General features: G+C 41.0%; 1 protein-coding gene across 1 annotated transcript; it reads right to left on the bottom strand.

Annotated features, from left to right (window-relative positions):
* Positions 1 to 42,105: 42,105 nt before the first annotated feature.
* Positions 42,106 to 143,634, bottom strand: tusc3 (tumor suppressor candidate 3). The gene is made up of 10 exons (XM_049572413.1): positions 143,506 to 143,634; positions 105,075 to 105,244; positions 99,060 to 99,177; positions 94,652 to 94,792; positions 90,024 to 90,164; positions 89,564 to 89,653; positions 70,273 to 70,336; positions 64,710 to 64,784; positions 46,099 to 46,189; positions 42,106 to 42,360 (listed from the first exon to the last, which is right to left on the bottom strand). Exons 1-10 carry the CDS (start codon positions 143,608 to 143,610, stop codon positions 42,345 to 42,347), a joined length of 1,011 nt encoding a protein of 336 aa, XP_049428370.1. The 5' UTR covers positions 143,611 to 143,634; the 3' UTR covers positions 42,106 to 42,344.
* Positions 143,635 to 144,179: the final 545 nt, after the last annotated feature.

The raw sequence follows: 144,179 nt of genomic DNA, 5'->3' as shown, positions 1-144,179 counted from the left end.
AACTATGCCAACAGTGAGTGACTAACGTACATGTGGATATACACAATACTTTGCATTATAAGCTTTGCAAACACAAAGACAAAAGACAAAACAAAACCCTGTAAAGGAGAAGTGGAGGTTAGGTCGGCCTTGACTGTATTTGATGAAAGGTTTGTGCCAAACTTAATACTGAAAGGCACCATGAAAACTGTAATGGCAGGGAATGGGAGAAGTGACAAAGGTCACAGGTTAACTGCAGCACTGAATTGCTTTTAAAATGCAAGTGCTTTTAGTCATAGACATTTGATGAATGATGCTTGATACCAATAAAACCACAGCACTCTGTGTGGGATTGAGGGGGTTTTGTGCCATCTTAAAGCCAAAACACACCAGTAGCGTATGACGTGCGTCAAAACAGCCGCCCCCATTATTTTCTACTTACAAACCCACACCGGCGGCGGCTTGACGTGCGTCGACATGCCGCGCCCAGCTCCCGCGGACTGGAGTGTGCAATAGAAATCCGGTTGACGCCCCGCAGCGCAACGCTTTTTGTGTGTGTTGGAGGCGGCACTTGACTCGCGTCAGTGACGCCGCCGTCACATGACGCCGCCTGTGTGTTTTGGCCTTTAGTGGTGAGGATTGCAGATTGCAACCAGCTGAAACTTCTCCAGGTAGAGATATACAGTAGACAGCTCATTCTAAGGTAACAACAATGTGACTATTCTTATTTTCATGTGATTATACTTTAAAGAACGTACACTTATTATGTTATTTTCCATGTTGGCCAATGTTTCCCCTAAAATCTTACACACTGTTCCTTTTTAAGGAAGAATCTATATTTAGAAATATCTCATCTGTGTTGTATGAGTGGATTCAATTACTATAGCTCTTTAGAATACCATTAGATTGCAAGTATCCTGACACGGTGATACATTTGACGAGAATTAAAACTGACATTCGTAAGGTCTTTTCATATGGCCAAATCATGGGCAAAATGTGGGTTTGGAAGGCTGAGCTCATCTTTGGTGATTTTGGTGATAGCTTTCTGCCAAATATTCAATGCACCTTGTTAAATATTTGTCAGCCTCAGAGATCAGAGTATGGCTTTAAAGATTTGGGGACATGTTAAGCTATTCAGTGTGTTTGATGCTGCAAGTCTCAGTCCGTTATACAAGCAGCAGTAAGGTCAGTCCATTTGGAACTTGTGTGAAGGTCTGAAACAACTAAGCACCTCAAGGTGCTTCAAGGACAATTTTCAGAAACCTGAGGACATTTACACATGCCTGACTGACACTGCAGACTTAGTTAGGACCAACATGAAAAAAAAAGTTTTATAAAAGGTTCAGTGGAGCTGTGAACTATAGAACAGGTTACATTTGAACACTAACATTTTATGTGAGTCCTTGTGTTTGGAGTAAGGCATTTGCTAAAAATCTCTCTGGTATTGCTGTGAATGTTCTCGCCGTGCCACAGTGAAATGATAAGTACCAAAACAGAGACAAACCTGACTTTATCAAGTTATACTTGTCAATTTCGCTGAAGTACCTGTGGCGCCTTACCTCTCTTGTCAAATACACTAAAATGGTTTTGTTTCATGTGTTTTATTGAAATTATTTTTTGACAGCAGTCTGAATGTGCAGTAGCCTGCAGATGCTGTTATTGTTCAGTCACTAGCAAATGAATTACAATCACTGTGGAACAGGGCAAAAGCAATACGCTTTTTTTCCACTTTCCATGTTTACTGCTGTAACCTGAGAACCATACTAAGCAGTAACTCATTGTCATATTAATACAATAAGTCAGTTAATACAAATCAAATTTTCAACAATTATAAATGCTGGATAACAATTGTACATTAATAAATGTATGGATTCACATTTGTGTATAAATTTAGGACTGATTGGTCATGTTGTGTGGATAGTAGACCCCCTAGTGCTGCTGCCTGATGATTAACAGGATAATAAAGCAAAAATAAATAAATAATAGAAGCAGTTATGCTGCACAATAATACACTATTTACTTTTTTAGTAGATGTCTGTGCTTTTTTTTTATCTGAATTTTTACATAACCTCTTCAGGTCTTTATAGCCCATAGACCGATTACACCAAATATCATGGGTTACAAGTAGACATCTCTTCATTTTAAGAGGTTGCCAGCCAAGAGAGATGAAATCATGGGTATATAAAAAGGTTTAAGTGACCCAGACTCTGAGCAGTCTTCTTAGCAGTCCACAGGGAGTCTGTGACAAAATTGCATCGTATACATGACAAAATAAACAACCTGCTCTTACTCTATACTAATTAGTGTTGGAGTCTGACTCGATTCTCAGAAGCACTGCAGTTCCAGCTCTGCTTGATAGATAAAAACAAGACTTCCACCATTACCCACTTCATATGTTGGCACAGTCCAAACTTGACCTCAAAACCTCATCATTAGTGCACCTATAGAGAGCACGCTATCCAGTTAACATCAGAGAAGAGGCGGTGGAACAAGCTGAGGCTTTGAAGTGCTTTGGCACTACACAGCACTACAGCCTCAGTTCCAACTAGCATATTACTGACATCCATTAATACATCCATATTATATTTCGGTGTGTCATAACAGTCTAAAGGCTGTTTAAGAGGCTTCTCCATGCTAAAAAGTCACACAGGGGAAAAAAACACTGATGAAATTCTAAGTGCTATGTAAGGATACCGTGGAGTAATGGCATCCTGAGCAGAAAATAAAGTCGTGCTACTTCTGCATGAGTTGTAATCCGAGCTTCTCTGTGGTTTGCTGTGGTAAGCCGGTCCTGCCACATGTGCATGTTAGTGGATGTGTGTATCCCATCGGCTAGCTCATCGCTACCACTCTGCACTGCTTACTCCTGATATTGGGACAGCAGTATCTTGGAAGAGTAGCTCACACCCTCCCTTCCATCCCGATTTACACTGTTAGCTCTGTCAGCACTGTTGCCCTTCTTGAGCACTGTTTACTGAGTTAGCATGGTTAGCTGTTAGCTGCTGACTCAGCCACCTCCATGCTGAGAACCATATCCAGACAACTTATACCCTGTGAATTTTGCATAGAGCTCCTTAAAAAACAAAAACTTGATAAATGTAAATGGACAAAATTATATTTACAAATATTAGTGCGAAATATTGTGTATTAGCTACTTTAGTCTTCAAAACTGGTACTGTATGGGCCTTCCAAAACTTCTGTATCTGCCATTAAAACCAGTGTGATGTATGAGTAAGGTCTCACTCTGAAGTTGTCAGAATCCGGCGCTTGGGCAGTGACTTTGCAGCATCAGAAACTAAAGAAAAAAGGTGTCGTTTAACCTCAGCATGATACGCTGCCAGTTGCCATTGCAGTATAATGGCGCCCAGCAGCGTCAGGGGGAAACGCAGCAGGACAGGACAAAAGTTAAGGTGGTGAAAGTCCAAGGGCCGGGTGGGAGAGGTGATGGTTGGGTCCAAAAAACACTGACCTTCACCTGAGAAAGTGGTGTTTGCGTCCTGTGAGATTCAAAAGCCAAACCCTGTTCTTTTTTCCTAAACCTAACCACGTGTTTGTTGTTGAAGGGAAAAGAACGTCATTTGCGGGGTTGTGCTGATGTAGTGCATTTGTTTTGAAAGAGACTGCATGTAAACATTAAATTTCCTGTGAAAACTGAAGTGCATTTTGAAAGAAGACAATGCAAGGAACCATCAGAACTTGACACGGCGTCCCAGAACATCAACAATCAACGCCCCCAGGGAACCTTGCATGTCGTATGTGGATGTGGAAAGTCCCTGACCAAAACATTAATATGTGACGAGGGCGGAGTGGCAATGTATCAACTCTGTACTCTGTTTGTCAGGTTTGTGGAAGCAACTATAAAGATATGTTGGGAAATGGCCAGAAAGGCCCACTTAAACAATACTTTAAACAATAAAAAGCATATTGCCTTCAAACTGCTTCCATCTATTACTGTGCAACAGAAGCGAAATTATTTTCTTGGTTGTGAATTGGTCATGTCCTCTTTGTCTGACCCCTTGTATAAAGAAAAGAGAGGAAAATCATACAGCGACTGATTGACTGGAACGCTCAGACGGCGGCAGAGATGGAGGCAGAGACGGCACAGCCAGGGATCTTTTACAGCTCATTACAGACTGGAGTCCTGGAGTTTCTTATGTAACTCCCTGTCCATGTTTCTGTTGCTCTGTTTATGTGTATCTTGTTTGGGAGATAGACAGAAACAGAGAGAAACAAAAAGTGAAATATCTGGTACTGAGAACAACAGTGAATCATCCAGCCAATTAAGCTTGCTATTTTTTCCCAAATGCTTTATTTAATCCATAACTTTTTTTCTCGCCAACATTTTTCCCCCCTTTGATTTACCTGTTTACCCTTTGAAACTCCATTAAAAGGAAAGTGGGGGGGAAAAAAAGTAACTTGTTCGTAGCTCATTGCCATGACTGCGCCTTGCAGAGAGTGGCTTAAAATCAATGCAATCCTGTTAAGTCTCTCACCATGAAGCTTTGGAGGAAAAAGGCTGTTCTTCTCTGTGGGTTTCTACATTCTCTCAGACATACATCTCTCTTATCCCCCTTTGCTGGGTATAAACACAGTGTTTATATTTTTTCTTGATGAATTAAAAGGTTATGCTGTCTCATGGGGGGTGAAGTGGCGCTGGGTATGGTCTATGACCCCAGGACCCTTGTGATGCCCACTCCAAAATAATGTTAGGATTGCTAGCTTGCTCAGCTGGGGTTCTTTCACTCCTGAAAAGTTTATTTTTCATTGTAGATTTAAGTTTGCCAGCTCACAGGAGTGTTCCTCTCTTCCTTTTACCTTTCTTGCACTTTCTATACCTGCCTCTACACAACCTCATTACTCTGAGAAACTTCTTGCTGATAAACTAATGGGAGGAAAACAAACAGAGGAAATGAATAAAACCAATTCTCCCTCGCTTTGTGTTTAAGCGAAGATGTGAATACCATTTAACCAGCAGATTTAAAGAACAACCACCTCATTTAGCATGCCTTTAGTAGACATCCATTAGGATCAGTTGAATAAGCTCCACTGATGAATGAGAGGTTTATAAACATTCAGTTATGCTTGGCTTAGGTCATTAAGCTTAAAAGGCCATTAGTTGGGCACTCCTGAGTGCACTGGCCAGGCCTCAATGCGATGCACATCAGTTAGCATTAAGTTTGGGTCGATTACTTTTTGCAAAAAAAAATCAACATAGATTTTCACAGAGTTCACAAAAGCAGATGGCATAATGTTAAGGTCACATTAATGAATACAAAGGGCTGTTTTTAAATCTACAAAAGGTAATTCAACAACCAGCTGTGTCGTTTCAGTGCTGTTTTCATGATCAGCTCTCAAATATTAAAAATACAGTTAACTGTTGGATCTAACAGAGGTTTGTTCCTACAGGCTAAAATCTGTGCTGTTTTGATGTTCTGTCTGTGTGCACCTTAGTAAAGTTTGCACACAACCTTGAGACATATGTTTTAAATATATATGAAATATTTCAAACGGGACTAGGGTACTAAATGCAACATGAAACAGGTTGGTTATAAATATTGTTACTCTACCAAAACCCCAAGCCAGCAAAGACGGGAGAGTTTATCACCTGAGGCATCAATATCGAATAAAACATGCAAACATTTGCAGTCTCCCATCAGGAATTAAAACTCCCATCAACAAACTGCAGGAATACAATGTGTTTTTTTCTGTCAGTGTTAATAGGTACATCACACAATGCAATCTCATTCCTACTTGTAATATTTTGCTGCTTAGGCAGAAGCTCCATGCATTACCAAAATCACGCCAAGAGCAACCTTTTGAATAAACTGTCACTAAAAAACAAAACACCTGGCTTTGATTGGCACAAACGCAGCAGAAAGAAGGGGTCGGCAGTTCGGTTTAGGCAACAAAACTCCTTGGGTTTGGTTAAGAAAAGATAGCAGATGTTGCCAAAATACACCCAGCTTTATGTGCCATAAATGTTGCAACCAATGTGGCCATTTGTAGCTCTCGACACTACTCTCCTGGGTCAAAGTCCAGTTTATGCTGGACCCGATGGTTTCTATGATATCTATGATATCCTGTGAATTGAATTAGCGTCCTGCATATGACATTACATATTTAACGTAAAGTTAAGTAAGGTTTAGTCAAGTAAAATGACTGGTTAGGTTTAGGAAAGGAAACATGGTGACGACGACCTTAGAATGACTAAAAGTTCACTCAAAGTTCATACAGTTCCAAATACTGGTCTCCTGTGTAAAGTCCCAGGGAAAAGACCTATGTTTTGCGACCCATCCACAGTCCCACCCTCCGTCCTTAATGGGGTGGCTTCCTTCTATACTCTTACTCATGATGACAAATGATGTGTATGAATTTTGGTGCATTGCTGTGTATGAGAACAGCCTGCCTGAGCATACATTCACACTTGTTATACTACGTCCATTACTGTGAATGTCTAAGAATGACACCGACGGGTTGACATTGGAGTTGGTGGAAAGCCCGGTGCATCTCGCACAGACACTAAACGCTATATATTTTTAACATAGGACTGTTGGATCTGACCTATCTTCCTGGTCTGTTTCAAAATGTCCTCATCCCAAGTCATCACATATCACAGCTTTGTCAGTGGACTTTCACATCTTCAAGTTGTGGGCTAGGTATCCTCCTGTGTCTGCTGTTGACACTCTTGGACACTGCAACCAAAGCCAGGATGTCAACAAAAGCATGTGGTTAGGTTTCGGCAACAAAAGCAGATGCTTGGGTTTAAAAAACACGTCATATTCATTAGGGAAGTGAACACCAATTCTGTGGCATGCAAGGGTTTGTTGGACTTCATACACCTACCCCCTCCTGCCTGGTCTATAGGGACTTTTAAGCTCTTTATATTACATTATTACTGGCATTTTAAAAGTACACCATTCTGTGGCTATGATCCTGCCATGACAAGTGCTGTCTAGGCACATTGGGAACGCCACCTGTCCACAAATCATAGTGACGTGACAGGTGCCATCCGGCCAACTGGTAGCATATCACAGCACAGCGAAAGGTTTCGCCTGGTTGCGTTACAAACTGAAGCTGTCTGGCCATCATGATAGGTGGCTCTTGGCGTTGGTGTCTGACGACTAAATCACTTAAAGAGTGGCATGAGAACAGGCTGTCTATTTTCTTTTGCAGCTCCTTTAAGTTTTTTATGCAAGTTGGAGACATACAATACATTTTAAATGTACATTTGTAATTAGCATAACACCTTTACTGGCTGTCTTCTGCACAATGGCTCTGAAAAGGAGAACATTGTTTTGTGACTCAAAGCAATTGCCGCTCAATGAATCGGCAAGTCAGTTCTGGTTATCAACAGAGAGTTTGCGTGGTGGCTGTTATTTCATCTGCGTCATTGCTGATGGTGTTAGCTGAGAACACAAGTTTGCCTTGTGCAGTTGCAGGATTAATATCAGGTCTAGGTGCTGCAGCATGCTGTACATGAATGGAGAATTCCACTTTGTGGGAACTATAGCAAGCATTGCTTTTACTTTGCCTTGGATCACACTTGTTTGTAATCTCATACTTGTATATGATGATTTGAGTGTATGTCAGTGGCAGTTTCTTTATAACAAATAGAAACTCTCTAAGTTAATCCTTTCAGACAATTTGTCAGGCTATTTTGCACTGCGTGTGATAATTAACTAATCCTAAGTGCTTGACTGTGAAGAAAATTCTGGCTGATATTTTGTATAACCGTCGAGCAGCACTATGTTTATTGGTTTGCTGACAATGGATCAGAAGTCTACATGAAAGGTGTTGTTCATTGTGATAAACCCAAAGGGACTTGTCAACTGACTCTCCAGTTCTCTCTTAGCTCTACAAAAGGCTTTTGCAATTTTCAGCTCACTCTTTTGGTTTTAAAGCTCACAGCTTCATCGTGTTGGTTCAGTCTCACTGCTCTCATCAGCCTCATTTTGAGCTGCGGCAGGAAGCTGCTTTCAGTGAAAAAGCTCTGAAAAACCCACTGAACATGTACCTTACCTGTCTGGCACCAAATAGCAGACAGACAAAGTTGTGACTACCTGAACATAGTGAAGTATTTTACAGTTATGAGCCAGATAGTTCTCTGAGAAGTTGGTGATGACCAAAACAGAGCTAAAAGGCTGTCAAATTCCAAAAACTTTGACTTTGATGTGTCATCCACCTTCAACTGTGCTCCTAAAATAAACTAAAGTAAAGATCACAACACACCACACATACACACCCACACAAACTCACTCACAAAGAGCTATTATACATCTAAGAAACACCATGAGTGTGTGATCTCAGACAAAAAGATATTGAGCTGAGATGACTCCAGTCAACCGGCCGGAGGCAGTTACACCTTAATAAAAGTGTTCATATGTTAATATGTGTGTCTATGGATGAGTGTGTTCTTGTTGTGTGTCTGTGTGTGATTACCCTCGCGATGTCATGCGTGATTATGGTAATTAACGAATTACAGGATAAGATCAGGATTACTATTCCACACACAGCTGTTGTGGGAAAAGACAGGAACACACACACATATGTACAAACAGACCAAATGAAGGGGTAAGAGGATGTGAGTGCAATATATCAATGCAAATGCCAATGTCCATCTCCTAAATGTCCCCATGAATATGAGGCAGTGGGTTGGAACCATCCATACACAGTGTATAAATCAGCACTTAACAAGCCTTAACGAGCTTTAACGATCCTATAAGCCCTTGATTAGAGGTTGATTATCAGGACGACGGGCCAATGCAAATGGCTGTTTACCGCTGGCCTTTGGCTGTTTGTGTGGAACAGAGGTAGCAAGTGTGTGTGTGGGTAAAGAAGGGAGTCGAGTGAATTTGTGTGTGTGTTTTGCTTTGTGTTCGTGTGTGTGGGTCTTGTGCTTGTGAGTGAGTGTATGTGTGTGTGTGTGTGTGAGAGAGAGCCTTCAGGGATGAGGTGCAGACTTTGGGTGAAAATGCGTTTCCAATCCACCAGGCTTTGAGCAGGAAACAAAAGGGGAATTGCAGTCACCCGTGAAGCAAAACAGACACTTTCTCTCTCTCTGTTTCTCCACCTTGCCGCTATTTGCTAAAAAAACAAAAACAAAACAAAAACATTGATCCATTGCCTTGTCGGAGATTAGGGTGCACAGGTTCAGTAGATGTGTATGGTGCTCCTAGCAAGCCAACAAACACTGAATTGGTCAGCCTGCTTTCTTTTATTCGTATTACTATAATTTTTGTATTCAAATGCATCTCTTGGCAGATAATTCCACTGCCATCTACGCTGGATTAAAAATTCATAGAGTTAGTGTTCTTTAGATGGGGATCCCATTTGTCTGGTTTGATATTCTCGATATGGTAATTAACATGAGTTTGGTGCTTGAGTCTAGACAAAAATATAAAAAGCTGTAAGAAAGGCAGAATTTGGCTTCATTTCCTTGTTGCAGTAGATTGAAAATTTCAGTGTATTGTGTCTCATTCAAGTTGAACATTGTTCATTTATACATGTCATAGTGAATGTCAAGGCATGCTTTTGCACAACAAGACTTATATTCTACAGTTCAGCCCTGTGCAACCCTATTTTCTAAATCCTACTCCTGCTGACCATTACTGCCTGGTCCTGCACTTTATGTGTCTTATCCCGCCCACACTCAGGTGGCAGTGAGGCTGGTGGGGGCTTTACAACACTTAGTTACAGTAAGAAATTTCATGCTTATAGCAATTTGTGTCATTTTTAGGTAAATGACACTTTTTGTTATTGCTACTAATTATTTTCTTCACATAAATGGCTACGTGCACATGAAACATCTATTGACTGAGTAGGCTTCTGGTTTAGCTCAGTGCTAACTCAGTGATAACAGAATTCAATTGTGTAGTTCTTCTGGAGTTTCTTAATATTGTCCGGCCAAATTGACGCTAATGAGGCTCAAAACAATTGATTCACTGTTTCACAGCCACAACAGTAGGGACAGAGAAGGAACTGTTAGCATGGCTGCAGACTAGAGGACTGCATTGGGACTGGGATCCAGTGGATCCTAAGAGAGCTTTGCTGTGTATGGGAGTGGGTTGTCAAAAACAGGGAAGGTTTTGCTATGGGCAATGTGGGCAACCGGCCAGGGCGCAATCTATGTTAGGGCGCACGAGCGCCCTCCAAAAAAACCAAAAAAACCCCAAAACTCGCCAGTTTTCTAGACTACTGCTCATTTCCATGTCAAGTTAGTGGAGTGGGCGCTGGGGCGCCCCTAGTATCACGTTTCAACCAGCAGCAGAAAGGAAAGGCGAATCCTGGTGGTTGTGGGTTGAATGGGGGTCACAGACAGGAATACAGCAGAGGCTCATAGTGCTCTTGGCGCAAGATAACGGCTTACCAGCGACAGAGAAGTCTGACTCCAGGTCCAGTAATTTCCTCTTTCGTTGGTGTCATGACCGCCCAGTAGGGATGGTTCACCCAGGGCGTAAAACTAGCCAGGACCGCCTCTGGTCAAAAATAAATAAATAAATGGTTGGAATACAACAAAACTAGAAGTCCTACTCCTCATCAGTCCATTAAAGTCTGTATGTTTATTGGCCCTCTCTGTGTGCCCATCATTCAGGGGTGTTCATGAGCACATGCTGGCTCTCTGGCCAATCACACGCAAGTTAGGTAAACTTGTGTTTACGCCATAGGCTCTGATCAGATGCATGTCTGTTGCATCTCTGCTCCGGCATGGCAGCGGAGCTGATAGGATTCAAGTCTAGTCTATGTGTATGTTTCCACCGGCTGCTTTCCGGCTCCGTCTCAGCTCTGGCACTCCGGAGCCCTCCTGAACAGATACGCAGGACTTCTATTTTTGCCAGAAGCCGGAGCACAACACAGCAATTTCGCACAGAGCAGATCGTGCGGGGCAGGAAGTCATACACAGAAACAAAATAAAACATCCGGTTAATTTTCAAAATAAAATACACAGTGTTCACGGCGGATCATATTTCCCTGCACTACACCTTGAAAACTACATAATGGGCAGAGGCAGGCCTGAAGTCAACAGGTCAGAGGTTTTCAGACGTCATTTCACCCCGTGAACACCATGGACGAGGAGATATTAATCATGGCAGTGCACCGAGATGTCTTCCGGCAGAGCTGCACTGCTCCGCACAGCAAACGCAGCAGGTGGGTATTGACGGATGGCGGAGCACGCAGCGGATAACCAGCGCTGCCATTCCGTAACGGACACGCATCCAGTGGAAATCCGGCGTTAGCCCACATAGCTCTACCACAGTAATCTGCAAATGAAAATGAAAAAATGAAAATTGTGCCAACAGCTGCAGCGTTACATCTCCATCAGCTTAATGTCCTTCCTGGGTGTCTTATAGTAACAACAAAATTAGTGTGACCAAATAATGCACTAACATTAAACCACATAGCAGGACTTGAATTCTAGTCTACTTGGTAAAAGCCCTGTGCCCTGTCCCTTCATCAACCACAACTTTCAATTGTTGTGAACTTTGTCGCTCTTTATACTACGTCAACTTTCTAACAAAAAGACCTGAATACTGCTTCTGCCATGTACAATTAAACACAGCTTTGATAAAGACTTTTGGCTCATACAAACACCACAGACTAAAAACAGTGAGACAGGAATATAGTTTTTATGTACAGTAGAGATAGATAAATGGCATAAACATCTTATATATATATATGTATATATATATATATATATATATATATATATATATTTATAAATAAATGTACATAAAGACACAGAATTTGCTTCTTTCATTGTAATGATATGATCAAAATTTCCTGGTTGGTAAGATAGGGTCTATTACCCTATCCATTACTGAACATGGAAACAATGTCACCACCTGGCTGTCTGCCTCATAACCCTGTCACAGTTTTTGGCGTTGGACCAGGACCATCTTTGGCAGGGACACAACATCACTGTCCGACCAATGTTTGCTGGGAGTGTATGGAATAAAATTATGATAGAAACAATCAGACATTTTAGTAAATATCGCTGAACAATCATAAAACACACAATAGATTCATTTCTCAGAACATTCATAGAAAACAAGATAAATTCATGTCCTCATTTAGTCTATATGGTTCAGTTGTGCTCAGTGTTTAAATCCAGTAGCTTTCTCTGCACAACAACAACAACAACAACTTCCCTCCCCTAGGAGATTATTTCAATGCCCCAGAATTTCATCGTAGAGGCTAATCCATGATTTGCATTCATATAATGACATGCCATCACATACTCAAGCCTTCAGGCTTTGTGTTGCTATTTTGCAACTCTTGCTGGGTCACAACTGCCACAGGTACCCAAACCTCATGCAGGTGGTTGTGCAGCTAACTGACTGGTATTGTAACCACAGCTGGAAGTAATCATAAAAGCCCACATACTTATTAAAAGCTTACAGCTTCACTGTGGTTCATAAGCTAGTTTTTCACAGCATTAAATCCTGAAACAACCCAGTGTTTCTTCTGTTTGATTGTAATTGGCTCAATGAATTCATAGCACACTCATGTTTTTTTCCAATTAAATATATTTTGTTAATGGATTTTCTGTAATTATCAACAGCTCTTGGACAACCTCAGTTCAATCACTCAGTCAGCGTGGTATTTGTGATTGGAGGCGAGTGGAAATGTGTGTTAGTGAACAGAGAGCATGGACCAAATGAAGTCCATCTGCAGAATTAATCTTGTTATCATCAATATTCTGCAGTAATAAACAGAGCATAATGTTGCTCTGTTGAGTTAAACCTCTTAACACAGTTCAAACTATCCTTTGATTGAACTTACAGTCAAATGTAGCAGCATACAGTCAGTTGTGTTGTACTTCCTTTAAAATATGAGTGGACAATACACCACTGAACAGACACATACATGTATATATGTCTGATTTTGTGTTTCTTTGTGTGTGTATGTATGATAGATGTGATTTGTGTGTGTGATTGCACTGAAAGGTACATAATTCCCCCCTCAAGTGACCTATTTCTAGTTGCTAGTCAAACAATATTTGTGCCTCTGTCAGTGACAAATGTATAAATCCGTGATTTTGCTGCACTGGGGGATATAGTTACCTGTAGCATCTGGCAAAGACACTTGAGAATCACAAGTGTGTTGATGAGGTGAGACCCCGCCAAAAATACAAACGTCAAAAACACGTCAAACCAAAGCTTGACGCACTAAGTAGATACACAAAAAGAGCTACATGAAGTACAACAGATTCAAATCAAACCCCTGTCCGGCTGCTGTTTTGGGATAGCGTGACAGGAAGTGGTCTGCAGGGAAAGGCAAAGTATTTCTGATAATCTTATGGGAGAAGAAGAATTGACAGCTTACTGTGCTTGTGCGTACGTGCGTGTGCTTGTGTGTGCGTGTACGACAAAGAGGAGGGAAGTGGGAAAGAGAGAGGCAGAGAGCCATACATTCAGAAGCACACTTAAAATTAATTTCATATTATATTTCATTTTATAATCATTTCAATAAATACAAGTTTAAGTGTTGTTGTTGTTGTTTCTTACTTTGTGTTGTGCCATGTGTTGCATTAGATTTTGTCCAATTTCCCTTCTGGCAGATGTGTTTGGTCTCAATGGAAGCCCATTTCTGCCAGCACTGTGAAAATAAAAGATCTTGTAAGTCATTATAATTAGTAACTATGTCATAATTTTTTAAGTAATAATATGAGAAAGTTTCTCTCTATAATGACTAAACTGATGTACTTGTGTACTTATGACTGTGTCCTGTAAATTAGTCAGTTTCCTGTGAAAATGGAAGTGTATCTTGAAAAAAGACAATGCATGTCACAGGCAGAACTTGACACAGCGTCCCAGAACGTCAATAACCAATGCACCCAGGGTACCTTGAACATCATATGTGGATGTGGAAAGTCCATAACCAAAGTGTCAATATGTAACGTGGTCGGGGTGAGAATGTGTTGTAGGATTACGAACATCCAAATGGTTTTCATTCTGGCACTTCAGCAGTTCCCCCTCGTTCCCCTGGGGGGTCTCGTTCCCTCAGAGTTGCTGCAGGGGGACTACCAAAGCATTGTTTGACAATTTTTTTAAACGTTCTTTCTGGGGTTTTTTCAAAATTAAAATATTTCTAAAAAAAAAAAAAAAAAAAAACCCACATTAATATGAATCCAACATATTTTACCTTTTGCAACAGCTTATCTTTAAAAAGATAAAAAGTTTCCTCCCTCAGCTATGTGAAAAAGATCAAGACTGCAGCTTGAGGCTGATATGGTCCTCTGCTTGACAAGCTCCATCTGCCCATTTTAATATGTAATGCATATTGCATATATATTATTTTATACATGTAGTGGAGGGGGTCCTTGTTCCATCTCTCTTTCAGCTCAGGGGTCTTTGGGCAGAAAAACATTAAAGACCCCTGGTTCTGATGATATCTAACCTTTCCTTTAGCACCACCACCGAGCCAACATTTCCTGTTGTACATATGAAATAGTAAGTAGTGGCAGTCCCCACTTCAAAACACTCCTGAAGTGTTCAAAAGATTCCAGCCTCTGTGACCACTAGCTGAGCTTAGTCTGAATTCTCCTGCCTTGATGTGTTTTTCTTTGCTTGCTGCAATAAACAGCCTCACTTATTATCTGTGTGTTGGCCTTTAAACTCAAACAATGTGTTGCCACATTCTCCTTACAGTCTAAAGGCCTTATCTCACAGGGTGGACAAGCTAAATTGATGTAGTGGGCGGTCAAGCTGCCCCATTTAATTTTTCTTGGTAATTAGATGTCATATCCACACGATTTGATGTGCAATTACATTGTAAAGAGCAGTGCACGGAAAAGGTCATGGGAACACAATTAAAGGGGAGGAAAGAAAATAATATTAGTTTATTGTTTTTATCAAATTAGCCTGATGTAATAGGTTTTATTACATGACACACAATGGAGAATCTGCAGACCTATTGTGTGCCATGAAAATGTTCATTACACAAGACGGGATGGATCCATAAATTCATGTTTATACCAACTATTCACTCAGTTTAACGAAAAAGAAACTTGGTCTAAGTGAGGGCAAGAGGCCATAATTCCTCAATCAGCCAGTTACGGGGAGGCTGTGGCTCAGGAGGCCACTAATGTGAAGATTGATGGTTCGATCCCCAGCTTCTTCAGTCTGTGTGTCAGAGTAACCTTGGGCAAGATGCAGAACATGTACCACTGTTGTGTTGAGTGCATACGAACAGTTAAACTGAGTAGCAGGTGGAACCACGTATGATAACCTTGGCCACCAGTGTATGAATATGTGCGAACAGGTCAATGTGACATGTTGAGTTTTGAGTGGCTATAAGACGTAAGGCGCTATACAAATGCAAGGCCATTTACCATTACCATGTAAGCATTATGTTGTTGTTGTTGTTGTTGTTGTTGGCTGAAAAGCACAGATTACAGGTTGATGTATCCCTTTCCCTTCCAGGCTGAGTGAGTCGTGTTCTTTGAGATGTCCCTCAGAGCATCACTGTCATTTGAGCTGTATTTCCATATTTACAGACCACCTGTTCACCAAACAAGTCTTTCCATTCTCTTCTGACCTCTGCCGGTCAATGCATTCCAGCCATCAGGGCCGCTTCTGTGCAGATATGTTTCGATTATTCTAATTGAACCCAAGACGCTGCAGAATGGTTGCTTCTGAAGTGCTGAAATGATTCTGTCTGCCACCACTGATCTGAAAATTATCTAACCTAATGAGTGTTTACTGAGGATGACACACCTTTTTTTAAGGATGCAGTGGGAGAGGGTGCAGGTGGAGAAACTAGTGACAGGTAGAGAGGAGAAAATAGACAGAGATGTAGACAGATTAATGGTCCACAAAAGGCCCAACGCAAAACACTGTCAGCATGAGGAACCCAAACACCTGTGACTGACTGTGTCTGACATCATTTGACAGCCCAACAGGGGAAATCATGACAGCCACAACACAAATGAATGATCAGCTATTCCCCAGAGATGGGAGACTAATTCAAGTGTGTGCACTCACACACAAACACTGAGCAAAGCCCTGACATGGCAGTGTGATAATTGGTAATGATGCTTCGGTAATGTGACTATGATAATACTAATGCTGTCTCACCTCCTATAAATGCACACACAATGGAGAAGACATTAAAATGACATGACACTCTCGCTAACAGAGCTGGCAGCGATGGCTCTGTAGTTATGTTGCTGTGGCAGTTATTGCAAGATCCATGCCGTGTGAGTGTATTGTGAACGTGACTGCCTGCATGTCTATCTTAGTGTGTGTGAGGCTGTGGATGTGGAGGACTGTCTGAACAATTGATCGCCTCCTAGTTCCAGGGACCAAGAGTGGAAAAGTTGCTGACAGAAAGAAAAACAGGATGTATAAAAGTTATTATGCTTCAATTGGCTGTCCCTCCTCCTTTATTCCTCCACCCCTCCCTCTGTATATCTTTACTTTTTAGCCTTTAGATTATTCTCTCCATCTCCTCCCCCACCATCTTCCCACTTCAGAAAATAAATGAGGGAAAACAAGCACATTTAGTGGTTATTGTCTTTCTCACTCTCCAGTTCCAGCAATTCAACGGCCTAGTGGCAAAACACACACACACAGGGAGAGATACTCTGTCACACTTCAGCACATAGATTTTCATGTATCCGCAGCCCTTCATACACATCCACACGCACGTGCTCACACGCGATCCGCAACTTGGATGGTGCTATAAACACATTGATAAAACCATTTCTATAATAAGCCGTGTTTGTCAAAGTGTCATCCCTCGGCCCCGCAGCCATTATCACTGCTTCACCGTTTATAGTGGCTCTTTAAATAAACGGCCCAGGCCTTCATGGCCTACAGTGAAACCCATCTCAACGGCCACACACACACACACAGATGCACACACGTTGTCTCTCCCCACTACATCTCGGAGCGTTACGTTGCAGACTTGATGGGAATATCCTCTTAGCTAGGACTGGGGCTTCTGTGTTGTCTCTTTCTGTTTTGGTTTTCTTTGTCAACAAGTAGCCCAATAATAGACTGTCACTCAATGTCTTAGAACATGCACCATGAAAATTCTGGAAAAAAGGAGTGTGGGGAAATGGTTAGACTGGCACAGGATGTAAGGTGTGACTTATTTTTATTTTTCACTGAAGGGAATTTGTTAACTGGTCATCACTTGTGGCAAAAATTCCACTTAAAGGACCATTGTGTAGGATTTAGGGGGATAAATTGGCAGAAATTGAATTTAATATAATGAGTATGTTTTCTTTCGTGTATAATGACTTGAAAATATGAACTGTTGTGTTCTCCCTACCTTAGAATGAGCTGTTTATATTTCCATAGGGAGCGGGTCTTTATTTATGGAGATCACCATGTTGCATTGCCATGTTTCAGTAGCCCAGAATGGACAAACCAAACACTAGCTTTAGATAAGGCCATTTGCGTTTTCACGTCGGCCACCGTTGTAAGACGCCCTACTGCAATGTGAAGCACCAGAGTGAGAGAATCCGCTTTTGCGCCTGGAACCTCCCATCTACAACAGGCTTGAGACAGACCCTTGTTGAGGACTTGGTTCAGAATCTGATCCTGTTTGATTCGGCGGTGGGAGCCTCTTGCAACCGCATGCCTTTGCTGAAGTCGACCCCAACAGGATTTGAACTCTTGACCTTCTGCATGGAAGACGAGTGCTCTAACCACTAGCAACAGAGTAACACTGATATGTAATATAAAGCTGCTTTCTTAAGTGTTTCTAGCGGTTTAAATGACCTTGTCCGTTTGTTTAGAGAGGAAGAGACCTCTGTGGATAAATAGATCGATAAATTGATAAGTTGTCTTCCGCTGAAAACCTTCTGAACATCTGGATCTTATATTACTGAAGAAAAATAGGTGACTGCACATGATCACCAAAGTCTCTTAGAAATACATGGATATGTACATATGACAGACATGTCATTCTGTGTTTTACCAGTTTAAATCTTTAAGTCTGTTCATTTAGGAAAGGACGAGACATCTATGGATAATTCGGCTCACGGTAAAAAACTTCCTTGAACGTCTGGATCAGAAAAAAGGTGAGCACACATTTAGTTAGTCGAGAAAAGGGGGGAGCACACAATAGCATGTTGTTGGTGAGCCCTGAGATGACGAATAGTGTGAAACTGCTTTATTCTGTGTTTTTAGCTTTTTTAATTGCCTGTTTAATTTGCTGTGAAGAAGAGACCTCTGAGGATAATTTGGCTCCTGATAAAAACTTCCTGAACAATCAACAGTGAGGGAATTCTGGCCGTCAGAAGTTTTTAGCTGGTTGTAATCTGCAGTTCACCACTAGATGCCACCAAATCCCCCTAAATCTTACACACTCTACCTTTAAAGCTGCAAGTGACATTTCTGTATTAACACTGGATCAAATTAAGACGTCTAATATGAAAGGTTTCACAATTATTAACAATTCTGCAGTTTTATTTTAGCATCATCTTCAGCTCATTTTGATTTTACTGCCTGCAACAAAAGGGAGCCTAAAGGAGAATGTTAGACTTACATTCCCCAGATGGCCTGAAACAAATCTCCAATGGCGAGAGTGAGTCCAATGTGTAAATAGACAATATGCTAACACATTTACCATACCCACTTCATTATAATATGTCAGTTTTGTGTTTACAGCTTATTGTGCTCTCCCCAAGAGGCCAAAGGAATCATCATCTCTCAGGTTAACATGAAAAACCACTCCTCCATTCAGTCCATTAAAACTGAACCAGTCATCTGTAACGTCTTGTATTTTTCTTCTTTATTACTGCAACCATAGCAGTTAAAGCTTATATTCCCACTACACTATAGTTTAAGTACCCTTTGGACACTGATGAGATGAGGTAATAAAGTAACCCTTTTTTTTTGACTATGTGGTCACTGTATCCATATTTGCATATTTGTATATCTGAGGACCCGCCAGGCAGGTGAGATGAGCTGGTCACCTCAGGAGCTAGCAGCCCAGCCCTGGGATGACTGGCAGGTCAATGTCCATCATTATCCCAAGGATAATCCCAGCAAGCCCTCTGGTAATTTACCACTGGCTCTGACGTCTCCACAGTGTTTGATATATGATGCAATACATTTTGGAAAATATATTTTAGTGTCAGAGATGAAATATAATATTTCTTACTGATATATTAGTTTGTCTGATGGCGAAATTAAGTCAAAGCTACAGTTAGTAACCTTTAATAAAAAAATCATATTTCTGGAAACTGTCACTTTTTTCACACAGCAAAACACAAGACAGACAGTTTGTGAGAAAAATACCCATACTCCTCTGCCAACTCTGTTGCCTTGTAGCATTTCTAATGGCCTTATTGCATGTGAACAAAAACAACCAATCAGAGCCGAGGAGTCTCTATCTCAGCTGTCAATCGTGTCAATCGTTCTGTTAATTGCGATCAGTGGAGAGGCAAAAGCAGGACAACCCCCAAAAGGAAATTTTAGGGAAGGGAAGGGAGTTTTACATGTGATGGCCACAGACAGTTGCTCTCTTCTTATCCTTTCTGACTAATTCTTCTCTAGTTTTGTGTTCTGCTATTGTCCTTTTCACTACAAGTAGCATGAGGCGGTATCTGCAGCCCAGTCAGGTTGCACAGGTAGTCCAGCTCTTTCAGGATGACACATCCACACATGCAGTTGCAAGAAAGTTTGCTGTGTCTCACAGCATAGTCCCAAGAGCATGGAGGAGATACCAGGAGACCGGGTGGTACACGAGGAGGGCTGGACAGGGCTGTAGAAGGGCATTAACCCAGCAGCAGGACCGGTATCTGCTCCTTTGCATGAGGAGGAACAGAAGGAGCACTGCCAGAGCCCTACAGAATGACCTCCAGCAGGCTACTGGTGTGCATGTTTCTGACCCAACTGTCAGAAACAGGTCCTCTAGTGGGACCTGTGCTCACAGTCAGGCACCATGCAGATTGGCATTGGCCTGAGAACACCAGGAATGGCGGGTCCATGACTGGTTCCCTGTTCTCTTCACAGATGAGAGCAGGTTCATACTGAGCACATGTGACAGGCATGTAAGAATCTGGAGACGTTGTGGTGAACGTTATGCTGCCTGTAACATCATCCAGCATGACAGGATTGGTGGTGCGTCAGTGATGGTCTGGGGAGGCATATCCTTGGAGGGTCGCACAGACCTCCATGTCAGAGCCAACTGTAGCCTGACTGCTGTTAGGTACGGGGATAAAATCCTCAGAGCGATTGTCAGACCTTATGCTGGTGCAGTGGGCCCTGGGTTCCTCCTGGTGCAGGACAATGCCCGGCCTCATGTGGCCAGAGTGTGTAGGCAGTTACTGGATGACGAAGGCATTGATGCTATTGACTGGCCCTCTCGTTCTCCTGACCTAAATCCAAGTGAGCACCTATGGGATGTTATGTATTGGTGCATCCACCGCCACCAAGTACCACCACAGACTGCCCTGGAGCTCACTGATGCCCTGATCCAGGTCTGGGAGGAGATCCTCCAGGACACCATCCACCGACTCATCAGGACCATGCCCAGACATTGTAGGGAGTGCAAACAGGCACCTGGGGGCCATACACACTACTGAACATTATGAGACGCTTTGATAAAATTCACACAAGTTGGATCAGTCTGTGTTTCAGTTTTTTTTACTTTGATTTTTGGTACGATTTTGAATACAGCTCTCAGTGGGTTGATGATTTAGGTTAAATGTTGGGTCTACTGACCTGGCAACAACACAGCCTGATATTCAAGAGCTGTCAGGAAAAACAGCAATTATTCAGACCATCCCTTAACACCACCATCCACCCACATGCCTCCTGTATCATCACAGACACATACTGACAAGCACACACGTCATGATTGGTTTTAAGTGGTAAATGGATTGCATTTATATAGGGTCCTGTTTTTTTTACAGTCTTCGCATCCACTCAAAGCACTTCATTTACATTCAGGGACCAAACCCATGACCTTCTGATTAGCAGATGACCAGTCTTCCACCTGAGCCACAGGCATCCCCGCAAGAATTTGAAAAATGACACAATTTATTATTGTATTATATATATTCAATGAGAATTTAAACATACTGGATTTTTTCTAAGTACATACTGTGCGTTTATACATGTTCAGAGAAAAAACAAATGCTTCCTGTTTTTATTTGTATGCAGGAAAAGAGGTTTTTGAGGACAGCAGTAACGAAAGAAACTTAGAGGGAAACGCTCATCTTGTTTGAAGTCATTGTTCTTCATCCCTCATGCAGGCCAAAACAACACAGCAGGAAACAGTTATGGATAATGCTGCAGCTTTCTTAAAAATTATCTGCTGCAATATTCCCACTTTTATTGTTTAATAAATTCCGTCAAGTGCCAGAAACCATTTATTGCATTTTCTGTAAAGAGTGTCGTCTATTGCCTTTGATGTTAAAGAGATTTACCAGTTTCATTTACAGGCTGAGGCTCCAGTGCTTAAAGGTGTGATGTATGAATATGTGTGCCCACATGCAGTATGTATGTGTAAACATGTTGGCGTGTACTGTGTCGTATGTTTGTGGTGTGTGCCTGCAATAGTGTTTTATTACCGGCCCTGCTTTACAACTTTATGAGGGCATTATTGGTACCTCCCAGTCAAAATGAGATATTTTCCGAGGCTTGCCCCGAGGTCAAATCTGACGGGATCCTCAGAATATTAACAAAGAGAGACCACAATGAGAGGCCATAGGGCTGGAGGAAAGGTGAGGAAGACCAAACGGAAGAAAAAGTGAATGTTTGAGAATGTTTGAAAAAGGGATGGAAAAATTTATAGAAAAAAATACTGACACTTACAAAATAGGAGCTCCATTATTACCATAGTTCAGGGAGGGCAGGATTGGCTAAGGCATCACATTGAGCTGAGTTGAATGTAAATCAAAAAAAAAAATATGTATTTGAAATGGAAATAAAAAAAAAATAAAATTTTAAATGTGATCTCTTAATCATGAACACGAAGCCCAATCTGTAACAAACAAAAATATTTTCACCTTAATTGCATTATAAAAATGAAATCAAATTATTTTTTAATTGATTATTTATAGTTGGAGGTGTTTAAGAAGAAACTTGACATTAGAGATTGTTTGGATTTTTAAGTGAGACTGTATTAGATACTTTTGCATATAGTCAGTGAATTACCTGCAGTATGGCAGTCAGCATGTTTTCTTTTGCCAGGTTTTAACAAAAACTGACATCACTTGGATGAAAACATGCCTATGGTTATTCCTCCATTTTGTCAACATTGTGAAGGTCAGACAAAGATATAATCAAAATAGTATGGGAATAACTACATCTTGAGAATCCTAAGGCAGCCATTCGATTGGCTGTGAGTTTGATCCTTCAAATATGAGACTTACGCTTATTGTGACTGAATGTCACCAGACCTCTTTAAGCTGTAAGATAGTGGTACACTCACCAGTCACTTTATTAGGTTCACCTGTTCAACTGCTCGACGAATAGCTAATCAGCCAATCAAGTTGCAGCCACTCAGTGCATTCAGGCATGTAGATATGGTCAAGATGACCTGCTGAAGTTCAAACCGAGCATCAGAATGGGGAAGAAAGGTGATTTAAGTGACTTTGAATGTGGCATGGCTACTTGGATTTTCACACACAACCATCTCTAGTGTTTACAGAGGATGGTCCGAAAAAGAGAAAATACCCAGTGAGCAGCAGTTCTCTGGGTGAAAATGCCTCGTTGATGCCAGAGGTCAGAGGAGAATGGCCAGACTGGTTCAAGATGATAGAAAGGCAACAGTAACTCAAATAACCACTCGTTAGAACCAAGGTCTGCAGAAGACCATCTCTGAACCAACAACACACTGAACCTTGAAGCAGATGGGCTAAAGCAGCAGAAGACCACACTGGGTGCCACTCCTGTCAGCTACCAACAGGAAACTGTAACGGTAGTGAGGAGATTAATAGTGTTTGCTGAAGATCTGGTTGGATGGGATGTGGAGCAGGACTTCTGATGAGTTCAGGGGAGGGAACCCTGAGCACTGATGTGATGAGAACTGGAGGTGAATCGGGTGGAGGAGGGTCGAGTTGATTTTGCAGATAACGAACAGCAGAAGAGAGAACAGCTTTACAGTTTGACAGCAACATTATGATTGGTTTAGGGAGATTGTGGCAAAATCTGATTGGTGTAACTGAAAGAGTGAACGCTGTGGTCAGTGAGAATAAGAAAGACAGAGAGAGTAAGAATGAATAAGAGCATACATTGTCTTTCTTATTGAACTTCTGATGAGCTGCTCATGGCAGTGAGGATCTGGTTTGAACAAAAATCCCTGCAAGCAAGTTTCCTTTTAACCATTTTATCAAAGCATTAACGTCACAAAAATCTTTCATCAAATGTCAGCATCAAAGGTGTTGGAAATGACTTTCCTACTTAAGGACATTTGTTTAAACCCCCGTGGCTACCCTTTAACTAAAACACTGAAGGTGCTGCTGACAGACTGAGTCATCTAATTCATCTGGTCAAACTTAAGAGGTGCATTAAGATGGGCTCAGTAATGACATCAAGACAGGTTTCTGTCTCATCCCCTAGGTTATATATTTGAGCTTGGTCACTTCTAGAAGTTTCCTCTCTTTCTCTGATGCTTTTTAGTAATGACAGAGTCGCTACGGATGAGCGTTGGGTCTAACTGTACTTTGCTTAAAACAGAATTGATGGTGTCATCACAGCCGTGTGTGTAAAAACTCCTAATCTCAGTCCCAAATTAACAGTGTTATCCAGGGTACACCAGAGAGAATACCTGCTAAACCTGATTATACCAGAAAATCCCATTACTCATTCAAATGCCAGGCAGTGTAGCCTGCTTTAGGCTTCCAAAGAGTATTTCAAAGAAATTCACCACAGCTTCAGAGATTCTATTTGAGGCCACGGATGCGCTCAGAATGAAATACACCAATTTAGGAAAACTTAATGAGACTCCATGCCAATAATTAGGCAGTTTCTGGGAAACAGGGTTTACCATGCAGTAAACATTTCACCCCAAGGGAAAACTTCTTTACATTTTTAGATCCTATATAGTTGTAGCCATGTTGAAAACATAATATAGTTGTATGTGCTGTAGTCTACTTGCACTAAACTAGTTGCGTGGGCAAGACTGTGGCAAACAGTGTGTCCAAATGTATGTTTCAGTGAGTCAACACCAAAAACAAATAGGCGATCCGTCCACAAAGTTCAGTGAGCAGATACCAACCCTCCATCGTGGCCACCCCTATGAAAAATTGCTGGGAGCACCACTGTTTTGCTTCCAGGGCCAGGGTTGATGCTTCGCTTCACCCAGCAGCTGAGAAGCAAGACACAGGAACTTTACTTGGGTCTCGAGGAGCTGCAGCATTTATTCATAGACAAACTGGGACCTGCACTGTGCATTTACCACTTGACAACTTAACTGTTAATTTCCTCTCCACTCTGATCACCAACACCTGTCTGCTCTCAGCCCGTACACTGTCACTGATTCTCACGCTTCCCCACACATACTCACTATGCACACACTCATAGCTCAATGGGGTTGGGGCGAGGAAGACGACGAGAGTCTCTCTGCATGTTCTGCAGCGTTTGTTCAGTTTGCTGTCACATCTCTTGACCCCGTAGTCTATTTGCAAAAATAAATAGCTGATGTAAAGGTTCTGTCACAAAACTATGTTGTGAGAAATGGAAATCCTGGAGCTTCATTAGATGGTATAGCAATAGATAGATAGATAGATAGATAGATAGATAGATAGTAAACACATTTAAACAAGGCCATTTGCTGCTGGTGTGTAATTTTGAAATTGTCCACAATGCATGAAGTAATTCATTAGGCATTGAGAATACACTGTAAGAAACTGACATTAAATATAACATCAAAACATTGCCTGACCAGGAGAACCTGACATTTCCTCAAACAGAATCACTTGTGAGATAAGAGGCCCTGGGAAACATAATTAAACAGCACGCGTGTCTGCCATGTCTACACTGACTATGGGTTTGTGAGGACAGCCAATTTGTAGACTATGTTTTGTAATGCAACAAGCCCTTTCTCAACCATCCTTGTCCAGGGATATGGCTGCTAACAGGTGTTAAATCACCAGCAGGGGCCATTTTCTCCCTATTCTCTTCCCTCTCGAGGCCCCTTCACCCTTTACGTTTCCACCTCCCTCTCATCTGACATTCACCTCCTTGCTCGATCCTGCATTACCATTCTGTTCACTGAACTGATATTTGAACTAATGAGAAGGATATAAAGTCAGAAGATGGGGCAGTATTCACTCTGTAATGAGTCTGCATGTATATAGGCCTGTGTGTGTGTGTGTATGTGTGTGTGTGTGTGTGCGCGCATCCTGGGTTTGCACGTTTCTGAGTGAATCTTTATGTATTTCTTGGCCTGTTCCAAGATTATCATATCTACAGTGTGAGGTTTTTTTATTCAATTTATGTCTCTAGTTTCAGCTGGTTGTTCTTGGCCTGTGTATATAACTGTGTGTATGTTTGTGTGTGGGTGGACGATCGTTAATGCAGAGTAGAACTGAGATGGTATCTGGTATTTGTTTCTTGTTGTTTCTCCTGTTTTCATGTGTCATTTTCTTGCCATGAATACCATTCATGTCTTCTGTCTGTCAAACAAACACAGAGAGATGGCAGCTTGGCCAATCCTATGTTCATCAACGTGCTTTAAAATGTGAGGATGTGTTCCAGTCATAAATGCACTGTGTGCTGTTAACGCTCACTCAATAAAGAGTTACCATGAGTCACACAAACACAAATCACCACAAGATTAAAACGAAATGTCAGGTTTTCTCCACTGCAGTCTTTTTTTTTTTTATAACACATTTTTTTATGGAATGTTAGTAATTTATTTGAGCGACAGCTACCATGGTGAGATTGTCACAATAGAGAGCAGATAACAAGGTAGGCTGCATATGCAATCAGCTTTTAAGTAGCACACACAGCATAAATACGCCTATGCTTGCTACACACACACACACACACACACACACACACACACACACACACACACATAAAATACAGTATACCTGCATCTTTAAGGTTTTGAGCTGGAATCCAAGCACACAGAATATACAGCACAGAGATAATACTGCTGCTCCACTAAGGATAAACCATTACATTAAAGGGTTTAGCTTGGTTGGCTTAAGTTAAAGCTTAGGTAAAGGCTCACACACACCGAACCGTCTTCAGAGAACTGGCAGCGACAAAAGTCCTCTCCTGCATCAGCTGACATCACCATGTCCCTGACACAGTTGCACAGGTGTGTCAGGACCTTTATGGCCAGGCATCTGTCACCCCAGACAGGACAGTGTGTCCCGCACCGTTGTCCCTCGTCACTCCCCATTTGCTTTTTTTGGCCGATTCAGTGTGTTTAATCGGCATTAGCGACAGCGGAGCCTGTCAGTGAATAAAAGCACTCTGATTGGCAGCTCAGCTCAGCGCGCAAGAAGAGAAACGGAAGTGAGAAAAGTAAACAAAAAGCTACAGCTGAGAGAGAATGAGACCAAAACAAACTTGTTCCATGTAGTATTATTTTTCCTTAGCCATTGAGCTCTTTAGCGGAAACATGATGGTTTGTGTTATTGTTCTGTGTCGTGCATGAAATATGCTTTGTTCATCAAAAGTTGGATTATGTTGTTAATGTGCTAACTGGCTAACTAGCGTCTAGATGGTCTTCTGGTTTCTCTTTTTTGATTGAGAAAGACAGACTACCGCCGTCTGCTGGTGTGGAGTTATTTCCTCTCTCGCAGGTGCAGACCATACGTGCTGGTTGGCTGTCGGCTGTAGTGTTTGCGATGTGTTTATATACAACTTTTTTAGCCAAGACACAGAGACGTCAGGTGATGCAGCAGGGGGACTTCATCTCCGCTAGTTCTCTTAAATCGGTTTTGGTGTGCCTGGGCCTTAAGGATTTAGGTGAGACAGGTATTGTAGTTAAGGTTAAGGTTTGTTAAGTCCCCAGAGAATTAATGTAAGTCACTACAATGCCCCCCTAAGTAACAAAACAAGTGTGTGTGTGTGTGTGTGTGTGTGTGTGTGTGTGTGTGTGTGTGTACAGAAGCTGAGCTGTTTGACTCTACTGTGCAGATGAGCGTGTTGTGAATGTGTGTTTCCTCCCTCTGTGTGTCTGTTAGAGAGATAGAGTGAGAGAGAGTGTGTGACAGGCAGCAGAAACAGGTCATGTATAGTTTCCTACTCATCAACATCAAAAACAAATGACAACAGGTGATGTGCAAATTACAAATATGCAAATGAGGCCCCATGTTTTACCCAGGACTTCTTGTAACTGCGGTAACCTATGAGACAACTTTCTTTTTGAAGCAATGGTCACTGGGCACACCATGAGTGGTACCTTATTCTTTGTGCGTGTGTGTGTGTGTGCGTGTGTGTGTGTGTGTGTGTGTGTGTATGAGTGAGAGAGAAAGCAAGAGAGTGTGTGGGTGTAAGGCCTCAACCAGATTTGACTTGTTTGGCATAGTAACTATTTTTGCTCAGCATCTCGCTGTAGGTGCACGGCAACTGTCCCTGCACTGTCTCTGCAAACGCAGCTGTCTCAGTTACCAGGGCCTCGGGGGGTTGTTAAGGAAGCATCTCCAGGGAAACCGGAGGAAGGAGCTGGGAAGGAGGGAGGGCAGGGTCTCGGAGAGTTCAGAGATGCTTTCTAAAAGTGGAGCAGACAAGGAGAAGAGCCAAGGAAGATACGAGAGAGGCAGAGTGGAGACATTGTTTAGTGTTCTTTATAAATAGTTGCAGAAGAGTAAGAAATATGTATATGGAGATACTGGAAATGTGTTGAAAAATTTATTTCAGTCAGTGTTAAAAAATGTTCAAATCAGTTCTTCAAGCAGAGGTTCTTATTTGTACCATCTCTGCAGATAAACTAAACACATTTATGACAAGCTTGACAAGTTAATGATAGTAAATGTGTACTGTCAATATACTGTTTGAGTAAATTAATAAGTATAGACATTAATCATCCTGCAGTATTTGCATGTAGCTAGTTTGGGCTGAGAGCCAGCAAACGAGAAACTGAAACTTGTACGTGTCTCTTGATATATTTAAGTGTCACTATACTTGTCCCATCTTGTTAGTGAATCTGGAGAGTGTGGGAGAAAGAGGTGGTGGCGAGTGACAAGAGATACTGAGTGTTGATATAATTAAAAACTAATTTTGAGGGTTATTGCTTTTTCACCTGATTTCATCTAAATCTGGCAGGTTGTTGCTGAGGGAGAGACAGGAAAGTATATATAGAGAGAGAAAGAGCGAGGGAAGGAGAAAGATGACAACAGAGACTGAGAGTCTCCGTGTAATAATTAAAACCCCCTTTGAAGGCTACCCTTTGAAGGGCTCTTTTCTCAGCACCCAGCCACTGTGCGGCTAGAAAAGCACTTCTCTTTAAAGTCGTAACGTTGATGATGATCTCGGAACCCTCCGGTCGTCGTATGAAACGTGTGTTTTGACAGTTTGTTTGTGAGGGAAAATTAGCTCGCTGCTCCCTCACAGGACGGCCACTGACTTATCTAATTCCTCCCCTTTGAAGTCATGGAGAGAGGCGTTTGTTTGTGTTGGGGGCGGGGGAGGTGGCTTCACCGCTGTCAGCCCCCTGGGAGACAAAGGGTGGGGCCTGTTTGGTCTCTTCCCAGGCATTTTAATCAATTTATTAATTAGCCACAATTATAGCGTTAATTAGGAGCTGATGGTGATTTGATGAGTCGTGATTGTTGTCTTCTTCTGCATGTTTAGAGGAGGGGAAGGGGGAAGTGGAGAGAAGGATTAAGAGACAGTGATAGTGCACCGGGAAGGGATCACTGAGTGAGTTAGGAAGAGGAGGAAAGAGCAACAATTACTGTGTATTACATGTTGCTGTACGACAAGTACACTTCACAGGAAATGATTCAGGTCTTTCAAGAGCCATCAGTTGGAAACAAAATTTTCCTTCCCAGCTGTGTAGCACTGTGACTGTGTGTGTGTGAACTGTATCTCTGGGCGATACTTGAGCAATTGCAACAAACGACACCCTGACAGGTCGTAAGGCCGTCACTCTAACAGCATGTAATTACAGTCTGCATGGTGCAGTGTGTGTGTGAATATACTGAATGTGTAGGTGCCTGTGCTTGTATTTGTGTGTGTGTGTGTGTGTGTGTGTGTGTGTGTGTGTGTGTGTGTGTGTGTGTTACAAAGTGCAATTAAAGCTTAAACACCAGAGAGAAAATCTTGATTAACCCTCTGCAAGGCTGAGAACGCTGAGAAAAATTAGCTATGTTAAAAAAGAGAAAGAAAAAAAAACTTGTAAAGAAGTCCTGTTTAAACACAACGTAATTAAAAGCTGTAAAAGTTATATTTAGCAAACATGAGAAGAAAATGCAAATGGTGTTTTGGTCGCGCAGCTTGTGTAACTACCTTGTTTATCCTCTAACTTTCTCCCTGTGTCTCCACATCGCTTAAAGATTATACAGGCACACTTACTCCCATATGCTGTTACATGATATAGTGCACTTCATATAGGTCTGAGGGTACTTGTTGCCATGGAGACAGTGTTGTGGTGTTATAAGGTGGAAGCCCTCGATTGACAACAGCTCTTCAGATCTCTGCGAGAGGAAACTTTCAGACTTGCTGAGGAAGCTGACTGCTGCCTCTCCATGGGTTCAGGATGTTGTTTGGTGAAGAGGTGAAGAGTAGAGCTGGTTTGAGACAGTGCGGCCAAGGAATTGCACACTCTGTATGTTCTGTACATTTTTGTATCTTCCAACCATAAGTGTCCCATGAAATGTACACTAAAGCCCCTTTCCCACTGAATTTAAATCCCATTAACACCCGCTAACATCTGGCTTTTATATGTAATTGAAAAGGTTACAATCTGCAGTCACTCTCAGGTATAATGACTCTGCAGTAGTCACAGGTATTTATCAGCTTCAGCTCTGACTGGCAGTGCTCTGACGGTGCTAATGTTAGCCCCTTTGTTGTCGTGATGTAATGACACCCCGCCACAAATTACCGCCAATCTCTATCCAAGCAGCACTGGAACAGCGTCCTAAATTAGTCGGCACAGAGTTTGAAAAATACATTGAATAAGTAACAGACGTAAAAATTTTACCTGTAGCCTCCATGCTGCTTCCTTCTGTTTAATAACCCGTTTTCAGGTCCGTCCTTGACGTTGAATGAGACACACAGGAAAAAGGGAAAAGAAAAACACACACACACACACACACACACACACACACACACACACACAGGCATACTTGTTCGCTGCAGAGCCATGTACACAGCGCTGGTCGCTTTTAATTGGAAGTAAGTCTATCCCCTATTTTTAATGGGTTTTCCTGTGTTAAAAAACTGTTTTAAAAAAAAATGCATACACGCTAATTTGGGTGGAAAATTGCCATAATATTACAAATTGTCAATTTCAGAATGAAAACTCCTGCAGGTATTCATGCAACAGAAAAACTGTGTGCCTTAAGGCTACCACAAGTAATTGAATTATTTCCAATAGACTTCAGCCAGTCAGCCTTTTTCATTACAGTCATCTTTGCTTAAACTGAACTCCTAGACTGTCTATGTATTTTTTTGTGATTCTGTATGTGAAATGTACGTTCATTGTATATACTTTACTATTCAAAATGTATGGAAAAATAACATTAACGTTATCTAAACTAAACTAAATCAAAAGATAAAGCTAGTTGTACTGTTTATTTTATTCGTGTTGCTCTATTTTTTTTTTTTTTTTTTTTTTTTAATCAACAAACCCCACAAACAGCCTGGTCTTAATCCTCTGTGCCGGAGAGCTCTGTTGTTCAAAAACACATCAGTGAGGCACAGTGTGTTTTTTCATTACCATGAACATGGGCACTGTATTTTTATTATTTTTTTTGAGTCAGTCTCACATACAACATCCTTCTGCAATAAACACAGAAGCACATGTTAAACCGCCATTGAAAAGAGTCCCCAACCAATGCGCTATTAACTCTTGTTTAAGAAATGTTTGATAAAAAACTGCAGTTCCTAAATTACTGAGCCAGTGGAATTACAAATTCATTGACCCATACTTTCTGAGACTGTTGTGAAGTTCAGAAGAACTGATTTGACATGGACCAAAGGGCGTCAGGGTATTGGATGTGGCACTTAATTTTATTTCATCATTTTGTATATTTCATGATACATTACAAATTACAAAGAAATCCATCATTATTAAGGGCACTAGCTGTAGAGAAGAATGAACTAATGTGAAACTGTGTTGGGAGATTTATTACAACCTACATTACATTACAGCATATAAAATCCCAGACATTCAATGGTTTACCTGAACTTCTAGGGTGAAGGATAAGCCGATAAATCTAATATCCAAAAAGAATAATGCTGCAAGGCATGGTCTTTGTGCCTTTTCAGTAAATAAGATACATGATATATGATGGGTCGATGTATTTGGAAAATAGAAATAAAATTGTACAAAAAAAGGTCTTTTAACAGTTTTAGTCAATATTGATCTTAATGCTAGTCAACATGCTAACATGTGCTAATTAGCACTAAACACAAAGTACAGCTGAGACTGATAGAAATGTTATTAGTTTTTAAGGTATTTAGTCATAACCTAAATATTGACTTTGACGATGGCACAGGATGACAAGTTTTGGAATTACTAAACTTCTTAAAATTTATCCTGAGAGGAGCCGGACATTTCATGGTAATCCATACAGGATTTATCCTCTGGTGACCACATATAGCTGCGCAAACATTTGATGGCAATCTATTTTACAGTTGTGGAGATATTTAAGTTTGGACAAAAGGTGTGGACAGGTTGACCAGCATTATTATCCTAGTAGCAATGCTGCATGAGAATTTAAGACCTTTGAGGATTTACTTTTTAATCTTACTTGAAAAAGAGCAAAAGGGCTTGGGACTGAGTAACACAAACAGGGTTTAGAAGTTGAAATGTTTTGAGAGACTGACAAACACATTGCTGCTTTTTGTCTTTTCATGGGATTTTTTTTATTTAAAAAAGTAGAATAAACAGTAAATATTTGAATTAATCATTTTCAAGCACTTCTTAATGAAATTATGCTTTGACATGAATTTATTCAATATTTTTGTTTCATGAACGTTTCAGGAACAAAGACAAACCAGCCATGTTCTTATCTCGCCATACTGTACATTCCATCGTAACATTACATTCGTAAGTGGAGAATATGTTGGAAGAACTTTCGGGAAGTAGAAAGTTTTAATAAGTTTCAGTGCAACGTACAGATGTTTTGCAAAAAAAGATAATGAAAGTTTCACAGAATAGATAACATTACATCTCTTCCCTCAATTTCACACCCACGCCCACACGCACAATTGCAGATTCTTTCTAAAGATTTTTTTCCTTACTGTTTGTGATTATGTGTTTTTCATCAGAAAAATAGATCAGAGCTGAAATCTCTCCTCAAAATGAGTTCCCCTGCAAATAGAAGTGGTAATATCATATGTGGTAGATGGTACTCCGGAATCTTGCACTTCACAGGCTGTCACCCCACAGTATTATACAGTATTATCAGTAAATTTATCATTTTATATATGCTTTGCTTCCTTCCCTTAACAGACTCTGACTCCCCTCTTCTCTGTCTCTCTCTCTTAGGTAATGCTGCTGTGATTGCTGTAAATCGTGGTATTTATGTTCCACGGCACACCCTAGCTTATCCACAGGCGTGATCTGGTAGGAATCGTGATGATGGCATCAGCAGTGGGCGTGTGGTTGGGGGTGGAATCAAGGAAATACTCTGCTGAATTATCCTCCTCGCAATAAGTTTCCTGAAGTACCTTTTCTCATCAGTGGTGTGATTATTGTAGGTAGTTGTAGAGGGTGTTTGCATGCCCTCGAATATGTTTCAGAGATTGAGATTGAAAATAAATGAGTTTTCATTCACAGCAGGGATTGATGTTGTACATAATGCATGTCAATGCGTCCATGAGTTACTGCAAAGCCCAACATGCTTTGTAACAAATCCATTTCAGTCAGGAACACTTAAGTCAAACAAAACTTTATTTCCATTTGCAGTATTATATTTGGTGGTATGGCTCTGTTCTGGGGCCCCTCTGCCTTTCCTTGAGCCTATGCAGAACACCTCTTCCATGTGCCTATGTGGAAAGTATAAGGCGAAGAAAGCACACCTCACTGCCCTTCCACGTGCCCGCATAGAAAGCCTTAAGGCATAGAGAGCACACCCCTCTGCCCTTCCATGTGCAAAGGAGGAAAGCCTGAGGCAGAGCAAGCAAATCTCCCTACCCTTCGTGGGCCTACATGAGAGCAGTTTTTAATAGGGCACCCTGAATGAGATTCGCCAATTGGTTACATAGAAAGGAATCATGTGATCTATCAGCTGACTCCCTTCCATCAATCAGCTGCTCCATCAGTTGATTGAGCTGTTTGAGATCAGCTGATGTAGCTGGGATGTGAGCTGAGCTTGACATCGTGTCCTACCTGGACTAACACTATGTTCACTGTGTTTGTTCAGGGCTCATGGGGGCCTGCATCATATTTTTTCCACTAAAAGGGCACCTTAGAGGGCCCTGCATTACATTTTCTTCATTTTCAGGGTATCCCTTAGTGCAGTGAATCACGTTTTCTCCATTGCAAGGGCACTCTACAGGCATTTCATCATGTTTTTTCCACTGGAAGGACACCTAGAGAGGGCACGTCATTACATTTTCTTCCACACTGGTCCACTGTAGATGACATTTAAGTATATTGAGAAAGAAACTGCTGAACAGAGGCAGGTAGGGATCACTGCATCATGTTTTCTCCATGAAAAACCCACCCTAAATGGCACTTAATAACATTTTCTCCAATGGAGGGCCACCCTAGAGGGCATTTCAGTGTGTTTTCTCCACTGGAAGGGGACTATAGTGTGCACATTATCACATTTTCTGCCACACTGGGTCACTGAGACAGCATTTATATTTGTTTAAAAAGCAAATGCTGAACAGAAGCATCCAGGAATCACTGCAGAGGCAGGTAGGGATCACTGCATCATGTTTTCTCCAGTGGAGGGGCACCCTCAAGGGCACTTTGTCATATTTTTACTACTGGAGGGGCTCCCTCACTAAGAGGGCACCCTAGAAGGTACTTCATTATGTTTTCTCCAATGGAGGAGCACCCTAAAGGGCACTTTGTCACATTTTTACTACTAGAGGGGCTCCCTAGAGGGCATTTCAAGATATTTTCTCTACTGACATCCTAGAGGGCACTTAATATACATTTTCTTTCACATTTGGCCACACTACAAGATGTCCATATATGTTGGGAAAGAAACTGCGAATAGAGGCACCCAAGGATAATTTCATCATGTTTTCTCCACCTTAAGGGCCACTGAGACAAAATCCACATTTGTTGAAAAAGGAACTGCTGAACAGAAGCATCTAGGGATCGATGCATCATGCTTTCTCCACGAGAAGAGCACCCTAAAGGGCACTTTACAAAGTTCTCTCCAATAGAGAAGCATCCTAGAGGGCATTTCAGCATGTTTTCTCCACTGGAGGAGCACCCTCAAGGGCACTTTATTACATTTTCTTCCATATTTGGCCACAGTATATGGCATCCACATATGTTGAGAAAGAATCTACAAACAGAGGCACCCAGGGATCATTTCATCCTGTTTTCTCCACTGGAAGAGAAACCTGGAGGGTATTTATCACATTTCCTTCCATGCCATAGATAGCATCCACGTATGTTGAGAAAAGAACTGCTGAACAAAGGCTAAGGAGAGAAAAACACTGAGATAAGTAATCTCAATTTCAGCAAGTTAGAAAACAGTGGTTGAAGAGCGATGAGTCATTGAGAGATGTAACAGTATTGTCTTATTCTCTTATCTAATGTGACTACAACTCCAAAATCACATACACATGCCAACTTACACAAACAATTCAAAAATACATGCATGTACTCAAGGACACATGCACACACTTTGATCGGTGTACACACATACACACACATACAAGCCCAAATGTGCACAGGCAAATACAGACACTGATGCAACAAAACAGCAACAACTGAAGCAGCACTCTGATGATAATTACTGTAGCTGTGGTGTGGATGCCTGGAGAAAGTGTTTGTGGACTGTAGATGAGAGGAGAGGTTGGTCCACAGTGAGGTGGCACCATGCCCCAAACAGACAGACAGCAGAAGAGTTTCTTCAAGGTTTGTAGTGGCGCAGCAGGATGCCAGCACATAGGTCAGGTCAGACAGGAACATCTGACACTGGAGTCCAATCAGACCAGACGGCAGGTTGTGGCACCACTGCTGAGAAACAGCGCACAAGTAGCTGTGATTTATTCAAGATTAACTGTAATATATCAAGTTAGAGAAGATGTATGGAAATTGGAAAAAGAGATTTAAAAGTTCCTCAAAGCTTTTTTTTTCCTGAAGTAACACAGGGCTTGACCGACTTATTAGAACAACCTTATTGCACAGCAGTTTGTAAATGGCAGTGCTCTGAGAAATTAAGGGTTACTAAACGTGTAAAGGATGCAAAATGACCAGTACACATACCAAAAGACACCAATCAGCCAAAACATTAAAACCACTGGCAGGTGAAGTGAATAACATTGATCATCTTGTTATAGTGCAGTGTTGTATTGGGAAACCTTGGGTCCTGGCATTCATGATGCGCTTCACCCACCTGAACACTGTTGGAGACCAAGTAAACCCCCTTATGGCAATGGTACATGTCGATGGCAGTGGCCCCCTCAGCAGGACAATGCACCCTGCCATACGACAAAAACTGCTCAGGAATGACCCGAGGAATGGGACAAAGAGCTCAAGGTTTTGATCTGGCCTCCAAATACCCCAGATCCCAATCTGATTGAACATTTGAGGGGCGTGCTGCTACCCCAGAGGTACCCTCCGATCCATGGTGGGTCCACCTTAGACTGGACTTGGCTCTGACCTGTCGAAGCATGGACACAAGACCTCTGGGGGGTGTCCTATAGTGTCTGGCACCAACGCGTTGGCTTCAGATCTTTTGGGTCCTGTGGGTTGTGAGGTGGGGTAACAGCACGTCCCACTGATGTTTGATCAGATTGGGATTTGGGGAATTTGGAGGCCAGGTCGATGCCTTGAGGTCTCTGTCATGTTCCTCGGCCACTCCTGAGTTTTTGTGGTGTGGCATGGTGCATTGTCCTGCTGGGGGGGTACCTGATCTGCACTGGTGTTTAGGTGGGTGGAGCGAGTCTGGTGGCATCCACAAGGATATGTCAGAAGAACCCAAGGTTTTGCAACAGAACATTGCATTGTAACAAGATGATCAGTGTTGTTCACATCACCTGTCAGTGGTTTTAATGTTTTGGCTGACTGGTGTATATTACATGTTACAGTGTGGAAGCACTGAAAAGGTGCTGTGATAGTAAAAGCAACCTCAGAAGCACCTGTTCAAAGGTTAAGATGAAAGCACAGGTGTAAAGGAAAAAGAAAAGTAGAAAGAAAATTCAAATGATTAGTAAAAGATGAAGACCTGTGAGCTATCTGCAGCCACCCCCTGATTTAATTAGTGGACAGCGAGAGGAGTGTGGTGGCTGTGAGTAAGTCAGACTGTAAACAACCAGCTCTTCAGGAAATCAGAAATGAGAAAGAAGCTCCTGCAGAAGTTGCTGGCTGAAAAATATGTCCGCCATGACCACCACAAATGTCAGTCCTGCTCTCACCATCCAAATGCCAGTTGTATTCCTTAGATTGTTTTTTTTTATTCAGATGGAAGTATGGAAATAATCATTAACGGGTACAAAAGAGCAATAACAACTTATGTTGTTATTGTACTAATGTATTTTTGAAAGGTTCCCTTTCTTGCGAATGTGTTCTACTGTTGTTCTGAAAGCCTGTTTATTTTTATTTTACCCAACTGATTTCATTTTACACATACTGGGGGACAGGTAATACCTTTGAATTGTATAACAACACATTTTTATTGTCTATATGAATGTGCTCTATAGTCACAGGCAGAGGTCTATCCCAGCATGCATTGGACTGAAGGCACACGGAATAGGCTGTTACTGCATCACAGGGAAAGATACAGGCAATCATACCTATGAAAAATCCATCTGATGACATGCTGTTTTATTATTTATTTTCTAAGAACAAACTGACATTTTAGAAAGTAGTTTTTGTTTGTTTGTCGTGCTAACTAGTTTCGTAAGACTGTTTCTGAAATAAATGCTGACAATAGTATATTCCTTTATGGAATATAGTGAAACACATAACCCGAGGGCTATGCTTAATACACCATGGCTTTTCCTATGTTTGTGACAAATGCATATAAACACGATTATAAGCTGACATGCTTCAGATATCTGCTGCAGAATATGACACATTACTTCTGTTTGGGTTTTCAGAGACCTTAGCTGTAAATCATTGGTTTAATACAATAAATTTTCATATGCTCTACATCGGTAATTGGGTTTGGCCATAGCCTGTATAAAAGAAGTGAACAGAGCCACCGTGATGTCACCAATTTTTTTGTGGACTACCAGCGTGAAGCCTCGAGTTTGGTATTTTGACTGCCGTCATCTTGGTTTTTTGGAGCCAGAAGTGATCATGGGTGTGTCCTGAATCACATACTTTTTCTTTTTACTTTTAGCAGATACTGCAGCTGCCCTTAACACTCTCCCCGCCAGAGTATTATTTTTAAGATGCCAGCAACCGCCAGTATTTTTGATCATATTCTGTAATGCTTTAAGACCCACAGAATGATTTGTTCTGTGGTCTCCCTCTCCTCTGTGGTCATCTTGTCCATGTGTCACTGTCACAGTCATGGAGATCCCGTTTCATCCCACCAAACTTGTTTGCTTCTTCGTCTAAATCAAATTTAGAATGTTGATCAAAACAGGAACTGTCGAAGTCTCAGACCATCAACATTTCCATGGCTTATAGAACCATAAAGTATTCTGTTGGCGCCAGTATTTTTGCGCAGTTTACAAGCTGCAATATCTTCCTCCGGTTTCCAAACGTTGGGTCGTAAATGACAGAAAATCTCGTCAATGGCGGGGACAGAGTTAAAAAGTACGTAGTGTTACATGCAGTATGCACACAATCAGGACATTCTACTTTCTCATAGCATTAACCCTGAACTTTGACCCTCTTGCTTTTATATCTGTTACCTTGGAGATACACAAACACCACTTACTGAGTTCTCAAGAGATGGAGATCAACCCGAAATGCTCTGCTACAACTGCACAGATTGTAGATTCTAACTTATTATATTTGTGACGTGAAGTCACATCTGCATTTTTTTGTCATTGTTATCTTTATAGTTATGGCCTGGTCATCAGTTAACTGAATGTGCTGTCATCCATCATTGTGACTTCTGCCAGCTGTCAATCATCTGTCATCAGTTTGCGGCTCGATTGATGTGAGGTATCGTCCGCTGTGCAGAGGATTGTGGGTCAGAATGGCCAGAAAAGCATGCTGACTTGCATACTGCAAAATCGGACCGGATGTAGTAGATCATCCTGGTATTTTTGGCATACTGCATTACATCTACTATATACTGGGACATAAATCTTTTTCTAGCATACTATATAGTATGGTAGTATGGAGTTTGGAATGCACAGAATATTTGGATTGAAGGGTGGAGCTGTGGAGGAGGGAGGTGTGGATCTGACTGAGAACCAGAGGACATGGCTGTGTTAATAACTAGCCATGCCCTACAGCATACCCTGGTATATTTTTTATTTGAATGGGACCATAATTTAGAGTAAATTACAAAATGAACATTTACAAAACTGAACACCATGTTGTGTTGAAGACTAAAGACTGAGACCACAAACTCATTATATCATACAATCAGATCTATTTTTGTGGCCAGTGGAGTGCTGCCCCTGCTGGCCATTAGAAAGAGTGCAGCTTTAAGGCACTTCAACACTGGCTTTACTTTTCAGACCCAGAGATAACTCCTTGGATTTGACATTAAACTTTACATAACATCACACCTCCCAAATCCCAAATGAGTCAATTAGGATTTCTGTTACTGGAGTTTTTCACAGGGGAATTTAAAGGGAGTTTGATCCCTCTTGCGTCTAACAAACGAACCCCTTCTCACTCCTAGGTCGTGGTGACTTGTGAGGTCAGAAACCAATGAAAAAGGTGCCGTTTAACGACAACATGATACACGGCCGGTTGCTGTTATAGTTTAATGGTGCCCGGCAGGGTCAGAGGGTAACACAGAAGGACAAGGACGAAAGTTAAGGCAGCGAAAGTCCAACTGAGGAAGGTGGGGGGGGTGGTCAGTGGGTCCAAAAAACACAGACTTTCACCCGAGAGAGTGGCACTTGCATCCTGTAAGATTCTAAAGCCAAACCCTGTTCTTTCTTCCTAAACCCAACCATGTGTGTTTGTTGTTGAAGGAAAAAAACATCAATTTGCGGTGTTAATGGTACCAACGTAGCGTGTTAATTATGAAAGAGACTGCATGGAAATGTTAAATTTCCTGTGAAAACATAAGTGTATTTTGAAAGAAGTCAATGCATGTAACAGGCAAAACTTGACACTGTGTCCCAGAACATCAACAACCAGCACACCCAGGGTACCTTGAGTTTTGTATGTGGACGTTGAAAGTCCATGAGCAAACATCAATATGTGATTAACTCAGAGTGAAAATAGCACCACGTTCATTAAATGCGCAAACTCAGTTTGCGGCAAAAGGAAGTTTTATGACATCAATACACTCATATGTATTAAGAAAATAGTATATGAAGGAAAAAAAGGTAGATTTTGCAATGTTAGCATTTATACAGTGGGGTTCATGGGACCTTAAACAATGAGGAAGAAAATTCAGTATCAAGGGTTAAATCTATCCAACTCAAAGTGTCTTTGCTGTGACTGGTGTCCATGCTGTTGTGTATCAGTATTCTTAGATTGTACCTGTTCAACCCTGACATCACTTTAAGAAATAGAATACCTGCATTCATGTTTCCCGTTTGATCTACAACTGTGAATATATTTTCTTAATTGCAAAATCAAATCATATTAACGCAACCGTAAATCAGTCCACAGATCCAGCCTGCTCTGAGGCCCCAAACTGCGAGGGATAAAATTTGCACATTAGCAGTGACAAGTGGTCTAATTCAAACCTTTAATTAGCACACGGTAATTTTAAAAGATTTGTGGCTAATTTTAGCATGCAACGTGACTTTTTCAAGCAGCGGAGAGATTATTCTATGTCATTATGTCTTTTGTTCTACAGCTGCCCTCTATCTAATATTCACATTGATTTCGCTCCATTTGCCAATAGTTATCCCTCCTTGAAGGTGACATTTGTTCTGCTTATTTCCTCCACAACGTAAAGGCCAACAGTCGAGAGCAAACAGACGGGAAACTCTGCTCTCAGCGCTGACGCTCCAGCGTTTCATTCAAATATACTGAAGTACTTTTTGATTGATGCCTCAACTCAGCCCTTATACAAGCTGAAAACAAAAATGATCTCACTCTGGGCCCATCAATAAGCTGAAGTTGGTGATTACTGTGATTATTTGACTCTCGCTACGTAAAGAAGATATTTACAAGCATAAAGAGGGCAGGTGTTGCTTATCTCTCATTGCTTACTAAGTGGCTATGCTTATTACTTTCTTGCTAAAGACAGTCTTTCTTATTATACTATTTTTCTGCCGATAATAGGAAGGAGCACTTAGTAACCTTTCAGTTACTTCCATTGCCTGCATGTAGCGGCAAATTAAAACACACTATTCAACAAGTCAATAGTCAAATGAACGTAATGGTCCTCAGTAAATTTGCAGTTCCTGGCGACATAGAAAAGAAAAGGAAATGAACAACTGGAAGTGCTGTGCAATTTTAGTACAGTGATAACCTCAGTTTACAGTCTTCAGCTCTATAAACAACTTGTGTTTTGGTAGATCAACTCACACACAATGGTTCACTCTTCCAACAATCTGAAGCAAAAATAGACAAGAATGGGAAGTCTGAGAGGGAATATTTTTATTACATTTGTCAAAACTGGTCCATGTGCAGCACCATTCCTCTGTCTGCCCACGCATAGAGGGCTTACATAAATGGTTTCAATACTCCAGCCCACTCAGTGTTTTAGTGGGCAGTCCACAAGTGAAAAGAATTAGAAATGTATGTATTCTCAAAATGACCTATGCCTCTCACATTCAGCAAGAAAAGTTACAGCACTTGCAGCCCGCCTTCTGTAAACTCCGTTCATGTACTACTATTTTACATTAGTGATTTTTTAAGATCGGTGCCAGTGTGAGAAGTGAATGTTCATTTATTGCAGCAAAAAGTAAACCTGTGGGGACTTTTTTAACAGAGTTTTTGATTAACACTCACATCTTTGGTTTGTGTCCTGTCATACTGGACGACTGGGATTATTTATTTGACCACAATCTTTGCATAAGCTGATCCAAGGGGTTTTAAAAGCCTGACAAACTATAATTTTGTTAGCTGAAAATACAGTATATTTTCACTTGAAAGATGTTAGCAGTGCACATTTTGCAGACACGTTTAATTATAAACATTCTGATATTTCAGGGATGGAGAAAGCGAAAGAACATATTTTGGACCTGGTCCAAGAAAACTGAAAGCAACCACAGAGTCTCCAGACGGTGTGAACAACACACACCGTCTCTGAGAGAGAAAGCCCTCTGACCTGTAACAAATGACTGGATTTATTCCATATGTGTGTATAAATCTGCACACTGTTTGCTGTTTGAGCCATTCATACTTTAGCTTTATCAATTCAAAACTGGTCGCACCATGAAACTGAGTCTGACTGAGCTCAAAGAAGAAGCTGAGGCAGGAATTTACCATCTGGGGATTAGCATCTTTATCTTCGACAGCTGCAAATGTGTTGTCACCAAATATGTGACAAGCACCTGAAAAGATGTCATTTACAGAGATGTTACACCTGGTTAAAAAAGCTTTCCTACTAACTAAACAAGAAACTTAAACTCGTGCCTCTGTGTTCAACTTTTAACCTGCTGCTTCACTTCCTGTCTTCTGATGTCACCTTCACTCTTTGTGACTTCGGTTGTCTCTTAATCTCTCTTCACCTGCAATGGTTTTCATAAATAGGATCCAATATATGAATTAAAAGCAGCATACCACAGTCACAAGTATACCCAGCAACACAGAATATTCAACCACTAAAAGGTATCTAAATAAAAAAGACAAAAATCCAGAGACATGCCAAACACCTTTATTTTCCAGTGTAAGAAGGAATAATTTATTTTCTATTCAGCTTACAGAGTTTATGACAAGAGTTGATAAAAAAACAACACACAAAAAAAGAAACCCCACCATGCACTCTAGACTCAACAGTGAAGCTGCCTCCTCCTCTTCAAGTATCTTCTCGATTCCACTTCTCCTCACCTACTGCCTCTTTGCCATCCTCTGACCTCCTCTTCAGTCTTTTTTCACTTAATAAGGAAGCTGAGAGACAGAGGAGGATTAAAGGGAGTACAGAAGAAAAGGAGAAAAGGGAGAGAAGAAGACAGGGCTATAAATAAAGTGGGTTTTTTGTGTTTGTGGCTTGTGTTGCACAACAACACAATACATTTGAGGATACAAAAAAATTGTATTGTGATTATCTTGTTAGATACTGCAGGTTCAAGAAGTTTCTGGAGGCATTTTTTTGGGCAAAATTGCTGAAATGCTTGCTAAATATGCAGTATGACTTCTGAGATGGCACTGACTGCTTAGTTTTGTTTTAAAAAACAGACCAAATGTTTCTATGTTTTATAGTTTTTTTTTTTTTACAAAGTAACGTGGGGCGGCACGGTGATAAAGTGGTTTGCATTGTCGCCTCACAGCAAGAGGGTTCCTGGTTCAAGCCCTTCTGTGTGGAGCATGTTCCCCCTGTGTCAGCGTGGGTTTGCTCCAGGTGCTCCGGCTTCTTCCCACAGTCCAAAGACATGCAGGTGTCATGGTGCATTGTTCCCGTGGGCTCTGGCAACACTAGTCCCCCAAGCTCGTTTGAGAAGGACTAAATGCACAAACTAGGGATGTAACAATTACTGATATTACGGTAAATCTCGGTTAATTTTTACACGGTAAGAATTACCGTTTATGTTTAAATTAATTGCATTATCGTGGTGGATTATCAGGATATGTAATAACAGCCTCATTCAAATCTCGCGATGCAGGCGCTGCGTGAATACGTAGCATGTGTAAACACAAAGAATGAAAACATGGCGGAAGGTGGTGACAGCAACACTCAGGACATTTTCCCCCCAACTAAACGCACAAAGTCTGAGGTCTGGGCGTACTTTGGGTTTCTGAAGAATGCAGAGGGACAGCTGGTGGAGGACAACTATCCTGTGTGCAGAACATGCAGAAAGAAAGTTGCTGCGAAGGGTAGCAACACTACAAATCTGCTGGCCCATCTCCGTGACCATCATCCACAGCTTTACAGCCAAAGCAAGTTATGCCATGCAAACGTCAGTTATTGTGTGAGGGACTTCGGTTTTACTAAGATTGTCATAATGTGTAACTCTCGACGTATACGGGACATTTGAGCTGTATCTGTCCTGCTAAACGGCGACTAGGTTTTCCGTTTCCGTTTAAGACACTTAGGACCTACTAGCTGAGTAGCTAATAGCCGTATTAGCATCTATGTTGTAAGTGTTTCAAAACGAAACGGAGCTGAAAACACTGAGCGGAGCCGACAGAATATAAACCAACGTAACGTAACGCTAATTGAGATCAACTATGATTGAATGACTGTGATTATGGTTATTGTATGGCGAGCTAGAATCGATATAGACGGCCAGTTATGCTTTCTCGACATAAGCTCAAGGAAACAACATAAAATGCTGCCGTGTTAACCTTTGACCGAGAGCATGCACTCCTTTTCTCATACAGGTAATCCTCTGACTCACATGCACACTTCTAATGTGTGAATTATTCTGTGTAATGATGACCATTGCATTTTGGGTTTTTTTTGGTTTCTTCTGCACATTTGTGATATCTATTCTATATATTGTATGTTTTTTGTTCTACTCTTGCATTGTTTTGTTTTATATATATTTTTCCTCTCGTGCTAATAAATAAATAATTAATATATAAATTGTTTACATATTTTGCTGACTGTTAAAATGCACCAGACAAATAAGCTTTGCTCCTGTAATGTGTTTCCATATTGTGTTAATTTAAAATAAATTTTTCTGTTGCTGTGCCAATCCCTTGCCCCTTTAATGTGAAAGTTTCATTTTAATATAAGATTTTGGCTGTTAACATTTTAGTATGATATGGAAGTTACAAGATTTAGTGAAGTTATTTCAATGTATCTATTTTTTGGACATTTTACAGCGCTTAAAAAAATATTGCAATATTATCGTTTACCGTGATAATTTGGTCACGATAATCGAGATAGCAAATTTTCCATATTGTTACATCCCTAGCACAAACCTGCTATTTTTAAATATCTCATGGAGAGATACTTTCACTGCAGCCTGTTCTATTTTGTTCTGAAAATGTTGGCATGCAGCCTTGTTCTGTGGACGATAAATAAGATGTAGGCTTCCATCTGTGTCACTGGTAATGACGAAATATAGCGAGTGCTGGACGGAGCAGTGAGTGACAACAACCTCGCCCACATTTAAGAGTACTGTTTGCGGTGGAAATGCTAGGGTCTAGGTACCATGTCTGAAGGGCTACTTTTGGTTCCAAAGGTATCATACCCAAAGTGTGTAAAGTGTGGAAAGGGCGCTTATATGTTAGCCCTACAATAGTCTAGCCACCTGTCCAGAGATAAGTCTGTGGATATTCTCATTTATCCAGGTCAATTCCATTCTGGCAACAATTAAATCGTAGGCAACTGGGCTTTGATTTTGTCTAGAAAATCAAAGTCCAGTTGCCTACGATTTAATTGTTGCCAGAACACCTGTCCAGAGTGTACCCTGCCTGTACCCATGTCAGCTGGGATAGGTTCTGGAAAATGAACCAAGCAACGTACAGTCAAAAAACAGATTAACTGCTCTACAAATCACATTTAGCATAAATTTCATCATAATCTTTCTTTTGTATTGTTGTATCAATTAATTAACAGCAGGAAATATATAAAGAAAGTAAAGACATTAGTCAGCTGGTTCCCCTTTCCAATTACTTGCTAGCATAACCTGGAGAATATTTTAGACTCTCTTGTTGACAAGCAAACCTACAATTCAACATGTATAAAGAATAATGTTTCCAATAATAGATCAATGATGAATAAACCTTAAACTGATGTTTTCCTTCACAGACGTCCCTATTTTCTCTTTACAGACTCCTTTTCAGGAAGCCTTTGGGAGTCAGGGGAAACAATTCTGTCGATACAAACTTGTGAAATAAAGCATTACCAGTTTCATACCACAACTAAACTCTCCATCAAAGTCTGCAATTATTGGACTTTAAGCCCCTCCACTGAGCTGGCTTTGATCCTATTTCAAACCACAGGTCACAACAGGGTTCAAGCCCCCATGATAGTAAATGATCTGCCCCGGTGAAGTGCCCCTGACACCATGAATCCTTTTTAGCTCAAGAGGTGACTTTCTGCAGCTGGAGGTGTTGTGGTGTTGGGCTGTAATATCAGCGGCTCCAGAGACGATGTATTGGACTCAGACTCTGGGGACTTGTGGAGTGTTTTCTGGCGCACATTAAATCTTTTTTATGTAGTGGCGACCTTTAGCTCAAAGTGGGACCAAATTGCTGCTGTTCTGGCTCACTAAGCTGAAGGGATTTAGTGTCCAAACACATTCACTATATGATGACCTACTAAAATCATCCATGATAGAGCCATGATTTCTAATATTCAGGGTAAAGAGGAAAACACATGTGAATGTACTATATTGAGTGTGCTGCAACAACAAAGTCACAGACTGCAAATCTCTGTTGAAGTTTTAGCTGTCAGATTAGCTTCTGGAGAAAGAGCCTTGGAGCTGTGGCTTGTACATTTTGGAGGGACTGTTTCCAATCGAACAGCTGTCGTAGGATCAATGAAATAATGGGAATGGATGGATCCTGTTTTGGCCTGGATTTTTGCACTGTGTCTGCAATAACTTTGCAGCGATTTTATGTCAACTTCAGTGATTTTAAGATTCATTGTATATTGTGTTGGAATAACTGTTGAGTAAGCTGGATGGAACTTGTGTGAGCATCTGTACTGTGGTGCTGCACAGTTGCTATAGTTACCTGTAGGGGTATCCATGGTACTTGGACCTGAAAATGGAGAGCAGGAAGCTGAAGAAAAACACCACCAGGCCAAGGCCGACCAGGCAGATGACTGGAAAAAGACACACACACACAGATATAACCAAAGTTAAAAACAAAGCAGTACATGAAGACATTGTAACATGATCTTCAAACTTAAGTCACTGTAACTACACTTTAGAATTTCCATCTTTTCCCAACTTTTCGCAGGTCCTGCAGACACCCTGATATATGCATAATAATAATTAGACAATGGCCTGTGAGAATATTTGATTCCTGGCTAAAGGCAACCATTTAAATCATTTCACGCACATTATAACCGCTGATGCAACTCTCTGTTTGATCTCCGTTCAAACTGAATGTGCTTGCAGGGTTTAGACATGGTGCACACTGAAAGCATCCTTCCCTCTCCATGTTGTGGTTCAACACACAAACACACACATGTAAGCAGCGACACAGACCTACCTACCACAGCTACATGATGAAAAAAATGAATGTTTGACATTTGCTAAAGTGCTGGCAGAATGGACATTTAAAACATTACCTGAGGCTCTTCATCATGGCAAAGGCTTTTAATATTACCCTTATATTGACAATCCCTCAACCCAGTATGTGCCACTGCCTCTTCCTCATCATCAACTCTGCTGTGCTGCAGAAAATTGTGTTTGAAACTGTTATCATCTTATTTCCTCAGTGGCTATTCTAAAGTGAAATATACATAAGCATGATCTTTAATCTGCAGGGGAATTGTGAGTGTGTGTGTGTGGGCGTATGAGTGTGTGCACACCCCCTCATGTAGCGGCTAATCCTTGAGAGGCACTGTGTTAAATTAAACTGTCACCACCGACTGATATTGTTAATCAGGGATTAGAATGAGGACCTCTCCAGGGGCCTCATTTATAAAACTGTGCGTGGAATTCACGTCAGAAGGTGCTAACGTACACAACACTAAAGTGTATATGCCACAAAATATTCAGATTCATAACACAGCGCGTTTGCAAATTTCCTGTAATAAATAACAATCAGCTTGAAATTTGGCACATGTGAGCGTGCTTGTTGTCCCATCCTCTTATCACCCATAGTGGCCTTTAACAGTCAGTTATTGAAAGATACTGACTACATGCAGAAAATGATGGTAAAAAAGAAGTTTCTCCCGCTGTGAGCTTAAATTACTTGTTGAGGTACAAGCAAGGAAGAACATATTGTTTGGTTGAACACAGTGTGGGGATTGCAAATGCAAAAAAGGCTTCAGAGTGGCAACAAGTGATGATCCAATGCTGCCAGCTCAGAGGGTTGGACCTTTAGTGAAATAAAAAAAAAAAGTGGTCCGAAATAAAAGTTGAAGCCAAAGGCACATTGCAGTTCACAGACAAAATGCAACAAGTGGGAGCAAGAGGACCCCGAAGCTCAACCTCTTTGATGTACAACTCGCTGCAATAATTGGAACATTTGCAGGCCTTTGTTTAAAAAGTGGGTAAACCCGATTAAGTAATGAAAGTAAACATAAGTAAAAATGAGAGGAACAAATTAGATATGCCTTTTTAGTGGTGCTGCAGCCGAGGAGGAACCGAATGCGCCCAGCCCCAACATTTCCATTGTTCCCCAGTACCCTTCTTCCATTGTCACTCTTGGTCGCCGAGTAAAGTCATGCCGTGCCCATTTGTGTTTCCATTGTCACTTTAGACGCGCTGTGCCACCCCAAGGTGCGCTGGAGATGGACCTTCTCTGGAGTAGGTCCAAAACCCAGGCTGCCAGACCTCAAGTGGGTAGCGGTAACGTCTCGCTGACTGCAGCCAACCCCAACGACCCCCACTGACCCCCATTCTCCTCCACAAAGAAGCCTGTGTGTTGCGAGACTCTCCTCACCTCTGTCTGCAGGAGACCAGAGAGAAAGGTGTCCTTAAAAGTCTCTGTGTGTTCAGCTCTCAGTACTTTTGTAGCTTCTAACTAAATCTCTGTAGTTTCTCTCCTGCGTCCTGTTTTTACTTTACATATCTGCTTTATTTTACTTTTTCATATCTGCTATCAGCCATATTAAAAGTTGTGTGAAGTTGCTACTCAAAAACAACATCTCCTTATTTTGCTGCTTCACAATGAAAGTTTACACATAGCAAAATAATAGGGAACTTTTATTGCGAAGAATCTATAGGAAATTAAATCTAATAAAAGTCTAATAATAAGGCAGGGAAGAGGAGTAAAAGCAGAAACAGTCATAGTGAGACGTTGATGAAGAGCTGCAGACAACAGGCTCTTACTGCACCTCTGCAAACAGCTCACCTCCAACAGGTAAACCTGCCATGCTGTGGAAAACACATGCAACAAAGATAACAGGGGACTTTAGCCATAGATCAGCCTGCTGCTTTTAAACGTCATCACTCAAGACAAGCCATCATCAGTTTAAGACACACCTTCAAGAGGGTAGCCCTGTTGTAGTGGAAATGTAAATCCCTGCTGTGCTGGGCTGATGGCCCAAACCAAACCAAACCAAGCCAAGCCAAGCCAAGCCCATGACTGTTGAAAAGGGGCATGTCATAACCCTCCAGTGGCTGTGACAGATGCAGACCTACAACCTTTGAGACACCATCAAGTCAATCTGTGAGATAGCTGAAATGAGACTAGACATTGAGTTACCTGTGTGTGAAATGTGCAATAAAAATAAAATTGACTTGTTCTGTGTAAAATTAGCTGTGCATTAAGAGAAATTAATAAATAGTTTTATTTTTATCCATACCTTGTGTTTTTATGACACATCACATCAATGTGCTGCTGCACAGGAGCGGCATTCGGCTCAAATTAATTCATTATTTATAAAAAAATCAATTTCATAACAGTGTTGGTATAAGATTAAATTTAAATTCAAATTCATTTTGTACAATTATATCATTTTCATACAGTTAGTCGAGTATCATTCCTCTGCTGTGTTTCATTTCTTCAGTTCATGTGCGTACGCATCGGTCAGAGTTACTGTAGAGGTCAAGCTTAATTTTTATTCATCCCAAAGTCTGCTTAGAAAATAGTGTTGTCACGATACCAAAATCTTTGTTTCGGTACCAATACCAATATGAATTTCAATACTTTTCAATACTCTTCAGTACTTTTCCTAAGGAAAATTCTTTTTGGATACAAACCTTTAGAACAATAAATAGTAGGGGTGTAACGGTACCAAAAAAATCATGGTTCGGTCAGTACCTCGGTACGGACGTCACGGTTTGGTAACTCAAATGTCCCACCAAGTTTGTGTTGTCTTGTGATGTCTCCCTTTGCGAGGCAGACTTTCTCTTGTCTTTTTTCACATGCGCCAGCTGCGAATGTTGATAAAGGTGTTGTCATACACACCACTTGCGCAATCTGTGCTCCAATAGGAACAAGAAAGGCGTTTGTGTGCATAATTGAGTAAAATAAATTAACTAAATTAATGAATTGAATCAATTTCAAAGTACCGGTATTTTCCAAATGCAGTATAGTACCTTTTGGAATACTCTAGTACTGTGGTACTATTTTAGTACCGGTATACCGTGCAACACTATTAGAAAGTGGTGTACGTCTTCTTTTGTGTCTATGCAATGTTTATAAATGAGGCTGCTGGAGACTAAATAATAAGATATATACTTGTTCTCACTGTGTGTGTATGTGTGTGTTTAAGTAAGTTTAAGTGAGAGAGGGGGTGAGGAGGCAGTGCGGACCCCCTCTGGGGCCATATGGTAGAAAAATAACTTGATATGTAAATCAGTGTAAAGAGATTTGTAAACTGTGATTCACAGTTGGTATGTGGTGGTATCCTTATGACTGGGTCACACACATTTGACATCTAAACCAATTTCATCCAGCAATTTTGGGGTCTCTATAAATGTCAAATATGCATGTTTTGGTATCATAAGAAAGATAAACGTATCTATCATTTGAACCCATTTCCATTTGACGAACACAGATGTCACTGAGTCTCTCAGAATGGAACCTTTCCCATCCCCTCGCCTGAACTACGATCTCTGTGTTTGCCATGAGCTCTATGAATTAAACAGACAAATAATTCTGACTGTGATATATCCAGCACCATAAAAGCCAATGTCATATCAGGAAAAACAGAATCGTGTAGTAACATGCTAGAGAGAGGTGTTTTGGGGCCTTAGAATTTTAATTTGAACAGTTTCTGTAGTAAATAACAGACATGAATCACACACCCACACACAGACTGATAAAGAATATTACTCTGTTAATATCTCGGTTGTATTTTACAAAATGGGCTGCTATGTCATGGCTCATATTAAATCTATGTTCTGTTATAATACCAGATTGCAAAACCATGTGCACAGGTTGGGAATCTAAGTGCACAGTTAACAAAACAGTTCATTCGGATTACAAATCCAGGGGCTCCGATTACAAATCTGTGCACTCCAATTGTGAATCCAAGGGCACAGTTTACAAATCCGTTCATAGAGATACACACATCAAGTTTACCAAGCTTTTTTCCTACCATGAGACCCCAGAGAGGCTCTGTACGTCGGAACAAAAGGCTTGCAAAATGTATGACAGACTGGAAGTGTAAATTTGTGTGTGCTGTCATTCATTTTCAGGGCCTCAGTGGGTTGCATGTTCTGTGTGTGTTCTCTGATCCACAGTGCATGTGTGCATGACTGCATTTGTTGTCACTGCTCAGTGTCAGCTCCAACATCTCCTTTCTTCTTTCAATTCATACACAACTCATACATTTACAATTCAACATAGGAATCAGTGAACACACACACACACACACACACACACACACAGACACACGCACATATACGCAAACCTCAGGGGCTGTATTGTGCTGTGTGTGTGAGAGGGAGCGACAGCAATTGATGTTATTCAGGTCCTAATGCATCTACCGCAGGCACACACACTTACATACACAAACACACAGGAGGCCCACTCAGCAATCAGTGTATGTGTGTGCAAGCTTCTTCTTCTACTTCTATTCTTGTGAGGACCACAGGACATCAGCCGTGTGGGAAGATTATTTCGAAACACTTTGTCATTCCTCACATTGGATACAATTTTTTGAGAGGTGAGAGGACAGATCTGGGGTTAAATAAAGGTTACAATGATAACTAATTCAACACAGTGACCTGACAAGTATTGTTATACAAACCTGTGTGCATGTGTGTGCATGTGTGTGTGACATTGACTGAGTGACATGATGGAGAGCACTGCATATTTGAGAGGGCGTCTCCAGGGAGTGCCCCTATGGCCCGTGTCCCCTAAGCTGCCACATCTACGTATGTGCCTGCGAGTGCATGAGCGACAGAACGTCTGTGTATCTTCATTAAGTATAGTTGGATGTATTTCCCATAGCTCATCAATTATGACTGAGAGGTATCTTAGTATGCTTCCATGGATAATGACACTCCGGTACACACACGCAGCAAGCATGCTAATGAAAGTGATTTATGACCTTGGCGAAATGACAAGTTGTTTAAGCTGAATGATTTCCCTCAATGACAAAGGTGGTAATCCCTCTTTTGACTGTATGACTTGGCTCAATTTAAATCATGATATATTGGCATGGTAAAAATAAATGTACGTTTTCCCAGCATGAGGGAGCCAATAAACATATCAAGTTAAGCCTATCTCATTAGGAGGACAAATATGAATAGATATTGGGATTCTAAATGGTTCCTCGCAGTTTATTCTTTGATTAGCACCCAGCTTCAGGAGACATTCACTGACTCAGTCTCTGGATGCAACCACCCACAATTGTTTCATTATTTTTATGCCAAACTGGGACAAAAAAGCCTGCAGCCTTTCTTTTATTTGGATTGTTAATGTTCACACTGCCTAATTCCAAGTGAACCAGGGGCTGTAGGTAAATGTTTAATGAAACCTCCGTAACCTGTTTCTTTACCATTTCAACCATTTCTAAGAAAGTCATGAGCATTACACATACTCCCTCTAAATCAGGAGTGTCACACATACGGCCCATGTCAGAGGATCTCATCTGGCCCTTCGAATGACTGTACTTAAAGGGATAGTGCACCCAAAAATGAAAATTCAGCCATTATCTACTCACCTATATGCCGACGGAGGCCCTGGTGAAGTTTTAGAGTGCTCACATCCCTTGCGGAGATCGGCGGGTGGAGCGGCTAGCACACCTAATGGTAGACGGCGCCCCAGACTAACGTCCAAGAACACAAAATTGAATCCACAAAGTATCTCCATACTGGTCATCCATAGTGATCCAAGTGTGCTGTAGCCGTGACATAAAAAGTTGTTTCGAAAAACGTCATATGAACTCTGTTTTTAGCCTCACTGTAGCCTGTAGCTCTGACTGCTTCTCTGTGCTCCACGCTCACGTGTGCACGCCTGCACCAGACCAGCGAAAGCATGAGCTTTGCTCACCCGTGTTTACATCACGTGACACGTGCACCGCAGGGAGAGACAACAGTAACCACAGAGCTAAAAGATAATTTGCACTACGGTCTTTTAGCAAAGGACAGCCCAACATGTCTGAAGACTTTGAAATTGAGTAGGAACAGCATTTCTTTGTTGAGCCGTATTTGTTTGAGCCCGAGTATACGGACGGAACTCAGGCTGCTGGACGAAGCAGCCGCCGCAGCTCATGAGCCTCACCCTCAGCCAGCTGCAGAATACCGGAGTCGAGCACTGGAAACCTGGTGGTGTAGTTGTTTCAAATGCAAAGCAATGCCAACGGATGAGGAAGGTCTTTGCTGCTCAGACTGGGAATTGGCGATACCTGCACTTGACAATCTTGACATCAGTACTGACGAGACTGCTGCTCTTCAGAGACCGTGCATCACCGATCACCCTGAGCGTGCACACGTGAGCGCGGAGCACAGAGAAGCAGTCAGAGCTACAGGCTACAGTGAGGCTAAAAACAGAGCTCATATGACGTTTTTCGAAACAACTTTTTATGTCACGGCTGCAGCACACTTGGATCACTATGGATGACCAGTATGAAGATACTTTGTGGATTCAATTTTGTGTTCTTGGACGTTAGTCTGGGGCGCCGTCTACCATTAGGTGTGCTAGGCGCTCCACCCGCCGATCTCCGCAAGGGATGTGAGCACTCTAAAACTTCACCAGGGCCTCCGTCGGCATATGGGTGAGTAGATAATGGCTGAATTTTCATTTTTGGGTGCACTATCCCTTTAAGAGATGATCGAACCTACGATATTGAGGGGTGGTCTCATCATTACTATACTCTCAGCAACGGCACCGAGGTGCTCCTTAGAGCTGAGACGGTGAAGCAGAGTCAAACGATTTGCCTACAGTTATAGTTGCAAACTATGAAATACATCGCTGGAAAGTTAATAAACATTTCATTTCATTAAATTCCATTTCATTAAATGTGAAATATAATTCTGCCGCTGACAACTGTCATGTCACTCACGCTCATCATATCTGTTAGCTGTGTTAGCGAGGTAGCTACCCAGCTACAGCTAGTACTGACCTGCTGTCAAGCCGGCAGTCACTAAATGCCACTGTCCCTTATAAATTAAAAAGTAAATACCACTAATTTGTGAGGGAAATGTCTTTATTCTTTGATTTTTTTGGTTGCTGGAAATAAAAATTGGAATGATTATTCCTGATGTTGAGGACATGTCTGACAACATACATACACAAACCTCAAGTATTTTTACTGTAACAGTATTTAGAGTAAAAGTCCTATATTTCTACCTCAAAAAAGTTGTTCCATAATTCCTGACAATAACTGAAATGTCTGAGTTCAGGACATTTCACACTACAGCCATCCTGAAAGTGATGTCTACCTGTTATTAGGCTGTATGTGGCCCCTGAACTAAAATGATATATCAGTATTTTCAAGTAGAGCATGTTAATGTGCTTTTGCTCTCTCTTAGAGATGTCCTGACCAATACCTGAACACTGATAGCAAACTGTGTTTATTCCTTGTTTTGCTTTTTTTTTTTTTTTTTTTTTACTGTCACTTCGGTATTTCATTCTCACTTTTTTAAAAAAACAAGTCAACATCCATTTTCTATACCTTGGTTCTTCACGGATCTGTGAGAGGTACAGTGAATCTGCAGTCTCGCAAAATAGGGAAGACAAGTCTTTGCATTTTGAGGTCATGTCCCATAGTTGGCTGGATTTCAATTCTGACTCCTATAAGTTTCTGTTGTCGTGACATCTGGTGCTGCTATACAGCACGCTGGCACTCCACCAGGGAGACATGGTAATTTTTGGGTTGCGGCCTTGCTTTAAAGTTGTCTCTACTGTATTTTGTTCCTTCACAGACCCATCTCACTTTTTCCTGACTCTTCAATTTCCCATTCCCATTCTCTCCTCCCCCTCCTTGATGCTTCACCCCCCTCCACATCCACTGATATTGCATATGTAGTGATTTTGTAACTCCATTTACTAGTTCAGTAACTCCCTTGCTGGGAAACAGTGTATGCGCTGTGATTTCTGGTGCAGATGCCCATGGGAGCAGCAGATAACTTCCCGTAGCTGCACTCAGCAGTATGGAAGCTATATGCCAGGGATTTAACACCCCCCAACCAGTGATTACACTACCATTCAAGCCTAATCCTCTCTCTATTACTGACAGACGACTATTCGCTATGCTGCTTTATAATGCACTTATTTAATTTGTGTGTCCATATGTGCGTGTGCGTGTCAACCAAATGACAGCGGTGTGTGGGATATAAAACTGTTTATTCTATGCAAGCTTGTGTCTGCATATTCTGTGTGCTTTACGTAACAGGTTTCTGTAAGCATTAGTCTGCTTGCGCTGTGGTAACATGTAATCTGCATGATGTGTTTGCTTCAGTTTATTCAAATTAGCAGGTGATGGTTACACAAAGAATGAGGCTAATTTAAAGGAGCTGATAAAATAAAAAATGCACGTTTCTGCAGGAAGGAAAGGAGAGGCTGAGTAAGAGTGAAAGGATGAACAGGGAAATGAAGAGGGAGAGACCTGTTGAAAATCATGAAGCAGAGAGAAAACTGATAAATGAGTCTTCTGTGCTGTACACGTGATGTCTCAGCCTTACACAGGTGACGGTTATCTGAAATCAAATGCATGTGTGTCTGTGTGTATATGTAGATGTCTGGCTGTTCTTGTTCAGTCTGACACTGAGAAACGAGTCTTTAGGTAGTTATAAAGTCATTATCATTTTAATTGCCAAGCTTTAACATCTAAAGGAGAACTCATGGGTAAAGTGGAACAAAAAGTTGATAATCTTTAGATTTGTGTGTGTGTGTGTGTGTGTGTGTGTGTGTGTGGCCTCACAGAGGCAATTGAAAGGCTTCTCGAGTTGCTTTCTCATCACAGCCACCCTAATTAAAATCCACTTGTGTGTAGCTGTGTCTCTGTGTTTGAGGTAATTATCAGTACGAGCCATCTAATATCTAACTCCCCTTCTCATAATCTAGAGATTATGCAAAAACTCTTCTCGGGCAGTAAAAGAAAAGGTTGAAAGCAAGAATGTCATTAGGATGGTTAAGTGACCACCTCCCGTTTGAAGTGATGAACTGTGCTCAACATGTCCAGAGATGACTCATCATGAGGTGTCAGGGACCAGCTGTCATTCAGGAGATGTGTCATCACACACACAAGACAGCACATATCAATGGTCCTACACGTGGCATGTTAAAGCTGGACTCTGTCATTTCCAGTTCTCTGTCTGTCATTTTATATATTAACATCCATGACATGAAGCCACCAGTGACTACACCTAAAAATAAAATGGCATGCTCCCTCAGCTAAACTTTTTCTCACAGTAACTTTGAACCTCTTAGCATTGGAGAGAGTGAATTTTACAGAAACTCCACGACAGCTTTCACATCAATTAATCATCCCCTCTGTGCCCTCCATGCTGTATTTTACATTGTGTGCCACCTGCTCAGACTTTTGAGGAAAGCTGCTTGACTGCATTAAGCAGGGAGCTCGACATGTTACAGTGAAGCATTACCACAACAACACCAAGGGCTACTTGCAGGAAAGTACAAACATCTTCCTCGCTAATGGAGGTAACACAGTTTCTGGAATATCTGTTTTTAATTTTGCAAGGCTACCAGTGACAAAACTATTCATAATTTATTCAGCTGCCTTGGCTGGAACTTTAAACAACATCTCTGCAGTTCAGAGGCCCCGTTATTCTTGATCAACTACGTTGTTGTCGTCGTCGTCCTCCGCTTAGCCGGGTCCGGGTCGCGGGGGCAGCAGCCTCAGCAAAGAAGCCCAGACAGTCCACTTCCGTCAGCTCTTCCGCAGGAACCCCGAGGTGTTCCCAGGCCAGCCGGGTGATGTAATCCCTCTAGCATGTCCTGGGGCGGCCTCGAGGTCTCCTCCCTGTTGGACACGCCCAAAACACCTCCCAAGGGAGGCGTCCGGAAGGCATCCTTACCAGATGCCCGAACCACCTCAACTGGCTCCTCTCGATGTGGAGGAGCAGCGGCTCTACTCCGAGTCCCTCCCGGATGTCTGAGCTCCTCACCCTATCCCTAAGGCTGAGCCCAGCCACCCTGCAGAGGAAACTCATTTCGGCCACTTGTACTCGCGATCTCATTCTTTCGGTCACTACCCAGAGCTCGTGACCCTAGGTGAGGGTTGGAACGTAGATCGACCGGTAAATCCGAGAGCTTCGCTTTTTGGCTAAGCTCCCTCTTCACCACAACGGACCGGTTAAGCACCTGCATCACTGCTGACGCCGCCCCAATCCGCCTGTCAATCTCCTGCTCCATCCTACCCTCACTCGTGAACAAGATCCCGAGATACTTAAACTCCTCCACCTGAGGCAGGACCTCTCCCCCAACCTGGAGTGGGCAATCCACCCTTTTCCGGCTGAGGACCATGGCCTCAGACTTGGAGGTGCTGATTCTCATCCCAGCCGCTTCATACTTGGCTGCGAACTGTCCCTGCAAGAGCTGGAGGTCACTGTTCAATGGAGCTAGGAGGACCACGTCATCCGCAAAAAGCAGGGACGAGATACTCCTGTCACCAAAACTGACACCCTCCACCACTCGGCTGCGCCTAGAAATTCTGTCCATAAAAGTTATGAACAGAACCGGTGACAAAGGGCAGCCCTGGCGGAGTCCAACCCTCACCAGGAACAGGTCCGACTTACTGCCGGCCACGTGAACCAGACTCATGCTCCTTCGGTAAAGGGACTGGTTGGTCCTTAGCAAGGGACCACCAACCCCATACTCCTGGAGCACCCCCCACAGGATGCCCCTGGGGACACGGTCGTAAGCCTTCTCCAAATCCACAAAACACATGTGGACTGGTTGGGCAAACGCCCATGCCCCCTCCAGCACCCTGGCGAGGGTAAAGAGCTGGTCCACGGTTCCGCGTACGGGACGAAAACCACATTGCTCCTCCTCAATCTGAGGTTCAACTATCGACCGGACCCTCTTCTCCAGCACCCTGGATTAGACCTTACCAGGTAGGCTGAGGAGTGTGATCCCCCTGTAGTTGGAACCCACCCTCTGGTCCCCTTTCTTGAAAATGGGGACCACCACCCCGGTCTGCCACTCCAGAGGCACTGCCCCCGATATCCACACAATGTTGCAGAGGCGTGTCAGCCAGGACAGCCCTACAACAACCAGAGCCTTGAGATATCCAGGACGAATCTCATCCACCCCCGGGGGCTCTGCCGCCTCGGAGTTGTTTAACTACCTCAGCAACTTCTGCCCCAGAAATTGGACGACTCACCCCCGAGACCCCCGTCTCTGCTTCCTCACTGGAATACGTGTTGGTGGGATTGAGGAGCTCCCAAAAGTATACCTTCCACCGCCCGGCAATGTCCCCAGTTGACGTCAGCAGCTCCCTGCCCCCACTGTAAACAGTGTGAGCAAGTTGCCGCCTTCCCCCCCTGAGGTGCCGGACGGTTTGCCAGAACCTCTTTGGAGCCGATCGATAGTCTTCCTCCATGGCCTCACCGAACTCCTCCCGCGCCTGAGTTTTTGCCTCCACGACTGCTGCCGCTGCGCTCCGCTTGGCCTGCCGGTACCCATCAGCTGCTTCCGGAGTCCCACAGACCAACCATGCCTTGTAGGCCTCCTTCTTCAGCCTGACAGCCCCAGCAGCCTTGCGGCCACAGCTCGCAACCGCCGCCTCGACAATGGCAGAGCGGAACAAGGCCCATTCAGACTCAATGTCCCCCTCCGCCCTTGGGATGTGGTCGAAGCTCTGCCGGAGGTGGGAGTTGAAGATCATCTGGACAGGTTCTTCCACCAGGCATTCCCAGCAGACCCTCACTGTTTGTTTGGGCCTGCCAGTTCTGCGCGGCGTCTTCCCCTGCCATCTGATCCAACTCACCACCAGGTGGTGATCAGTTGACAGCTCTGCTCCTCTTTTCACCCGAGTGTCCAGAACATATGGCTGCAGGTCAAATGATACGACTACAAAGTCAATCATTGACCTGCGACCCAGGTCCCACTGTCATTGCCCACATGAGCGTTAAAGTCCCCCAGCAGAACAATGGAGTCCCCGGTCGGGGCACTGTCCAGCACCCGTCCCAGGGACTCCAAAAAGGGCGGGTACTCTGAACTGTTGTTCGGAGCGTAAGCGCAGACAACAGTCAGGACCCGTTCCCCGACCTGAAGGCGCAGGGAAGCAACCCTTTCGTCTACCGGGGTAAACCCCAACGTACAGGCAGAGAGTCTGGGGGCTATCAGAAAGCCCACCCTGGCCCTCCGCCTCCCACCCGGAGCAACTCCAGTGAAGGAGAGAGTCCAACCCCCCTGAAGGACCTGGGTTTCAGAGCCGGAAATATGTGTTGAGGTGAGGCCGACTATATCTAGCCGGAAGCGCTCAACCTCCTCCACAAGCTCTGGCTCCTTCCCCGCCAGAGAGGTGACATTCCATGTCCCAAGAGCCAACATCTGTAGCCGAGGATCGGACCGCCAAGGCCCCCGCCTTGGTCTGCTGCCCAATCCACATTGCACCGAACCCCTCTGGATCCCTCTGCTGGTTGTGGGTCTGCAGGGGGATGAGCCCATGTAGCCGGTCCGGGCCTTGCCCGGCCGGACCCCATGGGCGAAGGCCCGGCCACCAGGCGCTCGCCCACGGGCCCCAACCCCAGGCCTGGCTCCAGGGCGGGGCCACGTGTCCCCATTTTTATCCATCATGAAGGGTCTTTTGAACCGTTCTTCGTCTGACCCTTCGCCCAGAACCAATCTGCCATGGGAAACCCTACCAGGGGCAAAATGCCCCCGACAGCATAGCTCCTAGGGTCATTAGGGCACTCAAACTCCTCTACAATGATAAGGTGACGGTTCTCTCGTTTTTTTGGGGTTGGGCTGGTTGAGCTCGGGCACGCAAAGCTGCAGACACATTATGCACCCAGAGACACACTGGCCTAAAAGTTTGATTGTGATCTGAGATTCACCTTCAGTGTAATCAGTGAAGTGCAAATCTACCACCTGCTGTTCCTGTGGCTGATTGTGCATTTTGCTGGACTGACTAAGCCTTTGCAAGAGGGTCAGGTTTGCATAGAAAATTCTCCACCCTTTCAAGAGCAGGTGCAAATATGCAGAGCTTTGTAAGAGTGAGTAGGTAAGAGAATATGTGATCAAGATTTTGATTAAAAACAGTAACGAAGGTATGATGTGCAGGTATTCTCAGTTGTGAAAGTTAACCCCAGAGTCAATCTCATTTTTGAAGCTTTGTCTGCTTGCTTTTTCGCCTCACTATATTTGTGTTTTTTTCTGCATCCTGTCCGCTACTTTTGTAGCCTCCTCCTTTGGATGCATGCAGTTTACAGTCTGGCACCTGGTCACTTACTTTTTATAAAGTCCCTACCTCACGCTGTGCCCAGGCACTTCCTGAACATCGAAAAGAAGAGGCAAATAAGAAAATACAGGCAGAGTGCAGGGTTTCTGCAGATAAGTACGACAGCTCTACACTCTACTGGGTCATAAGTGATGACTGAGAGGGGATACTTTTACCTTTCTATACATCATTTTGTAGGAATATTTGTGCACAGTATATTATTAAGAAAGAAAAAGCAGAGATATTGAATTAACAAAATACTTATTTCATGACAAACAAAAATAGGAACGATGTTAATAAAGCTGCAGCTGCACAAGTGGGATTTTACACATTTAATGAGACACTTACACATAAGTATATGACTGCTGGGACTGTGGAAATCTTTGGCGATATCATCCATATTGATTATATTTTCCACCTGCTCTGGTATGTGTACTCAGAAGAGCTAATCTGCAGCCTCTACTGTAGTGGTCCACCACCAGCTGAGATGATTTCTATTTTCAATTCACTCAGAGCATGATTTTGTGTCATTCCATTTATTTAACATTATAACTAAATTCACTTCACTTTATAATTAAAGTAGTTAACTAATGTTTTAAGTATAATGTTCCCAACAGCATTCATTTGGACATAAAACAATTATTTTTTTTTAATTCTGTGAGTAACAGTCACAAATGATCTTTTTATGATTCAGCTAATGTGCAGCCTTAGATAATGTTTCAGAATCTCTTTCCGTCATTAATAAGTGGCATTCTGGTCTCCACTGAGCTGTGCCTTAAAGCTTCCTCGCTTACAAATTGTGAATACATGGTGATTGCATTATTAGTTGTTGCTATGGTTAATCAGCGTCAGAAATAGAGGTCTTACAGGCAGAACACTTCATTGAGGTCCTAAACTGACCACCACCAACAGCAGAGGTTGAGATACAGGTAGCAGAGGCTGCCCTTGATGTTAATACTGCACCACAAAATGAAGAAGAAATCATCTTGGCCATTAGGTCCCTCAAGAACAGAAAAGCCCCAGGACAAGATAACCTGAGAACCTGCAGAACTGTTTAAGGTACAACCAACACTTTCAGCCACACTACTTCAGCCACTCTTTTGACAGCCATATGGGAGGAGAAGAAGATACCTGAGGACTGGTCAAGGGCTGTAATTCTAAAGATTCCCAAGAAGGGTTCCTCGAGCAGCTGGTGTGGAATCACTCTTGACAATTCCAAGCAAAATCTTTGCAAAAGTCATCATGCAAAGAATCTCAGGCATAGTAGACAAACAACTCAAGAAAGAACAAGCAGGTTTCCAGAGAAGACGAAGGTGTGTTGACCAGAGTTTCACCGAGCAACATCATAGAGCAGAGCACAAACAACAGATTGTTCTCATTATCAAGAGTTTTTAGGCAATGATGATGATGCAAAGAACCCCTTCAGATCAACCCAGAGGCACCAGATGGTTACCTTTTTTCCACACTTTAAGATCTCGTCTTTGCAGATGACTTGGCACTGGCCTCCCACATCCATCGCTGCTTAAAAAAAAAAAAAAAAAAAAAATCCCACCTCAGCATCTTCACGCAGCAAATAAGAGTGGAAATCAGTCTCAAGAAAATGGAGTTGATGAAGTTCAACGTATCAAACCTCGCACTGATACAGGTAGATGAAGCAAACCTACCCACAACATAAGAGTCTGTATGTCTTGAAAGCACTCAAGATATGATATGAGGAGAACGCCAACTCAGCAACACAAGACTTTAGACTTTTAGAATGCTAAACAATGTGTGTAAGTCCCCTCAGTACAGCATAAACAGTAAGCTAAAACTGTGCCATAGCTGTGTTCTTTCTACCCTGCTATTTGGCTAAAAATACTGGAGAATGAAAGGGGGTGACCTCTCCAACGTTCCACACAAGGAGCCTCAGAAAACTCTTGCATATGTTCTGGCCCACCATTTCCAACCAACGACCACTTGACTGGTCCAATCAAGAGTGCAAAGACAACATCATCATAAGAGTGTGGTCGAGATGGATTGGACACATCATGTAGAGAGAACAGGATAATATCACAAGAACTGTCTTCCACTGGAAGGTAGGTGTAACGGTGTCCTAACAGCAAGTGAGCATCCCAACCAACAAAACTTACCAGAAATGCTCCCTGCCAATTTACATTCAGCCAGCTGCCAACCTATTTAGGTTTTTGTCGTGATATAATGAGCTACCATATAGATAACTCCTCATTTCAACCCTGCTAATCACTTGTTCCTCTTTAATTGCAGCACTTTCAATGCAAGCGACAGGAGTTATTCGCAAACAGTTGGATATTCCAATAGAAAACAGTGCAATCAAACTGATTAAGTTGCGGACGCCTATTTGCATCAGTTAGGACATGGTGTAAGAGGATCAGACCAAATGAAACCTGCTGTCAAAAAGAATTAAAAGCTCTTAAGCAGAGCTAGGGTACCATCCAAAAATTCATCATACACAGACAGGAGTGAAAAACCTTTGTTGCTGACGTCCATGCCAGTAGGCATAGAGGGCAGTAAGTATAGTAAATTGGGTATTAATTTGAAGCAGACTGTGAGTGCAAATTGGGTTTGATTTACACTCAAAAATGTTTTGGATTTTTTTTCTGCCATTTATTGGATGGATCATAGACAGACCCAGCAGGATTCCCACTGCATTTCTGTGCATGTGGTATTTGAACGGAATACCAACAACTTTGACTCTCACATGTATGTGAAGCAATTAAAACATTTGACCTTTCAGAAAAAATGAGAGTCTGTGCTCTAAATGCAGGAGCAGTCAGTTTGAGAGCTTGCGATAACCAACTTTTAATTGTCTAAAGATTAACTTGAGTAATTACAAGCAAACTTAATCATTTTCTTGATGAGCCAAATCAGGTTCATTTTGATAACGCCACATAAATCTACCTGCTAGTCAAAGTGCATCAACCATCAAGCACTCACCAGGCATATCTAAATTCTGGGGTTGTGTATTCAGAGGCAGTTATGGGGCAGGTGAGGGGTCATCTCAGTGATTAACTGGAAAGTGAAACAAGTGCTTCTCATTTTTGGAGCTGCTCCAGCTAATTGACAGTTATGCAAATAGACGTCACACTAATGAAAGTACCGCGATAATGGTTCATTTACGCATGGTGTGTGTGAGTACGTGCGTCCAGGAGTCTCCCATCTCAACCTTACTCTCCAGTGCTCCTATTATAAATAGAGCACAAGCACCAAGCCCCAAAAACTATCCTCTGTTGCCTTTTCATGGCTAAATGCTTTCCAATTATTTCCATATACATATAAATGCACATTGAAACATTTAGTTTTTCTCTTGATTTACATTTGAAGGTAACCGCTTTAAGAGCACCATACAATATAATAAGGGACTGGCAGGTGTATCTTCCTCGAAGCTGCTGGTCTCAAGAGTTGGTCAAGATTTAGCTTACAATGATTATAGGGTATCATCTAAAACAAAGGTACAAAGGTAGTATGGTTGTTTTTGCATAAAATAATGACCTTTGAAAAAATCTACAGAAATGTCTTTCCAAAAACAATTATCCTACTTACTCTGGGTAACCAACAGACCTCACTCTTAAGAGTTTTCAAAGGGACTATTTCTTTAGTAGGAAATAATCTTGATAGTTGCAATGGCACACCTTTCTGAGTTTTATCTGCTGTTTAATTAGTAAGTAACTGCTTTTAAATAAAATACAAATAACATTAAAGGTAGCCTGTGGAGTGTTTTCTACCTCTAGTAGCACCATGAAGCAGTTTTTCTATAAGTGGGTCCCTGCAGTGTTTGTCTCATGCACATACACGAGGCAGTGAGAAAAAATACTGCTAGCTACTAAACACAGATGTAAACAGTGCAGGTTTCAAGTTTAATAAAAATCGGCCCTGAAAATGTTTTATGAGAAAAGATGTGGTCATCATGTTTGTTAGACCTCCGGTGAGAGCAGAAATAGTAATATTACAACCGAAACAAAGCATGTATGATTTCTGAACAAGTTTGTCTACGCTTGAAGGAACTGGGTCTCATCTTCCGGTGTGCCTACTGTTCCAAAGTCAAGGTGTAAATTACATTGTGCTCAAGAAATGTAATCCCATAAAACACATGTAGCGAGCACAAAGCATAAGAGGAGGTTGAAAAGACCTATTCAGTGTAGCCTGGACTAACAAGTAACAAGAAATGTTGTTTTCCAGTGGTCAAGACCAGTGGCAAGAGGCAAGTAAATTACTGATTATGAAGATGGTGAATGTAAGTCCAATCTTAAAGAAAGAGAATCCTCTCAGTACTCAAGGTAAGTCTGACAGATAAGTCCTCAATGTAAAAAGAATTTTTCTGATGTTAATGTTGCTGTCACAGGATTGCCTTTTCTCAGAGATCAAAGAGGCCAAACAACAGCAGCCAGGTGAAATTCATGTTTATACCTCAGCTTCTGGCTTGCCTCTGGCTATTGGAAACTTTAATTAGTTGACACGTTTATAGCTGAACAATATCTGGGTGAATGGGTTCGTGTAACTCATTAAAATGCTTAACTTTTTATCTTGTTGCATTGTGTTTTTCTCCATTATAAGAACTGATGCTTTAACAGGTTGTGTTTCTTCTATGCAACGTTTAACCTCTCCAGCACTGATGCATCCTCTTGAAAACATGGATTTTCATGCATACACATTCGACAAAGCACCTACCTGGTAGTTACAAGGTGGCTCTAACAACTAATGCCACTCAGCTTGAACACACACACTTTGCTTACACCCCTGACAACTGCTTAACTCAGAACACTCCAAATCTGAGAAACTAGAGTTTGGAAAGGGAAAGAAAAAGACAGTAAGAATGAACAAAAAACTGAAAACAATCTTCAATACTTACTTCTCCTCTTGCCAACGTCTCCCTTGGAGGTGGCAGCCTCATTTAGTAGCACCATCCCCATGGTGATTGCAGCATCTGGGACAAGGTTGTCAAGGAAACAACACACTTGCATACAGGAGGGAGAGAAGCTGAAAGTACATGCTGCCCCAAGAAGAACTGCTGGGCACGCATATGCACTGACAGATGTGCACATATGTGCACAGAGGCACTCAAACAGATAAGCAAGAACATCAGTCACAGGTACTATAACAGCACAACATATATCTTGTATATGAAGATGAACAGCATGACAGCTCCCCAAAGCTAAGCTGTTGTATGTTAGAGTTTTATTTTTTTTTATAAGTTTGGTTATAATTATTTGATGCTAAAAAGATGGTGTGATGTCGTGATTGACAGCTGTGTGTGTCAGAGTCCTCACGATTAATGACACTGCTCACAACTGGGTTACCATTTGTATGGGCCAAAACTTAATACCATGGCTCCAATTCTCAATCACCTCTGCACAGACTCTGGCTCCAAATGCACCTGTGTGCGGGATGTTTTGGCTTAATTTTTGTACAGTGAAAGGAAATGGATGTGTTGTCCATTTTTATATAAAGTCTATGGTATATATATCTAAAAAGGGTGTGGATACAATAGCATAAACAACAATATAAAGCAATCCAGTATAATAGCCCTACAATAAATACTATTTAATAAAAGCTCATAACCATCATGTTTTGCTGAAACTGTGTCAGAGACGAGTTAATCAAACTGTTAATTTTGAGGACCATGGTTTATGGTGTATTGCATTCCATTTAATGCTTTAATAAAAAACTAAAATTAAAACAGGAGAAACTTTGTTGATAGGTCACTCTCCCTTTTTCCTCTTATTCAGAATATACTCTCATAATATGAAAAGGAGAAAAGGTGTTTTCAAATGAAAGTTCATTCATTCATTCATCTTCTAACCGCTTCATCCTCTTGAGGGTCGCGGGGGGGCTGGAGCCTATCCCAGCTGACATCGGGCGAGAGGCAGGGTACCCCCTGGACAGGTCGCCAGACTATCGCAGGGCTGACACATAGAGACAAACAACCATTCTGTTTGTGTAAATAATCTTGTTCAGTTTACAATATATATGTATATATATATATATTTATTTACGTTTATGTTTGTTAATAATTCCTGTTTATTTAACTATATTTGTTAATACTATTGTTTAAATTTCTTATATTTTCATATATCTTTCCTCTCTTGCAAGGAGCACCTGTAACATAAATAATTTCCCCTCAGGGATCAATAAAGTATTTCTGATTCTGATTCACGCTCACATTCACACCTACGGACAATCTAGAGTTATCAATTAACCTAGTCCCCAATCTGCATGTCTTTCAACTGTGGGAGGAAGCCGGAGTGCCCGGAGAGAACCCACGCTGACACGGGGAGAACATGCAAACTCCACACAGAAGGGCTCCCACACACAGGATCGAACCGGCAACCCTCCTGCTGTGAGGCGACAGTGCTAACCACCACACCACCGTGCCGCCCCAAATGAAAGTTGTGTTGTGTTATTTTTGATCACATGGCAACACATGGCAACACAAAACAAACGTCTTTTTTTTTGAAATTCAATCTGCAGTGGTACAGCCTTGCCCTTGGAAGGAAAAAATCACCATGGATTAACACTTCAATGTGTTTTTTTAAAGCCCACACAGTATGGTGGTGGTGAAGTCAACTCTGCAAACACAGTAGACTAACACAGGCACAGAGAGCACATATCAGGGTCACGGCCCTTACTTCTGTAGAAAATTATGCTTTTAAGAAACATAAATTGCAATGCATTACAATAGCACAGAGCTGTAGAAAGAAAAAAAAAAAAGAAAAGAAAAAAAAAATCCTGACTGAAACTTGCGGATGGGGAGATGACAGTTTAATTGCTGCAGCGTGCTGCCAATCAGCCAAGATTTTGTGACAAAAAGTCACTGTGACTGCGTGTAGGTGAGATCTGTTCTGATCTGCTTATTTTGACTCATCTATTACCTGCAAATACTTGTACATTTTTGCAATTGCTATTTCCAGTTGTGATTACTACTGCAGATTCAGTTGACCATGGAGAGGTGGAGGTCATACTTTGAATGTTGGTTTGTGCGTTTGCTTATCTGTTTGGTAGTAATCAGGATTAGGGAAATAAAAAAAACTAATGGCCTGGTTTTTATGGAACTTGGTGGAAGTGTGCGAAATGGGCCAAGGACAAACCAAATAAATTTTAGAGTGGATCCAAATCACTGGGCGGATACACAAATTATTTTTCCACTTTGCTATTTATATCATTCATAGCCTGGGCCAGGACTGCACACGACTCTCACCTCGGACAAGCAAAAATGGAGGTGCCTGACATGAAATAGTGTCGGCTCGCAGTGGAGTGCTAACAACAGCAACAGTGGGGACATAGCTAACAGTGTTATTGGGGGTATAGCTCACAGTCACCAGGTCGACCTTGGAGGTAACCGAAGAGTGGGTGTTACGCTTTGGCAATGAAGCCATCCCGCCAGCTTGGGTTGGGGCGGCGTTATAGCAGTGCTAACAGCGCTAACAGTACTAACAACAGCAACGGCACTGACAGAGCTAACAGTGTACATGGGGGTTAGCTCATAGTCACAGGGGCTAACAGGAGGGTGGGCAGCGACAAGGCTGCATCATTAGTGGTGCTCACAGCCTACAGTGCTTACAACAGCAACTGTGCTGACAGAGCTAATAGTGTGATCATACAACCGTACTCAAACAATCCTGTATGAGTACTGCTCTGCCATGCACACCCAGCCCAGGGTGCAGTGCAGAAAGGCAGTGATAAGCTAGCCAGTGGTGCTGCCAATTTAATGCTCTGAATGTTGTATACCTTCAACATTGTGAGATAAGGCATTTGGCCTTGGTGGAGGTCTGTGCTTCCTGAGTGCCCTGTAGCTTCTTTATGTTTTTGAGGAGTTTTTCCTTGTCTTTGTAAAGACATTCGACTAGGTGGGGAAACACTGCTGGTGTGGGCCCTTTGAGACACTTTGTAATATTGACCTGCCTGAGAAGTCAACTGGTCACTTTTCAGACTGGCTGAGCTACACCAGTACTACTTACTTCTACTGTAGCATCTCTGAGCATCTGCTGTTCAACTTATATGACTTGTTAAAATAATCACATAAACATTTAATTATGAACAGTTCATACAATATTGTGAAATCTCTATTTTACAGAAGCAAGCAGTGCCCCATTCAACACTTGAGCTGTTCTGAAATCACTGCAAAGCACAGCCTCAGGTGGCTTATAATTACAGATTCTCTTCTTCAGCGTGCGCTGCATACAAATCCACATAACTAAGAGAACCTGATGGGGTGCACAAACAAAGGCTGCCACATGGAGAGATACAGAGCGGAAACTGATGCATCCTCTTGATGATATGGTAACAGACATGATAGGCTGCCGTGACACAAACACAACAGATATCTCCACATACAGCCATAGAACTGAGCCACAGAAGGTGGCAGTTTGGGTGGTCGTGGGCAGCTTTGCAACAGTGTGATAATGAAGTCATAATAACAAATGGATATCAGAGTTTAGAATAAGCCCATGCAACTGCAAACAGACTTTTTACCCTGAGCCTGCAGGCGTCCTACACCCACATCTGTCTACAGCAGCAGAACATCAGAAATGTGTAAAGCAGTTTAGCTTAAACAGACGGCTGTGTACTGCCACCATGGCATGTGTCCAATCTGGCCATCCTATTGCCAGTTCTGCCATCTGCATTTATTGTATCTGTCATGGTGCACCCTAATCGTTTTGGAAAATATTCACACTACAAATCCACATGGAAATCATTAGAGTGAAAATATATTCTGTTCCTGCTTAAATGATTTATATTAAAGTCAAATTGGAATATCTAAGATTGGCTTATGTACAGATGACAGAGACACTATGTTTGCGAAGTCGGACACTGAAATCTCTAATCCTAGTTTTCCTTGGTACTAAACTTTAAATCACTTCCACTATAACCTATTAAAGTTGCTCAAGGTTAGAGATGTCATCAAAATACCATACTGGCACAAAGCAAAAACGATCTGAAGTTCCACACTAAATTCTAGTTTGTTTACTCAAAAGGCCATGATTCGTCATAAAACTACCTTGTTTTATTTATTTTTTCCTGATGCATTTTAAGCATTCGTTCCTTTGGATCACAAACAAACTTTAAGTTTAGATAGAAAAAGAGCTTTAAAGCTGAAATCCATGTTTCTACATTAATGAATCGATATTATACCATCTGTATAAGGTAAGCACTAAAGCAGGCATAGCTGGAGACGTTTTTTTCAATCCTCTGGTATTAAGAGGTTTGTCAGCTCACAATGCTGGTTCCATCTAACTTCATCATTTCAATTATCTGTTTTCATGTTAGCTGGTCCTTCAGACACCTTATATGAACAAGAACAATTTGAAGGCCAGCAAATTACACATTGACGCTTTAAGCATTCTCCAGTGGATAGCTAAGATTTTTGTCAATGTGGACAGTTCTGTCTGAACCACAATGCTTTGTGTTTGGTTGATACAATTCATCAATCCTGTCTCATCTGATTATTGTGAAACAAACAGTAGATTGTTCATGCTTGGAGGGATCATATGCCTCCATCTGCCAGTCCATATGTAAGAATGAGAGAAATACATATATCCATGTTTTTATTTCAACCTAAAATGGTACACTCATGCAACTGCACGTGGTACCTATGTGTGAGCGCCTGTGCACAAGGAATTAAACAAGGTTACATCCATGGGGAAACTGCGTCTATGATGGATGTAAAATGTGTTAACACCACCTGCACAGACAACAGCAGTGGGTGTGTACGTGTTTCAGCAGGTGTGAACGTATGTGTGTGTGTGTTTCATTTAGATGTAATCAGATGGGCAGAAAATAAAAAAAATAAACTGCGTTAGCGTGGACAAACAAATATTGCTCTGCAGCAGGTGCGACCTTGGACCTGCTATTTCCCATGGGGATGAACACAACAGCTAGAAATGAACAGTATCATTACCCACACACATACAAAAGCACCAGTGCAAGTACGCACGGGTATACAAGCAGAGAGAGAGAAGAAGACAAACACAAACAGAAACATCTATCCTGCCAAAAGTACACAAGTAAACACACAAACCCAGAGACACAGCCTATCATCAGGGGTTGAATTTGGAACAAATCAGGCAAGGAGGTGAAGTTAAAAGAGGACAATCTCGCGTCTTTGTATTGTCTGTTTGTTCAGTCCAGCAGGCAGCCTCCCTATGGAGAATGCACACGGATGACAAAGCATTCGTGTCGGGAAAATAAATGTAGCAGAGAGAGAAGTTGGATGCTGTTTCGGATGTAGGAAAGGCGGCTTCCTATGCGATGTGTGTGAGCAAATAGAGAATTAAAGGTATTTATGGCTAAGAAGAGCTATTGGACAATTCACAGAGAGGTAAATTGCTCTAGATGATTTGGATTTTGCAGCGCCATGTTTCAATTAAGTAGACACATTACAACATACAAACACAAACCCATTGGTGAAAGGATACTCAGGAGAAGGATGATGTGAGACTCGGCCACAAACTGAGCCTGACTGCTGCCATGAATATAACTCTGTTGGGGCGAGAAACAAAGACACGGACATTATTAGTTTAACATTGTTCATTTCAAAAGGTCACACTGGGTTACATCCTCAGCGAAATTTCCTAATTGAAGAAATAAAGAACAATGCAGTGAAGAAATGGAGGGGTGAGTTATGAATGGTGAGGAACAAGGAGGTACAGTGGGCAAAATGTAACAGAAAAGTTGGAAGCAGTGAATAAAGAAAGCTATTTGGAAAATCATTCATAAAAGGGTCATAACCTTTTCTGAAAAATGTCTTCATTGTACTTAAAGATACAGAGAGGGCAAACGTTTGGTACCATCCCAAGAGAAAAACTTCTAATGGCTTATGAACCTGGCTTAAAATGTTGCCCTACATCCCTTTATCTTTTGAGTACAATAACTGTTCCAAATGTAAGTAAACTGGGCTCGGTTGTAGCCAAAATGGCATCCAGCTCCTGGCTTAATCTCATCTTTTGCTTTATCATGATGGACACAGGGGATCTAGAACAGAGTGGCCAGTACTTTTCTCCCCCAAGGATACATTTTATATGCAGCATATCAGCAGCAATTTGCTTTTGTTTGTGTGTGTCTGTGTGTGTTTGATGCAATCACACAAAGTTTATAAGCAGGAATATGTCATTTGTGTGTGTGCAGATCAATTTGAGAGTGCATGCATGTGTGTGTGTGCTTGTGTATTGTGAGTCACAAAGATTTCTCCCATGTATTGCGTAGGTGTGTAGAGGTGCTACCTTTTCACTGAGTAGGCAGAGAGGTCAATCTCACCATACAGGAACACTTACAGATACAGACACACAAAAGATTGTATCACCCTGCATTCACTCTTAATGGAGACTCCCACTGTTAAACTTGCAGGTGCTGTACAACTCTCTCCAAATGCATCGTAGCAGCATAAATGCTGCTTCCAACTCTTTCGTAGGACAAAACTAGTAGACAAAGTCATCCAAAAAAATATCAAAACCTTTGTTCCAGAAAACGGATAACACAGAAGATCATTTATCCACATTTCTGTCATTTGTCATTTTTGATTGGTTGCCAGTTCTCAAACAGTGCAGTTGTTACGTAACTTGAGCCAGTCTGAGGGCAGGCACCAGAGAAGAGTGGAAAGAGTGGCGTGCTGCAGAGGGCACAACCCTTTTTGTTAATAATGTGATGGGCAATGGGCCTAATGAAGAAAAATTTGCTCATACGATCTTCCATTCTTTCGTGGCACGTACAGATACTTAATACGTAATTTATTTCACTTTAGGTAAGAATGAAATTCATGAGTAGTCCAGACCTGCCACTGACTCTTGTACAGATATGGTGCAGAAGGGAAACACATAACTTTATATGGCAGTTTTAAGGGTGATTATGATGATGACCGAATCTCATGAACGTGCATAAGGACACTCAATTAGTCTTTGCAGAGTCTCGCCAGTGTTACTCGACTCTAACAATGCATTTGTATGTAAATGTATTCCAACTAGCCAACCATTCTGACACATCACTTCAGCGTGTCAGTTTTCCCTGCATAGATCACAGTCTGTTACAGTCAGCAGCCATTGTCTCAACCATTGAAGAAAGTCTCCCACACAGCACAATGCTTAAGGCGCAAACTCTGCACAAGCAAGCTTCTCTGATAAGATGTCAGAGGCCCAATTCGACTGGCATCTGTCTGTGTGTGATGGGAGCAAAGCAGAGAGACAGACAAAGGACGACTATGTGGAAGTCGTGTGGAAATGAGACAAATGGGAGAGCGATAGGAAGGAAGTCTTTCAGCTTGTTTCACAGTGTTTGAATCCCGGCAGATTATTAGCGTCTAGGTTTACGGCACATCTAGGGTCTGTTTTTCCACTCGACTGCCCCGGTGTTCATTTCTTTCCCTATCAGACAGGAATAAGGACGGAAAGATGAATATAAGATGACAAAGGAGGAGGAGTAAAGGGTGGACAGCTTTTTCTTGCTTCAGTGGAGATAAATGAAGATTTTTTGCACTTGAAAGCAGACATAAAGACGACAAAGGCTCAAGGCTGAAACAGATCCTTTTGTCTTCAACACAGACCTGTTGTTCTGTATTGAGTGGGGGGTTTGAATTGTTATCAAGCGTCTTTCCTTATTGACTGACAAACCGAGACTACTTTATTGCAACCAAGGAAAAAGTTTACTTTGGTTGCGCTGCACTTTTTGGAAGTTGGTGAGAGATTGCTTTTTGCATTCCTAATTACAACACCAGAAACTGCGAGTGCAACTCAGTCCCATCATGAGGAATTTCTATTTTGATATCTTGAACATATCAAATTAGTCAAATTTTGTTAATTTAAAATGTAAAAACCACAAGCACAAGGGTTGGGTCACTTGCTGGTGCAACAGTGGCTGTAAATGAATGTTGAAAAACACATACACACAAGTATCTAATGATTTATCTTGCTGGCACAACATTCTTAATGGCATTTGGCTTTTGGACAGGCATGCACATGAAATTTAGGGAGTGATTTGGACACCGCTTGTCTAACATTACTGCGAAGCACTATGGTACCGTGTATGAGGTGTAGCTGTGCATTAGGATTGCCTTGTATGTTGAAAAATTTGGTAATGGAACTTGGCAGGTTTTTTGCAGGTCCACCTCTATACTCCGGTCTAGCAATCATTTAAAATAAAAGCCTTTCCTGCCTTTATCTAAGCCTATACATTCACTCAGTTACGAGTTTATAAGGTACATTGAGCCACATCCAATGCACTCAATGCAACAGCTCTGCAATAAATTCTACCTTTATGAAACGTTATAGGGGTAGACACAGTCTTAGAAACACCCAAGTCAACAACACCACAAACCACAGCCATTCAGAAGGACTTAAACACAAGTGCAACATTGAAAGACTGTGGCACAATAACTGCAGTGAATCAGCTCTCCTCTTAAACCTAAACTGAATGTGATAAGGTTCATAAAAGTATGGAATTGCAATGGATTTAATCTGTGTACAGTATATTGTAGAAAACTACTGATTTATAGCAGCACACTAATGCAAATGCACAGAAATTCACTGACTGTAGAGATTTCATTAAAGAAAGCAAGTCTTAACATTTTGAAGATTTACATTTGAAAAAAAAAACAACCTTTTGAAACAGGAAATTGGCTCTAGATGAGATGTTTAAATGTATTAAACATTCTGACTGTCATGGGATCAGGTAATTTTGTCCTTGATTTTATCCCAGATTAAATGAGCAAAGCACTGGTGTAAAAACTTCAACAGCCGTAAAGGCAAAAATGTAAATGCAGGGCAATGAGAGAGAGGTACTCTGAGAAAATGGCACAGCTGTGCCGTGTCACAAAAGGCTAACAACTAGCCCATAAGCAAACCTTAATTGAATGAGACAAGTTCAGTCCCCTTTTCAGGAGACTGTTGAACAGTCACTCTGGGAAATGACTGCTAAATCAAGTACACTATAAGTACATGAAGCAGATTAAAAGGCATTGGGAAAGAAAAAAAAACACACACACAAAAAAACCATCACATAAACTCACAAGCTTGGGAAAAAAAACACAAATTAATGAGAGACAACTGCATCAGTATCCTAGGGTGGATTTTTTCTTTCAAAACTAAACAAACATTACTTCATACTACCTTTCCAGACAACACTCTCTGCATGTTGCCTCCTCAACATAAACAGAAACTGAAGATAGAGGCTATGAGCACGAGCAGTGCTTGGGGGATGAAAAATTCCTCAATCCATGGCCAGGCACTTCCAATTAATCTGATGGATTAGAATGCAGGAGTTTCATTCATTAGTGTGCAGAGCTGAGAGTGTGTGTGTTTCAGTGTATGTAGCTGTGCATGTGTTTACTGAAAACACAGTAAGTAAATGCGTGTTTCTGAATGAGACTGTTTAGGGAGGATTTGTCTGTGTAAAAGAAAGTCTGAGTGTATGTGTGCTCATTAGAAAGACGTAAAACATCATGGTGGTCTGAAAGCAAAAGCAGCCGAGCTAACGTGGAGATGAATGGAAGTGTACTCAACAGTCTCACTCTATGACTCGTTCTTTCTCTTTCTCTTACGCACCGGTTACCTACACACACCAACTCAGACACTTGTGTATCAGCCCATGCATTCTTTGTATTGTGGTTTGGTGCTGAATATAGCCCAATACAAAAACTACCTGTTTTACATATATTTAAATTACAACAGGCTGAGACAAATGAATCTATTAAGACACCTACGTACATAACATATAGATGAAGACTGCTTCCAGTGCTTCTGCTACCAAATTACTACGACATACTTTTTCAAAACAGGGCAAGAGTACTTTAACCCTTCAACATAAGGTTTATCTGAAGAATCAAAAGAGGATCTTCACTGATGTACAAAAAAGAAAAACAGCTCAAACGGCTCATTGTTTGCCTGAATGGGCCTTTTCAGCGTCAAAGTATGTAAAGAGTCAAACATACAATCCACCCCTACCTGTAAGTGGTGGAACGGATCGTACAAATGCTTGAATCAAATCTGCTTTCATTAGCAGCTGTCTTGTATCCAATCTGTGCCACAACGTCTGACCACCTGTCAAGGGCACAGGCAAGCACCTGATTGCAGCCATCTAAAGTTTTCTCAGTACTTCACAACTTATTTAAGCAGTCTTAAAAGTACATCTTCAAGATGTTTAAAAAAGAAAGCAATTACCCAGAACAGCTGGGCACTGTTGTTTTTAGCAAATGGTTCATAAGCAGGAGTAAATACTGTTTATGCTGGGGACTACGTTCAGCTATGCATTTATACACATCTGGTGCACCATTGAGTAGGGCTGTAATGATTTGTGCATTTGTGCCAGACCATCACAGTAAGAGGGGCATGGTCCGCTGCATGTAGCCACACATAACATACACAATATGTAGATTGATGCACCTAATGAGGAGCCAAAGTTCAAAAGTGTGAGTCCTGCCTGTAATCCTTGCTACATGTCATTAGCAGCATGTGCTGTTGTTAGCGCAACATGCTGATTGGCTTGAGAGTCAGTCACACTATGGCGAGCGCATACGAAATGCCGGACCTGGAAGACATGGTCTGCAACAACAGCAGTGGAGAGAGAGTTGTGTATAAAACAAGGAGAGTGTGTTGGTGATGCTCTACCAATGTGTGTGTGCAGATCACATCCAGCAAAAAGCAAACCATACTTTGTTTTTTTTATTTCATAGCATAAGGAATGTTTTTCAGTTTTACAGCTTATTGTGATTTGTTGCCTTTGGGGAAAGTCTCTGTTCAGTGTCCACACAGTGTAATACAGAAATGTTCCTTATTTTATAATGAAAGTAGTTTACCAAAGTTGACAGTGGGCAAAATGCTTCCTCTGTCCCACACGAGAGAATTTTGTCTGTCTTTGACTCCAACATTACTGTCTGTTCAAGATAAATGAAAGTTAATGTATCCTTCTGAATTTATTTATTTTCTCTGCCGTACCAAAATTGCATTGAACTGTTACCAAATCGTGTGAACCAAATTGTGACTTCTGTGTACCGTTACACTCCTACCAGTAAGTATTTATGGCAGCAGAACAGTGTATGTGGGATTGACTCAAAATAAAACAGTGGTCGTGTTCATCTGAATGGAGACACATGTCACTTAGAGATACTGTTTGACTCACTGATGTGAGAGAATGGGATGGGAATTTGTATTTGGATATACAGGCAATACTTGTAAGAAGGATCGATTTATCATTTTTGGCCTTTTCATGGGATTTGTGGAAAACAAGAAAACTATAAAATGTTAGCAGACTTTTCAGTCCCTCACTTAGTAGTCTGTCTTTAACAAACAAAGCCATCTTCATATTTCGTTCTGTAACAAAACTACTGCATGCTGTTACATGACACTGTTTTGATGTAGTTTTAATGCACAGCATGTTGACACACTCTCCCTCCCTCCCTCCCCCCTTTAAAAAAAGCCTCACTATGGCTCACCTTCACAAATTTGGGCAGGTTCAAACTGTGTAGCTGTCTGGTACAACTTTAATCCGCTACTGCTCCAATTAATCTGATGGATTAGTTTCTTAAGAGAACCATGTCTGCGAATGAGCTCAAAACATCAAGTCTGTTTGTCTGTAAATAACATGGAAGGATGTAGTATATGTGAAAGAAGCAGACCGACTGGTAAATACACGAAACTGTCTCCTATAGTTGGGGATATAATGGTCAAAGTCAGTTTACTAAATTTACTGACCGATCTCTTAAGGCTAACATTAATTATAATGCTATGAATTTTTCAGAATAAATGATTGCATAAGCACTCTGTGTGCCAAGGGAGAAGCATGTTTGCTTTTGGTTGTCTAAGGCAATTGAGAAAACAATTAGTATTCTATCCACCTTTTTATTTACCATATCCTTGGGTATACGCATTTAAAATGCAATGAATAACTCTAACACAAAGAAAGGTCTATGCAAAATATAAACTCAGTGATGAGATTATTCCTCCAGAGGGTCTCAAGAAAATAAACGGTAAAAGGTTAGCTCAATCAAAAATCTAAATATCAACATTAGAACTCTAAGGTATGTCTAGACCTTTCCCAAACACCTCCCCTGAGGATAATTTACTCAAGTAGTTTTTTTTTCTATTAGCATGCTCTGAGATCAAGATCTCGGGTCTATACGTGTTTGCATTCTTTCTAACACGAAAACCGAGATGTGAACAGCACTGTGTGTGTCTGTGTTCATGCACTCATTTGAATACACTGACATTAAAAAGCTTGTTTATATAAGAACTGCATAACATAGCCCATTTGTCAGACTTCGCAGCAAATTAGGTGTCTGCGCCGATGCAGGAGTATAATATGCCTTTACACAAACACACACACACACACACACACACACACACACACACACACAGAGGAAGGCCATACACAACTCACATGTTTATTATTGTATTAAAATAAGGTTGAGAACAGGCTTTCACAACAGGCTATCAATGTCACATCCTAGTGTGCTACATGTCAAAGGAAACACGTGACAAGAACCTAAGTACCAATAAAAAAAGTAATAGCTGGCATCAGTGGCGAATTATGTCAACACTGATGACACAAAGTATATGAGCAATGATTGTACCATGTCCCTCCTTCTCTTGACTTGACTATTCTATCTCTGAAACCAAAGCGCTGTAGTGGTAGCTGTTAATAGCTGTGGGCCAGATAACCTTTACAAATAGCTATATTCATCCTTTTTCATCCCGTATCATGCATTTGTGTGTACAGTGTGTGTGAATGTGTGTTTTGTTTGGTAAAGGTCAGGAGGCACTCAGACAGGAAGAGGGATAAATGAAAAGTCAACAAAGCAGAAAGAACGGAGAGGAGAAAGAGTAAGTAAGAGAGATGGAGTGGAAATATGTGCTTCATTTATATGAACAAAGGATAGGTATGACTCCGTGTGTGGTGTTGTGAATGGGTATAATGATAGGCGATCAAGGAAGTGAACTCTGCGAGGTACTCTGGGTAAGGGTGCTGGCTAAATACCTCCAACATAAAATGAGGGCAATAGCATGGAGGAGAAAACCAAGGGAGGGAATGATTGATTGCAGGATGATACAGCTGGACTGAATTAGACCTGTAAACTAACAAAAACAAAACCTTAGTGGTGATCGACTGAGAGTGTAAAAAAAATAAAGTGGTAGATCATTTTAGAGTGGGCAAAAAGGCAATTTGCTATTTTAGATTGAGAGTTAGTATAAAATATTCAAATTTAAATATTTCTGAGTTAAAAAAGAAATATGCTGCAACACATCAGCGATTAAATGTCTAACTAACCAGATCTGAGAGCATATGGGGGAGATTTACCCAGTATAGCAGAGGGACTATGGGCAGGTTCACTGAACACTTCATTTGAACAAATATGGTAGTCTATTTTAGGGATTCAGGTGATGCTTTAAAATCTCATTATCTACTCACTGTTTATGCAGTTCAATGTTTACACACTCCATGGAGAGTTCAGTTTAATTACCCAAGAGTCAATTAAAGCCATTTAAAACCTGTGTTTTTATTTATTTATTTTTTAAAACATGTCAATCAGGAAAATGAGGTGGCTTCTCATTTCCTCAATAGACTACATTTAATTTCTGTTTTGTTTTTCAGGGATATAAGGGGGATTTCATCTGGTGGCAATGAGCTGTTAAAAAAAAAAAAAAGGAGCACACATGCAGACTGGTTCAATCTACAGGCTGTCCAAATAAATCTGAAAAAGGAGAAAAGGAGAAAAAAACTTGCCACTCTGTTCTTACCACTACTGAGTTGCCCTTGAGCAAAATAGTTAACCCCCAACAGCTCCAATAGTCCTCTCAGTGGCAAATAACTGAAGTTGTACTGGGCACTTCCCAGGAGTGGGTGCGTAGGAGAGAGAAAATGAGTCAGACGATTTGCAGTCTAATGGCTCTGGCACATCAGCATTGAAAACAAGCAGCAACCCCCTGGGCTGACAAATGTAGCCAACGCAGAAATACCAAAAGCAGCAGTTCTTCAAATGGCCACTTGAGACTGGCTCCAGAAGTGAGTCAAACCCCACAGATGCCCATGCCCAACTTTATAGCAGAAAAACAGGTTGAAAGCCTGGTACAAAAAAACACACAAACAAACAAAACAGTTTTGGCCTCTGTGGCTAGTTTCAACATTTGTGACAACTGTACAGGGGGAAATTTGAATATAACTCACCTGTTTTCATTTCATTTTATCAAGGCTTACAGTTACGCATATTTAGGGGAAGGGCCGCTTGAGTTACAGGCTATCTGTGAGGCACTAGACTCACAAGTCAGTCTTTAGATGCTTTGCTTAGCTAAAGACTGATGTCTTTCTCCCTGATTTTGTGTTAAGATGGGTGGATACAATTTCAGAGTTTAAAAAAACTCCCTACGTTGCAGAACCAATAGTAAATCCGCAGGGCGGTCCTTCAGTGGCTCGCTGAACTCTTGTGCTCATAAACATAGTCCGACTGTTGTTTTAAACAAAGTCGCTGTAAGTCCTTCATTTCCACAATCTTGTGGACTGAGCACACGTTTGATAAAACAGAGTTAAATCTCTCTGCATCCATTTTCAAGCTCTTTGTGTGTTTGTTTCCTTGCGGACGAGAGAAGGGGAAGCACACATTTCTGGGAGGGCGTGTCCTTTTAAAAAATGCAAGAGGCGTTGCTTTGTTGCCGGCCATTTTCTCCAGTGTGTTAAACACACTTTAGAAAGGAGTGTCCCCAGACTATCAGAAGGTGGAGATCTCTGATTGTCTGGCGGCGAGACTAGTGAGGCACTGCTAAAGTCTACGAGTCAGATCCACCCCTCGCTAATCTACAGCTCCAACTTCTTGTCCCAATATGGTCACCCCTGGTTCTGGCTGGGATAAAAACTAAAATGGCAATGGCCCCAGTGCAAAACTTGAGGGTTCAAAACGGCAGTCCACAAATCATTGGGTAGCATAACAGGAGCTACCTCCATTATTTTACACAGTCTGTGATTGAAAACAGTGAAATTTGGCAGCACATTCCAATGCAATTGGGGCGATTAGTGGATTTGCTCGTGAGAGTAAAGTAAATCTTATGCTGACAACACATGGATTTATATTACAATATAACCAGGTGACCCTGGCCCCATACAAGCACTTAGTAGGTGCACTGAACAAATCAGTGATTGGATGTCCTACAGTTTCCTTCAGTTAGACTGGATTAAACAACAATAATTGTCTTTGGATCTAAAATAGAAAGATTGAGAGCTGGTGTTCAGCTTGATTCTATAATGTTAAGAACCTTAAACCAGGCCAGAATGTTTGGTATAGTCATGAACTCAGACCTAACATTTTATGTTGAGACAGTTACAAACTCAGCCTACTCTCACCCAAATAATACAATAAATTCAAAAACTTACGTCTCTCTCAGAAGTCTATGTATTCATCTTCAGTGGGTGGGACAACTGAAACACTGTTTTTACAGGTCTCTAAAAAGCTGTTCAGGCAGCTTCAGCTGATTCAGAATGCTGCTCGAGAGTCCTCACTAAGACCAGAAGTCAGTCTAGTTCTCTGATCTTTACAATAGCTTCCTGTGTGTCAAAGAATTGATTTTAAATAGTTACCACCTGATGTGCGGCTCCATTGTAAATTGTCATGGTCAACAACAACAACTGTTGACCAACAGCAAGCCGTCTTAACACGTTATAGTGCTGCCCTTTAAAACCTTCCATCCATTTTCACCTCAACTTATGCCTTTCGACACGTAGGAGCAGCGGCTCTACTTCAAGCTCCCTCTGGATGTCCAAGCTCCTTACTCTATCTCTAAGGCTGTTGAAATAAAAACTGCTATACAAAAGAGAAATGGTTTGTAGACAGGTATGACATGGGAGTCAATGACACAAATATGTCTTTTAAATACAGTGTGTGACTTGTTACATTAACAACTGAGATGGCTGGCCCAGAGAGATTTTCTACCTCTTCAGTAACTTTCGCTTGGATGAAATGGTAAACAATCATAAGAACAAAATGCTGGGGGGAGTTAAAGGCCCAATAAAGAGAAAATAAACTGAAGTTTGGAGGGCTATTGTGACTGACTATCGCTAACCTGGCTGACATGCTAGCTGTTAGCTCACCAAGTACTCCTCTATTCATCTTTTCTTTGCACATCAATCTCCTCTTTCTTCCTCTCCACCTTTCATGACACATTTGTTGAATAAATAGTCCTTAATTAGAGTTTCTGCTACAAACAATGCTTCCAATCATTTCATGTTTGGCTATGCGTGTCTGTGGGTGCAATCCTCAAAGTGTGGAGACAAAGAAGGATGGTCAATGTCTACGGGTCTGAACAAATATTCAGCCTAGAGGACCATTTATTTCACTGCTTCACTACACTGTTCAATTCTCTCCATATCGGCTCAAAACACCCAGATAAACACACAAGCATTCCCTCATTCAATCAAATACACACACACTCATAGAGGTAAAGCAGAAAATAAAACAGCACTCACACTCACTAACACACACCACACACTGATGCCCTCTGCAAGCCAAAAGTCAACAATTTGCAAAAGAGCCAATAAAAGTGACAGCTGTGTTTCTTTGAAATATGAAAGGTTAGCAATAATGCAGAGAATGCTGCTGCCAACAGCCATCAACCAATCATGTGAAATCAGCTGGAAATATGGAAATGTCATCAGCAAGTAGTGTGGAAATAAGAAAGGGTTGGTTATAGTAAAATCAGAAAAAGAAAGACTGGCTGAAATGCTTCATAAATGGGCCATTTACTTTCCTAAGACCCACTTCCTTTCAGGCTGGGACTGGTTACAGTTTGTTATATTTTAACTTGTTCAATACAAAACTTCTACCATAAAAAACTTCCAGTCTTTGCTTTTTTTTTTGCTTTTTTACCCATCTTTCGACCTCTTCTTCCCTCTCACCATTTAAAAGCTGTTCAGCTGTGTGTCTTTTGCTTCATTTTTTGGTGTACATGACTGTGTTTGTAGTATTTTGAGTGGGCTGTCATACTATGTAAGAGTTTGGCTAAATTGTGTGTGCCTGTTTGTAGCAGTACCTGCGTACATGCACTTGGGTATCGTCCATGTGGGTGTGTGTATGTAGTTGTTAGAGCACAGCTGTGTCTATGTCCCATTTTGTGTGTGTGTATGTGTCTGAGCTAGCAGTATTTTCTTGGCTGCACAGTGAGACGCTCACTACAATTTCATCTGCTTGGTTGTGCCATTCGTCAGTTGACAAATCCTTTCAATATAGTCTACCTGGCCTCGCTCGCTCATCATTTTAAAGGAATTACACTGTCTGGGGAGAGTGGGGGAGAGAGGAGAGTGGGAGATTATAGAGGGAGGTGAGAGGAAGTAACACGAAAAAGAGGAGGGAAGTAGAAGAGGCAAGATAAGGCGGGTATCTTTTCAATATCATCTGCCCAGTTCAAGCAATTCACTGTCGGAGGATGGAGAGGGAAAAAGAGGGATTTTAAGAGAGTGTGAAAGTGGAAAAGGTGTGAAGGCGGGAGGGAAATAAGAGAGAGATGAAGGCCATTTACACAAAACGTAATGAAGCAATATCTGCAGCTATTTTGGTTGAGTGGCTCCAAAATAGTAATCTGGCCCAGAAGCTGAAGAGAATGTGGTTAGGTTAAAGCATTTTAGTCACTGGAGTTATCAATGAGGCTACTGTTGTTAAAGAGGTACAGTATGATTAAGGTTAGCCTATAAGGCCAGGCCTGTGAGAGGGTTAACAGGAAGTTATAGCGTAATAGAGCCAGCCCTCAGTAGGTTCACATGCTATAATTTCACATAATAAGTTCACATGCACTCAGTGATCCCTTTATTAAATACTCATGTACAATCTATTACAATCCAATACAAAAGCCCTGCTGTAACATCTATCTTCACAAAGCTCATTATGTTCAGGTTTTGGTGATATCATTGGAAACGTCATGTAGGGCTCAGCAATATATCAATATTAATACATATAGTGATATGAGACTAGCTATGATCTAAGACTTTGGATATTGTAATACTGTAAGTGTTGTCTTGTCCTGGTTTTAAAGGCTGTATCACAGTGATGTATTTTTCCTGAACTTAACAGCAGTTCAACCATTTGCCTCTACCAACTTAGTCACTACATCCACATTAAGATTATTTATAAAAAAAAAATAAATAAATTATTAGGAAAACAGTTTGTGAAAGCACCAATAGTCAACACTAAATATCATTGCACTATCAATATCACAGTATTTGTTGTAATATATCATGATATTTTCTCCATATTGCCCAGCCCAAGTGTGATGTATTGTATTGGAGGTAAGTCATGTAAACAACCATAAGAAGAATAAAATAGGCATACATTTAAAATGCAATAAGCACCTTTTTTTTGGTTTAATGTAATGAAAAGCAAAGCAAGTAGTTGTCATGAAACTATATGATTTCATAGGATTTTATGCGTTTGGCTTTGCTGTTTCTTGTGCAAACATACAAAGCTAAAGTGGCTATCTAGCAGGCCACATGCTTCTGGGATACGATGTTGTCTATTGCCATAATGAGCCTGGATCCATACTCTAGATTGTGCATATCATTTCAAAAGCTCATACTGCATAGTGTTGCAAAGGCCAATTTAATTACAGTATAACAATAAAATGCAGTGAATGTCATGGCAGGCACCTACATTCCCATTTTATCTCCCACCTGAAACATATATTAAAAGAGAGCATGACTTTTATATCTTGAAATGGTGTTGTTTAATATATAGGCAGCTGATTGGTACTGAAGGTGGTAACGTCTGTTATTTTGAGAATGGATACCATTAGTCATGGGACTCCTAGACAGTGCTTCCAATATGGACAACGGTATGTTTGCAGCTTGTCACTAAGATAACATATCCCCTTTCATTAGGAATACAGCATGCAGTGCTTTTACACAGATAAAAGCAGAATTGTCTGATTTGATATGACATTTGATCATACTCTGGACACCTACACTTGTTTCAGAAGCCGCCTCTGCAGTTTGCTAAAATCCCAAACTATAAAACTTGAACTTTCTGGGTAAACTTGTGGTCTCCCAGCTGCAACAGGCCACACAATGGGCCCTCTGTCAGTTCTTCATCCTTTCTGCTCCTAACTGGTATAATTTGTTTTCTGCATGCTCAGTAATAAATCTTTTATGACCTGCTCACCTTTGCATTTGAATCAGATGCCTATGGCTACTGCTCCCCACAGTTAGGGAATTAATTTCTGTCTTTATCTAAAATGCTGTTTCAACACTTCACTATGTCAAAAGCTTTAATGCCGCCCTCATCGCTCTGCTCAGCTCATACAAAGCCAAGAACAAGAGAGGAAGAGAGGACACGAGCGGAAGGCAGGTAGGAATGTTTCAAACTAGCTGACTGCACTTCATTCTTACGAAGACTATGCCGTTGTGTGAGGACAGAAACAGATGTGAAAGAGAGAGGGAGAAGGGGGGGGGGGGGGGGGGGTAGAGAGAATTCACTGATGAGCAGAGAGAGGAAGGACACAGTGAATGCAGTAAAAGAAGTAAAGAAGTAAAGAATGGAGGAAGCGGCAAATGGAAAAGGGAGTCATTATGAATACAGGAATTCAAGGATGCAAAGAGCGCTAAGACCAGAAAGAATAAAACAAAGGACAAAAGTTGCAAGTCTGCAGTTATAACAGTCCAGAAAAAGGTCCTGAGGTGACTGGAGACTAACTGCAAATAACAAAGGAAAACAGAGTGAATACTAAGTTGTTGCATCGATAATTAAAGGTCTTAGGGCTGGGTGATATGGCCAAAAATGTTACATTAAAAAATGTTCATAAATCTGAGGTAGATTCAAGAGAATGTCAATAAATAAATCAATAAACAGACAAAGAAATCTTAACTCTGGTCAACAGCACGTCAAACTCTTCAAACAGACAACAAAATAAATAGACAAAAGAAAAACCTCACCTGTGGTCAGTATTTTCTGTGCAAGGTTTAAACTATATGTCATTTCTGCTGTTCCTCAATCAAAACAAGAACAAAAGATGGACTTTGATGATGTCGTGAAGTAGCATGCGATCATAATTCCTAATAATGGACACCATTACCCCACTTCTACCAGGCTTACTTGCCAAAGAAAACAAATTAAGACCATTCATTTATGTTTTCATGCATCTTGCAGTCAGAATGTTTTTTTTTACAAACCATAACTCGGTGTCCCTGGTAACACCTGTGGGTTTACCTGGAGCAATCATTACCAAACCCAAGGGTGTTATGCAATGGGAACATTGTCCACTGCTCCAGTTAATAGAACAACCCTGAGATACAACTTGGCCATGGAAGATATCACTTGTCTGCTTAGCTTATAGAACCCTTTGTCCCACAATGAGTCATAGGACTCTAGTTTCCCGGCGCAGTGCAGGTGGCGCAGGGTGGCGAACCCCGCGCAGAGCTAGTTTCGAGCAGCGCAACCTGAGGCACGCTCAGTTTGGTAGTTTGGCAGACCGAGGTGTGCTGAGATGGCTGTGGCGGTGCAGCAGGGGGAGGTGCTGACAGATCCAGGTTGGCGCAGTGACAGTTTTGTGCCAAAAGGCTTTGCCGAAGGTGCGCTAAAAGCTCGCCATCTGAAACCAGGTCTACTGTCAGCACATGGGGAGCACAGCCGGTGTAAGCCGAAGTTTGGCTGACCGGCGGACAGTGTGCACATGTCACCAAAGCCTCACAGGCAGGTTTCCAGAATATCAGGCACATTAACAATGTAATAAATAGCCAAAAAAACACTATTCAATGCAACTATCTGCAATCAGCACATAAATGTATCTCTATACCGACTGTCCCGTCACATCTGATGTCAGATCAAAGGGGGCTGGCACTGTTTGGCACATTTGGCACGCGTAATGGAAACCGAACCTGATTTGAGCTGCAAACTAATGAGGTCACACCCCTCTCAGCCAACCACAAACAGCCACAGCATCAGATAGGGAGTATATATTCAGCATCTGTCATCTTAGAAAAGTCAAAAGAAAAGAAACAGAGTGAGACTGCAAGAGAGAAAGAGAGAGCGCACGCGCGCACGAGTGAAACACAACATTGATTTACAATTGTGGTGACCTCCTCCCAGGCTACCTTTGCATCACCAGCCCGTGGAGGTCTGCTCGCAGTTCCGCATATTCGGACACTGCGAGCAGACCTCCCGGACCAAAACATCAGTTTCCTCCTGGGAGAAGTTTGGCCATCTGACGCTGCTGCTCTCTTCTGCTATGGTGAATTGAGTAAACTCTCATTACGCCTTCGCGCGGCGCATTTATGGGTGAGGAGAGGGGCTCATTTGATTGGTGTGATGTGTGTAAAAACCCACTCCACGCCTTCTCTCCTCCCTCTTTCTGACTTGCGCCGGTAGGCGGGACAGAGGTGGGAAAGAGGGGTAGCTGCGCCAGGCGCACGGTGTGCCAAACTTACAAAATCCGCCTGGCCATACCCAGTTGGCGAAGCGCAGGTGCACTGCGCCCCCGCCGCGCCCGGTCTGCGTAACTAGAGCCCATAAAGCTAACATAATGCTAGCAAGATTCAAAGTCAATATCAATGCAAACGGTTGACAAACAGACAAACAATAAAACAAACAATAAAATTTGACAGAATGTTTAACAGCAAAACTAACTCGGCCTCCAGCCCTGTCATTGTCCCTAAATGAACTTTTATGGACAAATGAAAAACCGTGTGTAACATTCTGTCAGCTGCAGCCTGAGGAAGAGAGCTGGATGTGAGATGGTTGCTGATGTGGTAGAAAGCACAGTAAGTTCAGAGGGTTGAAGCTTGTGTGTTGCAGTCACCATCCTGTGGTGTTCAAAGAATGAGGTGTTGAAGGACTGCACTCAGTATTGCAAAATAATTGTAAATGGAGACTTTGAAAGCATCGCTGTAGCTATGGTTACTCATATTAGATACAGGCTGATGCTGCAGCCAATCAGTGTAAAGTATTCACCCAGACCATGCCATAATTCAAAACAACAATCTATCTAACATGGCAGATATCATGTTCACATACAAGGAAATGTATTCTCATTATGTATATTAACATCAGGTAATTTTATTCTAATGAAACAGCCTCAAGTAACGTAAGCTATGCTGATATTAACTTGCTAACTCACCATTAGATGAGTCAACTACTGATGCAGCTACTGTAGCTAACATCATGTGGCAAATTTAATTATCGGTAGCCCAGCCTCTGTCGTTCATGGTCAAAAAAATCATACAAAAAATAACTTAATGAGCATGTTGAATGTTGCTCTAATGGCAGTGTCTGGTTTCGTCTTCTTCTTCTGTTTAATTGCAGGTGGTAACTGGTGTTTAAGGGGCATCAGTGCCCCCCTCTATCAGTTTATCTTGGCTTAATTACATCGACAATTATCAAACATTTATTATATATCTGTTGTTGTGCCAACCAGCCCTAGTTGTGACATCAGTGATATCAGGAGTAGGCAGGATATTCTCGGATATATCCTGAAGAGTGCGATAGCTATTCTTTGTCAAACTGTATTATGTGACAATATTGCGAGACTAAAAAAGTGAAGCTTGTCATGGATGCAATGCCAAGCGGTTTGAAAATCAATTAGGATTTAAGTAGCCAGAATTTCCATCTCCAACAATAGCAGCATCTCTGCTTGTAGATGCTTGTCCTGGCAGAATAAAAGTGCTTCAGAGGCAAAGTAAGTGGCAAAGAGAGTGGAGTGGAGAGATAGGGAAATAACAGGGAAAGAGAAAGATGGGGTGACGGCTGGGAGCTACAGTTGAGAGCTACACATAGGATGAGGGTGTAACCTATTTGTTGTCAAACAGACTGAAAAATGACACAGAGCCAACAGAGCCTGACAAATAGAGTGCCTTTTACACAGAACAAGAGAGAGGGAGCATACCGTATGGAATAGAAGATGGGAAGGGGCAAGAGGGAAGTTTTTTTAGTTATTTTCTTTTCTTTTGACTTTATGAGAGTGTGTTTGTGCACTCCTCTCTGTAGTGTGTTTGTGTGTAGTCTCTAGGAGTGCTGGCTACAGGGAATACCAATCCTTTTCAGTCTCTGCATGAGCTGAATTGACTATTTCCTAAAACAACAACACTGCTTTGTGTACCTGGGGTCTGTGTCGCTGTGGAAAGCTTTGTGTGCAATGCATATGTCATGTATGAGACGATCTCTTATTGCAGGCACATTATCACATTTAAAGGCAAATTTCATTCATTCTATACCTCCAGAAATGGAAAAACTTTCTCTGCCCCCAACCCATCTCTGCTTGGTCCAAGATGACTCTGACATGTCTCTAAGGTGGTATTAACACACAATGACTGCTCCCAGCTGTCCACTCACACACACACTGTCCCGGCGCTGACCTGTTAGTAGGTGGTAATGGTACAGGGGCCAACAGCCTTACAGATGTTCCTATCGTTAATGTAATACAGCCTCACTTGCCTCACTGTAAAACTGATTTATCTTAAAGGGATAGTGCATCCAAAAATGAAAATTCAGCCATTATCTACTCACCCATACGCCAAGGGAGGCTCAGGAGAAGTTTTAGAGTCCTCACATCACTTGCGGAGATCCCAGGGGAGAGGGGGAAGCAACACAACTCCACCTAATGGAGGCTTACGGCGCCCCAGATTCAAACGCCCAAAAACACATAATTGAAACCACAAAATATCTGCATGCTGCTCGTCCGTAGTGATCCAAGTGTCCTGAAGCCCAACATAAAAAGTTGTTTGGAAAAACGTCATTTGAACTCTGTTTATAGCCTGACTGTAGCCTGCAGCTCTGACTGCCTCTCTGTGCACCGCGCTCACTTGTGCACGCTTGTGCGAGACCAGTGAAAGCACAGCAAATGACATTTTTTCAAACAACTTTTCAGGTCACGGCTTCAGGACACTTGGATCACTACGGACAAGCAGTATGGAGATATTTTGTGGTTTCAATTATGTGTTTTTGGGCATTTGAATCTGGGGCGCCGTCAGCCTACATTAGGTGGAGTTGTGTTGCTACCCCCTCTCTTCCCTGGGATCTCCGCAAGTGTTGTGAGGACTCTAAAACGTCACCTGAGCCGGGGCGCCAGAGGCTTATTGGCAGAGCAGGCGCCCCATGTACAAGGCTGTTGCCGCAGCGGCCTGGATTCGACTCCAGCCTGTGGCCCTTTGCTGCATGTCACTCCCTCTCTCTCTTCCCCCTTCACGCTTGTCTGTCCTATACATTAAAGAATAAAAAACCCCAAAAAATATCTTTAAAAAAAAAAACTTTTTATGTCGCGGCTGCAGCACACTTGGATCACTATGGATGACCAGTATGAAGATACTTTGTGGATTCAATTTTGTGTTCTTGGACGTTAGTCTGGGGCGCTGTCTACCATTAGGTGTGCTAGCCGCTCCACCCGCCAATCTCCGCAAGGGATGTGAGCACTCTAAAACTTCACCAGGGCCTCCGTCGGCATATAGGTGAGTAGATAATGGCTGAATTTTCATTTTTTGGTGCACTATCCCTTTAACTCTTACACTATTGTTTTTGCTGAAAACACTCATACTAACTGTAAAGGAAAAAAGAATGACAGAAAGGAAGGAAGAAAGACGGAAAAAGGACAGCAACCAAGGAACAAGGAAAGAAAGGCAGGGAAGGAGGTTAACGAGAGGAGAATAAAAGGAGGGCAACAAAGAAATGGAAGGTTGGATAAAGTGAAGAGACAGAAAAGAAGGAATGAGAGGAACAAAATGGATAGATGAATAAATGCATTGGTATATAGACAGTAAAAATGTGACTCATACCACTTGTCCATTCTGGGGGTTTTTGTGGGCGTAGGGAGGACCTCTGATGTGATTCCACATCTGACCAGATGTCATGGCAAAAACTACACACTAGAGAGAGACAGTGAGAGGGACAAAGACAGATAGGAGAGAGCGTGAATAAACCATTATTGGCGTGAAAATACAAGTATTATTATCACGATTTTTAACAGTGTGTGTGAAATTGTTCCTTCTCAATATATGACTCAGAGACATAAAAATTAAAGTGTTGTTAAAACGGGCAGAAAATTCCACTAATGAGGTGAGATTACTGAACTCAATTTATTTCCAGAGCGGTTTCACTTGACTTACAGCATGTCCCTGGCTTATGAAGGCAGATATTTTTGGCAGAACATATATTTAACTTCTCACAGTGGATTAAAAGGTTTCCACCTAAAATCAAAAGTGTGTGTGTGTGTGTGTGTATATTTGTGCATCATACCAGTGCAGCCATGGCCCATCCAGTCTTGTTGTATATGAATTCCAAGTTGTTCCTCCTCAGATACAGCAGACCGCCAACCAAAGACACTAACAGAGCCAGAGCGATAGTCCCCGAATAATTCGGAGGACGGAAGACACGGATCTGGCGAGAGAAAGAAAGCATATTTATGGTGTATTTCAGATGATGACTGACAACCTACAGAGGCTTCGCACTGTATGCAAAACATGTTACATCGCCATTTTTGGCTTGTACTCCTTCACACCAGGGATACTATGGCAGAGCGTAAAGCTAGCCTAGATAAAAGGAGCGCCTTTGATGCATTTTCCAAAACAATCAAGATGGCTGCAGCTGATGTGGAACTTTCTGTTAAGTACTATTTTCAAATTCTGATTGGAAAAACTGCAACCCCCGTTCAGCGCTACATAGTTTGTTGCTTTGACTGGTTGTACTTTTTTCAATTGTGTCCAGAGGCATTTTAATGACAAGAGGTTCCAGACGAACTCCCATTTATGATATGGTCAGGCTAGTACAACTGTATAAATGTATACAATTATTATTTCTTAGTGCAGTGAATATTGTTAAAAGAACATCCTTTAACCTTAACTCCTGAAAAGCCATTCAGCCATTCATTTTCAAATCTATTCAATATATCTGCTGAGTTTATTTATTCATTCATTCTAAATGTTTAGTTTTGTATTTTAAATAAACTTTCCTCACCCTGACTGTTAGAAAGTCATTTTGAAAATGTCAAATATCAAAGCTGTTTACAAAATTCTAATTCACAAAGCTAGGTGTTCAACAAAGACTCTAACCTTGAACCTGTGAAAAAATGTCAAATGGCAATTTTATTTATACAACACATTTAATGACACATGAACTCAAAGAACTTCACATTGACAAACAATATACAGTATAACGACTGCATTTTGAATTACTTGCACTCTTCTGATTGATTCTTTGGATAATCCTGCAAATAGAGCGTTACCCAACATGCTTGAGATGAATGCATGAACCACTTTCTCAGAGTGAGTTTGAGATATGAGTGCTCTAAGTTTAAAATGTGGCAACTGTGGGCTCATGAGCAAATTCAGTACCATTTTATCTTTAGGTTGTCAAATCAAATACCACTAATGATTGATTCAATCTGTTTCTACACCCTTCTGTAAAAGACATCTTGAAAAGATGGCTCAAACAATGGAAAATCCCATTGCATAGTTTTAAAACAAGTAAAGAAATGATACTTCTGTAATGTCCCTATCCTGAAACTGAACCCTGGAAGTGGTTATTATTAGGGCTGGGCGATATGGACAAAAATTCAGATCTCAGTATTTTCAGGCTGAATGGCGATACGTGATATATATATATCTTGGTATTCTCTACAAAACGGGCTACATGTTCAGTTGCAAGCTAGAGACGCAGGAGAGAAACTGAACTCCAAACTACAGAGATTTAGTTAGAAGCTACAAACGTACTGAGAGCTGAATACACAGAGACTTCTAAAAACCTTTGAATGGTCTCTAAAAACCTTCCTCTCTGGTCTCCTGAAGACAGAGGTGAGTAGAGTCTCCAAACACACACACACTTGTTTGAGGGGGAGAAGCTGGGGGCATCCAGTGTTGGCTCTGTGGTTGGCTAGAAGTCACCACTACCCGCTTGAGGGCGGGCGGACTGGCTTTCGGACCTACTTTGGAGAGGGTCCATCTATGGCGCAGCTTGCCGTGGGACGGTGCGTCTTAACTGATAATGGAAACGCAAATCGCCGCAGCATGGCTCGGTGCCACCAAAAGTGACAGTGGAAACGGCCCAAAGACTTGTACGTGTGCTGCTGCGGTAATTTCATTCATCTCACAGACTGATTTAGTGCAGCACATGGAACTTATAGACCGATGTCGCACTGGTCCGATGCTATGTTAATAGACAGATTAAACAGTGTAGCAGCACTGTGTTTCTCTTGCTGGAGAACTTAGTGTGAGAGAGGAGAGATGCACACTGGTATATGTTATGGAACACAACTTGACCCAATATCGATAAACAGTGTGGTCTAAATATATGTCTTGCTTGAAAATACATCAATATATCTTACGGAGTCGGTATATCGCACAGTCCTGGTCACTGACCCTTAAATAGCGGTGTAACGGTACACAGCTTTTGATTACAAACAGAATGATTCTCATTCTAACCCTACAATTTGGATAATAAAAAACACAGCTTGAATTGTGGGAAAACAGTTTTCTCATTGCCACTGCACTCAAGACGCCAGCCTACACAACGCAACGGGCAACATCCTGTCTGCCCCTCCCATCCCAAAACCAATAAATTCTATTCCAGTGAGGAGTTCTAAGCCAGCTCACTGCAATGTGGGCCATTACCAGAAATAGAAGATCCTCTAATAACCTACAGGACTGATGTTGAGAGCCACTTTGGTTTTGCTGTGCATTATGAGAACGATGGCAAGAGAGCGGTGGGTAATAAAACCACAGCATGTTGCATCTGCTACATGACAGTAGGTCACATCAGTGGGAAAACAAATTGAACGAAACGTGAATTTTGTGGACCGCTACACCCCTATCCTCAAGCAAGTGGTCATTTCAATAAAAACATAATGAAAAGCTTGGTTTGCAGCCCCTTTTTAATAAGTTGTATATACAGACATCCTTCTTCCTGTTTTCAAAAATGAGATTTGTCAAATGTTTTCAAAACTGTTTCCCAGTTGGAATATATTTAATCAGTGGTAAGCTGCAGCACAATGGGAAGGCTCTCAAAACTTAATAAAAATGAGGTGGAACAACATTTAATAAGGTATAAAATAATTATATTAAAAAAACAATAAAAAATAAAACTAAAAAATGTGCCTCTCTGGAACAGCTCTGCAGAATTATATTAACTTTAACAACCATTGTCCAGGTCATTCAGTGAAAACCGCTCTTTTGTTACTTCAGTATGTTTCTCGTTCTTTTTCTCTTCCTGTGTGTGCGTGTGTGTGTGTGTGTGTGTGTGTGTGTGTGTGTGGCCATAAAGCCAAACTGACAACATGCTGTGTATGCTATTAACAGATGCAAGGGTAAAATGTTCCAATAGACAGAACGCTTATGTGTCACCAACACTGATTATGTCACCGATGAAAATGTGGGTGCCATCTGCTGCTGCTAAGTGTTATTGAATTAAAACCTTAGTATGCATAATTCAGGGAGAAAGAGAGAAAGAAAATGAGATATAGTTCAAAGCTCTGCCAAACTATACGAGTCTACAGCCTAGCTTGGGACCTAGCATGTGTGTATGAGAAAAATATGAGACTGTGACACATGTAAAGATGCATCTCTTCCAAATACACAAAGGACATACAGTGGAACAAAGTAGCAATGGTGCTTTACTTACAGACTTATTTTAAATTTTTTTTAGCAATAATAGGCTTGTTTTATAATTATTTAACAACAGCACTATTAAATTTTAGTTATTATGTTTTAATTGTAGTTGGAGAAAACATTTAAAAATACAGTGAACTCTAATAGTGCATATGACCATGTAATACATTTAGTCAGTCGAAGTTTATCTCTGTAAAACTGAACAGAACAGAAAATTACAGCAAGAACTAATAGCTGATGACTGTTTGTATAAGCTCCTCCACATTCCCCATCTATCCTTATTGTCACTTTGGACATTATAGGCTTCTCTACACTGATTTCATTTGAGTTTCTCCATCCCACGAATGTATTCATCTCACCGTTTTTTCGATCAAATGTCTGTCCTTTTTATTTTTTTCCTTTTCTGTTCTGTTCCTAATTCATGCGGTAAAGTCACATTGAAGTGCCTGAAAGCTAGCACTTAGTGTAAGTGCTCCCCATCGCCTTCAGTGAAAGGCAGCTTTTTGAATCTAGATCCATCAACCGGATGTCAGCAGGATGCTTGGACTCTGTCCACCAGTACTTGGCTGACAGGTTGCTCGGGGAAGAAGAAAGTGTAGTCAGACGGTCGAAGGTTTGATCTCTCAGGTGCCAACAACTTAAGTGCCTCCAAGCAAGGGCAAGTCACGCCCACTGCATGTGTAACACCCTGTCCCTATGACACAGGCAACATTACATCCGCCCTTGCAAAGATTAAAGATGTCTTCAGACATAACCTGTTTGGTGCAAACAAAAAAAACCTGTTTGCCTGTCTGGATTGGTTTGTTAAAAAAGTGCTCCACCAATTTAGCACGTTGGAGAGTTCAATCAAAGGCTTGCACTAAACAATCCTACAAGACTCCTTTAGGGTCTCTGACCACCTTGAGGCAGAATTAACTGCAGTTTGTGGTGCAAAAGCAAAGCAAACCCATTTCAAAACTTTATTAATGCATTTATTTTTAGGGATTATAGCATTAAAATACATTTTAGCGATAAAGCTTTTCTAATGCAAATGCTAAATACCTTGTAAATCCATCTATTAGTAATGGGAACTTTCAAGGAAGCAATATTAAAACTGATTTAAATAAGAAGTATAATTTTTTTATGCAAGATCAACACCTCACAACAAAGCACCACACTGAATTGTCCCCTGTATTGGGGTTGTATGTACCAACACTACATTCTTTTGCAAATGTAGGCACATTTCTTGCAAATGACCATGTGTGAATGTGTATGTGTGTGTGGTACCTGAACATCTGTGCGGTCTGCAATCCACTTGGCCAGCTGCTCTGAAGCAAAGCCAATCCTTTGCAGGTCAAACGTATCAGCTCTCTTGGGCTTCCCCTTCGCTGGGAAATGCATGAAGGTTGGGGCGCTGTTCATGTTCAACTAGAGAGAAAGAGGAAAACAGTGGTGGGGGATGTCGAGTTAATGTCACCTCTGACACGTCAGGCATACTAAGTAACAGATAAAGACACATCATCAGTCATAATATCTTCAGCAACAGATTGATGTTGGGGCTCGCTTAGCATCATATGTCTTACTGTTTTCAGTCTCCATTAGTAATCTTAGCTAAATACTCACCTCTCTGCCTTTGTATTGTTAAAATTCATGCTTTGTTTTTTGTTTGTTTCTTGACTGCAGATATTAGCTATCTAAAAATATCCTTTTAATTAACAATGTCTGACACTGTCTGGGCTTATATCTATTGTTTATATTTCCATCATCACATTTAACAACTGGTTCATTCTCCAAAGTATGTATTCATTAGTGCTTGGAATAATGTAATTCTCTTTCTGCCTGCCTATCACAATCACATTAACATTTTTATAACTTGTTAGATCATTCAGCAGCCAGCTGACACTCCAACAAATAAAAATATATATCACTGTTGGGACATAATTGTTGATAAGTTATGTATTCTAACAGTGTGCCATTAGGAACCTAGTCCAAACATTCACACACAGTTTTGTTGGTGAGTGATCCCCAAAGTGGCACATACAACTAAAACTCAGCCAGCAGCTTGTATGAGAATATCCTTACTGACAGCGAGCATCACAGAGCAAAGCTGCAGATGCTCACTCTGCCTCTATATCAGTGGCATTCTGCAAGTGCACAACGCCTTTAAAGTGCTGCAGTTGGCTCAATACTGCATTTGCACTTATATGAAGAGAGGCTGCCCAAATCCTATCCACTCGTTCCAGCTATCTCCAGATGTCACTCTGTGCTTTCAGACAATATAAACAGCCAGGGTGTAGCTAACGATTATTTTCAAAATTGATTTATCAGCTCATTATCTTCTCAATTAATGGATTAACTGATTTGTCAATAAAACAGTGAAATATGCCCTGTGTGACTTCCCAGAGCACAGGGTGACAACTTTAAAGGGTATATTTTAGCCAAGTGGTTCCCAACTGGTGGGCCATGGTCCAAAAGTGGGTCGTGTGTCTATTGTGAATTGCTCAAGTGACTCATAAACGTGTCCAAGTTTGCAAAAAACATACTTCATTTTGAAGTACAGTGGATGTCCAGCACAGAGTTTTTATTTCAAAGTGCCGTTTCCTGCTGTAGAGTGAGTGACTATCGGACAGCTTCTTGACAGAGACAGCAAACCAGCTTGACGAAATGGCTAAAAACAAGTGTGATGCTGAATATATTAAACTGTGTGGACTTTGATCTAATGATTATGGAGACATCTGGACCCCGTGGCTGTACCAGTTGGGAACCACTGTTTGTGCTGGCCAACAGTCCTAAAATATTCAGTTTGTTATCATGTATGACCAAGAAAGTCATCAAATTCTCACATCTAAGAGGCAGTAAACTTTTTTTGGCTTGGCTTTTTTTGCTTCAAAAATAGTTGTCAATCAATATTCTGCCAATCAACTCATCGATCAGTCAACTAATCTTTGCAGCTCCAATATACTGTATAGTAGAAGAAATAATTTTGGGATACAAAGGATATTTTTATACAGATTTATTCTTGTGTCAAAAACACCCTTCCCAAATCTGGCTGGCTTTACAATCTCACTATGCAGCTGTACTTTGTAGGAAAGTAAAAGTCTTGGGTCCTGACTCTGTATTGGGCAGATACTCGATATCAAATGACTTGGCACAAGAGTGTAGAAACAAGAGTGGAGACAAGAAATAACCCTCACAGATCATTAGATATAAGAATCTACATTAGTGTATTGTATTTCTATCATGTTATTCTCTGTGTGCATTGACCTAATTACAAGACAGCGAGTAGGTGTGTGTTGGCTATCACAGCTAATAATTGTATAGAGAGGACATCTCCAATAATTCTATATTTGCATAAATACATTGTTCTGTACAAAATGCATTACCCTGTTCTCTGTGTTTTCTCTTACACACACACGCATGCATACACACTCACACACAGCTAAATAAAGACAACTGGTAGAAGTTTCTCTTCCTTCCGCTCTCCCTCCCTCCATGTTTTACACCTCTTTAACTTCAAATCCCAGGACTCCCTACAATTATCAACAACAATAAAGTCAACTGGTTTACTCTCTCCTGTTTTCTGTTTTCCCCAAGACACCTGGAGAAACATGGAGAGGAGGGGAAAAGGACGGAAATAAGCAGAGAAAGGGGAAAAGGAAGAAGACAGAAATGAGAGGAGAGTTGTTATGCAGGTTCTTTATCTCCATTAGCTCGGAGCTTCGTTATAGAATAGCCACGCTGTAGGTGTTGGAGATGAATGATGAATTAGGTGCATGTGTGCATTTGCATACAGAAGTGTAAACACGTACACATGCATGTATAAATGCCCATGAACACAAATAAAAAGCGTGCATTCATGCAAAGACATACCAAAACACATGCAAACACTACAAGAAAAAAAAGGATGTTAATTAAATTAACTTTCAACAAAGCTTCAATGGGCTATATTTTTCATCACAAGAGCAGATGTGGATAGAATTGTGGAGAGCAAAAAGCCTGAAGGAAAAGTGTGAGAGAAGTCACGAGAAAGCCAGTGGGCATGAATTAACAATTAAATCAATAAAGGAAAAAGAAGTAACAGCTAGCAAAATATCAAGCAGGAAGAAAAGACAAAAAGGTATGTTTTAAGGAGCATGTATGACCATGTTTAAATGCTATCTTCACTGGATTAATTGCTCTCAAACAAATCAAGATAAAGGAAAAAAGAAGCAAAACCAGGCTATTTCTAACTGAGCACAGCTATTTAAAGCTCTAAGAGTACAAAGTGTAGAATAAAGAGGGACGACTGGGAATTTACCTCTGTATTTTGTATCTTTTTCTGTATTTAGGTAAAGGTGCTTGCAGACAGCAGCCATTCGCTGGTTTTGAAGATTTTTTTTTTCCCAATATCTAGCATTTCTGATATCATAGAAGCCACACCAGAGGAAAAAACACAAAGGCACATAAGTTTGTAGTTACAAAAATATCTCTTAAGTGAATAATGCTTTAATACCAGGGTACAAAAACACACAATGTTTTTCTTATTAAATCATTTATTTTGTCTCTGGTTTGTGGGGGAGCCCAGCTACCGTGTTCGTTTTGGTTTCATGGGTACAACACAAGATAAATGTATGTATATCCACAGCAGCACAGTTAACAACAACTGTGCCTCCCCGTCAAAACCTCCTGCCATCAATGTCACTGCACAGCAGAGCCTGTAAAAATAAGTTGTCTATGGAATAATATATTAAGTGTGACTATGAAAATACGCCTATCTACACAGAATAACAGTAATTAAATACTTTATCCATGTACTGTATATTTGTTTATGTTTGTATATACCCTTTGTGTGCATGTCTTTGTATGCCTTTTTGCTTTTGCAGGATGTTGTGTGGCCTCGAGTCTTTCTGTGTGCATGTATGACTGTGTATGTACAGTGTGTGCTTTTTTTTTTACTCTAAGGTTTTCTGTAAGGTCATTTGCTGAACTGTTGCTAAAATGCTGAAGGAACCTGTATTATTAGAAGTCAGCTAGCTGGTTTATGGAAGTGAAGGAGAGAGGAAGGACGGTAGAGAAAGAAGAACAACAGGGTTTGAAAGGATTCGAAGAAAAGGTTAAAGGCCAGTATGATGGAAAGAAAGGAAGGGTAAAATAGGAAGAAGCTGAGGTATGAAAGGCTGTAGGCCATGTGTGGCAGCAAACATTCACAAGTGATGATATAACCTGATCGCCCAACAACAGCACTTTGCCTTTACAGTGACTTTTCTTTTCTTATTTTTTTCATCAGAGTAACCAACAAAGGGAGTTTTGTTGTTTCTAGCTATTAATAAAGCAGAGCCCACTACCTTCAGCATTCTGGTGAGAACTATGCTAAAAATAATCCTATACCAACACAATGCCAATTAGCCTTTGGTGCCAAATATGTTTTTCTAGGTCTTTAAGCTCCGTTATATAAACACAAAAAATATAACTCACCAAAGGGAAAGGAAAAATTTGGATTTACAAAATCTGAAGCTTTCTGACTTCCACACTACTTTGTGAATGTGTTTCGCAAAAGTCATGGGTGGGTGATGATAACGGACTCACACAGAGAAAAAAAAGGAGTTGTGTGCAAGCAGAGGGATGAGGAAGGGACAGAGGGAGAAAAATAAAGCATACAAGGTGCACCTTGCCATGGGTTTGGGTGAATATATTTTGGACTGATAATAGTAATTACCTGCTGGAAAACGTCAGCTCCCTCATCGTAGTCCACGACCGTGAAGAAGAGCTTGTTGGAAAATGCAGATGAGTAACGCCATGAGTTTGCCAGGACCTGGTACTCCTCATTTGCCTGCCTATGAGATGGTAATAAGACAGAGAGAAGAATGAGAAACAAAAACAAAAACAAACAATCAATATATCTCATAAATTACATGTAGGTTAAAAGGAACTGCTTAACCCTTCTCAGATGCCAACAAACACCAATTTTGTGTAATGGTTTGCAAACCTGGAGGCAGGTAAAGTATTGGTATGAGAAGGGAACCAATACTGTGGTAGCCAAAAGAGAAAATGTGTACTGAAGGTGTCTGGTTTACTTTGTTGTTAATATGTCCTTCTTCCCCTGAGTACATTTTTACAAATACTTAGTTTGACTGAAACTTTTCAGGTTGTTTCCATTTCCTAACCTGCTTTTCTTTATCCTATAGAAGGTATTATTTTAATTCTGACAAGCCATGGGTACAGGCACTGCACGAGGGATGAAATGAATGCATTTATTCATGAAAAGACAAACAGCAGTATAAAAAGAGAGGACAATATCACCTGAAAAATCACAGCTAGTGACCTCAAAAATAGAAGGTAAAGATAGAGATGAAGTAAGCAAAAGGGACAAAGAGAAGAAGAAGGTGTGAGACTGAAAAAAAGATGCAAAGTCAGAACAAAGAAAGAAGATGACAAGAGTAAGAAAGGGACTCAGATCACATCTTTGGCAGCGTCTCTCTATTCATGCCTTGGTTGAATTCATGACATGTCAAGATACATTTTCATTCCTCTCATCCCAGAGCCTGAATTGTCATTTAATTTCTACTTCTTTCAAACCTAAAGGTGTTATTTTAACCAGCCATGGTCTGTCCAGTCTATCACCTTGTCCTCCTACATGACAAGATAATCGTAGAAATGTCAAGAGGCAGTCTCTATTTTTCTATCATCTCTCTCTCCCCCTTGTCTCTGGCACTAGCTATATGTCTCTTTTCCGCTGCTAAACTTCACTTTGACATTGTGTCTTATGTCAATTGCCTCTTGTGTTGGCTTTAATTAGTGGGAAATTGTCTGTCAGGATGTGTTATGTGCGCTGATGTTACATTGTTATCTGTGGAGCTAATGTTAGCATGGTCGCTTTGAAGTGTCTACCGTTTCGAAAAGTCAGCGGAGATGAAGTTGAAACTCAGGCCAGCAGACTGTCAGGGATTACAGTGGTGCTCAGCTCTGTCTGTAAACACCACTTTGCTGCAGTTGTCAAGGTGTCACTGAAATACGGTTTAACTGCCCTGAGTCTGTGTTATTTATTGTTGATTTACTTTCTGACAACTGTCCTTATCTTTTCTTTTCTTTTTTTCTGATGGGAGTTTTAGGAGTTTTCCTCTATAAGAAATGTCATCATGTTGCAAAACAAAAGAAAAAAAACAATATAATACAAAATATTGTTGTGAGAACATAAGATGTTAAACCAATTTTGTGTGTCCTTTACCACAAGACACTTTAATTATATAGACCCATGTTTTTTAGGGTTAAATATCTGTTTATTCAAAGGGCAGAAAAGATGTGCAACTGTAAGCATTTGGCTTTTTTCAAATGTAATTTATACATTTGTCTTGCTGCATGCAAATGAGCTTTACATGATGTCAGGCTCTTACCTTTTCCACAGTAACATAGGCTTGATTTACATTTCATCAACACTGCCTACTTTTATTGTTAGATTGGAGTTTGTTCTGAGTTTGAGAGCATAATACAGGTTCTATCATTTGTGTGTCTGTGATGGTGGGCATATGAAAATGTATATCTGTAGTTCCAACAACCGCCCTACAGCCAGCGAAAATCTAGAAATGCATCATCCAGCTGATTTTCGATGGGGACGAGCAGGGAGACCTGGGCGCTACTAAGATAAAGGGAAGTTTACTGTAGTTCATTCACACATACTACCCGCATTGTTATGATACAAAGCTGGCTAAAAAGTTGCCCTTTAATTCAGCAATACTTTTCACTTTTGCGAATTTCCAGTCTGTGTTCCTTACACTCAACCGGTCTCAACTATTTGATATAATTTCAACTGATAATCACATTTGTATGGAGGAGAAACGCAATGAAAGATGATGTGATGCAAAACAGTTTTCAGTCTGTTAATCTGTGCCCATCCCTACAGTATGTGAGCATGACAAGCAACCATTTAAGTCTAATAACAGTCTCCATATCTGTCACATCAAGGCAACATAAATTAACCAGCACAACAAGCCAGGGACTTGAATTATTAAAAAATTACAAAAACTTTTTTAATTATTTATTTTTCAAAGTCTAGTAGCGAAAATGCTAGAGACTGCTGTGAACCCCAGCATTAATACTTCATCATTTAGCATGACATTTTTGTTCCAACATGAATTATATATGTCCATATGCATTGTTGTACAGTAGGTTCACTGTGAGCTGCTGTTTGTCTTTACTTAGCCATGTCTTCACTTTATTTTTTTATTCTTTTTATTTATTTATTTTCAGTTGGCCTCACGTATTTTTGTAAATAATGTATAATTATATATTATATATATTTTGTTTTCTGTCTGCAGCATAGTGTTTATTAATTTAGAACAGTGAAATGAGAGAGCTGGATGTGGCTGTGAAAATTATCTTGTGTTAAACTGAAGCTTGTACTTATTTTACTGAGGGTGTGATTGTTTTGTGTATAATCGATACTCATTGGTTTTGTCTCTAATTATGTTGCACCTACAATAAAGGCGTTTTACCTTTTGTGCCTCAACAGACGGTGTGCCTTGGCTTTTTTGGAGATTAATTCACCACGAGTCATTTTCACGCCTGTGTTTTATGTCCACTTGATGAAACAGAATAAACTTTCTTCTACAATAAAGGAGACAAATTAAAATAAAAGTGAATAATTAATTAAACAAAGGGAGAAGGACAGAGTGTTCTCTTTTGCAAGCTTTAAATAAATGAGAAAAAAAGAACACACTCAGGCAAAGAAACAACACAATAAGCAAGGAAATATGAAGTCCACAAGGTGTTAGGTGTTACCTAGGTCTCTACCCCAACTCTTGTTTTCCTGTTAGCAGTTACCAAGCAACAATAATACAGAATCACATTAATCAACACATTCTGACCCCAGAGCAACCTGCTTAATGTAAGTGAAACCAACGTAAAGAAATCTTTACAGTAGCTTTCTCTCTAGTTGGAGCGAAGCTAGCTGTTTGTGTTTTATCCAGCATAAAATTCTGCTTTGGGGTTGGGATTTAGCCTGTCTCTGGACTGTTCATAGAAAGCTCAGACAGCTCAGTCTTATTTTGCAACCCTGAGTCACTTGACCATTATCGCGGTGCACTGGGTGAAAATCCTGGCCATCAATGATTTGCTTACAAATTACCTAGTCTGAATCACTATGTTGTATGGAGCTGGGACAAAGCTCAAGAGTGATGTTGGTGTGAGGACCTCAGTGATCAGCCATCTTTTTCACTGCCTCTTTCAACGCAGACACTCAGGTCACCATCTAACATCCGTCTTTTAATCTAACTCTCCATCTCACTTTCTTTTTCTAATGATGTGATGCTATCGTGATGTTAATAAGAGAATGCCTGGGGAAATGCAGAGCAATGGATAGCGAGAGAGATGGGAAGAAAGAAGCCAACAAACTTAGAGAAGAAGCGGACAGACAAAATAAAAAAGGGATAAAAAAATAAAGGAATAAGGGTGAATGAGAGTGGGTTGATAGTAATGACTGTGTCAGGCAATTTAATAGAAATAAGCAGCCTAGTTTCCTGTTAAGAGGGTGAAAAATTGCTTCTGAGATAAATAGATAAACGGGATAGGGGATACGGTAATGATTCAGTGTGTGCGTGTGTGTCTCAAGGGTAAGCACAAAGCCAATGGTGAGAAGATGTAAGAGTGTGTGTGAGTAACACTGTGAGCCTTGTAAAGCCTGCTCCGGCGATCATGTCTGTAATTACAGTGATGCCAGTACAGCAAATTTAAATCTAAAAGCAGGACAATGACAGAGAAATAACAGGGTACTATGATTGTCTGTGTGTTGTGTTCTAGCAGCAACCTCCAGGGCTGAAAAATGGAGCTGACATGGAAGTGCCATAAACTGTATTTCTAAAGGCAGAGCTGCTTTGAGTGACAGGTCAGGTTGTCTGCTGATAGCGTCCTTGGCTTCTCAGTCAGACCCCTCCCTAGCTCGTCCATAGCACCAGCCTAATGCCCAAATATGGTCAATTCAGGCTCCAAAAAACCAAGATGGCGTCTGCCAAAATGACCTGACCTCGACACAAAAAGGGAGTCCACAAACCAATGGGTGATCCCAAAATAGCTAGGTCCATTATTTTTGTCTGTGGTTGTGTTACTACTGTGACAATCATAGGAGGGGTGCTGATATAAATGATAAATACGTTATCTAATCAAGTGACTGTTAATGTAGGAGACCTTAAGACACAAGGGTCATGGGTCAACTACCTGGTTTACAAAGACAGATGGTGCGAGCTAGATTTACCATACAACATCAAGCAGTCATAGAATCATCAACACCCGACTGCAGAATTTATTCTATGCATACTAAATATCATGACTAGTAATTTGGCAAAATGTCATGTAATTTTTCACTCCTAAACAATGAGTCACAAGCCTGGTTCCCTCATGAGTCATGACTCTTTTGATACAGGAATAATCAAAAAGCACGGTCTATTAATCTTCCCATAGTGCCTAAACAATACAAAAGCCAAATGTATCGCTTTGTACAGAGTCACCCGGTCCAAAAGGAAGACCTGTGTGTAGCTGTTTAGGAAGTGATGAGCAGAACCAATACACAATCTTATTTACGGACACCCAACTCTACTATAATTTGTAACCAAGTTTCCTACTTACCCTACTTAATTAGAATGTTTAAAGACGAACAGTAGTAATGCAAGGGAAACTATCAGAGCAAGCAAGAAAAATAAAACCAGCAAGGATGTTGATGACTCTAATCCACATGACCCTGGGAAAAGCTTCATGAAAAGTCAATTCAAAGGTAGAGAGTTGTGTGCATATCACCACATATATGTATTGGACAATAAAACATGAGCACACCTGAATAACAAGTTTGTATCTACTCCAATGTTACTACAGCTCATCATGCTGCAGTTGTCTTCTCAGTGGCCTCGAAGCCTTGAAGAGAAAATTGTTAAATGCATGCACTATTCTATTATCTGCAACAAGATGATCTTAGAAAACCTTTATGCCTGATATAATAGTGGTTCTTATGACTGCACTGCACTGACAAATCCAAAGCAGCTTTCAGGACCATGGACAGCTCCAGAGTCATGTAGACATTGAAACCCTGTGCTGCGTGCAGAGCTGTCCATGGTCCTGAAATACAGGGCTTGTCACTGAGTTAAAATGATTCAAATCAAACAAGAACTCATTAAAACTAATAAATAAACTTCTAATCTTGTATTAGTATTCTAAGGTAGTGATTGACACTGCCGGGTTGCTTCAAAATTCTGTTGCCAACATGATACAAGTCTGGTTTGTAATTAAAAATGCAATTTAAAGTTTGCTATTGGAATTTTTTGAAATTCCCCTCATTTATTAAATGCTTTGAGTTTGCAAGTGGGTAAGTAGGTCTTGTTGGCCTTGTTCTGTGGAATTTATTCATTCCCCTTTGGTAGTACGGCTGGCTGGAGTCCCTTTGATCCAAATGTCAACGTGACCCACAGGTTCTGGTTATATAATGCTGTTTTCTGTGTTTCCCAAGGTGTCCAAGTCTATATGTGTGTGTGGAAGGAGGATACGTGAAATATCAGATGAGTTCTAGGACATTTGTGCTTGTGTGTACGTGTGTGTGTGTGTGTGTGTGTGTGCCGTCTCGTCCACTGTAGGTGAACTTTAGTGCAGTGAGTACACTTGCAGGAGTACAGAGCTGTTATGGTAGGAGCTATTCTGATTGTGGCCTACACTGAATGCGCTGGTCTCTTGTGTGTGTGTGTGTGTGCGCGCACACCTGCAGACAGAACACTGCCTTTGAGGCTGCAGGGCAGTGAACATGACGATGACAGAGTAGTTCCTGGGTGGGGCCTTGACGAAACGACGGAACTTGTCCCCGTTCATCCGGACGACCGAACGCCGAGAGGACCACTCCATCATCTGGTCAACCTTCTCTGACAGCAGATTCTGAACACACAGACAAAGGAGAGGGCAGTGAGGACAAGGCATCCAATCAGGACTTTCACATTCAAACAGAAGCGTTATTCCTTTGAGTCCAAGCAGATTCACAATAAAGGTATTAAAGTGTTGAAAACATTCCTATACAGGTGGTATTTGTATTTTATTTGCATATTTCTATTCTATGCTACTTTATACTTTAGCTGCACTATATTTTTCAAAGTGAAAATTAAGTTCTTTTTATGGCACCACATTTATCTATTAAGTTAAGTGTGGTTCCTAGTTACTTCTCAGATTGAGATTTAACAAAAAAACAATACAATACAATAAATGATAAACATAACCCTTTGGCACAATGAGTACTTTTACTTTTGATACTGTGAGTCGAATTTACGGCTAATACGTATGTACTTTATTTGAATTTAGCACTTTCACTGCTCATGTAGTGGTTTTACATTGCAGTTATGCTACTTTGACATAAGTTAAGGCAGTAGTACTTCTCTAAAGCTGCTCTTTTCATAAGAGGAAAAAAACCTGTATAGAGAAGTTGCAAAGTCATTCTGGTGCACTCTTACAAAATGACCTATTTGTACAATCTTCTAATATCACCCAGCCTCCCCAGAGAATATATAAAAATCCTTGAGTTTTCTTGTCTCAAAAGAGACAATGTCTCTTAAATTCTATGATATTCCAACTATTCAGGGACTGGCCAGGAGCAATACTGTGCATGCTGGCTGCTTTGAAAGTCCGACGCAGATACACAGAAGGTGTTGCTGAATGCCAGTTACTGAATCTAAGTTTTAATAGGTTTGACTCCTGGCCTGTTTTGACAAATGGTATCCTCTTGAAGAATATGAAATACAACAAACCTAACCATTATTTACAGAAAAGTAGCCCTGACTTGGTAGCCTAGGTGTGTGTGTGTGTGTGTGTGTGTGTGTGTGTGTGTGTGTGTGTGTGTGTGTGTGTGCGTGTGTGTGTATGTACACAAAAGCCACAGTTCTTGGTGGTGTTTGTGTGTATTGTAGGAGTCTGCTGCTGATTAAATCCGGTCCGGCTTAGCTAAAAGGTCACAACAGAATCAGTGCCAGAACACAATGCTGAAGGTAAACAACACGCAGCATACATGCACACATAAACACAACAGCTAGTGTCTTTGCAAGGTTTTTTAAAGCTGAAATGGCTGTAATAGCAAACTCATATGGTTTGGTACGGTAATGATTCAGAGTGTGTGTATGTGTATGTGTGTGTGTGTGTGTGTGTGTGTGTGTGTGTGTGTGAGTGTGTGTGTGCGTGTGTGTGTAAATCTACTCTATGATTGTGTCAGTGTAAGTTCTCAGCAGGACACTGCTTAGTACCTACCAGCATCATCTTTGCCAGACTTGAGCTCTGAACTGATGAAATACTGAGACTACTGATGAAACACTTGTTGTTTTTCAGCCTCTGCTGATCAAACTATGCAGCCAGAAATCTGTACAGGAGGCATATTTCAATTTACACCATAAAACTTGTGTGTGTGTGTGTGTGTGTGTGTGTGTGTGTGTGTGTGTGCCTGTGTGAGAGCTCAACTGCGCTAAATCTCTGCTGAGGATTTGTCATGCTTTTTTTATTAAAGACATTTGTCCGCCATCTATGAAACAGATACAGAACACTGACAGAAAGACTTTCCTTCCATCTTATTAAGCCATTTCTTTAAAGCAACTGCCTTACTGTAGAGGGCAATTAGAAGTGGGGGTCGGGATGATTCCGCATTGATTCACAAATATCAATTATCGATTATTTAAATGTTTATTAATAACTGGATGTTGACGGAACAAATGGGGCTGAACTCAACCGAGGACAGTGCAGCATCCGGACAGTTTACAGTACGCCAGATTGTAAGTCATTTTCACAAAAGGCAGCAGTTGCAAGCTTGTTTTGGATTAATGTTTGAATAATTACATTTGCCAAATGAATGTGAAGTATATGGTGAATGCTTTCTAAACCATCACTCAGAAACGTTAATGGAACGGAGCAGCAATCAACATGTACAAATTAGGGTTAGGAATATATATATTTTTTTAATACAGAACGATTTGATACGATTCGATACAGTGTAGGACCGATACGGTTCGATGCACTTCGATTCGATACGATTCTATGGTTAACATTTGTTGATGTAGACATTAATCATACATTATAAAATAAAAAAGCCAATTCTATAAAAGTGACATTCTTACAGTATTTTCAAATTTGTAAAAGACCACATCCCCAAGCATTGTTGCTGTATGGCACTGGCAAAAATAAAATAAAAAGTCAAACAACAACAAAATCACATGTCAAATGTATTTATTTTTAGACATGGACCAAAAAAAGTCTTGCTGAATGAACATCATTTTGTTGGATGGGATCAATATAAAAATGAGAAGAAGTTTTAAACTTTAAGTGAAGTGAACTTTAAGTAAAATTTAAGTGTTTTAAACCTACTTGTTGTGTTGTTTTTATTGTATTGTCTGTGTTTTTGTATGTATCTTATATGGACTTGAGTCTGGAATAAAGTTTATCATAATGCTGTACAATATAAACATAAAGCAGAATAAAATAATAGCATGCAATGTAGGGGCAGAATCTGACATCTCCTGTTATTAGTTGATATCATGGACTGTGATGACTAGCAGCTTATCACTGACAGCATGTCAGACTATTTCTCTGTGATTGCTACACTCTGTTTGTCATTTATAAAAAAAAAATCACTTTTCTATAATACATCAATGATATTTCAATGGAATAAATTACTTATTACTTATTTATACTTCAAAATCAGTATCAATAAGTGATTAACATAGGGGGGATCAAAATAAAATAAATAAATAAAATAAAAATCAACCAGCCACCGTCCTCCCCTGACAAGTAAAGAACAGTCCCTAAAGTGCGCTGAGGTTTGTGGAAATGTGAACGGCTCGTTTCTCCTCTGACACGCCACATACCTGAGTGCTGCCAGGGCTTGGCTGGTATTTCTGGGCAGTCATGACATGGACCGGGCTTCTCGGTCGCCGGTAAGCCATTATCTTGCGCCGTGGAGCACTATGGCCACCATATTTGACAGGAATACGTATTTCTGTCTGTGTCTGTGACCCCGTGTTCAACCCACAACCGACAGGATTCGCCTTTAGTTTCTGCTATGGCTTGGCTGCTCCCTGGTTTATCCAACCAGCATTGGCTTCCATTTCTCAGCTCCACCGGTCAAGCTGGCGCTGATGTTTACATCCATTATCATTGTCAGTAATGCCTGCTATGGAGCATGTCGCCGGCTCTCGCGTTGTTTTAGAGATGCAAACTGTTCAAGCCAGTCAACCAATTGCTAGTCTCGCGATACCCGAATCCATGACTCTACCATCGATTCATCTAAGGATTCTTGGCTGATTCGTATCGATTGAGGAGGCTGCTACCGACGCAGCCGTATCTCTCGCTTGTCAAACCGGATATCTGGTCCTATCGGTTAATCGTTCCCAACTCTAGTACAAATGGCGATGATAAGATACGATGATAACTCTATGCTCAATATCTTTTACCTCAGACCGCCTCCACCCGGCCCATTCAGCACCTTGGTTTTTCCCGAAGCTAATCTGTAGCAGAGAGGCTGCTCTCCACTGCTGGAGATGTTAAAACAACACAGCGGAGCACTCCCAGTGCAATCTGACTGACACTCCCTGGTTTAAAAACTTTATGAAAGCATTTTGGCTTCTGTGAAGTTGAATGTAAAAGGGACCTGGACAAGGGCCACACTGTATGCAAATAATGTAATCTGTTTATTAAATGATGGATCTCTATACATACAGTATATTATGTCTTCTCACACAGTGAGAAAAATAAATAATATAGAAATCAAAAATTTTGACGCACCGAGATGTATCATGACGCACTGATAATCATTTTATCGTCAAATCATAGTCCCCTGAATCATTATCAAATCATATTATGACACATTTTGTCTCACAGAGCAGCACTGTAGTGTGATATTCATGTAATGCTTTAGATTGCTAAAATCAGTCTACTCATAGTTTAGTAGTAACAGCTGGCTTTGCAGCTTTTCTACACAATCAGAAAGGCAGCTCATCTGTCATGATTGAAATCAAAGAATGACCTGACCTGACACAACGAGGTAACGTCAACGTCATATTTAATTGCATTTAACCTTAATCAGTGATAGCTAGCCGAGATTCATGGTGCATGTAAAGAACGTGCGTGTACTATGGTTTTTTATTACACGGCTCTATTAAATGCTGTATTCTGATTGGTCAGTAGCGGCATTCTGCGGTCTGATATTACTGTGTAATGACCGCTGCTAGTAGCAACGGTCATTACACACAGTTGCTATGTAGCACAGCGTTGCTAGGGATGCTGCCCTGCAACACTGCAGCTGTCAAACAACTTCTGAGGGAAAAAACAAACAGAAGTGGCTGATTTTAACGGATGCCGCTGAAGAAAAAGAATACCTACGGACTTTCTCTGCCAAAAACAAAAGAAGACGGATTTGAATACACACTCGGCAGTCATGCTTTATGCATGAGTTTTATGCCTCGGTTCAGTCCACTAAGCCTGGGTGAGTACAAAACTTTCACCAAAAGTTGTCGAATCCGGTCGAATGCGCGTCGGGTTCTATTCCCCTGTCGGGAGTTATTTTCCCAGTATTCACCGGCTCATTATACATTATCCCTTACATAATGGCTGAATAATAACAGAAATCAATGCGGTGGCTAATGTTACCTGGCGATGTATCATGCGTATCTTTTGCTACAGAAAATAGCAACATGCGGGAAATAAATGCTGTAGTCAATTTGTTAAAGCCTTAGCCTCATTCATGTTATGTTAGTCACACACACATTAACACACAAGCACCCCTTACTCACTCATTTGCACACTCATGCACACCTTTTAATGCAAAAACACAGTAATTCTTATCCAATTACTCAATTAATCAGCAAAATAATCAACAGAATATTCGATTACTAAAAGAATCGATAGCTGCAGCCCTACATGAATCAGCTTAAATGTCAAAGCATAATATCTGTGTATAATCTCAAAGTTGTACAATATATTTCTTGTTGAGTTCTCTGACTAAACACTACTTTAAACATAAGAAAAGGCTTGATGCTGAGCTTGATCTATTTTGCCAACAAGTAACTAACATAGCTGTTTGCCCATTTTAGTGTTTGCTTCTAAATGTATTCTTAAAATGTATGGCTGAGCGAGTTGAGTGTGTTGACTTTCTCAACAAGCGTACAGCACAATTCAACATAATGCATGCAAGTCTCGTTCGAGCAGAGGGGCATTTGACGCAGGGCTGAAGTGCAGCAGAGAGGAGTGGCAGGCTTTTTGTGGTTGCACGCTTTTTAAATTTTGTTCCCAATCTGCAATAAATTTAGAGCAGTTACATGGGGTAATGCACGGGTGGTGGCAGAATCCTAGTCCAGTCCGTATACAGTAACTTTCTGACTCTCCCTCTCCATCCCCCGTTCTACCCAGTAGTTTTCTAGTATTGGATCTAGTAGACAGTACCTAAATAATTTAGCACTGCGTCTCACTCCTACTGCTAATCGGGCACAAAATCTCTATTTCTCTCTTTCTCCCTCTCCCTCTCTCTCTTTCTCTCTCACAAACACACACACACACACACACACACACACACACACACACACACACACACACACACACCCATCAGGTCATAGGCTTGGCTTCAGACACGAAGCAGAGCTGTAGACTTAATCTCTCAAGTAAACTGCCTGGAGACAAGATCGGCAAACAAAAAATAAAAAGTGGGAGAGATGAAGAATAGAGTGAGATGGGGGGAGAAAGACACACAATAGTATGTAATGTGTTTCTGCTGTACCGCTCGTTCACTTCAGACAATACGCACTAGAGCATTAATGGGCCATGTATAATGAGAGACGAGATTTGCTAAGAAAAACAGCACAAAGGAGTACACCACACTAACACATACACATTGGCGTGCACGTCCAGACGATGTACAAAGTGCTTTTTGTACACCTTTGCTTTTTTGTCTTTAATTTATCTACCAGGTTTGTGCCCGTGTGCATTCAGCCCCAAAAGGAGAGCTGTCAGTCCTGGATGCCAATCATACTGGCAGTAATGATGCACTGCCTCACTCATGTTCTACACACACACACACACACACACACACACACACACACACACAAACAAGAGTGCTGAAAGCATACAGAAGTACTACTTGTAAGGGAATTGTTGGGGATGATAAAGGTGCTGAAAAACAATGGAGAGCAGGGCAGCTGCAAAGAGAGAATACTTGTCATTATGTAGTGCATAATTTTGAAGTGTAAGCTGTAGTTTGAGGGTGGGGTTAAATATATGTCAGGAACAATGGAGTTATTACAGAAATGAAGTGAGGAAAATTGAAAACTGGCGACTAGACACACCATCATCCACCTAAGTTTGGGACTTTCATTTTGCATTAGCCGATACTACATCTTATCATACACAACTACATGAGAATATGCATTTATCACCCTATTTTGTGAGTGTAATAATAGAGTATCTCTAGTCCCATCATTACATTACTCAACAGACACTGTAAAACCACCAATATTGGCAACAGGTATTACATCTCTATCTGACTACTCGTTCAAACTTGTGCCAACATTGAAAATATGTGTTAAAACTAACATTATTGCCACTGTTATCAACTAAAAAAGGAAGTTCTCAAACTCGTTCTGTCTCCTTAGTAACATAAATCAGCTCATGCAGTAAAGGAGAGAGCTCATGATGCATAGTTGGTGTGGCAATATCTCTATTCTTCTCTAAAAAAAAATAAAAACTGCTAGCGTTTCCAATGTATAATCATACAATGATCTGTATATCTCATGAACTAGCGTCCCACAAATAAAGTTATGTAGGTTAAGTTTTTGTATGATTGTGTAGGTTAGATTTCAGGACAGAAAAATGGTTTAGCATTGTCACCTTATGTACTTAATGTAAAGTTACATGCTTAAAATAAAGTTACGTAGGATAGGTTTAAGCAAGTCAAGTTGCATAGGTTACGGTAAGAAAAGAAACATGGCGACAGCTTACCTTAAAATAACTCAAACTTCACTTGGTTTCACAAGGGACACCAACACCAGTGTCATGGGGGAACATCCTGTGTTTCTTTGGCTCATACACCACCCCGACCCCCTCCTTTAGATCTTTAAACTACTTCCTTCTTTACCCCTGTCAGCACATTGGTCACGTGATTGCAGCCTTCCAAATTATGTGGATTATAAAAACTGCTGGATCATGATTACGTGGCTAACACACAAATTATGGTGCATTACTTTTCATAGGTGTACGTACGAACAGGGCATGAGAACAGCCTAATGTTTCACATGAAAAGCCTCTCTTACTGACTGGTAGGTGTTTAATGTAAAGCGTGTTCAGGAAATGTTAAGTTTAATGAATAGCAGCTTCATATTGTGAGACAGAATGGCAAAGCAGAACCAATTGGGACTGATTAGCTGGTGTCAGAAACAGAGTCGTGAATACGGAACGAGTATATTGTTGCAATGATACGTTGGACGCTGTTTAATTGTGTACATTATGCTGAAATTACCATTAGCAGAGGTAAACATGAAGACAGTGCTGACTTTGCATTACCAGCAAACGGCAATTTATCACAGCAAACAGAAGACAGAAACTGAAGAAAAAAAAAAAAAACAACAAAAAAATTCTGACCTCATCAAACAGAGAGAATTAGAAATAAAAGACCTGTCACAAATAATAATAGACTGAGTGAAATAAAAGGTCTGGTTCACTCTTCAGTTGAGGTAAACAGCCACTCTTTGAGAATCCGCAATAATCATTATTGTCTGTATTAAGACAAACTGATGCCAGTAAACTACAAAGTAGTTAAAAACACTTCTAAGGAGCAATTCATGCACAGAGCTATTTAAAAACCTTATGTTAGACCTTCAGGTGACTCCCACACATCAGTGGTACGGCTCCCTGCTTTACCTGAGCCACACACACACACACACACATATATGTACAACACATAAGCACTCCAAGCAGCCTAGGACCATTAAAAACATTTATTTTCTACCCCACTGAGCACAGAGGGCACTAAAATGAATCACATCTAGGGCGTGTGTGCTTGTGTGTGTGAATAAGATGCAGAAATGGTCTGCAGATATCCTGTTTTATCCCTCTGATTTTCTGTTACTCACTCTATGAATGTCATAACCTCCTTCTCTCTCTCACACACATTATAGGTCATAGGGTAGGCTGCACTGAAGTGTGGTCTAAATCTCTTTAGTTCCCAGTTTCCCCTTTTCCTCTTACTTTCTTGCCTCATGTTAATTTCTACTTAATCTTTGATAGTCTTTCCTCCTAATTTTCTTTACTCTTTCATTTTCCTATTAAATTCTTTTCAGCAGCACCCTGTCCTTTCCACATTTCTTGCAATGCAACATCACTACAGCAAGCTGAGAACTGCATATCATGGCTAAATAAAGAATGAAAGGCTAAATGAATAAAATTACTTTAAAAGAAAAACATTCTCACTAGCAGAGCATCCGCAAACCGAGAGAGAAGGAGATATGAAGAGATCTAACGACTGGAAGAGAGAGAGCTCTCCAAGGAGAGGAAAAGGAAAAAAAAACAGAAACAGATAGGCAGAAGGGATACAGGCAGAGTGAGGAAAAGAAATGATGAGAGGAGAGAAAATAAGAGGATGACACATTAAGTGTAAGGCAGAACTGACACATGCACTGATGACCACACGGCAAGAGGTTATGGAGGGCAGGATAGACGGTTAGTTTATCAGTCAGCCAGTTAATCAATCAAGCAGTCACTCTGCCAGCCAGCCAGTGAGTCCAAAAACTGTCAACCGATCAGTCCCTCAGCCAGCTGGGTAACCCGTCAGTCAGTTAATTTATTAAGTTAGCAAATCAGCTAATTAGTAAATCGGTACGTTGATGTCAATCAGTCACTCAAAGAAGCAGTTAGTGAATAAAGCAGGCAGTCAGGTGTTTAGTTAGTGTGTCTGTCAATCGGCTGAGTTGCTCAACCAAGTAATTAGTCAACTAAGTATTTTTAAAAGCTGACCTGCACTGCAGCCAGAGTAGACACAAATAGCACTGAAACCTCCCAATGCTTAACTTTACTTAAATCCTTTTTCACTCTAAATAAAACATCTCTGCAGGTACAAAACCACTCATTTGCAGAGTTGAAGCATATGTACCATTTACCTCTTCAAGATGTTTACGTGGCTATAATCTCTACAAACGGATAAGGACACAGGAAATGTATAGCTTGCATACAGTTTCTTTCAAAATAAATGCACTACATCAGTATAACGCCACAAATGGATGTTTGTTTCCTTCAACAACAAACATGTGGTTACGTTTGGCCACACGTGGGTCGGTTTAGACAACAAAAGCACATGGTTGGGTTTAGAGCAAAAGAACAGGGTTTAGCCTGAACACCGGCCTCCCAAATGAAGTCGTGATTGTTGGACCACCCATCCCACACACCCTACTCAGTTTTTCGCCCCCTTAACTTACATCGTTGTTCTGCCGTGTTTCCTCGACACCTCCGGGCACCATTACACAATAACAGTGCCCTGCCGTGTATCATGCCAACATGAAAAGACAGCTTGTTTTGTCTGTGTGTGATGGTGGAAGTCACTGCCCAAGCTCAGGTATTCAATAATTTAAGAGTAAGACCAAATTGCGTCATAAAACCAAAAGCCAGTGGGTTTTGAAACTGACCTGCCTGCATTTAAACACCACTGAACACATACACATTTTCAACAGCAATCAACTATAACACATAAACAAGTGCAGATACATATGCCCACGTTTGGCGTCCTACCATTTCTACATCAACACACTTATAACACACAATAGATTAATCACCTAAAACCTCATAAGTCAATAGAGCAAGCAAGGCCACAACAAACTGTTTAAAAAGTGCTGCTAATGTTTGTTGTAAGGATGGACGGAAAGACACTTTAAAATTAAGGGATTTCTTGTAGTGGTGAAGGGTGATTTTGTCCATTGCAGCCGGGCACCATGACTGAGCCAGCTAAATCACTCCTCAAAATTCAAGTTGTTTTGAATGGGAGTGCTTGACCTCTCAGTTCAAACTGAGTGGTCCACACTTGAGAGAAACTACGGCTGGTAGCAGGTGAATATGTCTACCGTGCTATTTGAATTCCTGACATTTATTTTCACTGCCTGTGTGAAATAAAATTTGGCAGATGAGAGCATTTACTATATTATATTTTTTATTTACTACATATCTTCCTCTCCTCAGGAACCATCTCAGAAGTTTGAGACAGGAAGTGCTGGGGGTATTTTTACATGACAAGGTGGTGATCATTATGTATTACACTCTCCAGTGATAAGGACATAACAAGGAGAGGGGAGGTTCATGGTTCACGCTGCCCCTCATGCATTAGGGTATTTGTAAAAATTGGCTGTGACAGAACATGCCAAGAACTTTCTGTATGTTACACAGCATGGAGATCTTCTTATTGTTATATTGCTCTACGGTGTCATTAGCACTGAACCCCCCCGCCCACAAGGTACATTTAAGTGCCTTGTAGTTACTGAATGAGAGCAGCCATGATTTCCCCAGCCAGCCAGGGGTCTGATCTGCGAACCTTCCTCATGAAAAGCTAACAGTATTTGTTCAATCCACAATCCCTTGCTCTGAGCGGTCTAAACAGAGGTCTATTGTAAGTGAATGGGTCTCGGCTTTGGCCATCACGCTCCTATACAGTTTCCTCCAATTCTCCCATTGAAAGGAGGATTACTGGAAATTGGCTTCGTATAACAAGGAACAAAGACTCATCTCTTACCCACTCTCTCTCTCACACACACACACACACATACACACACACACACACACACTCACACACACACACACACATAAACACACGAAGAAGTACACTGCCCTTTGTAAAAACCAACAAAAACGTATTGCGCGTCGATTTCTCGTAATCATAGTGTCCTTACAATGACTTGGTGACTTTCTCTTTTGAGTTAAACCGAAAATACTTCAAACACATGCACACTCACACACACACACGCACAAAGGAAACTCAGGAGGGCAGAACAAATGAGAAGGGCAAGAAAAGCAACATTACTCAGAATTTCGATGTTTTTTTTTATTTGGTTTTATTACAGAGGGGGAGGATTAAACTTAAAACGGGGGGGAAGAAGGTAACCGAGAGGTCAAAGAAAGAATGGAGTACAAGTACATAGTGCTGGGAGAAAAAATGCCTTTACATATAGGATGAGAGGGAGCTGAGGAATCTAAGAAGAGGAAAGCAATTGAAGTGAAGGAAGAGAGGGAATGGGAGATGTACAGAAAAGGAAGGAGGGAGGGAACATGAAGATGACAGACAGTGATGATGAAGATGGACAAGTGAGGCGAGGAACAGAATAAGCAACAGAGTTCTTTCCACACCAACAATCATCACACAAACGTTCTTTTTGCCCTAATTTGTTTGTTTGCCAGCAGACCGCACACACACACACACACACACACACACACACACACACACACACTGGAGGCAATGAAGTGAAAGGACAGTTAATATGCTGAGATGTAAGCACATATACCATCACATATTTGGGTAGTGTGTCTGTTTGAGTCAGTTTGCCTGTCAGCGCTATTGTTTCCATCCCTCACCTCCATTGAATCAGACCAACATATTTGTCAGCCCATAATCTGCGATTCCCAGAAATATCATGACTTGTGGGTGGAGGGATTGGGGGTGGGGATTTGTCAGCTTATCTGCCTAATAACAATTATTTGAAATAAATGCAATTTTCCTCTGCCATTGTCCACGCGTCTTCCCTTCCGTCACCCTCTACTGATTTTATTTTACTTTTTATCTTCCACCCATTAGTGCCAGCAGTTGTGTCTCCCTCCGTGATGCTTATAGAATATCTAAAGATTTGTCTGGCTTTTTTTTTTTTGCCTTACAGATTACAGTTTCTTTCTAAACCTCCCAGGCACATGGTGTGACATTTTAAATCTTCTGTCATTTCCTTTCCCTTCGGCGCCTGTCTAAGTCTTTTGTGTTTGTTGGTTTAGGGTGTCTGCGAGTTTCATCAAGTTAACTTTTGCAGATGGTTTAAATGCCAGTTAGGAGGAGATATAAGAGTAATAGTGAAGCAGAAAATAAATGTAAAAAAGGTTTAAAAAAAACACAATCAGCTTTGGGTGGCTAGGTTAAATTCTCACATTTAAAAACACTTCAGCTAGGAGAAAAGTAGCGAGGGGAAAATATTCATTCATATATCACATTTTTTAATGATTTCTTAATCAGTTTTTTTAATCAATATAATTAAAATGCGGAGGTGAAATAAGTTGCCTCTTTTATTGTGGATTGTTTATGGATTGTCAATTTCTTTTTTAGTGAATGTTAATTGTTGTTACTGTATTTTGTGTTACTGTAATTGAAGCATTCTCTGGCACAAGAATTAAATAAAGGTCCATAGTATTGTATTTTATTGAACTGAATTGAATTGTACTGAATTGTATTGTATTGTATTGTAATGAATTGAATTGAATTGACTTGAATTGAATTAACTTGATGTCATATCTGTTACAAGAAAAACAAAGCCAAAGACAGAGAGCACAAAAGAGGGTTGATAAAGAAGGAAGAAGAAGGATACAGACCTTTAGCTGCTTAAATAGCAGTTCGAATTCAGCCAGGGTAAACTCCCCATGGAATAAGCAAACCATTATGAGCTCTTAGTTAGGATTACACATTTTAAAGTAAAACCACTTTTAAAAAAAAAAAACAAAGAAAGTTCTATCTATTTATGGGGTTGCTCTCTGTTGGATTTTTTAAAGTTTGTATTGGTTATTTCCATCTGTACAGCCTGAGCAGACAGTTGTTGTGGAGGAAGGGAAGAGCATTGCTCATTCACCTTCCACAGTGAAACATATGGGAGAATATTTTAACAGTGTGGCCAAACTACACCCACAGCAGTTATCCCAGCCATTTGAACCATCAACAAATTAGCGAGTGTAATCTTTTCTACATGCATTTTATCAGTCACAGAATAGGAGTAGCATGCCTAGGCTAATTGTTTATTCACTCTGCCTGACCTCTGCTCACTCCTTCCATCCCCTTTATTTTTCTTTTCCCTGTCTTTGCAGATATCATTTCTCAGGGGAAGCACTGGGCTCCAATTGGGTTACGGGGCATCAGTGCAGTTTGATTTTGTTATAAAGGCATCCCAATAAAAACTGGGGATGGACACACAGGGCAAGGGGGCAGCCCTACTGTAAAAACAATGGGGAGTCGACGCGAGCACTCAGGGAGCGTATGGTCACAATAGTGCTCCCCACAATAAAGCCAAGAGATGGAGGGATGGAGGGAGGAGAGTAAAGTAAATGAAAAACAAAATGGGAGGAAAACAGGGAGTGAGCAAGGATGAAAAACGAAGGACAATCGCAAAGGCAAGAAACTCTAAAAGGGCGAGAGACGGATTGAGAGAAAGAAAGCAATACAAAGAGAAACAAAGACACAAAAGGAGCAGTGGTTATATAATAAAGAAAGACAATGTAGCTGAGACTGAGACAGACAGAAGAAATTAAAACAGCAGAGTATGGTGAGAGAGCACTGACAAGCAGCTAATGTCATTGTTTCATGTTGGGAATCGCATGTGCACCTAATAATATTCTATGGTCTTTGTACCATTAATGACTTAAAATGATCATGGCTGCAAACATTTAACAAAATAAGTCATCACTGAGCTGATGGTAGTTCTCCCCAGTGGCAACTGGGCCAAATATGATATTAGTGTTTGAGAGTTCAGGACTGTAATGTCATTCCGTCCCTTCAAGCTCCAGATCAGTCCATACCATATTAGTATAGTATTACCAACATGTTTACAATACACAGTGTGGAGTGAGTCTACAGCCTCAATTCTATCACATACCCAATGTTTTCCTTGGCACCAACACCTGGACAAATCACTATTACATTTCTGTAATAATCCAAAGACTTTCAAACAAATAACATGGTGTCCTTACTTTTCTTTTTTAGTCGCCAAAAGCATGTTATAAAGGGAGCTCATGACTATGGCAAAATGCAAGGCAAAACAAATTTGTGTGTAAATTAGTTTCCTCGAGGATTTACATTCGTTGGGGGGATTTTATGAAAGCTTACAGCAGTCAACATCAGGTGAAAATTTAATAAAAAAAAAAGTGCATCACAGGATTTGAAAAAAAGTAATTCAAATTTCTCGAGGGGCTAGGCAGAAAAATCCATGCATGGTAGGAAAGTAAGAGAGGCTTTTTCTGTCTCGTACAGCAAAATCTGGGTACCCTTGAGCAGACTACGTTTCTACTCCACAAGGCTGCTGCAATGGATACACATTTATGTGATTAATAGACTTTAAGCCCAGAGAAGGTCATATTATGAAATTTTCCTTTGTGTGGTGAGTTAGTTGACTGTAAAGACTATAAACTTTTCTAATTCAGGTCAAAGCTAATAATCACAAGGGCTGAGTACCGGTACTTAATACCTTAAAGGTATCAACCTAAATAACAGAGAACCAAGTGGTATCATCGCTTCTCCAATCAAGAGATTCATGAATTTGATCCTTGTTGTGCTGGGGGTCTGATCAAAGACCGTCCCAACGAGTGCTGGCTTATCATTTACAAGAATATGATACCTTTATCCTTAAAGTGTTACCAACACCAACAGAGTACTTCATTTGATACCACAATGTGAAGTAAGTGGTGTGTAGTACAGCCATACTTTACAATATTTTGATGGCATTTCTGTACACTCAACTGAATATTCTGTCAATATGATATGTTAACCTTACCACACCACAGACTGTATGGGCTGTAGCTGCTGTTGTGGTAGTGCCAGCTTCACAATGGCGACAGCTGTAAGAGTCTGCCCGGCTGCACACAGACAGTGACAGAGTTAACTGTTAGCTAACATTACAGTTATGAACAGTTTTACTGACAGGGCCGAGCCATCTTGGTGTCAGTGTGAGTTAGGTGGGATCATTTAATGGCTCGATGTTGGATGTTAGCCACGGCCCCTGTCTTAATTCATGCTAACCCAACAGACGTTTAACTGACAATTCCCCCGGAGGAGGGAAGCACCAGAGACGGCAGCAGCAGAAAGTGTGCTGATCCGGCGGGGAGTCTAAATGGTCCAAAATCAAACCCCTTGCGCAAAAAGGATCTAATGCAGGTGTTGTTTGAATGGAGAAGTTTCAGTACTGGTACTGGATTATTTTGGTCGATACTTTAAAGGTATCAGGTACCACTACCCAACCCTAGTGCTGACAGAAAACTTGCTGTTGCTGCCGTCTCCAGAGTAGGGATGTCACGATTATAGATTTTCTTGGTATGATTATTGTCAGAGAAATAATCACGGTTTTACAATTATCACGATTATTATGCATTAATTAATTTCACACTATAAATGTGTAAAATCACATGAACACATAGATCTTTGAGTTTCATTTATTTCCATGCCAGCATAACAAAAATAATATAGCAACAAAGATTTATTTTTTGTTTAAATTACAATTTCATGTCTGATGAAGGGCCTGGGCCCGAAACGTTACATGTGGTGATATTCACATTAAATCTTTGGAGCAGTATCTAGTGTGCGGACTCACTTTACTACATGCCTCTTTGTGGTCCTGGTCCAGCACCTAGTCTAAGTTTTTTCTAGGATGTGTGTGTCTTTTTGTTCTCTTTAATTTACAATTACACAAATAAATTGAGTATATCTCATGCAGTGTTAATAATAAATGAAACAGACATAGTGCTGGAAGGACAAGTCCAACATTTACTCAACACAGATGGGAGGAAGTAAAAGGAGGTAATACTAATGCTAAATGTTCACTGACTGAGGACTTTGAGAAGACATTACGTATGTCTTCCACACTGCACACTGACACTGAAACAGTCTGACGACTAAAAACATGATTTGACCTCACGCTGTGTGCACAGAAACTGCAAAACTATCCATCAGAAAAGTTTTTGAGACATGCCTTAGCTTGTCACGTTGCACTGTAAGCCCAACTCGTATCATACCACTACACCATTAATTGCATATGACACCCTAACATATCATTTTTAATTCAATGTTAAATTAGATAAATTGAGATTGACATATTTTAACCCAGTTATTGTGCATTTACCTTTACTTGCGCATGTAAAGCCGGGTGGTTGTCCCGCAGGTGTTGTATCATGTTGCTCATGTTTGATCCTTTGGCCGTGAGTTTTTTGCGGCATGTTTTACAAACTGGAAAGCCGTCGTCAATAATGACCCCTTGGTCATTTTGCGACAGCCAAAATGATCCCACACAGCTGACTTTATCTGTTTTTTGGGGGGGGAATAAGTCTTCATCCATACTTCATCACTCGGAGACGCCTATTCAGCTGTACCGCTTGTGTAACTTTGTTTTCGTTCCGTGTGACTGCGAGTGGCGCTGATCTGCCTACTGTATATGGTTCCACGTCCCGGCATAATCTTTGGAGAGTGACGGTGTTGAGGAATCTTTACTAATAATTAACCGTGGCGTTTAAATCGCGGTTAATAGTGAAATCAAGTAATCGTGACATCCCTACTCCAGAGCAGCTGTCTTCCTGGAAAGTCTGTCTATTATAGAGCTATTGGTACTAGTATCATAATTTTTTAAATGATATATCCAGCTCTAACACTTTTGAAAACACTGACAGCAAAGTGAATGTTCTACTTTTCTGCCCTTTGAAAAAGGCATGACCAAAACAATCAAAACCAACTTCATCAATAAAGTGTCTCCACCAGTTTCAACAAAAAGAAGACATAAATGGAGCCCTCAAGATGTGTTGGTTGCATCAAAGAGCCATTCTCTTGAATTTGAAAAGAACACAAAGCCAATATGAGGGCTCCTTCATCTCCCCAACACATGTCTAATTCATCACGATGTAGGGGACAAGTTACCATCAAGTCTTTCTGCGCCTTATTATCTGTACTTCAGCTCACTCTTCCTTTTACTCTGAAGTGGGCGAAAGTAAAGGAAAAAAAACTTTAATCAACTTGCCACCCTGGGAGGGATTATTCGTGAGTGTTTGAGTAATCACAAAAACTCAAGGCCCTGTAAGTGTAGGGTCGCACTCTCAACGTGGCCGCGTGTGCAAAGTGTTCATCTGTGTGCATTAAATATTCAGCTTCAGACATTTAGGTTTGTGTATTATGTGATCAGTCCATTCAGGCATAAAGAGTTTTAAAGAATTTTGCATTCAGCTTGCTTAGTGATTCTGGGAGCATGGGTCAGCTGTGGGTGGTCTTACAGTTTAATTAAGCACTGCAGAGAAAAGAGAAAAAGAGGCACAGCTTGATATGCAGCCACATCCTTTTTAATCCATCTTACATCAAATTAGAAAGAAAAATATACTCAAGGACTTCAGTCAAGGATGTCGGGCTATGAAAGGCGTTGTGTTTGTGTGTGTGTGTGTGTGAGAGAGAGAAAGAGCGTGTGTGTATGACAGAATGAAAGGGTGTTTTAAAAGGGTTTTGATCAATTAAAGGAAATGATTAGCATATGACCCCCTAAAAATGCACAACAGAGACATGGAGACAAGATGGAGAGAGACACTAATAGGGACATGTTAGAAAGATGCAGTAAATTTTGATGTCAGCATTACCTCAGTACTGCAGTAAATTGACACACAATGAGGGGTAGAGCTTATTACAACGCTAAACCTTTATCCCCATCTAATCCTGACCAAGCAGCCACTTATCTCCACCAGTAAACAGGTAGTTAAGTCAGTTTACATTCTGAGCTAAAGTTAAGTTTTCGTTGGTGCAGATTCCTGTCAGTGCTTTGCAAGCTTCTCACCAGCCACTTCACTGTCAGGATTTGAGTGTGAAGGATCTATAGTGTCCTGTAGCCTTAGTCAGCAATGATAGTAACAGCTAAGAGTGTAAAAGTAGGCCTAAGGTATAAACATTTTTACTTAGCATTTGTTGTTAGCAGGTAACTTTTAAATACTGCAGGTAGTGATGCACCGATTTACTGGACGCACATCAGTATCAGCTGATATTCGCCTTGTTGACTGCCTTGGCCAGTTAACAGAAAAGTTGGCATTCACTGATGGCAGTGGCCAATATTTATTTGTCGTATCACATTAATTTTGCGCAGGCTAAAAAGCAGGGCTCAAGACTAATGGCAGTTCGTCATCTCCGGGACAAGAGAAGACATGTTTGATGTTTGGGGTGAACTGAGATCTTCCCCAGGATGCCATCAGGACGCAAGGATGCCGTAAACTCACTACGGATGTACCCTATTGTTTTCCTGATAATGGTTCACTGTAAACAACAAATTTATTTTGACATCAGCAGGAGGAGAGCTAGTTAACGTTAGCTATATTGAGTTACTGTACATTATGATGCGTTCAGGCTCTCTTCCGTAAAAATTAATACTGGGCTAGGGTAAATTGTAACGTTCTCACAACGTGTAATCTTGTAAAACATAGTTTTTGGCAAACTTTGGCAAACTAAGTGAAATTTAAGGGAAAGGGAAGGGAAATTTGTCACAGCAATATCAAATGGATATTAGAGAGGGAATTATGATATACATAGTAACAAGATTTTTTTTAAGTAGTTTGTGTTTTTATATGTTTTTCATGTGAAAGAAGGTTTTTTTAAAGGTTGTTTCATAAATATGTATGATTGGATTTGTGCTTATTCAAAGGTAGGGTAAAAAAGGACTAAATGATTTTGAAACAACAGAGTTATTTTTTATAATGAAGATTTCTTTGTTTCCCTGGCACAAAAAGGGTAAGAAATAACCACAAAAATAAAATATACCACAACAAAGGTTTCGGTAATCAGCAAAAGAACTATTGCAGGGACGAAAGGTAGAAAAGAAAACACCAGCTGCCGTGAGCTTGTTAGATTAAAAAAAAAAAAGTAAAGTGGCAGATGTTGGGAAAACATCAGACCCCCAAATCAATCTCGCAGATAAGGGACGTTTTCTGCCCTGTCATGCTTTGCTTTCTGTGCCACAGGTATCTAAACTAAAGATTATTTCACATGTGAGGGGCTCACTTTATAAAAATATATTTCATCACAAAAGCAAACACAGTTCCAATCCTCTCACTTCTCAGTTTCAGTAATCATTCTTACCTAACCACTGGGGAGCACTGTCCAATAAAAAACTAAATTGGAAAAAGCCTATAAACTGTCACATCTTTGTTTCAGGGTACAAACACTGGACTGCCCTGTTGCCAACAGTAATGTAACAACGATAATTGGTGTTAAGAAAAGGAAGTATAAGATGAGAAGAGACAGAGAAACACAAAGGTGACAACTGCTGGCTCATGTGTGGAGCAGAAAGAAGAAGAAAACGTGAAAGTGAGGGGTCTGGGCTCAGTAAAGGTCATGAAGTTACGAGCCTGCTTGACTACCAGGTCAGTTGCCTTCCTGTTTTCTGCTTCCCAGGTGTGCTGTGTGTCACTACTGTGTGACCTTTAGCTCCGAACCCTCCATTTACACCTCTCGCTATGAATACCTTTTTGCTTTATGCACCTGTTCGGCATGCAGACTCTGCCAATCTGCCTGCAGCTATGATTTTTAATGGTTAAAATCAGGGCCAAGTGCACAATGCACATACTGTATAGGCATATTAGAAATACAAGTGTAATTGGCCTAGTATGCTACCTCATTAGCCTTTGGAAGCTAACACCAGTATTAGTGCCTATTAACTGTGAGCTTAATGCACTCCTAATTAGCCTTATAAGCCAATCACATTTATTATTTGCTTCTGCTCAGGTGAGCATTCAGTCTCGCTAGACATATTACACATGGAAGAATAGCAGTTTTTGAATGCTCTCTGAAGTGAATCTCCAAAAATATCACCAGTATACAGTACCTGACTTTACTGAGCAAAGGAAACACTAGCTACTCACTTGGGTTGCCTTAGAATAGAAATTTACCTCAGGTTATTGTGCTGCCTACAACAATGAGTAGAGTGCAATATTTGGGATTAAATATTACTTATAAACAATATACTTCAACACTGGCTGTTGAGTGACAACATGGAGACAAATGCTGTAAGGACTACAAAGCATTTTGTTTATAGAAGTGCAAGATCAAATTGTGCTTTTTGGCAAGTGCCATGATTAATAGACTAATCTTACTTTGCAGTTTGTGCAGTCTATGTTTGTCTGGTCTGTGCCTTTCATTTCTTTTTGTTTCCCTCTAAAGCTTTTTTTCTTTTCGAAAAGTTCATAAGATATATAAATTTAACTTACTTGCATATGCAGTTTAATTTATTCTATTTGCATGCATTATTATTTGGTGGCCACGTCTTAAGCTTTTGGTCCGACGCGAAGTGCTAGATTAGTTCAATGACTCACACAGCTGAGTTTTTCTCTCCCCCACGGAGAGAAAGTATTACTAATTTCGATATGAAGAAGAAACACAGATTACTCATACAGTTGCCTAAAAATAGAATTTTACCTTAGGTACATATGCTGCCAAAAACCATGAGTGGTGTGCAATTTGTGGGAAAGAAGTAGGGCTGTCAAGCATCATTATTTTTTATGAGTAATAAACGGGATGTAGAGGAGGATGATCTGAAGACTGCTGCTATGTGAAGGACGTCTCTATGGATTGAGCATTTCTTTAGTTAGGATTTCTGTTCATACATATTGTAGTAACTGAGAGCTGAGAGGAGACACTACACAACGTGTCATCCTGTGAACATCTTGCATAATGACCACTAGACACTTGCCGTGACATTTTATCACAACCTTGGTTTGATAAGCATTTAGACCTGAAAGGGCTGGCACACTGACTAAAGGGCTCATTCCAGAATGAGCCAGCAATAAAGCGACTAGAGAAAAGCTGCTGTCCAGAACCTTTCTTGTTTTATTGCCTGGAAAGCAATGCATGCATTAAAGCTCTATCCCCCTGTCCAAGCACTCTGAATGCAGCCTCACAGGCTGTGATGACAGTAATGTAACTTCTTCTAGCCCGGCAAGCTACAGCTGTCTTACCGCCAACTGCAAAGTGGTGTCAGTCTCACAAGGGAAACGGTGAGCTAGCTGCACTAATCATATCATGCTCCGAGCTCGGCTGGTGAGACTAATTGGCTGGTCAATAATCTGAACAGCTGGGAAGGGGAGTGACCACCAGTTGCTCAGTTGAAACAAGGGGTGCAACAATCATCACAAATCAAGCTCCTCATTAAAGACGTGATCTGTCAGCCATAGTTCAAAGAGCTTTCACGTACTCTCCTTGTTTATTTCTAACTAGAGTAGAATTGGGCTGGGATTTAACTGCATTCCAGCTGGGGGTTTGTCAACTCTGGGATACAAATCTTTTTCAATTTAAACAGATTTGGCTGTGATTTGTGTAACCATACTCCACATCCAAAAGTTGTCTTAATTCAGCTGAGAATATGTCTCCAGTAACTGAAAATGGAGAGACAGATGGACAGAAAATGCAACAGAGCTGCCATGTATGTGCCTAGTTCTCAAAAACTGCCCTGGCAGGGGTGTTGAAGTCGCCCCTCTGATGACATATGATGGGTCATAGCTATACTTGGCTTTCACCAAGATAACATCCCAAAAGCACAAAGATTAGAAATGTGAGCATTTAAAATATTCACCCAGTTGTCTGATTTACTGCACATCAACATAAAATGATTCACTTCCTTTCATTACTTAACTTCTCCCACTCCTCTCCTGGATGATAAGTGAAGTGATGATGGGCTTGTTGGAGGTGTTGAAAAACAACTTTGCCTCCCAATTTGATACTTAAAGCATCCTTACTGAGGTGATGATGTGAGTGTGTGCCTGTCATTTATCTGCTGATGATGCTGAAGTTTGCAGTGATACCAAAGCTGCTGATTTAATCACCAAACACAATCGAAAATAACCAACATTTAGTCATTACGAGGCTGAAAGCTCGAGCTGTGTGAGTGAAATCAACAAAGAGAAACTTATATGTACATACATAGGCTTACACTTTTTGCTTCTCTGTTGAGGTACCTGTCACTTCAATGATATCAAGTGACTTTCCAAAAGAGTTAAAACCATAAAGACAGAACAGGCATTGAGAAAAGAGTGGGAGTGAAAGTGAGGAATTGAGAGGGAGAGAGAAAAAGACCAGGTCTGACACAAAATGGCATTTAGCATTTATCCTGACTACAGCTTTATGCTAAACTGCTTCAGTTCATCATGTTATATTACCGTATTGTATTGCTCTATGTGTGTGTGTGTGTGTGTGTGTGTGTGTGTGTTAGCTTATTTCAGTATTTCAGGGCTATAAATAACCTGTCAGTTAGACAGACAGCCTTAGACAGAGTTGCATTTCCTAATAAATCTCGAGGCAACCTGCAGAGGAGGATGAACACTTTCCTAACTTTTTCTTTCAGGACTTAATAATAATTAACACAGCCCAGAGGATACAGGTGCCAGCCCATCACCACAACTTCACCATACCCTCCTCCTGCTGCATTTATAATACTGCTCTGTGGTCAAACATCTCCCTAGGTGTGACAGTGTTTGACTGAGCGAATGAGAAGCAGGAGATGAGCGAGAGAGACCACGATGTTTACTTGACATTCCCTGGACAAATACATGCTTTCAAAATGCTATGTTAACATAATTTAATAATTCATGACCAGCTTGGTTATTTCTAGGTGTAGCTTTACCTAACAAGGACTCGCTCTGGCCACGTGAACACGGTCCTCGGGTCAAACGAGGCAATCAGAACTTTGGCCAAAAGAAATCTGCCTCTCTCATTCTTTTCCTCCCCTTTTTCTCTTCTGTATTTACCCTCTCATGACAAGTGTTTTCAATAAGGCAGTCTTAAGACAGCCTCTCTACCATGCAGAGGAACACAAAAGAACACACACACACACACACACACACACACACACACACACACACACACATTCGTAGTCTTTAGCCCTGTGCAGAGTGTTAACAGGCTTTCTGCCAGTGAAGCAGAAAGACTAAGAGTTTAATAAGACAGAATCATCAGATATCCGTGACAGGCAACATGCACGCACAGATCCACTATATGGCTTTCAATCTAACGAACTCGTACAAGACTGTGTGTACTATGTGCATATGTAATAAAGTGTGTGTCTGTATGCGTTTCTGTGTGTAGCTGTGTGTACGTATGTGAGTTTGTGTGTGGCCTGTGAACCGTCACAGCGACACAGGTCTGTCTGGGAGGATAAGAGTGAGACGTCTTATCAGCCACAAGCCAGACAGACACACATTCTCAGTCACACACTCACACTCACACAGTTGGATAATATGCCACCTCATATCAGCTATACAGCTAGGTCTGTCAGTGTGTGTGTGTGTGTGTGCGTGTTGGGGGGGTATAGGAAGAGAGACGACAGCAAGGAGCAAAGAGAACGGAGTAGAGGCATGGAGGACGAGGGGGGAAAGTTGAAGGATAAAGAAAGAAAATGGAAACTGGAATGGTATGAGGTGAGGAATGACAGAGAACAGAAACAAACAGAGAAGGGGCAAAGGAGAGAGTAGCCTACTGTTATGACAACATTTCCCTCTGGAGATAAGAAATGATGAAGAAAGGTCGTGATGAATGATCAGACAAGAGGTATATTAGCCAGTAGCAGTTAGACTGACTGTCCAGAAAGTCCTACTATCTGCACTTTTGTGTTTCCTGATATCACAGCCAGACAACACTGAGATTTCCATGTTTAATTCAGTCTGATATGAAGCCTACAGGGTCAGCCTGTCAAACATCTGAGTGCTCATGAATCCCCAACTTTTCCCTCTCGCCCTCTCACTGTTATTAACATAGTGCAGCAACGGCTCTGAACAAATGAGCGAGGACCAATTAAATTGCACTCAAGTTTAGACCTCAGCCAACCAAGGCCAATGGTGCATTAAGCTGTTCCTGGGATTGTCGTTCTTCCAACTTTGGTGTGTTTGTGAGCTCTAAGTTGTAATATGATAACTATGGAGATATATTTGTGTGTTTTTGTTCCAATCATATAAAACTGTTTTGAGAGCATATTTCTTGAACTGCAATCAAAAATCAAGTTTGTAAATAAAAACGTATGATCATTTTGCTTATAAATCAGTACTCTCTGCTTGCGAGTTAAAAAGTTTTGCTTACAAGTTCAACTGCACTTAATGGGCAGGGCCTACGCTGATGGATGAGAGAAGAGTTTCTATTGGTGGGTCTGACGTGGCTCCAGAGCGGGCTACACCCATGATTCCCTCTCTCCCACTGGAAACGCTCGACAGTCAGCATTACTGCTACACCCCAGGGCATCGACGGTACTGACCGTTATGCCGTCGAATAGTTCTGCTCTGGCAAAACAAAAGCAATCTACATGCACCAGTTCAAATAAAACATTCTTGCTATTGTTAGTTATATATAAACATACCTGCTCATTGACTTTCGCCACAGCTCCCGCACTAAATTCCCCGTGAACTACAGAACTCCCATGTTGCTTTGCAAGCTGTCATTCCGAGACTGGCCAATAGAGACGTGTCTTACAGCTTTCAGTTTAGGCTCTGCCCACCAGGTTCAACTTTTTACTCGCAAAACTTTTTGACTCGCAAACTAAAACGTTGTGAGCTTACATAGCCTGCCTACACTCTAAAAAATAACACAATGGTTCAACTTTAAAACATTAAGGTAACAATTTGCATGCATCTTTTTTAAGTAATTCTAACTCTGAGTCAATCCTACGATTTTTCATAGTCTGACAAACTCAATTAGTTTAGTACAACCAACATAAGTTGCTTTGACCTTGAAAAACATAATTAAGTTAAACCCACTAAATATTTATCCAAAAGTTGATATTAAGTGGTCAAGCTATTTTATTTAAGATAATCTAACTTATTTATTTTAATTCTGTCCTACTCAAATAATAACTTAATAATAACTTCTTAAAATAAGTTGTCAACTGAGTAAAAAAAGTTAATGAAACAAACCTAATCTTTTAATACCGAAAAACTTATTTATTTTAGACGTTTTCCACTTACTAATAATTTTTGTACATATAAGTTGGATAAAAATGAATATCTTTATTTATGTAAATTTGTACATGATGGCTGGCAATACACTGAAGAGAAGTTTTATAGGGTGGGCAGCACTACCTTTCAATCCTGCATGTACTATAACGGAGTGGTTAGCATTGCCTCCTCACAGCAAGGGGGTTCCTGGTTCGAACCCAGTGTGGAGCCCTTCTGTGCAGAGTTTGCATGTTCTCCCCATGTCAGCGTGGGTTTTCTCCGGGTACTCCGGTTTCCTCCCACAGTCCAAAGACATGCAGGTTAACTGATGACTCTGAATTGCCCGTAGGTGTGAATGTGTGTGAATGGTTGTCTTTCTCTATGTGTCAGCCCTGTGATAGTCTGGTGACCTGTCCAGGGTGTAACCTGCCACTTGCCCAGCTCCCCCTGACCCCCAACAGGATAAGTGGTTATGGAAATGAATAAATGAACATAGAAAATGACAAGATATTTTTCAAAAAGTATCAAATCTCAAAAGGTTAGAAAGGTTCAATAAATTTACATGTATCACTTTGAAGGAAAAGATCCTATGAATAGATAGATCTGCCCATCACTAATCTGAAATGATAGTAGGAATTAGAAAGATCCTCATGTTAACTTCAAGGGTTCATGTCATCTGACAACTCAAGACAATTGCAGAGTGAGTCACTAAAGGGTTTAATATACTGTGCATTGAAAATATAACAAAAAGTATGGTTGCTGAAATAGGCCTACTTCAGTACCTCAGCGAGTTATCTTTGCTGACCGCATTTTGTGACTGTGCACACTGGTGACAACATGCAACATATGACCATCAACAACTGTACTGCGATATTTTGATTGATCCTCACTGTAGATCACCGCTACAGTTATGTACTGGTGCTCGGAATCAAGCTGGGTACCTCAGAGGTGAATTTTGTGCTAACTGCAAAGAGAGTCTGTGGTTGGTATTTGGTGGCACATTACGGAAGCAGATCAACCAAAAAGGAAAAATAAAGAGTAAAGTGAAGGTACAATTAAAATTGACAAAAAGCAGTGAATGACTAGATTTATTACTTGTTGATGGAAGCTAATGACTATGAAGCTGTGCACTGACATTGAGGAATATTGTCAGAGTAATTGACAGACAGACTGAATGGTGATTAAGAGAGTGAGTGAGTCATTCACTGAATGGCTCAACTGAATAGCTTATTGAGTAAGTAACTGACTACCTGATTATGTAAAGGACTGACTCAGTGGCTGACTAAGCAAAAGAGAGAAGGACCTCTCAGAAGAAGCAAGTGCCTACACCTCCAGTTGAACAGCATTAAGAACTCACTGTCCATAACAACAAGGAAATGCCCTGTACTCCTCTCAGATTTAATAGGGTTGGCCCTAGTGTTGTCACGATACCAAAATCTTTGTTTCGGTACCGATACCAATATGAATTTCAATACTTTTCGGTACTTTTTCCAAATGAAAAGTCCTTTTGGATACAAACCTTTAGAACAATAAATAGTAAGGGTCTAACGGTACCAAAAAAATCCCTTTGCAAGGCAGACTTTCTTTTGCCTTTTTTTCACGTGTGCCAGCTGCGAATGTTGATACAGGTGTTGTCATACACACCACTTGCGCAATCTGTGCTCCAGTAGGAACAAGAAAGGCGTTTGTGTGCATAAATTAATTAAATAAATTAATGAATTGAATCAATTTAAAAAGTACCGGTATTTTCCAAATGCAGTATAGTACCGTTTGGAATACTCTAGTACCGCGGTACTATTTTAGTACCGGTATACCGTGCAACACTAGTTGGCCCAGAAAGTAGCCTCAGAAATGTCATGAACATGGCAAGAGTTAGGAGAAAGGGACAGGGGGAGCGGAGAAGTAAGCAAAAAGAACAAGGGAAAGACCCGATGGAGGAGAAAGTTGGAAACAAGGTAAAAGAAAGAGAGAAACAATTTCATGACATGGCATAGTTATTGAAATGTCAAAGGAGTGCACAGAGAAGGGTGGCTGATGGGGAAAAAAAGCAGAGGGGGTGACACGGGAGGGGAAAGGGGTGGACAAGGGGATGGACAGCCAGAGATGGAAATCCTTTTGCCACTCAGAAAATTTGTTATAGAAGTGTTGGAAAGGGGAGGGAAAAAAGGAGGAGGAGAGGGAGGAATAACAGAGGAGGAAAATGACTTGGGAACACAGGCCATCAGTCATTGGGAAAGCAGGCCTGACACTACTGCATCAATAATTCAGATGACTACGGCTAATGAGCGAGATCCAAACAAATCACCCCTGAATTCACTGGGAGAACATTGAAACATTTCACTGCGCAAAATATGGCACCATTATAGCTGCAGTTTGGGCTGTATTGGCAACACACAAGGGAAAGGGGGTTGGATACAAAATTCATCTCTCTTGAACCCTTAAATCATTCACTTTTATTTTCATGAGGAAAAAGGGATGGTGGGAATCAACTAAGACTGCGCATTAGCATGCATGCACGCACAAAAGGGAAAGACCCATTTGGCAAAAGACAAAAACATAACAAGACATTTTTAAGAAGACTGTGATAAAGTAGGTGGCAAAGAAAACCCTGGAAAAGAAGCAATGAAAGGAGAATTTGTTGTCTTTGTGAGAGCACTGACAGTGGAAACGACTGGAGTGCAGGAGACAGAAAGACAAACCCAGATAGTGCTATTTGGTAGCACTAAGCCTAGATCAAACCCAGTATGGTGTCTGGCATTGGACAGATGACTGTAACTAACACGCACTAAGACACACACACAGGCACACACAGTAAACAACTTCCTTCCTCCTAACTCCACACACCGACAAAAGCACCTACACAGCATGGGACAATATTAAAACTACAATCCACGTTTCCCACACAGCACGATAACGGGAACTCATTTATACAGCAGGGTTGTTTTTAGTATCACACTAAAGTACATGGTTGGTGATCATGCAGTTAGTAAAAAGAACTGTTTTAGCAATAACTGTCACACTATGTTAGCTCCAGTCTGAGAGGATCAGTCTAAATACAAACATGACACAACCCTAAGCTTGTATGAGCTATTTGTGAATGTTACAACTCAAATGTTAGCCATAGTGTTACCTTAGTCACTCCTGATGAAAATTCATCCTATAAGCAGTACCCTTATGATGTCAATGAGCATTTGTACAAATAGGCCTCCCCAGGAACAAGAGAACAGAGACTAATTTGTGATGTCAACACCTAAAGCTAGATTTGGTGGTGTACAGTCGAAAGCATTTTACTGCTAACACCACCTCCAAAGTCTGCTGAATGCCGGGAGTGATTGTAACTCTTAACAAATTCACAAACATTAAAGGGACTACTGAAAGTACTACGTTCAATTCCTGCCAGGGACCTTTGTTGCATGGCATCCCCCCTTGCTCTTGTGCTACACTTCCAGGCAAATTATGACAAGGTAAACAGTACGAGTGTAACAATCCATCGATCTGGATCAATATATCGATTAAATGATCAATGATCCAGTATCATCAATGCAAAGTGAACACATAGAACCTTATCATCATCTCTGGGATAGGCTTTTATTTTGAAAGTCTGTGTCACTGTCAAACAGCAACAAGCAGATGGCATGCAGCCAAGAGAAAGACGATGACAGTAACGTTATTTACTCTGGAATAAATCAGCAGAGTAGAGTGTGGCTACCCGATCCGAGCCCGACGAGTCCCGACGGGTCCCGACGGGTCGGGCCAGGTTCGGTCAAGAATGTATAAATTGTATTCGGGCTCGGATCGGATTCGGTCAGCTTTCAGTGAAAATGTAATGTAAAAATAAATAAAATCCTATTGTCTGTCCTGTTTAATGCCTGGGAACTGTTATTTACGTGACAACACCTGAACACAACACACTAGGTATGCACCGAATATTCGGTAACCGAATATATTTGGCCGAATATTGCAAAAAAACACACATTCGGTATTCAGTGGAATAAGTTAAAAGCAAAGCCGAATAATAGCGGTGTGTTTTGATAACGCAATCAAACAGCGTGCCGTGATGCGCGGAGTAAAATGTTGGCAATGTGGTGATCCCTCCCTCACTGCACTCGCATTTGCGACTAAAAATAGTTTTGAGCAAGCAAAATAGGCTTAAATCATTCAGCACGCTGTGCAAGCAGCCTACAGATTTCAACCAGCAGCAGAAACGAAAGGCGAATCTCACCGATTGTGGGTTGAATGGGGGTCACAGACACAGACAGTAATGTATTCCTGTCAAATACGGTGGCCATCGGCTTACCAGCGACGGAGAAGTTGGCTCCAATAATATCGTCTTCTTGGCGTGTGGACTGCCCAGAAGTACCTGAACAGCCGAGCCAGCCTAACACAGGTATGTGATGTGTCAGAGGAGAAACGAGCCGTTCACGGCCCACAAACCTCACCGCACTTTAGGGACTGTTCTTTACTTATGAAAGGGACTGTTCTTTACTTATGAAAGGGAGGAGGGTGGCTAGTTGATTCTTATTTTATTTATTTATTTTATTTTGATACCCCCTATGTTAATCACTGATTGATGCTGTTTTTGAAGTATGAATGAGTCAATAAGTAATTTATTCCATTGAAATATCATTGATGTCGCATATTATAGAAAAGTGATTTATCTTTTCATAAATGACAAAAGGCACATCTGCCTCATTTTCGCTGTGGTATCGTGATACTACTCAAAACCGTGATATTTTCATTGGTATCGTACAGTGGGATCCAATTGTGGTACTGTGACAACACTAATCTGGAGGGGGTTCATCTGCAAAAACTAATGAAAAACTAAACAACGATATTCGGTACTTGGTATTCGGCCAAGCGTTTAATATTATTCGGCTTTGGCTTCGGCCACAAATTTTCATTTCGGTGCATCCCTACAACACACACACACACATTGGCTGTTTCTACTGTTCATCTCTGAAGCTCCAGAGACGATTCTGAGTGCTCTTGCAGTTAGAGGACTGTGTATGTAGCTGCGTGTGTGACTGGGTCAGCTGTCTGCGGCAGCGCCAGTAGTTCTGTAGCAGTTCGGTCAGTTTGTGGTCCTCTTGATGGGCCACAGCACAGAACTGGGCTGCGCACACTTCAACACCCTAGCCAAGCTCACAAACCTCCGCCGGGCTCCCACACACTCAGCTGCTCGAGTGAGAATGGCTATTATATTTTTAACTGCTGATGATACTGTGTAATGTGTGTGTTTGTTTAAACAATCTACTAACAGAATAGCACAAATCAATGCCTTTTTACGGTCATTTAAAGTTTAAAGTCAAGGTGTAACCAGGTTAAATAGCCTGTAACCATAACAACTGTGTGACACAAACTCAGTGCTTTAGTAATTAGCCTAAATAATGTCGGGCTCGGTTCAGTTTCAGACATAACAAAACAGAATGACTGTCGGGTTCAGACGGGTTCAGGTACTTTTCTCTCGGGCTCGGTCGGGTTCAGACAGAAATATACGGCCTGTGCCGCACTCTACAGCAGCGTGGAAATATTTTGGATTTCAGAGAAAATACAGGTCAACAGAGAGAGCACATGACGAATGTAAACAATGCTGTTATTAGATAGGACATGATGTAACTGCCTGGATGGACATCTCACTCTGCTAACTTCTCACTACAGCAACATTAGCTTCTCTGTTTCAACAATGTTCAGATGATAAAATGTGCATGCAGGCTGAAATTCAACCGAGTTTTTCTGTCGGGAGATGCAGTGACTTAAACCAACTGTGAGTAAGAAAAATAAAAACGTTACATGTAGTTAGTTAAGCTATAAGTAGAGGGGGAAAAAAAGTCTGCTAGCCACTAGGCTAATTCACGCAAGGTAAACATGCTTAAGCCAATAATGAGTGATTAGCAAAAATCAATTGTTTTGTCCATGAACCCTGACAGTTGTTACTGAGCTGAATGTGATACTTTTGTTAAATGATCTCGTTGTTAATCTGTGTTTTATTGCTGTTGGAAGAAGTTTTCCTTCAGGGCTTTAAGCCAGATAGTCCATGATCTGTTTTTACATGTTTGTGGAGTCAATTTAAAGTAAACTTTACTGCACTTATTATGTATGTGTTGTTTTTATCCTCTACTGCCAAAAGTAAAAAGGAAAGGTGTGGCAGTGTCTTCTGTAACAGATCAAAGTTATAACAGACCCCTGAATCCTATTGGATCAAAATCGTATCGTGGCAGACTTTGTAATATCAGAAAATATTGCACCGTTGTCCAAAGAATCAATAACACTGTATCATGATGCAACTGGTAATTAACACCCCTAGTAAACAGAACTAACTAGCTTATACATACACAATATTATATACACTGCACATTGGTTTTAATGGTACCACATTTGGTAAAGTCACAAGAGTCATTTGCAACAACGGAGCTACATCATACTCAGAATGCAGGGTGTAAATATGCAAACCGCACACCCCTGGCACCACCCACCTGAGCATGGATAACATTTCATTTTTATCCAAATACCAGTTTTGTTGCACAGCAAGCCACTGTTTTAATTGATCAAAATACAATGTTTGTTTACAATAACTTCTAGGTAGAAAACCCCTGTGTCATGTACATAAAATGAAACGCCGCTGAGTAGACGCTGCCTCAATTAAGTTTTAAATTATTTTTTTTCCCCCTAACAATAATAACCACCTAAAAACATCAAAGACCTAAGCAAAGTAACACAGTAAAATAAGCACAACAAACATAGACAAGTCTGACGGTTTCACATAACTCTGCAATTCAAAACAATTGCCAGTTGTATACTCCAAAGTGTTAGTGTGACGTTAGAGTGTTTTGTTTTATTGACCAATACTTGTTGAGGACAGCAGCACTCGAAACTCCCAACTTTGTCCCATAGTCAGATATTTTCAGTTTCTCCTACATCAACAAATTTGTTAACTTCATAAGTTTTGGGAAATTGTAATTACGAGTGCTGTATTTATTTATTTCCTTTTTCCCTTCCTTTTTCTCCTTTGGAAACAGATTCATTTAATACAACAAATATATTTCAATATTTCAAAGACTTTTGCATTACTGGCAAAAATCAGTGGGGAAAACCATTTTCTTCTCACACAACACATACCTTTACCTTTAAATCCATGAGCAAAGACCACATAAACCGTAATCTACGGTTTATTTTCCGATGAGCAGGTAAAAAAAAAAAAAAAAAAAAGTCAATAGAGCTTACACAGTATTTAGCTTCATAAGCCCCAGTCTAAACTCAGCAAGTGGCTTGGGTTATGCCCTGAAGGGCCTACCCGGCAGTTTATTGCGCTGCTGTGTGCAGAGGTAGCAGGCTCTTATTATTCCTATCCACTTATTAGACTGGTCCCTGGGTGTGGTAGCAAGCCCACTACTTTAGAATCTCTATCTCTCTGTAGATATATAACTCTCTAGATATATAATTCTCCTTGCCTCAGACCTGCTGCCCTGGACTTTTTTCCCTTTCTTTACCTCCCCTGACTCCATAGGCCTAGGTATAGGAAGTGCTTACATTGGTTCTTTCTTTGTGCTGTAGTCAGCCTAAAGACAGAAACACGACACGAGCTAGATATAATATCTAGCAGAGCTGGGGTGATGAACGAGGGAGTATTGAAGGGATATAAATATTCTTTCTCTCTCCATGACTATTTCTTCCACTCCCTGAGGGGCATATAGGAGGATTTAAAAAAGCAGGGGTCCACCACTGCTGCCCTAACTTAGTTTTTTCATATTTTTTTTAATTTCTTTCATCAATTTCTTCTCCATGTCTGTCACAGTCTTTTTCAACTCAACTTTTCCCTATCTATCCCCCCACCTGTTACTCTGTCCTGTTTAGGAAAATAAGGTTAATATAAGTGTCCTGTGCGTTCTTAAACATTAAACTTTCTAGCACATATGGAAAAGTTTTAAAAACCTACCACTATTAGTGCTCTGGGGTCTGGTTCTGACAGTAATACCATTTTCCTATACACCGATACACCACATCTTTGCTGTACTGTCCTGATGTGAAATTTCACTGCAAACTTATGCAGCAAGATTACCAAGCTGGCCCACTCTGCCCTCAATGCAGAGCTAAAGTCTGCCTGTGCCCATCCTCGACTGAACCTTGCTGTCAGTCAAATGACTCGCCAAAGATGTGATTTAATGCAGACGAGAAAAAGAGATCCAAGTCAGATTTATGCTGAATGCAAGGGGTTGAGGAGAGTCTAAAATGTAAAGATTTCACCATTGATAGAATCACAGCAACACCAAACACGTACTGTCGGCAGCCATCACCTACAGTATTGTAAAAATTAAGCTTGATGTATTTCCTGGGTAGTACGTGTGGCTGTTGTTTCGAGTTTTCTTTCCCACATTTCTGCTCTTAACAGATAGAAACATAAGTTCCTCTGAACAACCCCCCTCTGACTACACTTTCAAAGTTTTGTTTTTTTTTTTTAAGATATTTTTTGGGGCTTTCTAGCCTTTAATGGATAGGAGAGACAAGCATGAAGGGGGTAGAGAGAGAGGGAGTGACATGCAGCAAAGGGCCACAGGCTGGAGTCGAACCCGGGCCGCAACAGCCTCGTACATGGGGCGCCTGCTCTACCACTAAGCCACCAACGCCCCTACACCTTCAAAGTTGCAATGAAGTCCATTCCTTCTTTGTGCTGTTAATGCCAAGATACAAACTCTTTTTTTTTGTACTGCTCCTTCTTGTAAAAGACTTATAGCGGTACTTTATACCGTTGTAAGATTTCATTACATTTCATTACTGTTTTAGTCCCATTTGATTTTGGTGTATGACAAAGAAACTGTGAATCAACATTATGGATTCATTTTAAGAAGATTTAATAATATCTATTCTAACCCTTAGTTACTGGAAGGCTTTTACTTTACATGAAGCCCATGCAGGCAATGATAAATTAGCCTCAAGTGCTAAATCCTTGCATGAATTAAGTTTTAGGCTAAATTTTGCTACAAAAGAAGCGTACACAATGGGAGTAGATGAGGCTCCTCTGTTGACAGGTGACACTACAAAAGAAGTCAAGAGAAATAAATGCCAGAAAACAGCAATTTCTCCATTACATTCAAACTGAATCCAAAACCTGGGATCGATATTTTAATATCAAAAGTTTCCTCTGCTCTCTCTCTGTCTCTCTATCAGCCCTTCCCTTTCTCACCCTCTCTCTGCACTGCAAAGGCAGACTAAAAATGCATTTAGTGCACCAGTGAAATAAAGACATTATCTAGTCTGCCATGTAGCTGTCACTCTAACCACAATAAATACGTAAGAGAACCAAGGAGCGGAAACAAGATAAGGATAAACAAACAATGCTTTGAATACTGAAGATTAAGATTTAAATGTTGATGTGACAAACACACATTTAGATGTTTGAGGACAGCCTTAATTAACATTTATCCCTGCCCAGCCTCACAAGTTTCGAGCCAAAGCTTGTGGTGGCCACGGCAAGACGAAGGACAGTGAGGGAGAGCAGAAGTTGGTGAGATGAATACAAAAAGCTGCTTCACCATTTTGTCCATTTTCAGCTAAATAAGATCTTCCACCGCCTCCTCCACCTCCTCTGCCATGGCCCCAGGCAGGCAACTGGGAAAGAACATTTCTCACATTATAACCCCTCAATATCTCTCCTGTGGCTCATTGAAAGTATGTCTGTCTATGTGTGTGTGTGTGTGTGTGTGTGTGTGTGTGTGTGTGTGTGTGTGCACTAGGGAAGCATGTGTGGCTAGCTCATGTCTCCTGGTCCGAGTCACACTCCGATCTTTCAGACAGGACGGACCAAAGTTAAATGTTGGTGAATAAAATACTGAAGTCAATGGTTTAAAGATAATGGCAATGTCAGTGGCAAGAGAAGCAAACTAATAATAGCCGGATACATTTTCGACTAGGTAAGTGATTGAGAAATGCTCTCTCTGTCGCTCATTAGATAATGCAGAGGTGTCCTTGAGCCGGTCAATGCCTAACAGCAGACTGTGGCTATAATGGGCAGCTCCCTGGTGTAATTTTGTGAATGTGAATCAAGGCACTGCTGAAAATAAGCACTGATGTCAGCAGACTGTCCCTAGGTAAAGATTGTTAAAAATAGGAGATATTCATTAATAACTGTAAAATTGAGGATTTAAACTCCTAATCGCATGCGCAGGAGATGTTATGATTTGGTTTAATTCATTCAAATACTACTGTAGGCCTTTTCCCTCAAAGCTTTAACAGACATGTATTTAAAGCAGGACGCTGGTCAAATTAATGAGAGACTGGGAACTTCTCCAATGTCAAAACATGTCTAATGATTGCGAAGTAATGGCGCAAATAGACCAAGTTGATCTATTTGTTGTAAATATAATGGCCATTATTTGCATCCGTTTCCCTCAGCTTGTTATGTTTTAGCTTATAAGACTAATAACTACATATATATATACATCTTATACATTCATAAATAAAGTGATTTAAATGACTTGTGGCTTTATATAGTCATTTAAACAATCTCTATAGCTCACACAATGGTGAGAAAATGAATGTGGCTAAAGTTGTTTTTGTATTAGTCATCTCACTTGAATGTTAACTTAACAAGAAGTGAGAAATGCGCGCACATTTTTGCACAGCTCCACTCCAATGGTTGTGACACATTCATTATACATACACCTTGCAAGACATCGACATTAGCGACAGAAGAAAAAAAAAACAGAAGAGAAAAGTGTTTACAGCGAAGTGAAGGGCAAATATGTCAGTCTCAATTATTCATTCAATCTCTCTCTCATTCAAATGCTTTTTCACTGGTTAATCTGTCCATTTATTCATCAGTTTATTCTTCCTCTCAGTCAGCTCTTTCTTCATCCATTTGCAGACATGTTAAATTCTTTATTCATTCATTCAAATATTTGTTCACTTGTCGTGAATTTGTCCATGCATTCCATCATTTATTAATTCCGTAGTTTGTCCACTCAATCAATTTTCTATTCATATGCTAAGTCAGCAGCGAGAAAGGTGCAGGTGTGATGGTGCAACAGGAAAATTGCAACAGCACAGAGACTTGATTGGAAGTCCTTGGTTGTGTAAAACATTCTTAGCAAAGGCTGCCCACTAAACGTCGATGACTTGAGGCCCCAATTTAGACCTCATGTTGACAACTAAAGCATTCCACTTTTTCTCCCATTGAAACAGTGTAAACATACATTATCATGATAACAGCATGGCAGGCTACAAAAATGTACAAATGTATTATTGTCTCAAAATGATGAGAGAGAAGGGTGTTGGAAAAGGAGGGCAGAGGAGCATGACGTGTGCCTTGTTTCTTAATTCTACTCTGGACAGCAAGCAAGTTCAGCTTTACTACACATGAACAAGACCAGACACTGGCACAGCTTCCTGTACTGCCATCTAATGCAATTGCCACATTGGCTAAAGCCACAAACTCAAGCCCTGCTGTGTGCGAGGATGCCAACACAGAGGGCACAAAATAACGCAGGGTCTTCCGGCAATAAGTTTAACAAGGCTCAATTTTTGCTGCAACACGATGTGACGCCCTCCAGCAAGGTGCTGCGCTGGACAATCAAACTTTGTCACGTGAACACTGTGTTTCTACCATTCTATCTTCCTTGCCATTGCTGTGATAACTTTCCAGAGTATAATCCTGTCTGTGTGTATTACAAACCGCCATGCAATGTTTTAGAGTCTGATAAGCCTATAAATCCATCCATTTGCTACTCCAACTGGACTTCCTGGAGTATTTCATTATCTCACCAGCACCAAAACAACTTGCCCCCGCCAGCGTAGCCCCCTGCATTGCTTTATGGCAGGGCTGTTTTCTGGACTGAATCCCTAATAACAGTGCTGGCATGTGGGAGAGGTGCCCCACAGTGTGGTAGGACTTTATTACCAAACTATAATGAGGACGCAAACTTTTTATTTTTACTTTTGACTGTGTACAAGTCACAAATGATGCTCATGTCAAATGCCAGCAAAGGCACAAAATGTGAGACACAGAAAAAGCCTGTGACTTGACATGTGAGCTGTTTAGTGTGAGACAGCTGCTCTGCAGGTGCTTGACTGTGGTGTAATTGGACAAAGGCCAAAAGTAATATAGTTTGACAAACTAATTTCACAGTCTATGTGAGATGGAAAACAATGGAAAAGCTTTTGTCAAACTACTATTTCCAAGGGCAAAAATTAACAGTCAAATTAATAATGTCTGTCATAACACTAGGTAATAGAAGTGCATCAGCAATAATGTTTGGTATCTTTAATCAAAAACAATATCAATAGATAACAAAAATATCAACTGATAGTAAAAGGCAGAAAGGACCAGCACATAACTACTAAATAAAGGCAATGTTTCATGTCGCCCTTATTACCATATTAAAAATATAGTGGCTTTGAATGAAATTACTGTAAAGGGTGCATGAACAGGTAAATAAATCTGAGTAATAATCACAAAGAACCCTGTTCAACCATCATAAGATAATCACTGCACTTCCACTGTTAAAAACAACCTGTATTAAAACAGCTTGAAGCCAGTCTATCCCCAATATAATACACGTGTGTGCCATCACTGCTGTAATATTAGCGAGCATATTACTAGGATAACCAACAACATATTTTCGAAGTCACTCCAGTCGATTCAACACAAAGCAGGTGCACTAACACAGGATGTTAGCAGACCGCTGTTTCCGCCCTGTGACAGATGTCAGATCATGCAAATAGGACACAGCTTCACTTCCCCTTCAGGTGAAAGACAACCACACTCACTTTACATAAATAACCACAGGACTGTCTCTTTCACGAATCCAGCAGTAGTTACAGGATGTTAAGGTGCAATACAACAGCATATACCATCTAGCATGCAGCTATCTATTGTGGTTATTGTGGGATTACTGACAGCATCGTCTAACGGCTCTATTAAGCTCCGGAGAGGTAAAAAAGATAGCACTTCCTCCACTTCGGAATTTCAAAATAAAATGCCTAACCATGCGTGTACACTTGTCATATTATGCAGGGAGCTAACAAAGCTTTATCACATTGAAAAGTGTCCACCATAAAAACAAGACTATCTGTAGGCAATGTGTCTTTCATTAACAGAATACGAGTGGTTTTTATTGTGCCCCAAAGAGCGGATAACAAACGTCGCCTCGACAACACTTCCTGTCTGTCCTGACTACGCTCACTAGCTTAACGCACAGCAGCAGGTTCAGTTTACACACTCGGTCCTTTAAACAACACAACAATATTCGCTGAATATATCATTTAAGCGGTTACAGCGTTACCTCCTTCTTCTTTTGTCCTCCCCCGGGCGGTAGACATAGCAGCAAGAGGAAGAAAACAGACAGGACCGGCAGGTGAATGGAGGATTTAGCCCAAACAGACGCCATGTCGGAAGGATGCTCTGCCTGCGAGACACGTCTCCCACTAGTGATTGGATGCTGAGTCGACCAATCAACGGACAGAGGTTTGAAGTGCGGAAGCTTCTGGGTTTTGTAGTTTTTTTTGTAAATCTGAGAGAAATCTATTATACACTGCTTTATATTCACATGTAGAAGTTATACTTATCATTTCGACTTCCGGGAAGGCATCTACTAGGGAAAGGCCAATATAAGTATAGCCTGGTCCTCACCAATAGGCATTTTAATTGTAATACACTGCATATAGCTTTAACATGGCAACCTGACCTAAAAAGTGTACTCTAACTCTCATATATGCACTAGCTAAGGGATGGATAAAGGATCTACGAAAAAGCCCCTTTGTCACTGATGAATAATTAAACAGATTTTAATGTAGGCTACAAATAAATGTACAAAGAACAATAAAATTAGGTATCCCCTCCGCAGTTGCAACATGAAAGTTTCTTGTTTTCTGGTTGGACTTTAGAGCAAAATAAATGTTACTGTGTACAGTAGACAGGTTAAAGGCTGCTTTAAAGATGCATTAGTAGTTTGTTAAA

Source organism: Epinephelus fuscoguttatus, linkage group LG3 (genome assembly GCF_011397635.1).
Source record: "Epinephelus fuscoguttatus linkage group LG3, E.fuscoguttatus.final_Chr_v1".
In the NCBI taxonomy this organism is placed as follows: domain Eukaryota; kingdom Metazoa; phylum Chordata; class Actinopteri; order Perciformes; family Serranidae; genus Epinephelus; species Epinephelus fuscoguttatus.
Note: the sequence above shows the minus strand (reverse complement) of the source record. Positions and strands in the feature narration are given on the sequence as shown.

What these genes read in the sequence shown, in the direction of transcription:
- tusc3 (XM_049572413.1), bottom strand. Translation starts at nt 143,610, where the DNA reads ATGGCGTCTGTTTGGGCTAAATCCTCCATTCACCTGCCGGTCCTGTCT. An exon ending in ACCCCCAGAATGGACAAGTG is followed by an intron (nt 70,337 to 89,563) that starts GTATGAGTCACA and finishes TCGCCCCAACAG; the next exon opens with AGTTATATTCATGGCAGCAG. An exon ending in TCACATCATCCTTCTCCTGA is followed by an intron (nt 64,785 to 70,272) that starts GTATCCTTTCAC and finishes ACCTTGTCCCAG; the next exon opens with ATGCTGCAATCACCATGGGG.